At 41.6% G+C, this 144,179-nt stretch overlaps 1 protein-coding gene across 2 annotated transcripts; it reads left to right on the top strand.

The window, feature by feature from the left end:
- Nucleotides 1–53,892: 53,892 nt before the first annotated feature.
- On the top strand, nt 53,893–99,196 carry LOC140188301 (ELAV-like protein 1). 2 transcript variants are annotated; one of them, XM_072244410.1, is made up of 6 exons: nt 53,893–54,089; nt 63,948–64,174; nt 85,884–85,987; nt 92,636–92,789; nt 95,210–95,435; nt 97,817–99,196. In XM_072244410.1, the coding sequence occupies exons 2-6, from the start codon at nt 63,964–63,966 to the stop codon at nt 98,142–98,144; spliced, it is 1,023 nt and encodes a 340-aa protein (XP_072100511.1). In that variant the 5' UTR covers nt 53,893–54,089; nt 63,948–63,963; the 3' UTR covers nt 98,145–99,196. The 2 variants fall into 2 exon arrangements, with proteins under 2 accessions (XP_072100511.1, XP_072100512.1); XM_072244411.1 differs by lacking the exons at nt 53,893–54,089; nt 85,884–85,987 and having other exon boundaries at nt 64,020–64,174.
- The last annotated feature ends 44,983 nt before the right edge of the window (nt 99,197–144,179 follow it).

Below are 144,179 nucleotides of genomic sequence, written 5' to 3'. Positions count from 1 at the left end.
TTCATCACCCATCCTCTCATGTTATTGGAGTGAATGGAGGAAAATCCTCTGTGTATTATAAGCACGTAAAGCCACATTTCTTGGGCTTCAAATACAAAAGAATTTTGATTTAGTAAACTCTCACTCTAACATCTGCATCATTTCTTTAACATGGCTTCCAACATGAAAGCATTTCAAGGCTCTAGAGGCTACAGCCACATAGAAACAGGCTATTCAGTCCAATTTATCTCTGTAGATTTGATTGTCATATCAGTTTTGCATTTTATTGTTTTTTTCTCGAGTAGTCCTTTGTAAATTCATTTATATTATTCATCTCAACTATTCGTCCTTGTAGCAGCTTCTAGATTCCCATCATTCGTGGATGAAAATAATACGTTTATCATCCTTTCTTCCAAGTTTTCCGCTGTAACAGTTGCTGTCCTTGGTCCTGATCATAATGCAGAGTGAAGGCAGAATTTGATGCTCTACTGACCCCTGGAGTTTGTAATAAAATTTACAATCAATTCCGATTTGAACAATATATACCATATAATCATCTACCAACATCAATCATAAAATAGTGTTCCTTTTTATTACTTTCATTGTGTCTTCATTGGCATTACAATGGATCTAATGCCATTTGGGAACTTAGATCTTCAGAAGGCCTTTGAAGAAGATGCGTGGAATGGGCTTCCGGCAACGGTGGCGGAGGCGGATACGATAGGGTCTTTTAAGAGACTTTTGGATAGGTACATGGAGCTTAGAAAAATAGAGGGCTATGGGTAAGCCTAGTAATTTCTAAGGCAGGGGCATGTTCGGCACAACTTTGTGGGCCGAAGGGCTGTATTGTGCTGTAGGTTTTCTATGCTTCTCTGTTCTATGTTCCTATGAGGCTGCTAAACAAGATAAAACCCTAGAGTATTACAGGAAAGATACTAACATAGGTGTAAGATTGGCTGACCAGCTGGAAGCAAAGAGAGGGAACAAAGGGGGCCTTTTCTGGTTAGTTGCAGGTAACTGGTGGTATTCTGCAAGGTCAGTGTTGGGACCACTTCTTTTCACGTTATATGTCAATGATTTAGACTACAGAAGTGATGGTTTTGTGACAAAGTTTGGAGATGATACAAAGATAGGTGGTGGGGCAGGTATTGTTGAGGAAGCAGGGAGTTTGCAGAAGGACAGATAGATTGGGGGAATGGACAATGAACTGGCAGATGGAATACAGTGTAGGGAAGTGTATGGTCATTTACTTTGGTAGAAGGAATGAAGGCTTGTACTATTTTCAAAACAGGGATAAACATCAGAAATCAGAGGTGCAGAGGGACTTGGGAGTCCTCATGCAAGATTCCCTAAAGGTTAACTTACAGGTTGAGTTGATGGTAAGGAAGTTAGATGCAATATCAGTAATCATTGCAAGATGACTATAATATAAAAGCAAGGATATAATGCTGCGGCTTTATAAGGCATTGGTCAGACCTCACCTGGAGTATTGTGAGAAGTTTTGAGCTCCTCATCAAAGTACATATATGCTGGCTTTGGAGAGGGTCCAGAGAGGATTTATGAGAATAATTGCTGGAATGAAAGGGTTAACATATGGGGAGCATTTGATGGCCCTGGTGCTGTACTTGCTGGAGTTTTGAAGAATGAGGGGGAATCTCATTGAAACCTGTCAAATATTGAAAGGCTTGGATAGAGGGAAAGATGTTTCATAGAGAGAGGGAATAGAATAGAAGAGTGTCCCTTTAGAACACAATTGAGGAGGAATTTCTTTAGCCAGAGGGTGATGAGTCTGTGGAATTTGAAAGGTTCAAAGGTTATGGGGAGAAGGCAAGACAATGGAGTTAAGAGGAATAACAAATCAGCCATGATTGAATGGCGAAGCAGACTCAATGAGCCAAATAGCCTAATTCTGCTCCTATGTCTTATGGTCTAATAACAAAACCATCAATTTAAGTAGTCATAAAATTTATTAGACAGGCTTTAATGGCAGAGCTGTGCTAAATAAAATCACATCATTTCCATCCCTGTAAATATTGACTGAAGATTCTTTAAAAGAAATCTTCTAAATAAGTCACGTCTTACTTCTTGTCTCATAAAAATTCTGCATTGGGAATCAGAGATGGGTAAAAAAAATGCTTCATTACAGTATTGGATAACACTTTCCTTTGGAGCTAAGGCAAAATCTGGAACAATGATGTTGACTTTTTGGTTCTCCCCTGTAAATGACTGGCTTGCTACCTACTTCCAGCCGACCTTGTTCATGATCCTGTTTCTGTTAACCTTGTTGATGTCATTTTGTTCTTGGAATAGAACAGACAAAATAAAAAGAAGCAACATCTTTTGATGATTTAAGAAGCAAGCCCTGAGGGAGAGGCAGAAGAAAAGATTATTTATTACATTAGGTCATTCTATTATTATGTAAAGAGGCTCTTTCCTTAAGTTAGTAGCTTCACAGATGCTGACATACCTCATAATGTTGCATAAATAACTATTCAATATGTATAATCTTGAAAATAGCAGTAAAAATGGGCTAGTTAAACAGAGTGAGTGAGAGCTGAGCCCTGTTCCACCCTCTAGGAGGGACTGTAAATTAGGAACAGGACCTTGTCTCTTTTGTTGTCCCCTTGCTTTAACAACAGCACAGATAATGCAACACTGAGTGTGGTTTACTATAATATAACACCTAGAAAGATCTAGGGAATTCCCAGCTTTAAAAATATATAGTTCCAAAGTTCATTTTCTCCTATCCTGCTCGTCACATGATGATGAAGTGTTGACTGACAGTCATAATCTATCTTTAATAATAATAATTTCACAACAGAGCCTTACCAGCCCTTCAAGGAAACTTGAGATTCAAAGTTACCTGTTCGTTACAAGCATGCCACAGCTGCAGTTTGTGATCTGGGACAATGTCTTCATGTGACAGGTAGAAGGGTTTTAAGAATACTGACAGCTAGTTATGAGAGATTCTGCTTTGTGTGTCTGATGAGTAAAATGTTGTTACTATAATTGACACAACACAACCCTATCCTCAGTCCAATAGTGCTGCACTGGAAGGTCCTCATCCTGAATCATTAACTTCTTTCTCCACATACACTGGCCACTGTTCTCTGGTTTTATTAACACCCCCCCCCCCAACACCCAGCTGCACTGGCAATACACATTCAGCACGACATGCAAGAGCAACCCTGAATGATCTGCTGTGTTTCTGCAATAGTACTTGACCATAGCACTTTTGTTTCCAAAAACAGAAGACTACAGAAAGTAAATTGACATTGGCTTTCGCTTCAATGTTTCTAAAACTAAAGTTCAATTTAAATAGTGTCAGTTATTTACTGAAATTATTACTTAAGCAGTCAATTACTGTACTGAGAAATATGTCCACTTCTACACAGCACAATTTAGAATCTGTTCACGCCACATCCTTAATAAATTCCTATGGATCATTGATCCAATTACCTTTGGCTGCTTGACTCTAGATTCAGCTAAAATAACACATCAGTGGTGATGAAACCTCAGATCACATCACCATGACCTGCTCTGAGGTTTAGGGATCTGCAGGAGGTTTGGCTGGCATAGGATCACAGAGGCAGTTAACTCAGGGAAATGGTAGTATGATTGGGCTCTACACAGGTTTCTGTAAAGAAGCAGACGGATATGTGTATCGATCAGCTAATTCCATTGGCCATTATCACAGTAACACAATCAAAACATCACTTGCCTATGGCATTTATTACTGTCCAATTTCAAGATAACATGTATCTCTGGCAGACTCTGAAAGGATCTCAAAGGACACAGGATTGAGAGTTGTGGTTACGTTTACAGCTATTGGTACAGCTTGTATGCCATCCAGCAATCCAAGGAAAGAAACTACCATGATCTTTCACCAACTGCCACAACAGCCATAGCCTCTTCAGACTGATGTTTTGACAATTCAAGAGAACTTGGCCTCAGCACAGGCTATCAAGACATAGTGGTAGTGCAGCAACTAAATTACTGCTGTAGTAATAAAGACGATCAGAATCACAACTTATTACTACTGACATATGTTGTGAAATGAGTTTTTAGTGGCAGTAGTACAGGGCAATACATGAAATATACTATAAATTACAATACCGAGTATATAGTTAAAATGTAGCTGTGAAATTTAAACTTAATTAAGCAAACTAGTTATTAGTACTGATTTGTGTCATAAGACCCCTAACCAATCTGGTTTACTCACACTCTTCAGGAGAGGAAATCTGCTGCCTTACTCAGTCTGGTTTTTATGTGACTTCAGATGCACTTCATGTGTTTCTGAAATTGCCTTGTACACCCAGCAGGTCCCCTGGTTCAAGAGCAATTATTGATAGGCAATGAATGTTGGCCTTGCTAGTGATGCCCAGGTGGTGAAAAATAAATTAATTCAGCTTGACCATCCCCTTGTTCCCCTCTAAGTGTGCAGCCTCGAGTACATAAGGTGCACACTGCTGCTGTCCCTTGCATTCTCACTATATCACTAGATGAGCACTACCCTTGCTGAAAATTTCAAAGACTAATATACTGGTCCAAAGTGTGCAAAGTGAGTAGCAACATTTACAATGTTCACACAAATGCTTCAAAATATATCTTCCAGACTTTTCCAATGAAAGATCCAAAGTGCTTTAATGGAGGCTTTGAAATCTTTTAAGAAAGCAGCACTGAGGAAGTTTTATCTTATCCTGCTAAATTTCCTTGTTTTCTCTTCCAATTCCGTCTAATATCATTGTTCTCTCATCAAAGTTCAAACAGTTCAAGGTAAATTTATTATCAAAGTATATATATGTCACCATAGACAACACTGAAATCCATTTTTTGCAGGTTTCAATGGTGAATTTCAGAAAGATGAGGACACATTTGCTCACCAAGCTTAATTCCAAATATTCTGCTAAAGTTGCTCTTCATCTGTGATAACTTTACTTCAAATACAACTTCACACAGGTTAAATTTAGTTTTGTGCAGGGTTTCCAAGGCACCATTGATTTTTGAGGATGTGCACCAGCACCAATAATCCCATGCCCAGTAGGACTTCTTGCTCAGTAGAACTCTTCATTAGTTATACTGCTACACACATTAAAACTTTTACAGATAACAACCTCAGCAACTGCTGTCTGACGGAGTTGGACTGACGTTGTCAATTTCTGTTCCTGATCGAGTCAGAGCTCATAGCACTGACAGTACTCTGGGTCTTAGCCCTGTTGCCTCTGATAGCACACAGTTTAATGTGTATCGAAGTGATGCCCAGTTCCTTTCACATCTGGTATGTCCTGACTGGCCAGATTGGTAGCATATGGGAATGCCTCTTGTCTGTCAGCCTTTACTTTCATGCCATCAGTGATGCAGTTAATGGTCTCCTAGCCAGCCAGGTATATTGTGTAAATAAAAATATTGTTGAAGGAAGTGAAAGTGTGACAAACTTCAACAACATTCTACCTATGGTCCCAAGCTGATCACTTGCTCTTTCTTCTTTGCCTTCCCTATTAGGGAGCTACTCTGTATCTCATCACATGGAGCAGTTTTGTGAGAGTTCAATGTTGTTCATGTATTACAGTGAAACCTTCCAGTCTAACACAGAAATGGGTCCTATGTAACCAATGATGATATTGGGTACTTACCTGATACTGGAAAAACATTGACATAAACAACGCTCAGAAATGCAAAGTCCAATTTTCCAAGGGGTGCTATTTCACCTGATAATAATTATTCCAGTTACCAAGTTAACCTGATCCTTGAATGATGCATCATCCATTTTTTAGACAGTTTCTAGGTATTTGGTGCAAATTGTGCACAAACTGTAATCTCTGTCTGCCCTCTGGTGGTAATTATCAGCATTAACTTACTTTGGTTGCACCTAAATTGGTCCTTACAAATAGATGTTTCCCTAGCAATCAGACCACTGATTTTATATTTGAGCTGCACCAAAATAGGTCCCATGCTAAAGGTCATGAAACTGGACAAGAAAGCTTTTGATACAACATAAGGGTAGTATTGTATCCAGGATGAAGAATTGTTCTGTTCCCCAGATGCACATAAACTATTCAGTGCAACAAAGTTTGAAGTTCAAGGTAAATTTATTATCAAAGTACATATGTCACCATATACTGCTCTCAGATTCAGTTTCTTGTAGGCATTAACTGTAGAACAGAGAAATGCAATAGAATCAATGAAAAACTACACACAAAGATTGACAAACAACCTGTATGCAAAAGAAAACAAAATGTGCAAATACCATAAACAAATATATAGATAGATCGATAAAGAAAGAATATCAAGAACATGAATTGCAGAATCCCTGAAAGTGAGACCATAGGTTGTGGAATCAGTTCAGTGTTGAGTTGAGTGAAGTTATCCACGCTGGTCCAGGTGCCTGATGGTTGAGAGGTAATAACTGTTCCTGGTGGTGTGGGACCTAAGACTCCTGTTCCTCCTTCCCAATGGCAGCAGTGAGAAGACAGCATGCTTTAGATGTTTTCTTGTGGCAGCACTCCTCGTAGATGTGTACAGGGAGTTCCATTCAAGGCCATGATGCAATCAGTCAGGATACTCTCTCCACTGTGCATCTATAGAAGTTTGTCAAAGTTTTAGATGGCATGTGAAATCTGTGCAAACTTCTAAGAAAGTAGAGGCATTGCCAAGTCTTCTTTGTAATGGCACTTATGTGCTGGTCCCAGAACAGATCCTCTAAAATAATAACATCAAGGAACTTAAAATTACTGACCCTCTCTGCTCCAATCCCCAAATGAGGATGGGCTTATGCACCTCTGGATTCTTCATCCTATGCACAACAATCAGCTCTTGGTTAAGCTGATGTTGAGTGAGAGGATGTTGTTGTAGAGCCATTCCTCCAGATTTTCAATCTCCCTCCCATGTGCCAATTCATCACCTTTGATTTGGCCAACAACAGTAGTATCATCTGCAAACTTAAATATAGCATTGGAGCTGTACTTAGCCTCACAGTCATAAGTACAATGTGAGTAAACTAGGGAGCTAAGCAAACAGCCTTGTGGTGCACCTGTGCTGATAGTGATTGACGAGGAGATATTGTTGCCAATCCGAACTGACTGGGGTCTGCAACTGAGGAAATAGAGACTCCAGTTTCACAAGGAGATATTGAGGCCTAAGTATTGGAACTTATTGATTAGTTTTGAGGGTACGATAGTGGAAAATGCTGAGCTGTAGTCAATGAAGAACATCTTGATGTGTGCGTCTTGATGTTTCTGGACTGAGTGAAGAGCAAACTAAATGGCATCTGCTGTTGAACTTTTGTGACAATAGGGAAATTGGAAGGGATCCAAGTTACACCTCAGGCAGGAGTTGGTATGCTTCATGACCAACCTCTCAAAGCACTTCATCACTGAGCATGTAAGTGCTACTGGATGATAGTCATTGAGGCAGGTCACCACAATCTCCTTGGGCACCAATGTGAGGGACGCCTCCCTGAACCAGGTGGTTGCCTCAGACTGCTGAAGCAAGATGTTAAAGATGTCAGTAATCATTCTAGCCAGTTGATTAGCACAGGTTTCCAGTCATCAGCCAAATATACCATCTGGGCCAGATGCCTTCCGTGGGTTCACCCTCCTGAAGGACACTCTCATGTCAGTCTCAGAGACTGTGCTGTGGGAATTTGTGAAGGTACCTCTATGTTCTGCCAGTCAATGTGAGCATAAAAGGTATTGAGCTCATCTGGGAGCAAAGCCTTGTTATCATATGTGTCGCTTGGTTTTGCTTTGTCAGAGGTAATAGCATTCAAGCCCTACCACAGCTATTAACTGTCATTCTGTGATTCAGGTTTGGTCTAGATTTGCCATTTCACATATGAGATAGCTTTCCGTAGGTCATACCTGAGCCACTTGTACTTGAACAATTCCTGATTGCTAGACTTGCATGCCACCGATCTAGCCCTCGGAAAATTGCGGATCTCTTGGTTCATCCAGGGCTTCTGGTTGTGGAAGACTCTGAATGATTTTTAGGGGGAGCACTTGTCCACATGTCTTTATAAAGACCATGATAGCAGCTAACGCTATCCACAGAAAGAAGTCAGCCTTTAAAGGCACCGTTCCCTTTGCAGACAAGTCACAGCAGCAAATGATTGTGGATATTTTTGAGAAGAGAGGCCACAGCATTAGGGGAAGATCCCCCATGTTTACATCAAGTTACATTGAAATCCTTGTGCACAAAATATTCATTAAGAGTCAGAGGCCTTCTGTGATTCTTGGGTTTGGGTGGTAGGGGTTGTGGATATGGCAGGTCCTGGTGGGAGAGAAGAGCAGAAGGAAGGGTGGGGTTAGATCAATTATTGGAAGAGCTTGGCAGTAAGTCATCCTAAATGTCCCCTTGAGATGTGAGAATCCCTGGATGATAAACCGTTGCCAAGGGAAATTTCATACCTTTACAAGATACATATATCATGTTGAGCTCCACATCACTAAAAGTACTCCAATGTGACACAGAGAGCTACAGGTGAGAAGGTGAAATGCTTTCTCTTGAGGCTGAAAGACTACAATAATCTTAACATCACAGCCAGCACTAAAAAGCCAGAAACCCCTCAGTAATCCCCTGAGTGCTAATCAACAAGCTTTAAAACCTGGGGCTCTATACCTCTCCCTGCAACTGAATGCTTGACTTCTTTATCGGGAAACACAACCACCATTGATTGGTAACAAAACCTCCTCCTCACAGACAACCCGCCCAGGTGCACATCAAAGGTGTGTGCTTAACCCATTGCTCTACTACCTCTATACTCAAAATTGTGTGGCTGCGTACAGCTCAAATGGCATCTATAAATCTGCCGATGGCAATGACATCACTGTTGTTGGCAGAATGTCAGATAACAATGAGGAGTATATAGGAGTGAAGTAGATCTGTTGGTTGAGTAGTTTCACAACAGCAACTTTGCACTCAGTGTCAGCCAGATCAAGCAAATGATTTTGGACCTCAGGAAGGGGAAGTCAGAAGAACATGCGCTAGTCCTCATCAAGGTTTCAGCAGCGGATAGGGTGTGCAGCTTCAGGTTCCTGGGCATCAACATGTTGGAGGACCTATCCTAGGCCCAACACATTGATGCAATCATGAAGATAAAGCGTACCTATGTCATGAGGAGTTTGAGGGGATTTGGTATGTCACCAAAGACTTGCAAATTTCTACAGATGGACAGTGGAGAGCGTTCTGCCAAGTTGCATCACAGCCCAGTATGGAGCCTCCAATGCAGAAAAGACTGTAGAGGGTTGTAGACTCAGTGAGTTCTATCAGAGGCACAACCCTTCTCACTTTTAAGGACATCTTCTCAGGAAGATGGCATCCATAACACTGGACAGCAAACTTTTTTCAGAAGTGTTGCTTCCTCAGAACGTTTTGTGGTTATGATAGACCACTTGAAGCTGAACACAAATATCAGTTCATGCAGGAATTTGGAGAAACAAGAAATTAACTTTTATTGAATATAATGTGTTTAATTGCAAAATGGTGCTGACGCATTGCGATAGTCCAACTAAGTTAAAAATGTTTTGTTGATGATTTTCATTTGTACTGTGTCTGAGGCTTCTCGTTTAAAAGTCCAACAATAATCAGCCAGCATTGATAGATTCCAGTTGCCCTGATACTATTTCTCCATTACCACAATGTACTGGTAAAACCTTTCAACATACTTGTCACTGACAGCGCCAAGATTTATGGGAAAGAGGTCTAAATAGGAATGCAGAAAATGAATCTTTAGTGATATGTTGCACTTCATGGTTTTGTATGCTTGAAGCATGCTATCAACCAGTTACACATAGTTCGGTGCTCTATAATCGCCAAGAAAATTTTCAACAACATCTTTGAATGCCTTCTATGTGATTTTCGCCAGTCCTCACTAGAAGTACTTTGAACTGCCTGTCATTGCTGATCTGTTTGACTTGTGGACCAACAAAAACATCTTCCATAATCTTGATAACAGTTATTCTGGGGAACATCTGTCACAAATATTGAAATCCTTCAGGGAAATTTTTGTGCCTGGTGACAGCAGATTCCATCCTTACAGTCTTGAACCCAGTAATTCTGCTTTTGCCTTTGACAAACCCAAAATCTTTGACCAGGTCATTCAGCTCAGATTGAGCTATCGGATGAGGCTCACTTGACATAAAGTGTTCAAAATCTGTATGAGTATCTGTGTTATTTTCCATTCCTGGGTCATGCATCATGGCATCTTCGACTGCCTCCTCTAGACGCCATGTCTTCGGAGGCTTTGGTGCTGAAAGACTATCATCATGCAGCAAAGATCTCATGGCTGAAGGAAGATTGGGGTTTCAGTGGATTTCATATTTTTAGCAGAAGAACCAGCCACCCTAGTCAGACAAAAGTAGCAGTCTGTCACATGATTCTTCTACTCCCACCATATCATCGGGGCAGTGAATGGCATTGACTTCCGAGTACCTCTGAGTCAAGCTCTAAGATCGACAGCACATGTTGCACAACAAATATGAGGAGCCCAGGTACTCCCAAAGTAGAGCTCATAGGCTTTCTTGACAAGAGGAGTTATGCTCCGTCTTTGAGATTTAAATATCTACTCACCACAAATATAACAGAAAGTATTGAGGCTGTTGCAACATTGGTGAGACATTTTGCTATCACAAATATTCCTGAAAATACAATTTTTTTAATAATGAGTACAAACGACATGCTATGTGCTAAGAGCATGTGCATCAAGTTAAGCGCAAACGGCCAAACCTCTGCAAACTCCTAATAAGATATAGCCGCTGTCTTGCCTTCTTTATAACTACATTGATATGTTGCGACCAGGTTAGATCCTCAGGGATCCTGGCGCCCAGGAAATTGAAGCTGCTAACTCTCTCTACCTTTGATCCCTCTTTGAGGATTGGTATGTGTTCCTTCATCTTACCCTTCCTGAAGTCCACAATCAGCTCTTTTGTCTTACTGACGTTGAGTGCCAGGTTGTTGCTGCAGCTCCATTCCACTAGTTGGCATATCTCACTCCTGTACGCCCTCTCATCACCACCTGAGATTCTACTATCAATGGTTGTATCGTCAGCAAATATATAGATGGTAGTTGAGCTATGCCTAGCCACACAGTCATGTGTATACAGAGAGTAGAGCAGTGGACTAAGCACACACCCCTGAGGTGTGTCAGCCGCCAGTGTTGATCGTCAGCGAGGAGGATATGTTATCACCAATCTGCACAGATTGTGGTCCCTCAACTCCATCAACTCTGTTTACCACATTTTTGAAAAATTCACCCAAAATCTCTAAATTACTGGCTACTTCTTCCTTGATTTTAGACACCAGCATTTTGTCAAAAACAAATGCTAGGCTAATACAAACACTAACTACTGGAGCAACTCAGGTCAGGCAGCATCTATGGAAATTAATAAACCGTTGATATTTTGGGCTTAGACGCTTCATCAGGACTAAGAACAAAACATCAACTTTTTATTCTGTTTCATAGATGCTGCCTGGATTGCTGAGTTCCTCTAGCATTTTCTGTGTGTTGCTCTGGATTTCCAGCATCTGCGGAACCTTTTGTGTTTATGTTAAGCCAATAGGCCTGTGGTTATCTGTTTTTATTTGGTCTTTCATTCCTCCTTGAACAATCTTGCAGTTTTTCAATCTGCTGATATCTTCAAAGAGCTGAGTTTTGAAAACCCCAACCAATGGCTGCACTATCTCTGCACCTGCTTCAGGTGCAGGCCATCAGGACCTGGTGACCTCTCTGCCATCAGTACCATTAGTTTTCCTGATACTTTCCTTTGTGAGAGTGATACTCTTCCACACAATTTGAAACTAGCACATCAGAGAAATTTTGCAGTTTCTTCCACCATGATGACTTAGGGAACATATTCTTTTTAAATCTTTTTATTAATTATAATTGAAAATCAACAACAGAGAAAAATACTTCAAAATAATCAAGATAACATATCCATATGTAGAACAAGAGTAAAACTATCAACCAGGCTGAACAGTATATCAATAATAATCAAAAAACAAAGTATTAAAGCTTTTTGTTTTGGAAAAAAAGGAAAGAAAGTAAAAAAAAGAACCCCTACTAACTAAAACAGAGAAAAACCCTAATAACTAAAAAAAGGGGGAAAAAAACTATTTGGAGCACAAACCCGGAGCTATGTGCCATACAAGCTTCCATTAAAAAAAAGACATCAAACCGCCAACCAAATCCATATACCCAAGCATCAGAAAAGGACCATCTTTATTAACTCAAGTCAAATGATAATAATGGGCAAAAGAACCCCACCTTTTCTCGAAGTCAAATTTAGGATCAAAAGTTCGACTTCTAATTTTTTCCAAACTAAGACATAACATCACCTGAGAGAACCATTGTATCAAAGTGGGAGCAGAGGCATCTTTCCACTTTAATAAAATAGCCCTTCTGGCCAATCATGTGACAAATGCAATTACGTATTGGTCAGATATAGAAATACCGTGAATATGTTGAGGAATTATACCAAACAAAACTGTCAATTTATTAGGTTGTAAATTGATTTTTAAAGCTTTAGAAATTGTAGAAAAAATAGATTTCCAAAATTGTTTCAATACAGAACACGACCAAAACATATGTGTCAATGTAGCTATCTCAGTTTTTCATCTATCACATTGACTATTTACATTAGGAAATATTTTAGACAATCTCTCCTTTGTCAAATAATAACGATGTACAATTTTAAGTTGAATTAGAGAATGACTGGCACAAATCGAAGAAAAATTAACCAGCTTCAAAATTCGCAACCAATCCTCTGTTATCAAGATCATATTAAGCTCTCTTTCCCAATCTTGTTTAATCTTAAGTAAGGGATAATTATCCTGTTGTAATAGTAAATTATAAATTTTCCCAATAAAACCTTTCACTAAAGGGTTCATTTTTAAAATAGTAACATATTAACTGAACCGCCATTTCCTTGATTCATGCTATTAGATTAGATTATGAAGACACACAGTCCTCTTTTATTGTCATTTAGTAATGCATGCATTAAGAAATGATACAATATTTCCTCCGGTGTGATATCACAAAACACAGGAAAGACCAAGACTAAAAAAACTGACAAAACCACATAATTATAACATGTAGTTACAACAGTGCAACAATACCATAACTTGATGAAGAAGTCCATGAGCACAGTAAAAAGTTCAAAGTCTCTCAAATGTCCCACATCTCACGCAGACAGGAGAAGGAAGAAAAACTCTCCCTGCCATGCCTGACCACAATCCGTCTCTGAGTCATCCAAAAACTTCGAACCTCCGAATCAGCTCTCCGACACCGAGTACTGAGCACCATCTCTGTCCGAACGATTCGACCTCAATCTCAGTAACCAACAGCAGGCAAAGCCGGGGACTTTGAGGCCTTCCTTCCAGAAGATTCCCGACGGCGCAGTAACAACAGCAGCGAACGAGCATTTCAGAAATTTCTCCAGATGTTCCTCTGTGTTCTCATGTCTGTCTCCATCAAATCAGAATTGTCCACGGCCCCTATTTAACGATATGATAACATTTTTCACCGGAGGGCTGCGCACGCGCGGCGCACTGCTCTCTCTCCTCCTGCCATCTCATTCCCATAAATTTCTCATTCTTAAGTCTCCAATGGTTCAACACTTATTCTAGCTACCTACTTATATATTTATAGAATCTCTTGTGGTTTGTTTTGATATTACTTGCCTGTTTTTTCTCATAATCATTTTTCGTCCCTTATTAACCTGTGGGTCTCTAAATTTGTTTCTTGTATAGCCTTAGGTATAGAATTATAGGGGATATACCTAAGGTTCTCAAGATAATTAAATAATTTGTTAGGATAAGCTATGGAAAGTTATGGAAATCTGAGAACAAATGACATTCCTTTAACGTCAAACTAAAATTTCTAGGGCAGAGTTCTTTTAGCATTCAGATCATAATTACAAACCCCATTTCCAGAAAAGTTGGGATATTTTCCAAAATGCAATAAAAACAAAAATTGGTGATATGTTAATTCACATGAACCTTTACTTAACTGACAAAAATACAAAGAAAACATTTTCGATAGTTTTACTGACCAACTTAATTGTATTTTGTAAACTTACACAAATTTAGAATTTGATGGCTGCAACACACTCAACAAAAGTTGGGACAGAGGCATGTTTACCATTGTGTTACATCACCTTTCCTTTGAATAACACTTTTTAATCGTTTTGGAACTGAGGATACTAATTGTAGTAGATTTGCAATTGGAAATTTTGTCCATTCTTGCTTGATATAAGACTCCAGCTGCTCAACAGTCCGTGGTCTCCATTGTCTGATTCTCCTCTTCAGGATGCGCCATACATTTTCAATAGGAGATAGATCTGGACTGGCAGCAGGCCAGTCAAGCACACGCACTCTGTGTCTACAAAGCCACGCTGTTGTAGCCCATGCAGAATGTGGTCTGGCATTGTCCTGCTGAAATAAGCATGGACATCCGGGAAGAGACGTCACCTTGATGGCAACATATGCCTCTCTAAAATCCTAATATACGCCTCAGAGTCAATGGTACCTTCACATACATGTAACTCACCCATGCCGTGGGCACTGATGCACCCCCATACCATCACAGATGCTGGCTTTTGCACCTTTCGCTGATAACAATCTGGATGGTCATTTTCATCTTTGGCACAGAGAACTCGACACCCGTTTTTTCTGAAAACTAGCTGAAATGCGGACTCATCTGACCACAGCACACGGTTCCACAGTCTTTCAGTCCATCTGAGATGAGCTCAGGCCCAGAGAACTCACCGGCATTTCTGCATAGAGTTGATGTATGGCTTCCTCCTTGCATAATACAGTTTCAAGTTGCATTTCTGGATGCAGTGACGGACTGTGTTGAGTAACAATGGTTTTCCGAAGTACTCCCGAGCCCAGGTGGCTATAATTGTCACAGTAGCATGACGGTTTCTTAGGCAGTGCCGCCTGAGGGCTTGAAGATCACGTGCATTCAGCAGTGGTTTCCCACCTTGCCCTTTACGCACTGGGATGTCTCTGAATTCTCTGAATCTTTTCACAATATTATGTACTGTAGATGTTGAAAGACCTAAATTCTCTGCAATCTTGCATTGAGGAATGTTCCTTTTGAACTGACTAGCAATTCTCTCACAAATTTTGGCACAAAGGGGTGAGCCACGACCCATCCTTGCTTGCAAAGACTGAGCCTTTGATGGACGCTACTTTTATACCCAGTCATGATACCACCTGGTACCAATTAGCCTGCTTAATGTGGAGTCTTCCAAACCGGTGTTACTTGAATATTGTGTGCACTTTTCAATCTTATTTTAACTCTGTCCCAACTTTTGTTGAGTGTGTTGCAGCCATCAAATTCTAAATTTGTGTATATTTACAAAATACAATTAAGTTGGTCAGTAGAACTATTGAAAATCTTTTCTTTGTACTTTTGTCAGTTAAATAAAGGTTCACGTGAATTTACGTATCACAGATTTTTGTTTTTATTGCATTTTGGAAAGTATCTCAACTTTTCTGGAAATGGGGTTTGTACATAAACACAGGTTTTGAGTTAAATGCCATAATTTCTACAAAATATATGTTTGGTCATTATTTGTGAAAGTATGCCATAAGTAAGACTGTTTGGCAGCTTGGATGTTGTAAAATCTCTGAATCTTTGTGGTACATGGCAGCAAGATGAGATGGGCAGTACCTCAGGGAAATGCATATCACATTCCAGATGGTGGTGATATTGAGCTAAAAGACAATCTTACCATATTACCAGATTGAAGAGATTGAAGATGCATCTTTTAAGAAATAGTCAGAACGTAAACAACAATTAGACTGGAACTTGTCCGTTTTATTCAGAAAATTAAAATAAAAAGCATTTTAACAAAGTGTTACAAAGTTCCAAGATGCAGAAGGTTTTGGTAGTCCTGGTGTATAACCTGCAGATGGCTATTTTGCGATTAATTCTGAAAGCTAAGCAAATGGGATTGTTGATTGCCAAATGAATGAATACAAAAGGATGGAGATTATGTTTTACTATGTCAGACACTGAAACACATCTAGAGTCTGTGTTCTCCTGATTTAAGACGTAAACATATTAAAAGCAGTTCAAACATTAACTGGACTGATATCTGGGATGGGCAGGTTATCTTATAAGAATAGGTTGGCACCAAAGTTTAGAAAGGCAAGTTGGGATTTTGTCAGGGCGGAAATGAAGGGTATATTTTCTGCTGGGAGAGAAACTAGAACTAATGGTCACCATTTTAAAATAGAGGTGTGATTCATTTTTTTCCTCAAATAGTCATAAGTCTTTGTAACTTCTTTTCAAAATGCTGGTGGAAGAAGAGTCTTTGAATATTTTTTAAGGTAGAGGTAGATAGGTTCTTGCAAAGCAAGAGGCGAAAGGTTAACTTGTGGAAAGGAATACAGAGCTGAGAATACAGTCCGAACTGCACATTCAAGCAATTGTGTGGCTTTCTCCCACTTCTAATCTGTACATTTGTATGATATTCTTATTTTTATCCTCCATTCATCATTTAACATAGAATAATACTGTATTCCATTTGACTTCTTAGCTACTTGTTGCATGCCTCCACTTTTGTGCTTTATGTAAGTTAGGCCTCACACTATTTCCATATTCTTTTCTTTTCCTATCAAGAAGAATAACCACACAGTGTCTCACATTATCCTTCAACTACCTACTTTGTTAACTTTTCTAAATCTCTTTTGATTAGGGTAACTCTCTTCCCACTTTGAGGTGTCATTTAAGTTTAAATATTGAAATATGCATTTTCCCACCTGGAAATTCACTAGCAAAGGTTTGTTACAGAATCGAGAAGGAGTAGAGGCAGGAGTTAGCTTGGACCCAGGACGTCTTTACTTAGGCCAAGTGGAGTGTGAAACTTAGTGTAAGATCAAAGGGAGTATCAAATACATCTGATATGATTCACGGGATTTTACCTTAAAAATAGGCACTCACAGCAAAGAAGTCACTGCCAGGAATGAAACGAGATCTGGTACGTCACCAGAAGACATTTTTTTTTTGGAATGATGCAGATTGACCATTCAGATGGCCATGATTACATGGGGCTCAACTCACACTGAGAGGGGTAGACAGGAAGAGTATATAGGGTAGCCAGTACATCAACGTTTCAGAGTTCAAATTTCAAATAAATTTACTATCAAAGTATGTGTATGTAATATCTCATCTTCAGTCAAAGATGTAGCACTATAAAATGAAGAATTCTGGTCTGCTGTCATTTATTAAATTCCTGAATCAGACTCTTACACAATGAGCAGTAATTAATATTAACCTATTTAAAAAATGGGTTAGCAAGGGATATATTCTCATAGGCATTGGGCTAAGACAAGAGCTCAGCAGAATCCTCATTGTATCTCCACTCATATTTAATTGACAATTAGGCTTCCATAAATCTGCATAGTCTCTGTCCATTTTATTCAAAGAGACCATGGACAGAACACAGCTAACTGCTTTGCTAACATGAGAAAGTCTGCCAACGCCAGAAATCCAAAGCAACACACATAAGATGCTGGAGGAACTCAGCAGGGCAGGCAGCATCTATAGAAATGAACAAACAGTTGACATTTCAGGCCTAGACCCTTCTTTAGGACTAGAATGGAAGGGGGAAGATGCAGGAATAAAAAGTTTGGGGGAGGGGAATGAGGAAAGCTAAATAAAGGGTGATAGGTGAAGCCAGAAGGGTAGGAAAGATAACGGGATGGAGAGGAAGGAATCAGATAGGTGAGGAGAGTGGACCATGAGAGAAATGGAAGGAGGAAGGGACCCAGGGGGAAGTGATAGACAGGTGAGAAGAGGTAAAAGGTTAGAGTGGGGATAGAAAAGAGGAGGGGGAGGAAAAATTTCTTCTATTGGAAGGAGAAATTGATATCCATGCATTCAGTTGGAGGCTATCCAGACAAAATATAAGAAGTTGTTCCTCCAATCTGAGAATGGCCTCATCTTGGCAAAAGAGGAGGCCATGGACCAACACTTTGGAATGGGAAAGGGAATTGGAATTAAAATGTTTGGCCACCAGGAAATTCTGCTTTTGACAGATGAAGCAGAGGTGCTCAGTGAAGAGGTCCCCCAATTAATGATGGGTCTCAACAATGTAGAGGAGGCCACATCAAAAGTACCGGACACCATAAGTGACCGCAGCAGATTTGTCTCATCTGTTAAGCGGAAAGAAGATGGAGTGAGTGTGGATGTTCAGGAAATGGAGGAGATGCAGGTGAGGGTAGCATCAATGGCGGAGGAAGGGAAACCCTGTTCTTTGAAGAAGGAGGACATCTCTAATGTCCTAGGAACAGATGTGGTGGAGATGAAGAAACTGAGAAAAAGGAATAGTGTTTTTACAGGAGACAGAGTGGAAAGAGGCACAGTCAAGATCACCATGGGAATCAGTAGGTTTATAAAAGATGCTTGTCAACAGAAAGTGTGGGGGGGGGGGGAGGTGTCACAAATGGACCAAGTGAATTTAAGGGCAGGATGGAAGTTAGAGGCAATGGTGATGAAATTGAAGAGCTCAGTTTGGGTACATGAAGCAGCACCAATGTAGTCATCAATGAAATGGAGGAAGAGTTGGAAAGCATTACTAGGGAAGGCTTGTAACGTGGACTGTTCTACATAGCCAACAAAGAGGCAGGCATAGCTGGGGCCATTGTGGGTACCCAGTCTGGAGAAACCGGGAGGAGCCAAAGGAAAAATTCTTGAGGGTGAGGATCATTCCTGCCTGACGGAGGAGGGTGGTTGTGGAGGGGAACTGGTTGGTTCTTTTATTGAGTAAGAGGGAGAAAGCTTTAAGACCTTCTTGATGGGGGATAGAAGTGTACAGGGACTGAACATCCAGGGTGAAAATGAGGTGGTCAAGGCCAGGGAATTGAAAGTTACTGAGGAGATGGAGAGCTTGAGAAGTATCACGGATGTAGCTAGGAAGGGACTGAACCCAGGGGAACAGAATGAAATCATGGTATGAGGACACAACTTCAGTGGGGCGGGAGCAGGCGGAGACAAGTTTGGTGGCAGTGGATGGGAGTTCTCCAGAGTTAATGAGGTCAGTGATGGTGTCGGAGACTGTTTTCTGATGCTCCTCTGTGGGGTCCTCTTCATGAGGTAGGTATGAGGAGGTGTCTGAGAGTTGCCACCTGGCCTCACAAGTAGCGGTCAGTCTGCCACACTACAACAGTACCCTCTTTGTCTGTGGGTTTGATGGTAAGGTTGGAACTAGTGTGGAGAGATTGGATGGCAATGCATTCAGAGGGGTAAGGTTTGAGGAGGAAACTGTTTTTGTTACTTATCATTGAAGGCTTACAGAGACTACAACAAAATTATAACCACTGGCTCATAATGGGAGGAAGAAGGAGAGGAAAAGCCATCAGATGAAGATGGAGTGGAAAGTATATGTCTGGCGTGATAATGCACCATTTCAGACACTTGCACCATGAGGTCAGAAGACAAATAGAACTGTTCCAAGGGAATCAGATGATGAATGTAATAGGGAAGCATTGATAGGAACTTGATGTGGATGTTTGTTGAGGTGTTAGCATATAATTACTGCATGAGATAAGAGCATGGAATAGTCCATGGGAGGTTATGCATGACAGAAAATTATCTCCACTCTGCTTTACTATGCCAAGATCCGGCAATAAATCTGCTCTTTAGTAGCCAATAAGATTCTGTGGGGTCTTTAGCTGACACCATTAGAGATTTGTCAAGTATCATTCAAAAGCAGGTTGTTGTTATGACATAATAAAATGCCAACTGCAAGCACATTGTTGTCTCCAAGAATAGAGACATATCATCAGGACTTTTGCAAATGGCTTTCTGATTCCAGAATCAGCTCTCAGTTACTTCAGGACCTATATCATTATCTGCGCTTCAGAACATTCTTAAATTAATCCCTGAATCCTCAATGATGATTTATAGACTAAATGGAAGAAACTCAGTTTTCATGCTACTGAAACCAAATGAACTGAGATTGATTAACAAAGATCCAATATCACTGTGGGTCAAGGTTTGATCAACTATTTTCCTCCAAACAGCACATTATATGCACATTTGCCATTTGTAATATTTTGACCTCTGAAAGTCAAATGATCCACTGGTATAGCCTTTCTTCCACCAGAGTCTTACCCATGTGCTCAATCAGTGATACTCAAGTCAAAGCAATAGCAAAAGTTATGTTTATTTTGGTTTATTTTGTGATATATTGAGCTAAAATATTTTGAGCTAGAAGGGGCCATGAGAAGGCCTTGGCGAGCAGGATTAAGGAAAACCCTAAGACATTCTACCGGAATGTGAAGAGCAAGAGGATGAGCCGTGTGAGAATAAGACCAATCAGGTGTGATAGTGGAAATGTTCGCATGGAGTTGGAGGAGAAAGCAAAGGTACTTAATGAATGCTTTGCTTCAGTATTCACCAGGGAAAAGGACTTTGGCAATTGTGGGGATGACTTACAGTGGACTGAAATGCTTAAGCATATGGACATTAAGAAAGAGGATGTGCTGGAGCTTTGGAAAAGCATTAAGTCGCCAGGATTGGATGAGATATACCCCAGGCTACCGTGGGAAGCAAGGGAGGAGATTGCTGAGACTCTTACGATAATCTTTGCATCATCAATAGGAATGGAAAAAGTACCAGAGGATTGGTGGATTGCAAATGTTATACCCTTGTTCAAGAAAGGGAGTAGAGATAACTCAGGAAATTATAGACCAGTGAGTCTGACGTTAGTAGTAGTCAAGCAGTTGAAGTATACCCTGAGTGGCAGGACATATGAGCATTTGGAGAGACATAATCTGATTAGAGATAGTCAGCATGGCTTTGTCTAGGGCAGGTCATGCCTTACGAGCCTAATTGAATTCTTTGAGGATGTAACAAAACACATTGATGAAGGCAGATCAGTGGATGTAGTGTATATGAGTTTCAGCATGGCATTTAGTAAGTTTCACCAAGCAAGGCTCATTCAAAAAGTAACGAGGCATGAGATCCAAGGAGACCTTGTTTTGTGGATCCAGAATTGGCTTGCCCACAGAAGGCAAAGGGTGGTTGTAGATGGTTCATCTTCTGCCTGGAGGTTGATGGCCAGTGGTGCTCTGTAGGGATCTGTTCTGGGACCCCTCCTCTTTGTGAACTTCATAAATGACCTGGATGAGGAAGTAGAAAGGTGGGTTAGTAAGTTTGCTGGTGACCCAAAAGTTGGGAGTGTCGTGGATAGTCAGAGGGTTGTCAGAGGTTACAGCGGGACATCGATAGGATGCAGAACTGGGCTGAAAAGTAGCAGATGCAGTCCAACCCAGATAAATGTGAAGTGGTTCATTTGGTAGGTGAAATCTGTAGAGAGAATATAATACCAATGGTAAGACTCTTGGCAGTGTGGAAGATCAGAGAGATCTTGGGGTCTGTGTCCATAGGACAATCAAAGCTGCTGTGCAGGTTCACAGAGTTGTTAACAAGACATATGATGTTTTGGCATCCATCAACCATGGGATTGAGTTCAAGAGTTACAGCTATATATAAAACCTTGGTCAGACCCCACTTGGAGTACTGTGTTCAGTTCTGATCGCCTCATTACAGGATACAATAGAAAGAATACAGAAGGGATTTACAAGGATGTTGCTTGGATTGGACAACGTGCCTTATGAGAATAGGTAGAGTTAACTTGGCCTTTTCTCCTTGGAGCAATGGCGGTAGAAAGGTGACCGGATAGAGGTGTGTAAGAGGATGAGAGGCATTGATAGTGTGGGTAGCTAGAAGCTTTTTCCCAGGGCTGAAATGGCTAACACAAGGGAGCACAGTTTTAAGCTGCTTGGAAGTAGAGACAGAGGGAATGTCAGAGGTAAATTTTTCACACAGAGTGGTGGGTGCGTGCAATTCACTGCCAGTGACAGTGGTAGAGTTGGATGCAATAGGGTCCAGCTATGGAGCTTACGTGGAGCTTAGAAAAATAGAGGGCTATACAAACTCTAGGGAAATACTAGGCAGTTTCTAGAGTAGGTTACATGGTCAGCGCAACATTATGGGCCAAAAGGCCTGTATTGTGCTGTAGATTTCTACGTTCTATATGTCCAACATGCTGATTTTATGTTAATTTAAGTTCATGATGTTTGTAATGTACTTTGCTGCTGCTGCAAAATACTAACTTTTGAGGTAATTATACCCTGGGTATACATGCCTATGACAATATCTTCAACTTGTAAAGAAACAATGTTCTAATGATACTTGTAGAGTGATGCACAAGACTAAGAAAATGACCTTAGTTCCACTTTTCAGGAATTGGTTATATACTGAGAGCACAATAATGCTAAGTTAGTGATTATAAACTCCTCACCAATCAAGTGCAACCTTATATGAAGTAAGAATATTTATTTTATTATAATAATGCAGTATTTCAATTTGACTCCACATATGCTGCAAAATGGAATAATTGCCAATGCACTGTAAAACGTTGCCATGGTTTTGTTCCCTTTAAGAATGCCATTGTTTTCACACTAATGCAAGTGCATCAGTGTAGTTGAACCATGGGGGGAGGGGGAGGGGGAGTGTGTGTGTGTGTGTGTGTGTGTGTGTGTGTGTGTGTGTGTCTGTGTTTTGGCGGGAAACCATGCAAAAATAATGAATCTCTAGTACCCATTATGATTTATGAATTACTTTGGGTTCTGGAGGGAAATCCAGGATGCCAGTTGAGTTCAGTCTGTCAGCATGGGAACACCAGACAACCCCACATTGCTGCCAAATCCATTTGCCCACTCAGTGTCATGCTGTTTGGTTAGGGAAAGATATAGGAAGTAACTTTTCCTTGAATAAAGAGCATAGTAAACTCCCCAGTACTGAGGTAAGCAAAAACCTGTGAGAAGGATTGTCAATTAGGCATAATCATCTGCCTAAGGAAATACTATTCCTCAGAAAGGATGAAAGAAGAGCACAGTTTCAAACAGAGCCTGTGGGTTTAGGATTGTGAACTATGTATTCTAGATCTCTCCCCTTGAGTTGGATGACATGTCTGTACTGTTTCTGATGCTGATCTGAAGCTCTCAGACTGAAATTATAGTCAATAGGTAGACAATGAACACAACGTTTGGAAGGGTAGCATAACAGCTAGAATTAAGACTACCATAACAACAACCTCTTCAATGTCAGCAAGATCAAAAGCTTGATTATCGACTTCAAGAGGAGGAAAACAGGTTCAGGAGCCCGAACTCTTCGGAGGATCAGAGGTGGACAGGGTCAGCAACTTTAAGTTCCTCCGGCGTCACTATTTTGGAGCACCTGAGCAATTACGAAGTAAGCATGGCCTTCACTTCCTTAAGAGTTTGTATAGATTCGGCACGGCATCTAAAACTTTAGCAAACTTCTTTTGATATGTAGTGGAGAATATGTTGACTGGCTGCATCACAGCCTCATATGGAAATACCAACGTCCTGGAACGGAAAATCCTACAAGAAGTAGTGGGAAAAGCCCAGTCCATCACGGGTAAAGCCCTCACCGCCATTGAAACATTGTCGTAGTGCTGTACGGAACCAAATTCGCGAGTTCGGTAAGTGAAACAGCAGGCACTGATCGCGGGCATGTACGGCAACTGGTTATTCGCAAGAAAACAATGAAACGCTTCACTGGCATGTAAGTGGAACAAATACTCACCTAAGTCGCCCAAACCATAAAAACTACAAAACTAAGCATTCAATATTCTTGTTAGATCTGTCCAAGTTACACAAGTAAGTTAAGCAAGCGGTAAACTACTTCTTAAATAGGTGTGCACTCGAAACACGAGCCCCCTCCCCCATTAACTGTAACACACCCTCCAAATAGTTTCTCTAGCGCTGCTCACAGCCTGGAGTGGCTCGGCGTGGAGAGACAGAGAGCGAGCACCCGTGCATTTGAACTCAGTCGTCTGTACAGTATCGCCGCACATGACCTGTGCCGCAGAGCAAGGAAGCTAACCAATAGGAAGGTGGCTACATACCTCGAACGGGCCAATTGGTAACTCGCACGGTGGAAGCGACTTTCAGAACAATGTTAGATCAGCAAATAAGTTAGCCTTCTACTTTACACGCAGGAAATCAGCATTCGTCGTCAGTGACCCCCACCACTGAGGAATGCTCTATTCTTCCTGCTGCTATCAGGAAGGAGGTACAAGAGCCTCAGGATTCGCACCACCAGGTTCAGGAACGGTTATTACTCCTCAACTATTAGTCTCTTGAACTAGAGGGGATACTTCACTTGCCCCATCATTGAAATGTTTCCATAATATGACTCACTTTTAAGGACTCCTCATCTCATGTTCTTGATATTTATCGCTTATTTATTTAGTAGTAGTATTTCTTTCTTTTTGTACTTGCACAGGTTATTGTCTTTTCAACACTGGTTGAACGCCCGAATCGGTGCTGTCTTTCATTAATTCTATTATGGATTTATTTTGTATGCCCGCAAGAAAATGAATCTCAGGGTTGTATATAGTGACATATATGTATTTTGATAATGAATTTACTTTGAATTTTGCATTTCAGATCACTGAGCCATAGGCATAAGCTTAATTCCAGCTGGTGAATTTAAACTCAAGTAATTAAATAAATTTGGAAGGTTTAGTAACAGTAACAATGAAACTACTGTACTGGCATAAAAATCGAACTGGTTCATGGGGAAGAAAATCAGCTGACTTATCTGGTTTAACCAATAAGTAATTCCAGGTCCATCACACACTCTTAACTGCCTTCTTTGTTTTGAGGTAGATTGGGATAGATGACAAGTTCCAATGCTGTCAATGGCATACATATTCTATGAATGAACACATAAAACAGAACATCTATAAGAAGTGCTGCAGTGGCTGTGTACGTACATCTACTGATGCTTCTGGACACATCATCGGTGATGTTCCTGGAATCATCGGCTGTTTTGGGTCTTTCAACATCATACAACCTCCTGCAGGTGACCATTCAGTAGAAGTTTGTGACCAATAGCATCAGTTTTCAGAATAGATAATCAGCCTTTAGTGTGCTCCATAGCAAATTGCAGAAGTTAGAACTTTCAGTGTGAATGACACTTTAAGTCATATGGCAAGCAACATTGTAAAAATCTGGATGACTGTATGTTAAGGTTGTGATACCCATCAACAGGTGTGACCTAATTTCCAAAAATAACCTTCTCAAGGTGTGTTACACGAGGTTTGATTTTAGTAATATTCAGACAGCATGTAAGTGGTTGGTGAAAATTTCACTGTACTCTGAAAATGTAATGTTTCTAACACTTCACTTATTCTTGACATACTTCCCAACCTTTTAGGTGCAATTCACAGTCACAGCTGAATTAGCCAGTTTTGATAATATCTTTATCAACTATGTTTCATTTGTTTGTGGTGCCAGCTATTTTGGCCAATATTGATCTCTCAGCCACAATTACTAAACATTTAATTATCTCATTGTTCCATCTGGAAATATTTTTATATAAAGTTCTTGTTATGTTTCCCTCCATTAAAACAGTGACTACACTTTAGAGGCTATGGATAGCTTGGGGACATCATGATATTCTACTTGCTGAGGAAGATGTATTCTTATTTCCCCTGCATCAGTCCATCACAACAATAATATAGTTTCTCTTTTACCAACTTTCCTCTTGTCCACCATTTGTATCTTGATCCTACCGTAACTTCCAACCTGCTCCGTCTGATTCATTTTTTGTAAATTGCTATTGCCCCCAGTGCCTGCATAGGAATGAAACCATTACTAAGTGAATCCCTTGGCTCACCATAGAACCTTCTTGCAAATGAGATAGCATTTCATGTATATGTGTCTCCAATCTAGATTACCTTGTTGACTGCTCTTTTTTCTACATTAGAATGTTGACTACTGAGCCACAAAGGCTCGGTTGAAGGTCTTGTTCAGTAGACCACAAGGGCCAAGTCATTGTGTCACGTGAATAGGCTGGCCCTCAGTAAGACGTGTAGGTTGGAAGCTTATTTGTCTGTGCACTTCACCGTTGTGGATGTAAATCTGGTTACAAGTATCACTGGAGCTGAAGACACATGTTGAGGCATGATGTTATGTAGCGTTTTTGGATGGGGGAATGTTAAGAAACCAGTGGAGATGAGAGAGGAAAATCAACATCCAGATGCCATTAAAGTGAACCTGTTTAATATTTGGAAACTGATTTGGGAGGTTCCTAATATAAAATTGTATGGAGTGTCGAGACAAGGATTTTGCTAGGAATTTAGAAGAGGGAATGAGAGCAAGAATTAAAATGGGAGATTATGGTGTACAAGGCGAGTGATGTGAACTGATTGTGGTGAGGTATCAAACAGGAGTGAGTGCAAAAGGCTCAAGACAGAACTGCTGCAACAATGCATTACAAATAGAGAACCTGTCTGAGGCATGTGCCAGTATCTGATTTTAAAAAAATGGTTTAGAGAGTTCCCTTTTAGTAACAATAATAGCCTGTAATTTTGAATGAGTGATTTGAGATTGCTATTTCCATATTGGCACTCGGTTGCAAATGATTCAACTGAAAACCCTGGTGTTGATGAGATATGAATCCTTGATCTGAATTAATATTTTTGTGTCATTGTGGCTTGCAGCTAGTTGGAGTGTGTTCTCTTGCATGAAAATTTAACTGTCCAGCATTTCACTATTTAAATGTTCTGTATCTCATATCTGTACTTTCACACTTTTTGTCATGTTGAAATTCATTCTGCTTACATTTGCACATACTTATGCCTTTCCTGTTTGCTCACTAATAATATGCTCAATATCCCTAAAAGTTTTAATACAATTTTCCATGATTTGTCCGAGATTATCAGTAATAATCACAGTTTCTCTTTGGTTTATCAGAATTTTCTTTTTAAACTACTACTTTTGTATTTTGAAAATGGACCCACACCCAAAACAATAACTTGTTTGTTCTCTAGACAGCTGCTGGCTGACCTGCTGACTGATTTTACTTCCTTCTGCTTTGTTTCTACCCGTAGCAGTATGGTTGACATTAAGAAATCTGGATGTTAAATAGTCTTAACATTGATTACTTTATTTTCTCCAGGATTATATCTGCAGTAATTTTAAGCTGCACCTACACAGGTTTAAGTTAATTTTTAGCTTCTGTAGTTTCTGAATAAACTGACTTGTTAAGAGAGTCTGATCTAGCTGCACAGAGCTCCCAGAATCTAACCTGATCAAGCAAATAATTTAAAATGCAAATTTATTCAAAGCCTGAAAAGCATAAATGCAAATGTAAGGATATGACTGACAGGATTGGTTATTAGGGAGATCACGTTAACACTTAATTCAGCATAGCTCTTAATTAGTTCCTTTCTAAGATACTAGTTTTAATAAAAAGAAATCTATTTTAGTCTTGGCCCTTTAAATAAGTGTAACATGAGCTGTATGTTAATGGAATTATTCACGTCTTATATTGACAAAATGTAGTTCATTCAGGTGTCATATACCTCAACCTTAGGTTCAGATCTGAATCTGAATTTCATTCAGGTGGACTCTAATTCAGACTTACAGAACAGATTTACTGTGGGGGAGGTGATTGGGGGGCATAGTGGTTAGAGTAATGCAATTACAGCACTAGTGACTGGGATTCAATTCCGCCGCTGTCTGTAAGGAGTTTATATATTCCTTCTGTGACCTCGTGGGTTTCCTTCAGATGCTCTGGTTTCCACTCAGATGTGTGGGTTAGTAGGTTAATTGGTCACATGGATGTAATTGAGCAGTGCAAGCTTCTTTGGCTAGAAGGGCCTGTTACCATGCTGTATCACCAAATAAATAAAAGATCAGAGATTCTGTAAAACTATCAACTAGAATAGAGGTGCAAGTCATGGGGTGGTAGTGGGGGGTGGGGGATGGAGGTTGAAATGATTCTGGATGTAGAAATATAGATGACCGATCTACTCTCGTACGACCATGTGCCCTTCCCTGAAGTTCTCCATTTATCTACACAATTTTTATTTTTCAATGTGAACTTTAGCTTAGCTGATAGAATTTTGAACAAGAAATTGCTGATTCAAGTGCCACTCCAGTGACATGAGAACAAAAATCTCTAGTAATACATTATTGCATTATCGAGGGACAATTGCATTGTCAAAGGTGTTATCTTTCAGATTAAAATGTTCACTCATTATCTGATTTTGCCTTTGAGATTGATTTTATAGATTCTATAGCACCATTCAAAGAAAAGGAAGTGTATTATTACTTGAGTCCTGTAAATATTTTTTACAATCAGTATCACTTTAAAAAATATATATGGTATCTTCATGCTGCAATTCATGGAAACTTGCAATTTATTAATCTGATGCTACATATGCCGTAAAACACTGATGATCATAATACAAGGACTTAATTAATTGTAAACTTAACTCTGTGGAGGATGTAAAAGACATTATATAATTCGAATAATTTCTCATTCAAAACCATTAGTTTGTGGGGATATCAAGGAGAACAATAAAGGATTTTACAAGTGTATAAAAAGAGTACTATGGGCTGCTAAATGATAAATTACAGTTACTAATTTAAATACTTTAGACTGTAACACCACTCTATAGATTATGGCTAACCCATGAGCTATTTCCATATGCTTGTCATTATCCCATTTCTCTTAATATCTTTGGTTGACAAAAAACTGTAACAATTACAATACAAAGTTAACAGTTACACAAACATAAATAACACTTGGATAAATTAGTTCCAAATGTCCCTGTTTTTCCCTTACATTCTTATTCCAGTTTTTATTTTCAGTCTATGCCCTGTTCTTAAGTCCCCATCCAGAGAGCAGGAAAAAGCTTTTGTCCGTCCTGTCAGTTCTCCCAATGTAGGTTATCACCAGGTTGGAATGCCCAAACCTACTGACAGTCAGTATATATAAATGTGTGTTTGGGAGACCAGTGGGATGGATGGGATGGATTTGTCGGCTATTATGGTGCTGCAGGCATCTTCTGCTAGGAGGAAAGGAGCGTTTCCACGTGCCTCCTCTCCCTACCTCCCCACTGTCAAGCTGTAATATTCAAGAGCACTAAACAGACTTATTTGCTCACTCAATGAGTCAGTGAGACTGGATGGTGGCCACTTTTCGCACACCTGCTTCTAGGATTCTCTGCCACATTATTTTTCATTATCTGCTCATTTCCAACTTGTGAACAATTCAGGTTAAGATAGTTCTCAAGAATGGAACCCTGTCAAAATCTGGGAACTGTGTAATTCAAAACCAAATAACTTTGCCTTTCAACATTCCTGGATCTATACATTCACAGTTTCTGTCTTCTCTCCCTATAATTTAACAGAAATATCATTTTAGAATTTAGATGCTTCATTTCCTTAAAGGTCAATGAACTATTGTGCTCAGAATACCTTACATAATTCCTGGAGTGATTGAACCAAAATTTTGAATAATTTTGGCATAATCTCTACCACTTGCATTCTGGTCTTCTGTATGCAAATATTAAACCATAAGTACCTTAATACCATAAATATTAAACCATAAAAAACCTCCTTTTGTATTTTAACCATCTTTATTCATGGACCTTATGTCCCCTCTAGTTGCTTACAATTTAGGAAGTATTCTGTTCCACCTTTTGCTGTCCAAACTGACCTCACATTTGGCTACACTAAAAACTCTTTGTTACAATTTTGTGAATTTACTTAACCTGTAAATAATTTTCGTAATTTTAGGCTTCCTTCTTCACTGGTTACAATTCCATTTATCTTTCTGTCAAGGCTAAGTAGATATGTGGCTTGTTTTCCAAATCCTTTCACATTATATATCAAAGACTTGGATGACAGAATTGATGGCTTTCTGGCCAAATTGTGGATGTTACAAACATAGGTGAAGGGGCAGGTAGGGTTGAGGGAGCAGAGAGTATGCAAAAGGACTCGGATTAGGAAAGTAGCAAAGATGTGGCTTATGGAATATGGTGTAAGGAAGTGCATGGTCATGTACATTGGTAGAAGGAATAAAGACATACAATTTTATAAATGAAGAGAAAATTCAGAAATTAGAGGTGCAAAGCAACTTTGGAGTCCTCGTGCAGGATTCCCTAAAGGTTAACTTGTAATGAGTCAGTGATAAGGAAGGCAAATCATTTTGAGAGGACCAGCATCCAGAAACAAAGATGTAATGCTGAGGCTTTTTAAGGCATTGCTCAGACTGCACTTGAGTATTGTGAGCAGTTTTAGTCCCTTATCTAAGGAAAGATGTGCTGGCATTGGAGAGGGTCCAGAGGAGGTTCATGAGAATGATTCTGTGAATCAAAGCGTTAATGTATGAGCAGCGTTTAATAGCTCTGGACCTATAGTTGCTGGAGTTTAGAAGAATGAGATGGGGAGCTCATTGAAACTTATCAAATATTAAAATAGCTAGATAGAGTCGATGTGGAGTGGATACTTACTATATTGGGGAGTCTACGACCAGAGAGCATAACCTCAGAACAGAGGGAGGTCCCTTTAGAATAGAGATGAGGAGGAATTTCAAACACAAAATAATCTGCAGATGCTGGGATCAAAGCAACACTCACAACACGCTGGAGGAACTCAGCAGGTTGGGCAGCATCCGTGGAAATGATGAGTCGATGTTTCGGGCCGGAACCCTTCATCAGGACTGTAGAGGGAAGGAGCAGAGACCCTATAAAGAAGGTGGGGGGAGGATGGGAAGGAGAAGGCTGTTAGGTTCCAGGTGAAAAACCAGTAAGGGGAAAGAAAAAGGGGTGGGGGAGGTGAAGCAGGGAGGTGATAAATTCACTTGGTCTATCTCGGACACTTCTCTCCCCTTTCTCGATCTTTCAGTCTCCAACTCTGGAGACAGACTGTCCACTGACATCTTCTACAAGCCTGCTGACTCTCATAACTACCTCGACTATACCTCTTCCCACCCCGCCACATGCAAAAATGCCATTCCCTATTCCCAGTTCCTCCGTCTCCGCCACATCTGCTCTCAGGATGAGGCTTTCCATTCCAGGACATCTCAAATGTCCTCTTTCTTTAAGGATCGTGGTTTCCCTTCTACCATCATCAATGATGCCCTCACCTGCATCTCCTCCATTTCCCGCACTTCAGCCCTTACCCCATCCTCCCGCAACCACAACAGGGACAGAGATTGCCTTGTCCTCACCTACCACCCCACCACCCTCCGGATCCAGCACATTATCCTCCGCAACTTCCGCCACCTTCAACAGGACCCCACCACTAAGCACATTTTTCCCTCTCCACCCCTCTCCGCTTTCCGCAGGGATCGGTCCCTCCGCGACTCCCTTATCCACATGTCCATCCCCACTGATCTCCCACCTGGCACTTATCCCTGTAAGCGTAAATGCTACACCTGTCCCTACACCTCATCTCTTGCAACCATTCAGGGCCCAAACAGTCCTTCCAAGTGAGGCAACACTTCACTTGTGAGTCTGTTGGGGTCATCTATTGCATCCGATGCTCCTGGTGCGGCCTCCGCTACATCGGTGAAACCCGACGCAGGTTGGGGGACTGCTTCGTCGAGCACCTCCACTCCGTCCGCCACAACAGACAGGATCTCCCGGTAGCCACCCACTTCAACTTTGCTTCCCATTCCCATTCAGATATGTCCATACATTGCCATGATGAGGCTAAACTCAGGTTGGAGGAGCAACACCTCATATACCGTCTGGGTAGTCTCCAGCCCCTTGGTACGAACATAGAGTTCTCCAACTTCCGGTAATTCCGTCCCCCTCCCCTCCTCTATCCTTATTTCACTCTACCCCCTCCACCAGCTACCTATCACCTCCCTCATAGTTCCGCCTCCTTCTACTACCCATTGTGTTTTCCCCTATTCCTTCTTCACCTTTCCTGCCCCACCCCTTTGTCTTTCCCCTTACTGGTTTTTCACCTGGAACCTACCAGCCTTCTCCTTCCCACCCTCCCCCCACCTTCTTTATAGGGCCTCTGCCCCTTCCCTCTACAGTCCTGACGAAGGGTTCCGGCCCGAAATGTCGACTCATCGTTTCCACGGATGCTGCCCGACCTGCTGAGTTCCTCCAGCATGTTGTGAGGAGGAATTTCTTTAGCTAGAGTGTGGTAAATCTGTGAAATTCATTGTTACAGGCAGCTATGGTGGCCAAATCATTGGATTTATTTAAAGCAGAGGTTGATAGTTTCTTGATCAGTCAGGGTGTGAAAGGTTATGGGGAGAAGGTGAGGGAATGGATTTGAGAGGGAAAATGAATCAGCCAGGATGGAACAGTCTAATCCTATTCCTATGTCTCATGGACTTATAAACATAGATGTTTGCGAAACACTGGAGGCATACTGCCAATTTGAAGGTTTCATCCTCATCCCAGGTCTCAATCCTCTGTCATTCAACCATTTCTTAATCAGATGAATTAATTTTACTTCAGTTCCAGAACTCTATATTACAGCTGATCCCCTATACAAGAGTCTTTATAAAATGTTTTCTAATATCCAAATTAATAACATCTGTAAACAGTTCTAAAACTGTCTGTCCATAAACTTTCATCATGTTTGTTTAAAAATTTACCTCACATTTACATATCCATGTAAACATTTTGATCAATTAAAACATTTTAAAGTTGCTTGATTTTCCTGTCCTTAATTGTAGATTCAAGTAATTTTCAGACAATAGAAATTAAGCTAACTGCTTTATAATTCATTTCAGCCATTGCCCTCTTCCACTCCCACCCACTTCCACACCAGCCCATCTGTCCCAGCCTCCTCCACTGCTGGGATAAGGCCAAACACTAACTGGAGAACAGCACCTCATATTTCACCTGTTTGGTCTACAGCCCCAACAGTATGAACATTGAATTCTCCCATTGATGTAACCTATACTTCCTTTGTTCCTTTACCTCTGCTCCTGATCCACCCAGGTCCAGTAGCAGTCTATAAAGACCCCATCATCCAGCATTTGGTCCGCAGCCATACTGGTCATATCCAAATACTTTTAAATGTAGAAAGGGTTTTCTAACTCTACCATACTTCCAGGCAGAGATTTACAGAATCCCATTACTATCTAGGTTAAACAAAATGACTACCTCTCCTCTAATCCTTCTACCAGTTACTTACCATGTCTCCTGGTTTTTAACACCTCTGCTCAAGGAATAAGTCCTTGCTACTTATATATTTATTGCAACCTCCCCATCCCACCAACATCCTTGCAAATCTCAGCATGCTTGCATATGCAATACATCTTGCTGATAATGTAGAAATCAGAATTATACACAGTATACAAGTTGTGGCCTAACTGATGTCATAGACAGGTTTGGCATACCACTCTGCTCCTATATTGCATCCCACAGCTAAGAAAAGAAAGCACGCTGTTTTAAACTATTAATCGACCTTGAAGGATGTGTGACACCAAGGCCCCATTGTTTTTCCACATCTTTCAATATCCATCTATTTATTGTACACTCCCTTGCCTCGACTCTCGAAATGCATTGTCACAGTTTTCCAGTTTAAATGTCATTATTAGTTCTTTCAGCAACTGACCAACCCATTCCCTATATCATCCTGAATTCTGAAGCTTTCCTCCATTCTGCCAAATGCGTGGTCAATATTATTATCATTTGTGTTTTCTATTTTTTTGTTATTATGATCCTTATAGTTAAATCTTAGTCAACTATATATTTTTCCTCACCCCTTATGGGTGGTAGGATCTTCTTATGTCAGCCACCTCTGATACCTGGAGGTGGTACATCCCGTGCAGCGACTTGTCCTGCCATGGCCTCTGGTCCTCTGGCTCTGCTTCACCCACTTCCATTCCCATGTCCCATGCCTGCTGTCTGAGGTATTCACCTAGCAGGTCATCCTTAAGGACCATCTTCCTGATATACTCATGGATGTTTTGCATTTCTTCCAGGACTGTGGCCTTGACACTTCCAAGTCCCCATCCTCCTTTATTCCAGCGGGTGTGCAGTCGCTTGACGTTGGACTTTGGGTGGACAGCTTCAATTTCTTGTCCACCCATATCACCGACAAACACACTAAGGCCCTCCATATTGATTCAGTGATCAAGAAAGTACATCAGCATCCATACTTTCTCAGCTGTCTGAGAAGATTTGGCTTGTCCATGAGGATTCTCCCAAACTTCTTCAGATGTGCTACTGAAAGTATCCTGGCAGGTTGCATCTCAGCATTGTTTGGTAACTTCCCGCCTCTGGACTGACAGAAATAATACAGAGTGGTAAACGTTGTTCACTGCATCATAGGCTTGTCATTTCTTTCCATCTTCATAACACGTTGCTTCAGGAAAGCTAGTAGTAGTATCAAGGATACCTGCCACCCGGGTCATTCTCTTCTGCCTTCTGGGTGAAGATACAGGGGCTTGAAAGCCCAGATGACAAGACTTAAGATCAGCTTCTTCCCTACAGCTATCATACTTCTGAAGCAGTTATTTCTTTCACATCCCCTTCCTGGTGGTACTGCCATGTTCTCCAACTCTTAATTCTACCTCTCTCTATAATTCCGTTATTGCCATTTCAGCATTTCTTTTTATGGTACGTCAGACTGCAATGCTATATTTGCATTGTCCCTTGTCCATTCGTCTCCCCCATCCCTCCCCACTGATCTCCCTCCTGGCTCTTATCCGTGTAAGCGGAACAAGTGCTACACATGCCCTTACACTTCCTCCCATACCACCATTCAGGGCCCCAAGCAGTACTTCCAGGTGAGGCAACACTTCACCTGTGAGTCAGCTGGGGTGATATACCGTGTCTGGTGCTCCCGATGTGGCCTTTTATATATTGGCGAGACCCGACGCAGACTGGGAGACCGCTTTGCTGAACATCTACACTCTGTCTGCCAGAGAAAGCAGGATCTCCCAGTGGCCACACATTTTAATTCCACATCCCATTCCCATTCTGACATGTCTATCCACGGCCTCCTCTACTGTAAAGATGAAGCCACACTCAGGTTGGAGGAACAACACCTTATATTCCGTCTGGGTAGCCTCCAACCTGATGGCATGAACATCGACTTCTCTAACTTCTGCTAATGCCCCACCTCTCCCTCGTACCCCATCTGTTACTTATTTTATGCACACATTCTTTCTCTCACTCTCCTTTTTCTCCCTCTGTTCCTCTGAATATACCCCTTGCCCATCCTCTGGGCCCCCCCCCCCGTCTTTCTTCCCGGATCTCCTGTCCCATGATCCTCTCGTATCCCTTTTGCCTATCACCTGTCCAGCTCTTGGTTCCATCCCTCCCCCTCCTGTCTTCTCCTATCATTTTTGATCTCCCCCTCCCCCTCCAACTTTCAAATCCCTTACTCACTCTTCCTTCAGTTAGTCCTGACGAAGGGTCTCGGCCCGAAACGTCGACTGTACCTCTTCCTAGAGATGCTGCCTGGCCTGCTGCGTTCACCAGCAACTTTTATGTGTGTTGCTTGAATTTCCAGCATCTGCAGAATTCCTGTTGTTTGCATTATCCTGTTGTTTTGTGCTCCTTGTTCTATTTACTGTTGCATTTATTATTATCATGTGTACTGCTTACTCTATGAGCTTCACGTAAGCATGGAATTTCATTGCAGCCAGTGCATATGACAATAAACTAATCTGAATCTGTATCCCTTAATTATGCTGATTGTCATTGTTTTGGATTAATTTGTAATAAAATTGAGAGTGCCCATTGGAGTTGATCCCAATAATTTGACTGTTACCAAAGTTAATTATAGTTATCCATTTATCCCTTGTTTTTCTTCTGTAAATAACAGTGCAAATCTTATACAGTCCTCTAATCCTCTTGCACCACAGGAAACAGTGGTTACAGTATTTCAAAATGATTGTCAGAACCTCTGAAAGCTTCCCCAACAACCTGGAGGATATTTCATCTGGGCCTAGCCCTAATTTCACACCTATACTTACTATCCTGTTCTTGGCTTTCTGCAGTTTACAGCTCCTGGTGTCCACCACAAACTTTGTGGGGTTTTTTGCATTATCTTTACCCTCATTGCTCCTTGGTATCTAGGGGCCATAGATTTGATAGCTATACTCATTCTTCTCTGTGGGAACATTCTAAACCACTTGAATTTCCTTCTTGAATTCTCCATCCCATCAGAAAAGTGATTCCCAGCAAGGGTGGTTATGTGTCCTAAAGGGGTGTTAGGGGAAATAGAAGTCGTTGGGGGGCATTCAAGATTGGGGGGGGGTGGGGTAAGTGGCACCCTAAATTGAGGCACTGGAACACGTGAAGAACCATAGCTCTGTAGGTGGTGAGTACTCGTTGTCACAATGCATCTGAAACTCAGCAATCTCATCCAACCTTACCACCCAAACATTAGATTAGATTAGATTAGATTATGAGGACAATCAGTCCTCGTTTATTGTCATTTAGAAATGTAGCATTAAAAAATGATACAATGTTCCTCCAGTATGATATCACAGAAACACAGGACAGACCAAGACTAAAACTGACAAAAACCACATAATTATAACATATAGTTACAACAGTGCAAATACCGTAGTTTGATAAAGAGCAGACCATGGGCATGGTAAAAAAAAGTCTCAAAGTCCCGATAGCCCTTCATCTCATGCAGACGGTAGAAGGGAGAAACTCTCCCTGCCATGAACCTCCAGCGCTGCAAACTTGCCAATGGAGCACCTGACCACAGCTGACTCTGAGCCCGTCCGAAAACTTCTGAACCTCCGACCAGCCCTCCGACACCGAGCACCGAGCACCATCTCTGCTGAGCACTTCGACCCCACCCTGGTCGCCGAGCAACAAGCAAAGCTGAGGACTCGGGGCCTTCCCCTCCAGAGATTCTGGATCACATAGTAGCAGCGGCAGTGAAACAGGCATTTCGGAAGTTTCACCAGATGTTCCTCCGTGCTCTCACGTCTGCCTCCATCAAATCAGGATTGTGCACGGCACCCTACTTGACAGATAACAAATATTCATCACCAGAGTGGCCGCTTCACACTGCGTCGCGCCGCCATATTCTTCTCTTCTATATTATTGGGGATGCATAAATTAGCAACAAGGGTGCCCAACAGAACCCCCTGACTCACAGCACGAAATGCGTTCATGCAATTTAACAGTTGGTAAGTCAACTACACCCTCTCAACTTCCTCTACAGATCTACAGGAAAAAAAGGTCGTATAACAATGCAGCGCTGGCCAGAGCCAAACGGTGAAATAGAGCCAATCAGTGAACCTGCAACCCCAAGGATTCCTCTAGAGGTGTTCAAAGAGGTTCCCTTTTGTAGAAATTTGAAAACAAATATCTTCAGAGAATCAATTTATAATGAGCTCAAAATGTATATTGAGGATAAAAGTATTCTGATTAGGAACATGATTTCTTGCACAACAGGTGGGGCACCATATATGACAGGTCATTATGCTGGTTTAGTGGCATTTATGAAATAAGAAATTCCAAGTCTATTTGCAATCTATTGTGTATTTCATCATCAACATTTTGCAGTCAAAAACCTCAGCCAGTGACTTTTTTCAAGCATGACTATTGTAATATCTGCTATCAACAAAATTAAAGCTCATCCATTATATAGCAGAATATTTTGCCAGTAACGCTAAGATAACAATGAATAGTTTGAGTGCTTGCTTCTTCACACTGAAGTGTGTTGGCTGTCAAAAGGTTGTAGCTTAAAACATTTCTTTGATCTCTTTGACACTGTGGTTGAATTTTTGCTGAAAGTCGACAAGAGCTGGGAAACAATATTGAACTTCAATGTGGAGATATGGCATACCTAGCTGATCTGAATGACAAAATGAACTATCTAAATATGAAACTGCAGGGTGAGAATTTCAGTTGAATCCAGCCAAAAAGTGTAGTGTCCACTTTTATTGGAAAATTGGAAATACGTAAGCAAAACATTGAGATAAGAATGTTCTCACAGTTTCCCTACATGTAAAGTATGGCATTCTCTTTCTCAAACGGTGATTTGCATGAGTACTGTTTAGACCTGTAGTCACTGAAGAAGGGTTTTCAGAATCAGTTCAAGGATTTGTATGAAAAATGATGAAGAAGCAAAAACACTGTTCAAAAATGTCGGCTTTTGTTGTATGTAGCTACGGTATCATGCGAAGTTTCCTGATCATTGGAGAAGAGCCAAACTGCTCTTCATTGCATTTCCATCCTCTTATCTTGTTGAAAGAAGCTTCAGTGCAGTGAACCACATATTCACTAAAAACAGAAACTGCTTGGACATTGTTATGCATGGGAACTTTTTGCAGTCACAATTTAAACCAGATATTTCAAATCTTGCTTAAAAATGATCAAACTCAAGGATCACATTGAGATCGAAGCTGCTGTACAGCACACAATTACTATGTAAGCAAGGTTTAGAGACAGATAAAAATTTAAAGCAGAATCATTTTTCTCATGTTAGCATATGGTAAACGTGTTTTCACGCTATGGGGTTGCCAGAAAGTATATTGTGCCTAAGAGGGGCATTGGCAAGTAGGAAGGGGCTTTGGGGGGTGTTGGCAAGCAGGAAGGGGCTTTGGAGGGCCGTTGGCAAGTAGGAAGGGGCTTTAGGGGGGCGTTGGGCTAAAAAAGGTTTGCAGACACTGCATTACAAAAAACAGCACAAGAACAGGCACTTTAGCCCACAATGTCTGCACACAACAAGATGCCAAATTAAATAAATCCCTCCTGCTTATATGTGATCCATACCCCTGCATTCTCTGCATACTCATGTGTTTATCTAAAAGCCTCTTAAATACTATTATCATATCTATTTCCACCATTAGCCCTGGCAGTCTGTTCCATGCAGTTCCCACTTTCTTTGTAAAAAAACACCACCTCCCTCTCACTTTAAATACATGTCCTATCATAATTGACAGTTCTATCCGGTAAAAGATTCTGACTGTCTACCCTATTGCATGTCTCATAGTTTTATAAACTTCAAACCAATTTTACTTTATAAAATATCAACCGTTGTTCTGATACAAAAGTACTTCAAGCCACTGTTTCCAATCCACTCAAACTAAATCACCTCTCAGTCTTGGCCATTCTCCAATGTACAACCTATTTGTTGTTGCACCCGCCCCCTCTATTATTATATTAACCCACGATCACTGCCATGAAGTGCTTTCATACTGGTACTTTTCCATCTGCACAACTTGATAACAACATAAGAACTAGAAGCAGGAGTAAGCCATCTAGCCCATCGAGCCTGCTCCACCATTCAATAAGATCATGGCTTATCAGGCCATTGACACAATTACATGCCCCGCCTTTTCTCCATAATCTTTAATTCCCCTGATATGCAAAAATCTTTTTAACTGTATTTTAAATATATTTAATGAGGTTGCCTCTACTACTTCCCTGGGCCAAGAATTCCACAGATTCACTACTTTATGGGAAAACTAGTTCCTCCTCATCACCGTACTAAATCTATTCCCCTGAATATTGAGGATCTGTCCCCTAGTTCTAGTCTCCTTTATCAGTGGAAGCAACTTTCCTACCTCTATCTTATTTATCACATTTCATAATTTTAGGTTTCTTCAAGATTCCCTCTCATTCTTCTGAATTCCAAATATAGTCCCAGGTGTAGAGGCAACTCTGGCCCTTCTTGTACACATTCTCTGTATTGATGCTCCACTCAAGTCTGTCATCCAGGTGCACTCCCAGGTACTTGTAGATCCTCAGCACATCCACGTCCTCACCACCAATAGTAACAGGGAGCAGTGCAGGCTTGGTCTTCCTGAAGTCCATCACCATCTCCTTTGGCTTACTGATGTTAAGCTGCAGATGATTCAGATAATAAGGGAACCAGAAATGCATTCAGTAGTCTAGGTGAGGCCTCACCAGTATCCTGTACAGTTGCAACTTAACCTGCCTGTTCAGTTTCTTTAGCAATGAAGGCCAACATTCCATTTGCATTCTTGATAACCTGTTGCACCTGCAAAACAACCTTTGCGATTCATTCATATGCACTCCCAAACCCATCTGCACAACCACATGCTGCAATCTTTCACCATTTGAATAATAATCTTCTATTTTCCTTCTAAAGTGGATGACTTTACCAACATTGTACTCCATCTGCCAGATCCTTGCTCACTCGCTTATCTATCTTTCTTTGGAGACTCTCTTCATCCTCTGCACTATTTGCTTTTCCACTCAATTTAGTGTCATCAGCACTTTACAAATGCCTCAGGAAATCTAAGTATATCACATTTACTGTCATATATGGATCTATTTCTTTTAGAGCAATGACCTTCCCTCCCCCCGTAGCATTGCGTATTGATCTGTCTTCTGCGCATGTGCTGTTGTCTATGCATGTGCATTGTTCTCATTCTCTCACCGCAATGTGAATGCACCAGTTAAAGTTATTTCCTGCATGCGTGCTTTTGTTTAATTGATATGTAGTTGTGCACAGACACAATTAATTGGCGACGAGTATGAACCTGAATGTCAGGAGATATCATGAACTGCACTGACCGTTACTGGACAAAACAGCGAGAGTTAAACAGCATGAGGTTGTCACAGACTCTAACAAACACTTGTTAGAAACAAACATGGATAGCAACAATGAAAAACACACTGAATTTAAAGTGCAAATAATGTAGTGATGGCTGCTGTTGGGAAAGTTGATGAATTTTGAAGGCTGGGAGTCATATATCGAGAGGGTTGAACTGTATTGTAACGCAAACAACGTGGAAGAGCAAAAGAAAGTCCCTACACTTCCTAGCTTAATGGGCTCAGGAACATACAGTCTCTTATGCAACTTAGTAACCCCTGCAAAGTCAGCAAGTAAGACATTCAACGAAGTTGTTACAATTTTACAAAATCATTTGAGCCCTAAACTGCTGATAATAGCTGAGGGATTTAGATTGTACAAAAGGAACCAGTCAAAAATGAAAGCCTTTCTGAATACATTGCAGAACTGCGCAAACTTACCCAATATTGTGACGTTAGGGATGAACTTTCTGATGCATTAAGGGACAGGCTTTTATGTGGCATGCATAGTCAAAGCACTCAAACGAGGCTACTGGCAGAAAGAGACCTAATCTTAGAATGGGCATTGACCATTATAATATTGTTAGAGACTTCAGCAAAGGATGCAGCAGAACTAGAGAAAAGGAAGTTAGAATGTGAAATACACAAAATGTTCCTGAATGGTGCAAAAACCCAAAGATGCTATCAATGTGGGAGATCCTCCAATGATGCGCATGAATATTGGTTCAAAGAAAAAGTCTGCAGAAAGTGTCACAGACAAGGTCACATAGACAGAATGTGCAAGACAGACAAAAAGCACAACCAGGTGAAAAATCTCAAACAGAAAACTCAGCAAATGCATAAGGTTATTGAATGTAAAACAGAATCAGACATCGTAGAGTCTGACAAGGGTGAACTGTCATACCTAGAACTGCAAAGTATTACTGAAGCAGATTGCAGTATAATATGGATCACAATAGATGTGTCCAGTGTAAAACTGAAAACGGAGCTGGATACAAGGTCAACTTTATCTATAATTCCAGAGGCTGATTACAACAGACAATTTTCTAAGATGCAATTAGAGAAGACCTCAGTGATGCTAAAGACCTACACAGGTGAAAAAGTGTACCCTAAAGGCAAACTGAAAGTGAAGGTGACATATGGAGGCCAAACACAGCAGTTGTGTATTGAAAAGTGGAGGGCCAGCACTTTTCGGATGTGGGACTCAATCAAAGATGTCATCAACAGGGCAGTAGCAGCCCAAATGATAGCACTAACCAGAGACTTGCACAGCTGCTTAATGCAAATGAGAAGGTGTTTGAGAAGGAGATTGGTAAACTCAAAGGCATGAAGACCAGAATTGAATTGGATGAAACAGTAACATCAAGATTCCATAAGGCACATCCAGTGCCTTACGCATTACATTTTAAAGTGGCTGCTGAACTGTAGAGCTTGGAGGCATCTAGAATTCTCTCCAAGATTGAGTGGAGAAATCGGGCCATGCCTATTGTCCCAGTGATCAAGAAAGGGAAGGCACATTCACATATGTGGGGATTCAAGGTAAGTATCAACACAGTGCTGCGTGCTATGCAGTGACCCCTGCCATGAATAGAAGACATTTTTGCATCTTTGGCAGGCTGGGAGAGGTTTTCAAAGATTGACTTGTCACAAGCCTATCTGCAAATGGAGATTGAGGAGTCTAGCAGCAATGGACCAAGTACTCCAAGATATCCCATGAACACAATGATGACATCATCGTGACTGACAAAAATGATGAAGAGCACCTCCAGAACCTTGGTATAGTGCTTACCAGGCTGAGTGAGTATGGTTTGCACATAAGGAGAGAGAAATGTGAGATTTTCAAGAATGAATTCTCATATTGATGACACGTCATTGACAAGCATGGCTTACATAAGTCAGAAGAGAAGATTGAAGCAGTGCTACAGGCACCCAAACCGGAAAATGTGTCACAACTCAGGTCATACTTGGGCCTTGTAAACTACTACCACTGGTTTCTCCCGAACATTGCACAGTGCTGTATCCATTGAAAACACTGTTACAGACAGGAGCAAAGTGGGAATGGTCAGAAAGATGTGAAAAAGCATTCAAGGAAACAAAGAGAATAATAACATCTGATGAACTACTCACCCACTATGACCCATATCTGCCTATCAGACTGGCATGCAATGCATCCTCATATGACATTGGAACTGTTTTGCAACACATTATGAAAGATGGATTTGAATGCCCCATTGTACTTGCTTCACGATCACTGCTGAGTGCAGAAAGCAACTATGCACAGGTCAATCGAGAAGCCCTTAGTTTAATATGGGGAATAAAGATGTTCCACCACTACCCCTATGGACAAAAGTTTATGATAGTGACAGATTACCAGCTCCCTTTGTCCATTTTCAATCCCAGGAAAGGAATTCGTGATGTCTACTACCCAGTTACAACGTTGGACACTTTTCCTAGGACCCCACTCTTATGACATAGAGTTCAAGGGTACCAAACAACACAGCAATGCTGAAGGCTTGTCATGTCTTCCACTATTGGCAACTAAAGAAGAAATACCTTCCTACTGTGACCCAACAGAAGTGCTATACAGCTCTGGTGGACCAACTGCCAGTAACAAATTCTGAAATACAAGGAGAAACAAGGTATGACCCAACATTGCAAATGTCTGACATCACCATGCAAGGATGGCCAGCTCATGGCAATCCCATGTTCCTCAGTGAGACGAGAACAACTGTCTGTATGTGAAAGAACCCTGTGGATCTCGTGTTATGGTTTCCACTAAACTGCACAAAAGTATTAGAAAATCTGTATGAAAAACACCTGGCTACAGTCAAGGAGAAGAGTCTCACCCAGAACTATGTGTGGTGGCCGGAAATAGATAGAAAGATTGAAGACTTGACTAAAAGCTGTTCAGGATGCCATAAAGTTCAAAATGCACTCCACGGGCACCCATGGAAGTGGCCATCTTTACCATTGCAAAGAGTGCATATTGACTTTACTGGGTTATTCATGAACTCCACATATCTGATTGCTCTGGATACTCATTCAAAGTGGCTTGAAGTCATACCGATGAAGTCAACCACATCAGAAAAGACTGTTTCCACTCTGAGGATTATCTTCTCCAGAAATAGCTTACCAAAACAAATTGTGAGTGACAACAGACCACAATACATGTCAGAAGAGTTCAGACTATTCATGAAGAAAAATGGTGTCAAAAATTTCAAGTCAGCTCCTCACCGCTGAGCAAAGAATGGGTTAGCTGAAAGCTTTATCCAAACTTTCAGGAAGTCCCTTTAAGTGATGGACAAGGAGGACATTTCTCTACAACACAAGGTGGACAACTTCCTTTTTGTTTATTGGGACTTATTCATGGAAAAACAAATTAAACACCTGCAATGCTGTTCATGAGCAGGAATCTGAGATCTCGCATTGACCTCCTGATATGAGACCACCAGAGGGAAGTACAGAACAAGCAGTTCAGCCAGTTGCCAAGTGAGACAGCAAGAAACTTTGAGATTGGACAGGAAGTCCTAGTGTATGATTACCAAGAAGACAAGTGGACACCTGGTAGGATAGCTACAAGAACTGCACCACTGATGTATATAGTGATGTGTGTGTGTGTGTGTGTGTGTGTGTGTGTGTGTGTGTGTGTGTGTGTGTGTGTGTGCACGCGCCCTTAACTCCCGTGGAGTTGTCGGAGCGCCGTCATAACAAGCTTTTTGGTATGCTCATCGTACGGCGTGTCTTGGGCAACTGAAACCTGGCAGAGCCTATCCCTCTCCAGGTTTTTTTAAGAGGTCGAGTTGTTAGCTCGACACTCAACCCAGACATGGATGGAGTGCGCGCAAGAGAGCCGGCCGGATTCAAACTCGGGACCTCTCGCCCTGAAGTCCAGCGCTGATGCCACTATGCCACCAGCTGACCTAGTGATGTTGGAGATCAAATGTCATGTGGACGCTCAGCCGAAGAACACACCTGAGTCAACGGCATCCCATAAGACACACAGACTATAGTCATTGGCCTTGCCTCTCATTGATAATGTTAGACAGCAATGTGACACTGGAAACCAAGAACGTTGATTTAGACAAGACACCTAGCAAATTTGATACCACCCCACAGGTCCAGAGGTGCTATCCTGAAAGAAACAAAGCACCACCCAAAAGACTGAACCTTTAGAACTGTTACGTTAGTTATTGGCTGTTATTGAAAAAGCATGTTTATTTGGAATATTGGTTTATGAAAGGGAAATTAATTGTTTCGTACATATACTGTTTTATGTTGCATTAATCTAAAGAGGGGAAGTAATGTGTAGATTTATTTCTTTTAGAGCAATGACCCCCACCCCCTTTAGCACCGCGTATTGATCTGTTGTCTGTGCATGCACATTGTACACTCCCTCTCTCTCTCTCCAATGTGAATACAACAATTAAAGCCATCTCCCCCATGTGTACTTTTATTTAATCGACATGTAGTCGTGCACAGACACATTAATTCCTTTATCACTACACTCATTATATCCTCAAAGAAACCTAGTACATTTATCAAACCTGCCCTTCATGAATCCACACTGTGTCTGCCTGATGGAACCTCCCCTATCCAGATGTCCCCATTATTTCTTCCTTAATGAAACCATCAAGCGTTTTCCCGACTGGAGATGTTAAGCTAACTGGCCTATAGTTGCCCGCCTTTTGCCTACATCCTTTTATAAACTGTGGTGTGATATTCACTGTCTTCTAGTCCACCAGGGCCTGCCTAGAGTCCACAGACTTTTGGTATCACAAATGAGACTACAATAACTTTCATCATCTCTTTCAGTATCCTGGAATGCATTCCATCAGGACCATCAGATTTCCTGAAAACAAATTTGCTCTTCATATTCTTTTTGCTGACCTTGCTATGCATTACTATGTATTATTGCTACGAATAAAACTTGTAAATGCATTTTAGGAAATCTGTGCGCTCTAACCCTTTATGGTGACTGTGTCCAAGTTAATATTAGAGCCACTGAAATGCTTTATAACTTATCAGAAATTTGCCTCTGTTTGTGTCAAAAGTTTTGGGTATGGCCGAAGTGCAGAGAGAGAGACACTGAAACTGGATAACAGTTCACTGACATTAATGAGAACTACTGCAGAATTTAAAGGAAAAGAAAAACAATAAATGCAAGGCCAACAGGGTCTTTAACTAAAATTCTCAAACTGGAAGTTAAATGCCAACACTGCAGCTCGAAGCAATAACTAGATACTAAATAAATACCATTCCTTTACAGCATCAATCAAAATGATAATCCTCTTTCCTGGACAAGCATAAGGGTAAGCAGGGAGCATAAATGTTGATATGCATTTGGTCAAGTCTTGACAAGACCAGAATGAAAAGAAGGGAGATAAATATCACCACAATGAAACAGTAATGAGCTGGAACTTGCATACTCACAAGCGTGATTGTTGAACCTGTTGTGCAGCCTGCATGTGTGGGTGGGTGCATAGAAGCCGCAGCAGAATCGTGGTTGTGATAGGACTCCACCCTCCCTAAACGCAGCTCCCAAGGCACTATAGACCTGTTTCTGCTGGACGTCCCAGAAGAGAGATTTGTCCAGGATATCAAGCTGGGATCTAAGAATGTTCCTCGGGACAATACTCCTCCCAATCGATGAGGTACTGGGCCTTGCTTTACAGCTGGCAAGATGCCTGGAGTTGCTGCACAGCACAGATCAGGGACCCATCCACCAAACAGGCAGGAGGGGGAGATGGGGATATTGGATCAAGGGGTTGGTGGTTATTGGCTTGAGTTGGAAAACATGGAACACTGGTGGATCTTCATTGATGATGGTAGCTGCAATCCTTAAAAGACCTGGTTGATAGCGTTTTTCTCTATGAATGGTCCCACGTAGCGTGGGGCCAACTTACGGCTCTAAACTTTCAGGGGAAGATCTCTTGATGCCAGTCGGACGTTCTCTCCAGGCTTTAGAGTCCTCACCTGCCAGGCATGTTAATTCTGAGTGTGCAACAGAGAAGCCCTGGCTCATCTCCACATGCACTTATAGAGTTGGATTAACTGTACAGCAGCAGAAACTCCCACGACAATCTCCTGGTCAGGGGAAAGCGATGGCTGGAGTCTCTTCTGGCACTCAAAGGGAGATAAGCCACCGGAAGATGACTAAGGGTTATTGTGGGCAATCTCTGCCCAAACCAATTGGTAGCTCCAGAATGTAGGGTTGGAAGAGGCAAAGCAGCACAGGGTGGTCTCCAATTCATTCTCTCAGTCTGGCCTTTAGATTGGGGTTGGGAAACCAGATGAGTGGCTAGCCGTGGCTCCCACAAGAAAATAGAAAGCCTTCCAAAAATGGATGTGAACTGTGGTCCTCGATCAGACACTATATCCTGAGGGAAGCCGTGCAGCCTGAACACATGTTGAACCATGAAGGTGACAGTCACACAAGCCAATGGGACCTTAGGGACAGTCTTGGAGAATTGAACCACAATGATCAGAATGTTAGTGTTTTCATTAGGCGGGGCAGACCAGAGATAAAATCCACTGAGAAGTGGGACCAGGGGCAGTGGGGCACAGGCAGTGGACAAATCAGGGCACTGATGTGACATCTTGTTCTGTGCATGTAGGACAGGCAGAGATGAAATTGTGGACAACCTGGGACATAGATGGCCAACAAAATCATCTCTTGATAAACTCCCAGGCCCATTGAATTCCCAGATGGCCAACCTGATGGGAGGAGTGACCCCATTCCAACTCTTTGGAGCGCACCATAGCAGGGACAAACAGTCGGTTGGGAGGTCCCCCACTTGGACCTGGATCCAACTGTTGGGCAACCCTCGCCTTCGCCTCTATTCCCTAAATCACCAGAGCAGCAATGCACAAGCAAGGAAGAATAGGCTCTGGATTGGCATTGTCCTCAGACCCGTTGAACTGCCAAGAGAGAGCATTGGCCTTGGTATTCCTGCTGCTGGGACAATAAATGAATATGAAATTAAAGCAGGTGAAGAAGAGAGCCCAACGGGCTTGATGGGAGTTGGGTCTCCTTGTGTCCTGGATGTAGGAGAGGTTCTTGTGATCTGTCCAAACCAAAAAGGGATGCTCTGCCCCCTCCAGCCAGTGTCGCCTTTCTTCCAGGTCCTCCTTAATAACTAGAAGTTCTCAGTTCCCAACATTGTAGTTACTCTTGGTTGGAGTCAAGTGACAGGAAAGAAAGGCACAAGGGTGCAGCCAGCTACTTGCAGAAGAGCACTGAGAGAGTACACTCTAGTGCCGACATTTAATGCATCCAGTTCGACGATGAATAGCCAGGATAGGTCTGGGTGTTGCAGCATTGGGGCAGTGGTGAAGCATTGCTTTTGCTCCAAGAATGCTTGGTCTGTTTTGATTGTCTAGTGGAATCCTGCAGAGGTTCTCCTGGTGAGTGCATTTTTAGGGAACATGATCAAGCTGAAATTTTGGATGAAGTGGAATAGAAGTTCGCAAACCCTATTTAACCATAGATTGTTAGGGCCACCCCATGACTGGTTGAAGTGTACCCGGGTCTATTTGAACACTGGAAAGGTTAAGTACATAGCCCAAAAACAACACCTGATTTTTATGGAACTCATAATTCTCTGGCTTGGCATACAGCTATTTTCGAGGAGCCATCTAAGAACACTCAACACATTGGATGTGTTCTTGGTGAGAGCGGGAATAAATCAGAATGTCATCCATACACAAACTGATTCAATATGCCCTTGAGCACATCATTTACTAGAGCCTGAAAAACAGCCCCAGTGATGTTGGCCAGACCAAAGGGTATCACAAGGTACCAGCGAAGGTGTTGAAAGCTGTCTTCCACTTGCCCCCTTCTCCGAAAAGAACCAGATTATAAGCATTGTGTAGATCTACCTTGGAAAATATGATTGCCCCCTGGAGATCTTCAAATGCAAAGGCAAGCAGCGGAAGAACGTAGGGGTTCTTCACTGTGATATTGTTTGGGAGCCAATAATCAATGTAGGAACGGAGCTTGCCATCCTTCTTGCTCAGAAAAAAGAAGCCTGCCTCTGCTACTAAGGTTGATGGATGGATAAACTCCAAGGCCAATACCTCCTTGATATACTTTTCAATGGTTATTGCTTCTGGATGAGTGAGAGAAAAGAGCCGGAACCAGGGAAGACTAGTACCAGTTAAGAGGTCAATGGTGCAGTTGTATAGCCAGTGTGGAGGCAGGGTGGTGGCCTTCTTTTTACTGAAGACCTTAAGAAGATCAGCATATTCAGCCAGAATGCTGGACAGGTCCACATCAGTAGTTGTCACAGGAGGGGATTCACAGACTGGAGCTTGAGCAGCACCAAGACAGGTAGGCAGGCCTGCTATTCCCCACTCTTGGAGTGCATTAAGGGACCAATCAAACTGTGGGTTATGTCAGGGTAACCGAGGAGACCAAACACCAGTAGAAGTTCAGGTGGATTAACCAGACAGAGGGAGAGTTATCCCAATGGTTGCCTACCAGCACAAGTTGGAGGGGTTTGGTGGAAAGGTGGATCTGACCGTTGCCCAAAGATTAACCATCCAGGGCCATGACATCGAACTTTTCTCTCAATTTCTGAGTCAGAACTCCCTACCTTTGAGCCAGAGAGGTATGTATGCGATTCTCAACTGCCCTGGAGTCGATAAGTGCCTGAAGTTCGTGGGTCCAAGACCCCAGTGACAAGGAAGGTGGGAGCATTGCACAATTAGGGGAAGCCAACTGCAGGGAGAACCGACCCATCAGGACCCCTGACCCTGTTGATCCTTTTTTTACTGGATGCTTGGAACCCGATGCCCTGAAATGTCCTGGATCGTGTGCTAATCTCGCTCCTCCTGAGATAGGCGCATGTGCCTACTTGCATAAGCTCCTCCGTGGTCTAGGTACGGGGTAATGAGGGTAAGGGTGAAGACAGACAGAGATGCAAAGAGTAGGAGGCTGAAGACACTCTTTCCCTGCACCACTCAGCTATCCAGCTGTCAACTCAAATAGCCAGATTAATCAGGTCATCCAGACTGTCCTGCTCATCGCGGACAGAGATCTTGTGCTGGACCCCTGTATTCAGTCTGCACTGGAAAGCAATAATGAGGGACTATGCAGTTAAATTCCATATGCTCGCAGTGGAGACGGGATGTAACTTCTCACCTACCTAGTCAATGAATCTCAGGGCCATGATCAGCTGTTCTCTCTTTGCTGAGTCTATTTTCATGGTTGAGACTTGCTGGCAAAAAATATTCAGATATGGCCCAGGTGTGGAGAGAGAGAGAGAGAGACACGAACAGGGACAACAATTCACTGACTAATGAAAGCTATTGTAGAATTTAAAGGAAAAGAAAAACAATACATGCTAGGCCACAGGGCCATTAACTAAAACTACTCAAACTGAAAGTTAAATGCCAATACTGTGGCTGGAAGTAATAACTAAATACTAAATAAATACTGCTCCTTTACAAAATCAGTTGAAGCAGTAGTCCTCTTTCCTGGACAAGGATGAGGGTAAGCAGGGAGCATAAATGTTGCTGTGCTTTTGATCAAACCTTGACAAGACTAGAACAGAAAGAAGGGAGTCAAATACCACCATAATGAAACAGCAATTAGCTGGAATGTCCATTCTCATTATCGTGATTGCCGAACCCGTTCCTCAGCCCACCTGTGCCGGTGCGTAGACACTGTCACAGAGTCCATGATCGCGATAGTTTGCTTTTCAAACTGTTTGGTGGTCTATGGTAGATGAGAGATACAATTTCAAATGTCTGATTGACCACTTTCTCTTATATTAAACCTTTTTCTGATGAACTTTCCAATATACTAACCCTTCTTACAGATATGATTGTTTAAACAATATTGCCAGCTCCCCTTCCTTTATTATTTGTCATTTTAAGGATTCATTTCCTCCACTACCAGTTCAATATGGCTGCAGTGTACACCATGTGCAATATATCCTTAAGTTGTGCCACCTCTCTCCTCCTCCAATTCACAACAAGTATATGGAATCATTACCCCTTCTTGGGTCCCTTCCAAGTTCCACACCATTCTAACTTGGAAATATTGAATTGTTCCTGCAACTGAATCTCAGAATTCTACTCAGCAGCCAAAAAGAATACAGTAATTCTTGGAAATGTCTCACCACAATTTTTTTGAAGGGCAATTATGGATGGATAATAAATGGTTTTACCAGTGCTGCCAAGTCCCCTAATGATACCTGTATAAATCATTCTTTACTGTTACTTTTGTAGACACTAATTTTAGTGAATCTCTGTGCCTGATTCAACATTGTTTATTTGTAATATCTGGTATGCTATCCTCATCATGTTTGCTAAAGATAAAAATCCATAATCTATTGGTTGCATATCCAGAAATGACTCCAGAGAAGGCAGATGCACTTAAAATTGAGTATTCCTTGAGTTTGTCAATTATTGCTGCAAGTTATTTTTTAATGATAGCATCTAAACTATGCTATTAACTAAAGATGCTTCATAATTTCATGTCCAATTGGCTTTTCAGGGGAGGACGTTCTTCATAAATATTGGTAACTGTCATATGGGACATCACAGCTGTGTGAATTGTTAAGCCATTAGCCATTCTGTTATGAATGGTAACAATCTTGCTAATTTCTAATATCAAAAACTAAACTACAAATTCTGACGGATGTCTGCTTTGTCTGCTTCTCATGCCAAATATGTTGCCTGATTTGCTGAGATTTTCTGTCAGCATTTAGTTTCATTTCAAATTTCCAGCATTTGCAGTTTTATTTTGGTTTTCATTGAAGTACCGAAGAAATATTTAGTAACATTTGCAATATTCTGTATGCAGTGGTAAGTTAATCTTCAAGCTATAAAATATCAGAAAAAAAATCAGGCTTATTATCATGGACACATCATGAATTCTGTTGTTTGACAGGAACAGTACAGTACAATACTTAAAAATACTCAAGTTAAAATAGTAAGTACAAAAATAAGTAGTGCAATAAGAAAGCAAAATAGTGAGGTGATGTTCATTGACTATTCAGAAATCTGATAGCAGAGGGGACGAAGCTGTCTAAAAAGTTGACTAAATCTTCAGGCTGATGTACTTCCTCTGTGATGGTCGTGATGAAAAGAGGGCATCTTCTAGATGATGAGGGTCCTTGAAGATGGATGCTACCTTCTCGATAAATCCCCTTTTGAATATGTTCATGAGGGTAGGGAGGCCAGTGCTTATGATGGACTAGCTGAGTTTACAGGTTTTTCTGATCCAGTGCATTGGCACCTCCATCTGTTGTAAGCAGTCAGAATGCATCAGTACATCTATAAAGATTTGCTTGTCTTTGGTGACATACCAAATCTCCTCAAACTCCAAATGAAATTCAGCCACTGGCAGGTGTTCTTTGTATATGCATCAATATGTTGCATCTTTGGAGATGTTGATATCCAGGAACTTGAAGCTGCTCACCCTTTCTACTTCTGACCCCTTAATGAGGACTGGAGTGTGTTCTCCCAACTTCCCATTCCTGAAGTCCACAATCAGTTCCTTGGGTCTTACTGAGTTAGAGAGTCTAATGGCAAGGTATCATCATAACAACCTTTCTTTCAATGTCATTGACTTCTGGAAGGGGACAAAGGCAGGGTAATGTACATCAGTAATGCTGAAATCAAGAGGACTGAGAGCTTCAAGTTCCTGAGAATGAACATCATCAATAGCCTGTCCTGGTCCAATCATGTAGAAGCCAGAGCCGAGAAAGTATACCAGTACCTTTACTCCCTCATGAGGCTAAAGAAATTCAGCATGCCCTAACTGACCCTCGTCAACATTTACAGATGCATCATAGAAAACAATCCTATCTGGATGCATCATGACTTGGTATGGCAACTGCTCTGCCCAAGAAATCAAGAAATTGCTGAGTTGTAGACACAGCTCAGCAAGTCATGAAAACTAGCTTTCCCAACCCCTTCAAAGCCACCCCAACCCATGGGTTCTGTCTACACTTCTTGCTGCCTCAGGAAAGCAAGCAACATAACCAAACAAATCACCCAGCCCTGATATTCTCTCTTCTCACCCCTCCCATCAAGCAGAAGAACAAAACACTGAAAGGACATACAGTACTACGAGGCCCAAGGACAGCTTCTGTCCTGTTATTTCTAAGAATATTGAAGGGTCCCTTATATGATAAGATCAACTCTTAACCTCACAACCTATTGCATCATGGCCCTGCACCTTATTGTATGCCTGCATTGCACTCTTGCTGTAACTGTAATATATTCCATATTTTTAAAATTGTTTATTCCCCTTGTACTATCTCAGTGTACTGATGCGATGAAATGATCTGTGTAAACGGCGTTCAATAGGTACTTGTTCACGATATCTTAGTACATGTGACAATAAACTAACTTAGCAATTTACAATCTTTAAAAGATGAGGCATTTCTTCTCAGAGGATTCTCTTTTTTGAAGAGTTATCAAGACAGAGTCTGGATTCTTTTCAATACAGAAGTTGACAGATTTTGTCTTTGATCTCTAAAGGTGAATCTATTACAAACTTATAAAAGCAAATTGCATTATAAATATGTAATAAAATACAAGGAGAATTAACTGGTGGAAAATTTTTACCGTCCCAATTGACCAAGGGTATAATCAAAACAACGAGCAGGGAACCTTATTAAAAACTGTACACAACTACAAGTAATTTCTGGCAGAATGTTAATAATATAATGCCCTACCTGTATAATTGTTATGTTGCAGTTTTTGAAATAACTTAATAACCTTCTGTTCAATTAGATGCAATTGACTTAAGGGTTGGGTATTATTACCGAGATACCCAATTTCAACTCGAAATCTGCACAGCTGGCTATCTTAAAAAATAAGAACTTATGTCCAACAGAACATCAGGAATACCACACATTCACAAAAGAGAAAACATACAAGGGAGACAGTTTTTAAAAAAACCTTATGGTTTTTAACTGGTACATCAATTTTTAAAAGAGAGCTCGTTGAGAACGTAACAAACAAATAAACCGGATATATTCGGCACTCAAAAATCCAGTTTGGATTGCCCATTGGAGGTGCAGCCGGTAACACAAGGTGACAAACAGACACGTCTCCCCGGAGAGCATAAATGATCCCAAGGCACAGTTTTTTTTAAGGCAATGGACTTTTTCCTGATTCCTGAGCTAAGATATAATGTTTTACTGAAAGTGGTTATTACACCGCTTGAGAAAAGGTTTTATCTCTGTGAGACTTTCAGTCGCCCATACGTCATGGCCAGCTTTACATAATTATAAAATTAATTTTTTCAATCAGTCCTCAACATAAAGCTCACAATTATCTGCAAGTAGATCCCAAGATCTCGAATCTCATTCTAGGAAACTTGATCACAAGCTCATTCCTCATCCCGTCGGCTCGCCCCTCCCCATATTCCCACACAGAGACACCACACACCATCAGCGATGGCGTACGATCCTACATCGCCTCGATCATGGCGGAGGATGATTGACGTTAGGAGTGTCCAATTGTTCGCGTCCATACCAGGGACGGTTGTGAGATGGATGTTCGGTTGGTCCAATTGCACGGCACGGGGCGGTCTCAGAATCGCCGGCGGTGCGCGCGTAGGCGGCTGAGCGCGGGGTTGACTTTGTTTGATTTTAACGGATTTTTTTTTCCCGCAGCTCTCTCCTGCTGGGGATTTTTTTTCATCACCCTCTTCGTCAGCTCGTGTCGCGGAGAGACGTTAGAGCGGTCCGACACCCTCACCCCGTACGGTTACGGGGCTCAGAGAGAGTAAGTGTGCCTTTTGTCTTGAGAGAAAATAAAACCGGCAAGAGCTGTGAACCAGGCCGCGGCCATGCGGCATCGGGCCTTCGCTGGCATCAACTAGGCCTCTGCTTGGATTGAGCTAGAAAACCCTAATAATGAAAGAGCACTACAGTAGAAGCCAGTTCAGAAGGGCGGTAGTAGAGCAAAGGCCGAGATTTGAGCGTGAGAAGCAACAGTAGAGCCCAGGATGTATGAGTAGTCTAAGGGAAACTGTTCAACAGATCTTAAATCTAGCCCGAGGATATACTCGGTGGGAATAGGCCCTCCATCAAATGCTGGTGTGGGAGGAAAGGTGTGGAGGTCTCCGGCTGCGGGATGTTCGGCTTTGGCTGCCTCATCGCAACCGCTTGTTTTCAGTAAGCAGGAAACGTAAATGGCGGAATGGGCACAGCACCCGGCAGAACAATGCGCTCACACCCGGGTCAGCTGTTTTAATAACCGACTATCAGCATTTTATAATACAAAGGCTTTAAATTAGCGCAGAGAGCAAAAGAAGTGCACCTGGATTTAAGAAAAAAATAACGTAATACATCCAAAATATGTTTTTAAAGGCTAATTGAAAATTATATTGTAATTCTTACTAATTATTTGTTGGGAATTCTAAGCTGTTGAAGGTCCTGTGAAAAAAAATCTACATTTCCCAGTGAATGATTATGTTCTCCCACCCTTTCATCAGCTTGTCACTTAAACCCTTTTAATATTTTCTTGTAATTGGTGATGTCCCATTCTTTTCTCCTGTAAGGCACAACATGCAGAGGTTTTGCATGATTAGTATATACGCACACGTTTTCCAAGTAAAGATAGATAGAACATATACTGTGCATTTTCTTTTAGTTTTTAATTTTCTGCAATTCTCCACTTAGTGCATAAGATCAGTTAAATCCTAATTGGCAGTTTCTTCCTTCTCCAGAATTATGCCTTTCTGCTGTAGGCACAGTCATGGAGAATGGAGATCATGGGGGATTTCTTTATTCAGGACTGTTAATCTTTGTTCTTTGCCCCAGATGCCTGTGGATGATGTCATTAAAATGCATTCAAAATCAGTAGATTTATGAGGATTAAAGGAAATTGAGGGAAAGTGCAGTAGAGTGGAGGCATGGCAGATCAAATGTGATAAATGATGAGAGTTTCATGTGATAAGTGATTAGTTTCTTGAACATTTTTGGAAGTGGTTGAGTGTGAAATGTTGGCCAGGTGCGAGTGAAGCTCTGGTTCATTTAAACAGTAGATGAACACTGGATGCTGGAAAGTACCTCAGTGATTGTATTAGTCTAAACCATTAGATTTAAGCCAAGGCTTAGAAACATGACATTTTGAAGATTGTATATTTTTGAGTGTTTGGGGTTGTGTGTACAACTGCTGACTATAGGATTTAAATTAACTGAACCAGAGGAACATTTTGGACATCCTGTATTTCAGGGAAAGCTACAGTGCTGTTAATAAAATTTGCACTTAATGATTATTTGAATATAAGAAAGCATTTAGGATTGGTATTTGGAAAGATTTTATCACTCACCTAGGAGAATTTTTTCATTGGAATGTATGCCAGTTAAATCTGGGCATATGCCTTCATTTTCCATTAATGGAATTGCCTGGGTGCGGAATTATTTGAAGTACAGATATTTCGTTTCTGATGTCTAATTTAAGAATTTAACTAAATGCTGAGCACTGATCCAAGCAGCATACTCTTTGTAAATCAAAGTTAATCATTAAACAGTGGGTTATGAAAAGCTCTCCTACATCAGGGAAAATATAATCGTTTTGCTCCCTCTTGGATCTAGATACTGAGATAATGGAAACAGTTAAAATTGCTACAGTAAGTCTATAAAATGAAGCTTGCCGGTCCTGTCAGATTTTGATCATAAAATCATTTTTGCCTGCTTGCTGCCACTATGCTTGTCATGTGAAAAGGAACTTCCAAAGAAGCATTTTAGTGGTACTGATCACTTGAAATGTGCTCTTTAACATGCTTGGCGCAAGTAGTTTTTAATCTTAGAAGAAATATGGTATAACATTTTGTTGCAGTAGACTAAATACAAAGATAGAAACAACAGATGTGTCAACATTAAACAGTAACATTAAGCTTGAATTTTATGTGCGTTCAAAAACTGTTGAATTCACCAGCATGACACCTTATGCAAGACTTTGTTTCTCTATGATTATCCTCATATCCATCAAAACTGATTTAACTTTTGATCAGTACAATTCATTTTAAAAACAATGTTCTTCTAAAGTATTGCTTATGAAAGCTGGTTTGTAAAAAATATATTGACTATTCATAGTTGTTTCACATGTCCTTTAGCTGATATTTAGTAGTGACAAAATGTATGTCTTCAGGTCATAAGATAGATATGAATTTGGCCATTCAGCCCATCAAGTCTGCTCCACCACTCCACCATGGCCGATTTATTATCCTTTTCAACTCTATTCTCCTCAGCAACACACAAGGTGCTGGAGGAACTCCACAGATTAGGCAGCATCAGTGGAAGTGAATAAACAGTGGATGTTGCAGGCTGACACCCTTCTTCAGGACTGGAAAGGAAGGGGGAAGATGACAGAACACAAAGGTGGGGAGAGGAGAAGGAGGATAGCTGGAAGATGTAATGTGAAGCCAGGTGGGTAGGAAAGATAAGGACTGAAGAAGAAGGAATTTGAGAGGAGGAAGGGTCCCCAAAAGGAGGTGATAGCCAGGTGAGAAGAGTTATGAAGCCAGAGTGGGGAATAGAAGAGGATAGGAGGAGCAAATTTTTTTTATATATGTAACCAGGAGAAATCGCTATTAATGCCATCAGGTTAGAAGTTACCCAGATGGAATATAAAGGTGTTGCTTGTTTATCCTGAGGGTAGCCTCATTGTGGCACAAGAAGAGGCCATGAACAGACATGTCAGAATGGGAATGGGATTAAAATAGTTGGCCACTGGGAAGCTCTGCTTTTGGCAGATGGGGCAGAGGCACTTGATGAAGCAGTCCCCCAATTTACGTCAGGTCTCACCAATGTAAAGGAGGCCACTTCGGGAGCACCGAACACAACTGATGACCCCAGCAGTTTCGCAGGTGAAAGGTTGCCTCACCTGGAAGGAATGTTTGGTGCCCTGAATGGAGGTGAGGGAGGACATGAACGGGCTGGTGTAGCACTTTGCCTGCAGGGATGTGTGCCAGGAGGGAGATTAGTGGGGAGGGACGAATGGACAAGGGAATCACAGAGGGAGCAAACCCTGTGGAAAACTGAGGTGGTGAGGGGAGCAGGTAAAGATGTGGTAGGGTCCCTTTGGAGATGGTGGAATTTGTGGAGATCTATTCTCCTGCCTTCTCCCATAATTTTTGACAACCTTGCTAATCAAAAACCTATCGACCTTTGCTTTAAGTAAACCCACTGACTTGTCCTCCACAGCCCTGTCTGTGGCTATGAATTCCACAGATTCACCACCCTCCGGCTAAAGAAATTCTTCCTCAACTCTGTTCTAAAGGGATGTCCTTCTATTCTGACGCTGTGCCCTCTGGTCTTAGACTCTTCCCCATGATTGGAAATAACCTCTCCATGTCCACTTTATCTAGGCTTTTCAATATTCAATGAGACCCCCTCCCCCCACTTCCTTCTAAAGTCCAGCAAGTACAGGCCAGAACCATTAAACACAAAAATCTTTTTATTCTCGGGATCATTCTTGTAAAGCTCCTCTGGACCCTCTCCAATGCTAGCACGTCCTTTCTTAGATAAAGGACCCAAGACAGTACTCCAAGTGAGGTCTGACCAATGTATTATAAAGACATTACATCCTTGCTTTTGTATTCTAGTTTCCGCAAAATGAATAGTAACATTGCATTTACCATCTTTGCCACCAACTCAATTTGCAACCTTTAGGGAATCCTGCACAGGATTTCCAAGTCCCTTTGCATCTCTTTTCAGAATTTGCTCCATGTGTAGAAAATAGTCTGTGCCTTTATTCCTTCTAAAAAAAGTGCATGGCCATACACTTCCGACACTATTCCATCTTGTACTTTGTCCATACTCCTAGGAGTCCTTCTGCAAACTTTCTCAACACCACCTTCCCCTCCACATATCTTTGTATCATCCACAAACTTGGCCAAAAAGCCATAATTCCGTGATCCAAATCATTGACAAATACAATGGCAAGAAAAAGTGTGTGAACCCTTTGCAATTACCTGGTTTCTGCATTGCTTACTCATAAAGTGTGGTCTGATCTTCATCTAAGTCACATTAATAAGCAAACACAATCTGCCTAAACTAATAACACACAGCCATACTACTCATCAATACTGAGTACACCTTTTAAACAACCACAGTCTAGTTCAAAAAAGTATGTGAACCACTGGGGTAATGCCTTCTACAAAAGCTATTTGGAGTTAGGTGTTCCAATCAGTGAGATGAGATTGGAGGTGTGGGTTGTAGAGGTGCCCAGCCCTATTTTAAGAAAGTTGAGTTACTCACAGAGCCCGCTTTTCTCAAAAAAGAAATGAGAAAATCTACAGATACTGGAAATCTAAGCAATGCACACAAAATGCTGGAGGAAATCAGCAAGCCAAGAGGCATCTGTGGAATAAGTTGACTTTTTGGGCCAAGGCCCTTCATCGGGACTGGAGGAAAAAAATGAGTCAGAGTAAGAAGGTGCGGGGAGGGGAAGAAGAAACAAGGTGATAGGTGAAACTGGGAGGGGAGAAGGGGTGAAGTAAAGAGCTGAGAAGTTGATTGGTTAAAGAGATACAGGGCTGGAGAAGGGGAAATCTGAGAGGACAGAAGGCCATGGAAGAAAGAAAAGGGAGGAGCACCTGAGGGAGGTGATGGGCATGTAAGGAGACAAGGTGAGAGAGGGGAATAGTAAAAGTGGGTGGGGTGCATTACCAGAAGTTGGAGAAATCAATGTTCATGCCATCATGTTAGAGGCTACCCAGAAGGAATAAGGTGTTGCTCCTCCAACCTGAGCCTGGCTTCATTGTGACATTAGAAGAGGCCATGGACTAACCTGTCAGAATGGGATTGGAAGTGTTCCCTGCACCCATGCAGAGCTCATCAACTTCATCAATGTTGTCTCCACTTCCACCCTGCTCTTGAACTTAGTCCATTTCCAACACCTCCCTCCCCGTTCTTGATTTCTTATGTTTCTATAAACCCACTGACTCTTAACGGCTCTCTGGACTATACCCCTTCCCATCCTGTTACTTGTAAAAATGCCATCCCCGTCTCTCATTTCCTCTGTCTATGCTGCATCTGCTCTCGGGATGAGGCTTTTCATTCCAGAACTATGGAGGTGTCCTTCTTCAAAGAAAGGGGCTTCCTTTCCCCCACCATCAATGCTGCCCTCAACTGCATCTCTTCCATTTCATTCACGTCTGCCCTCACTCCGTCCTCCGCCACCCCATCAGGGATAGGGTTCCTCTTGTCCTCACCTACCACTCCACCAGCCTCCATGTCCAGCACATAGTTATCCATAATTTCTACCATCTCCAATGGGATCCCACCACCAAGCACATCTTTCCCTACCCCCCACTTTGTTTTCCACAGTGATCGCTCCCTATGTATCTCCCTTGTCCGTTCATCCCTCCCTCCTGATCCTTACCCTTGTGAGTGGATTGAGTGCTACACCTCCCTCACCACCATTAGGGCCCCAAATAGTTCTTCCAGGTGAGGCTTCACCTGTAAGTTGCTGAGGTCATCTACTGTGGCTGGTATACCCGATGGAGCCTCCTGTAAATCGGTGAGACCCGATGTAGATTGGGAGACTGCTTCACTGAGCACCTACACTCCTTCTGCCAGAGGAAGTGGAATCTCCCAGTTGCCACCCATTTTAATTCCATTTCCCATTCCCATTTCAGCATATTAGTCCCTGGTCTCCCCTAATATCTTGATGAAGCAGCACCTTGTATTTTATATTCCATCAGGGCAGCCTCCAACTGATGGCATGAACATCAACTTCTCAAACTTGCAGTTATAGCCTCCTCCCCACCTCACTATTCTCTACTCCAATTTCTCTCTCTCACTATATCTCCTTCCATGCCCATCACCTCCTTCTGGTGATCCTCCCCATTTTATTTTTTTCATGGCCTTCTGATCTCCTATCAGATTCCCTCTTCTCCAGCCCTGCATCTCTTTCACCAATCAACTTCCCAGCTCTTTACTTCACCCCTCCCCGCTATCACATCTATCACAGTGTGTTTCTTCCTCCGGTCCCCTCATCTTCTTACTCTGACTTCTCATCTTTTTTTCCTCCAATCCTCTTGAAGGGTTTCGGCCCGAAACGTAGACTGTACTCTTTTTACATAGATGCTGCCTGGCCTGCTGAGTTTTGTGTGTGTTGCTTCTGAAGAAAGAACTGCTTATGTGCACCATACTTCGATCAGAAAAACTTTCAGAGGACCTTAGAAGAATTGTAGAGATGCATGAGCTGAAAAAGTCTACAAAAGCATTTCTAAAGACCTGTATCCATCAGTCCAGAGTAAGAGAAGTTACTTACAAATGGAAGGGATATAGTACTGTTGCTCCTCTCCCTAGGAGTGCAAAGATCGCACCAACAGCACTGCGTGCAATACTGAAGAACCCGAGTAACAGCAAAAGACCTGCAGAAATCTTTACAACTTGCTGAAGTCTCTGGTCATGTGTCTGCTATAAGAAAAACACCAAAGAAGCATAGTGTATATGAAAGCATGTCACAGAGGAAACTACTGCTCTCCAGAAAAAAACATTGTTGCATGTCTCAGGTTTGCAAAAGACCACCTGGATGTTCCACAATACTTCTGGGACAATGTGTGGACAGATGAGACCAATGTTAAAACTTTTAGGCAGAAATGCTCACCACTATGTTTGGAGGGACAAGGGCATTGCACACCAACACCAAAACCTCATCCCAACTGTGAAGCATGGTTGAAGGAGCATTGTGATTTGGGGCTGCTTTGCTACCTCAGGACCTGGACAACTTTCATTCGGTGAGGGTGCTCTTAATTCAGAATTGTATCAAGATATTTTACAGGAGAATATCAGGGTAGCAGTCCATCACCTGAAGCTTAATAGAAGTTGTGTGATGATAAACAAGACAATGATCTAAAACAAAAGAGAATCAACAACAGAATGGTTTAAAAAGAAGAAAATTTGTGTTTTGGTATGGTCAAGTTAGAACTTAACCCTATTGAGCAGCTGTGGCATGACCTGAAGATGCCTGTTCACGCGAGGTGTCCCAGAAATATTGATGAACTGAAAGAGTTTTGTATAGAGGAATGGTCTAAAATTCCTCCTCGCTGTTATGCAAGTCTGATCAGCAGCTACAGGAGATGTCTAGTGGAGGTTATTGCTGCTGAAGCAGATTCTACCAGTTACTAAATTCAAGGATTCACAAACTTTTTTCAGAATGGGCTGTGAATGATGAAACAACGTGTTCAATAAAGACATGAAAAGTGCAATTATGTGTTATTAGTTTAGGTAGATTGTATTTATCTATTATTGTGACAGATGAAGATCAGACCATATTTTAGGAGTAATTAATGCAGAAAAACAGGTAATTGGAAAGGATTCACAAGCTTTCTCTTGCAATTGTAATGTGAAAAGAAGTGATTCCATTACTGACCCGTGCAGAATACCACAGTTCACCGGCAGCAACCACAAAAGGCTCACTTTATTCCCACTCTGCCTCTTGCCGGTTAGCCAATCTATCCATGCTAGTATCGTTCCTATAATACCACGGGCCCTTGTTTAGCAGCCATGTGCAGTACTTTGTCAAAGGCCTTCTAAAAATCTAAGTAAACAACATCCACCAACTTCTTTATCTATCCTGCCTGTTGTTTCCTCAAAGAATTTTTTTTACTGATTTCTCAGGCAAAATTTCCCCTTAAGGAAACAATACTGACTTCAGTCTATTTCATCATGTGCCTCATGACCTCAAAACCTCGTCCTTTATGGACTCCCAACATCTTTTCCACCACTGAAGTCAGGTGAATGGGCCTATAATTTCCTATTTTCTGCCTCCCTCCCTTAAAGAGTGGAGGGGCAGTTGTAATTTTCTGTTCTTCTGGAACCATTCCAGAATGTAGTGATTCTTGGAAAGATCATTACTACTAATGCCTCTACAATCCTTTCAGCTACTACTTTCACAGTACTGGGGTGCAAGGCTAGTCCAGTTTATTTATATACCTTCAGACCTTACAGCTTCCCAAGCACCTTCTCCTTAGTAATAATAGCTACACTGACTTCTGCCTCCTGACACTTGAATTTCTGACATACTGCTGGTATCTACCACAGTGAAGACTGCCACAAAATATTAGTTTGTCCACCATTTCTTTTATCTCTTCCATTGCTTTTTCCCCTAGGTCATTTTCCAATGGTCTGATAGCCACTTTTTGTTGTCTCATTTCTTTTTATATATCCTCTTTTATATTATTGGCGAGCTTACTTTCATATTTGATCTTTTCTGTCTTTATTGCTTTGTAAGTTGCCTTTTGTTGGGTTTCAAAAGCTTCCCAAATCTCCAGCTTCCAATTAATTTTTGCTATAACTTTTTCAAACTTACTTCATTTAAAGACACACACTAACACGTCCTAGTGACTGCAATTTTGCTATGTCATCTGCCTATCTTTTCTCACAGTCTCATTACACACTGCATTTATTTGTGTATCAACTGCCTTATTTTCTGCCCTATCACTCTGGTTCCCTACCCCTGCCAGATTAGTTTAAACCTTCCCAACAGACCGGTCCGCAATAAAAATCAGTAAAATGGATATGGAAGCTCCATTTAGTTCATTCTTTTCTGGAAACTACTGACCATTTTGCTGCTGCTTTGATAATTGCATAATTTTTAGTTTTATGTCAGGAACTTGTCAACAATTCAAAACTTATTCTGCATCTTATCTCAGTTCTGTAGTTGTGGTTTAATTTGATCTAGTATTCAGAATTAACTTTCTCTCATATACAACAATCACAATTTCCCTGTATACTTTCAATATCAAAGGATTGACGCCCTCAGTGATTTTAAAAACAAGATTGCATGGATCACTGTATGTAACTGTTGTGATTGGAAACTGAAATACAGTTGAGTAAAATAAAATTGTTGCGGTGTTTCCATGTATGAGTATGTGTAAGTCCAGTCAGGTGCATTCAGTAGATTTTTTCCAATTTGGAAGAGTTTTCAAGCTGAATTTGCTGATGCTGTTAATATTCTATTGCTATTTATTTATTACTGTATTTTTTAAAACAACAGTGCAATTGACATTCACTTTATTTTTAGGATAAACAGAACATTCACATCATGCATTGGGAATTGAGAGTGATCCCATCCGTTTAATTTCCCCCACTTCATTCAGTGTCCTCCAAGTTTTATCTGGTTACCTTTAGTTTCTATTGTACCTACCGGCAATAAATTCTAGATCATAACAAAAATAGCTTGTTGGTCATATTCCTTTATGCCTCATGCTCAGAATTTTAATCTATCTCCATTGCTCTTGAACCATCTGCTTATGGGACAAATTTCTTTATATTTCATCTAGATGAGTTATGATCTTGTATATCAAATCTGTCACTGGGATTGAATGCATTATTCCTGTTGTGACAACTGCTTTGTACGGGTTCAGTATAATTTTGTCTCTATTTATGAATCCTGGATTCTTTGCTAACTACATACTCAGCGTATCCCTGCACTTTCAAGAATTTGTACGCTCCTTCACAGAGATGTTTCTGCTAATCCTTATAGCACCTATTTTATTCATGATGTCTTTGGCTAACCTTTTTGTTCCACGTCACGCTTCTGTATTACATTTCGTATGTCATTTGTCTGACTTGCCTCTTTCATAGACTGGTCATGTATGTATATGTTTTATTTTCACAGGTAAGTTTTTTATGAAATGTCAAACGGCCACTCCTGCTATAGTAACGGTTGCAAAGCAGGGCTTGATCTCATGGCTGAAGATTGCAAAGATCATGGGGATGACAATGCAAGAACTAACTTAATTGTCAACTACCTGCCACAGAACATGACACAGGATGAGCTACGGAGTCTTTTCGGTAGCATTGGTGACGTGGAGTCAGCCAAACTCATTCGTGACAAGGTTGCAGGTAAGGGCATTTTGGTAAAGCTTTGGCCAATGGAACATTTTTATTCTTAGATTGTACTTAAAAGTTTGGTAGCCAGTGAGGTTATATTTATGAATTCCTTTGAACTTGGTGTTAGTTTCTGGAGTATTGCATTTAGTATATTCAAATTTGAAATGTTAGAAGGCTTGAATAAGCTACCAACGAGTGCCAGAGTGCATCTGGTAAGCAAACTCAACTGTATTTGTCTATTATTCCTTAAAGGGTCTAGTCCAGGGGTGGCCAAACTTTTCCATTCCATGCGTCAATTTTTTCATGGACGAGTTCAGATGTGATTTTTTTTCACGCACGAGTTTTATGTTAACATATTTTTACAAGAATTGAATGGGGGTACAAGAGTTGTATGGTGCATCTGAACACGTGAGTGAAAAAATTGATGCATGGAGTGCAAAAGGTTGGCTACCCCTGGTCTGGTCATTTAATTCAAACTGAGGAGAAAGATATTGATTATATTTGCATGAAATAAGGATGGCTCTGGGAGGGAAGGATTAGGTTATGTAGTAAGTTTAAAGGTTGGAACAACAGTGTGGGCTGAAAGGCCTGTAGTGTGATGTACTATTCTATGTTCTGTAAAACATTTACCACCTTGCCGAGTAGCAGTCTGCTCAGCTATTCATTAGTGTCATGGTTTGTCTTTTATCTAAGCTCCATTTTCTTGCACTGTCCCCAATCGCTTAATATTAAAAAAAACAGGTAAGAAGTCCAGTCCCGCTTTAGAATTGTCTCAGTGACTGAGGCACCACTTCCAAGGTACAGAATTACAAAGCTTTGTCATCTACTAACCAGAGATATTTTCTCTGTCTCAGTCGTAAGCAGCCTACCTCGTACTCTGAGGGTGACACCAGCTCTAAATTTCTCAGACAAGGGAAATGCCTTTCCTGTGTCCAATCTGTTGAGGCCTGTAAGAATTTTATAAGTTTCAGTAAGATCACTTTTAATTCTTTTGAACACAGGACTGTACAGGCTAAGTCTCTTCTCATATGGCTGACCTCCTGTCTTAGCAACTGATTTGCCATTGCACATTTTTATGGCAAATTCTTGGCAAGACCAAGTGTATTGAGTGTGTTCTCAGCAAATCCCTATATATTTGCAGTAAGGCATTTAATTTGCTCTTACCTTCATTTCAAACCCTCTTGTAATATTAAACATGCTGTTTGCCTCTAATTGAATCAGCTTTCACTAGTTCATTTACAAAGACACCTAGGTTCTTGTGTGCTCTTTTCAATCCGATAATAATTAATAAAAACACGGCTTTTCTACTTTTCCACTAAAGTGGATGACCTCACCTTTCCATATTTTGTCCTCACCCAATCACTTTGCATCCATATCCCTATGAACTCCCTGCATTCCATCAGAATTTACATGGATGTTCAATGTTTGAATGTCAACATTTCATATTCTGTTCATTTTATTAATTCTCAGTGTTTGTTATTTGCATTAAAGTACCTATCTCACATTTTTCCGCATATTCTTGCTGACTTAATTAGATTGTCCTTGCGTCATTAAGCCCCGTTTATGTTCTCCTCTTCACTTCAAGTTTTGTATTGCAGCAAACTTGGATGTATGATATTTAGTTTCTTGGCCAAATTTCGTATAAATCAGCTCCAATCATTGATCGTGGTACTTTACTAGTCACATTCTGAGAAAATTTAGTTTGTTCCCATTAAGCTTTTGTTGGCATTGATTTAGAATTGGTAAATAAACACATTTTTGACAATTCCCTGTGCTTTAACCTTTTTGACAGAATGCCTGTATGTGGCCTTATCCAAAACTAACTCTAAATATAAATACGTGACATGCATTGGTTCTCTTTGATTTTGTTTTAATAATTTTTTGACTATTCTTAGTCTGCAGTTAGTTACCCAATATGTTATTATATTATAGGTTCAGTTTTTCCCTACTTTTGACGTTAGGCTGATAGTTGGTGATTCACTTTCTTTCTCCTTTCTTTCTTAAATATTGAGGTCACATTTACTTCCCTCCAATATGTAGCAAACACTCCAAGTTCTGTGGAATATTGCAAACTGATAGTTAATGCAATCACTAAAACTAGCCACTTCCCAAAACTCTGAGATGTAGGTAATTAAGATTTAATTGCTTTGTCTCCCCTACTTTTCAATGCTTTTTATTGACTGGTACTGATTTCCTTTGGTTCCTCGCTAATGCTCTAGTATTTCTAGCAGTTTTTTGTGTATTTCTTTATTCCCTATTATTAATTCTGTGAGAGACCCTCATTTGCCCTTGTTTCACTATCTTAACAGAAAGAGGAAATAAAGAGATAGCTGTGCTGTCCATAAAGTACTAAATATAGGCTATGAAATTGAAATTAACTGAATTAAAATTGAGTGTGCTAAATAATCTCATTCAGATGATACCAAGCTGTTGTGTATTTTACATTTAAAGTATTGAGTACTTAAAACTAAGTATATTTCTGCTTGTTCGGTAACAGATGTTATCATAAATCAAAAAAATGCTTTTTGAAATTTTTTTCAATTTTTTTTACCCAAGAAGACAGCGTATTTTAAATGTATAGATAAGACTAAATAGGAAAGAATGTAAAGTGCCTCCTTTTTAATTTATTCACATCTTTTGGACAGTACAATTCCCATTTTGTTTCATTTGGGAGCTGTACAGATTTTGTTCAGCGATGGTATTAGCATATCTCAGTAAGGATACTGTTCAGTAATCCCGTGTCCACTCTTCTTTCCTATCAGATTACTTCCTCTCCATCCCTTTACCTTTCCTACCCACCTGGCCTCACCTGTCACCTTCTAGCTATCCTCCTTCCTCTCTCTCCACCTTTTTAGTCGGGTCTCTTTCCCCTTCCTTTCCAGACCTGATGTAGGGTCTCGGACTGAAATGTCAACTGCTTGTTTATTTCCATAGATGCTGCCTTGCCTACTGAGTTCCTCCAGCATTTTGTGTGTGTTGCTTTGGGTTTCCAACATCTGTAGAATTTCTTGTGTTAGTTACTCCAAGATTTGCAGGCTGGGGTTGGAATTTGCTTGTCTTTAATGTTGTGCTACTAATTATGAGATCTTTTGCATATGTAACTTATGCAACTGCATCATAAATCCTTTGGACAGTTGTATTTAAACAGGACTTTGCAAGGTTGTAAAAATGCTTCTCCAACCTCATTTTCTCATTTTCTCATTTTCTTTGCTGAATGGTATCTGTAAGAGGTGCATTGCCTCTGAATATATCTTTAAAATATATTTTTTTTGCATGTATGTGTAATGTATTTTGAGTGAGAGTAACCAATTTTGGTTTCCACAAAGCCAAGACTGTTCCTATGTAATAATTCCTAAGTAAAAAGATTATGAAATGGTGGTTGGTGCAGGAGCTAAATTTTATATTTTGTGTATCCAATAAAGGAGAAGTATTGACTGTTCATTAATTTTGTTTCAGTCACAGTTACATACTTTGATTTATTTTGTTTCTTTATCTTCATTCTTCTATTAGCATGTGTGTTAACTTTGAGTCATAAAGACTTTGATTTATTTGACCTCCACTCTGGTATGTGAAGGAAGAGTTATTTTACTTGCTGCCCAATATCACCACCCTGCTTTCCAACATTCTCCCCCCCCCCCCCCCATCCTTGCTGACATTCTGGGTATGAGGGGATGGGTAGAATCAGTGATTATGCCTCTATTTATTTTAGTTCTATTCCCAGTAATAAACTATCTCCCACTTTGGTGTGCAGTACATTTTAGGTAAGGATTAGAGCTACAATAGTGTCAGCATGTAGGCAGGAAAATGATAGAACTTTGGGAAGGACTGTATACTGTTCACATTTTTAGTGGTAAATCTAGTGTGATAATTACCAATTTGCCAATCTCAAATGAGAAAACTAAAATTGGGCTTCCGGTTTCCTTACCTGGAGAAGGGGAAAGTTACCAATGCAGTAACCCAAAATTTATACAGTAAAGTTGTGTTAAGAATCAGGATAGAATGTTGAGCTATGTTACCTACCTTCTTCCTTGGTTCCATATCCCCAGCCTCCAAACCATGTCAGCTGATCATCTGAATGGACCTGATATTATTTGGCCTGTTGCAACTTTCCATACTTATTTACCTACTGGGTCATTGGCAGGAGCCATCTAACATCTGTTGCACTTTTTTTTGACTGCAAGAAATTTCATAATTTTGAAGTGCTGTTTCAAATCTGGTCTTAACAATGTCACTTTACAAAAAAAAGAGGCTAAGCTTTTGATCCTTGTGTGTTGATAAAGAACAACAATAAACTAATTTATAGACACTAAAATGAACAACATTTGCCATGTATTGCAATATGGCTTTGCCACCTTAAACTTAAAATTTTAGTTTAAATGTAAACATGCTTGTATGAAGGTATTTACCGTTTGAACAAAACAATGCAATACAAAGCCTAATTTTCTAACTATTTGAAGATAAAGTCTAGACATGAAATAATTAGGAAACAAGAGTTTTTATTAAAAGTTTTTTGCCATTTTGCTATTATGCAAATCTAGACAGTCTTTTGCGCAAATTGCGAACAAAGGTTGATTCCCTATTGCGGGCTACGTTAATTTGGTTTGAGATGGACAGGTTTACAGAAACCTAAGTAGAGCCCTTGTGTTTGGTTATTCAACCCTGATTTCTGCACATGTTCAGTGATAAATGTTATGCTGCTCTACAAAAGATTCCTAAGCTAAGGGAGGGATTTATTAAGGTATATATTGCCCCTGGAACATCACAAACATTTCTGTGTTCTGTAATATTTTCTCTGTTCGGTGGTCATTTATCCTTTGTGTTGTGACTCCATTTGACTGTGCTTTAAGCTGAGTTAATATCACTTGTAGTGGCATATTTTGTTTCAGATTTTGGTCAGCAGTGGACTGCGAGTAAATAAATATCGATCCATCACTCAGTTAATAGAATCAAATTGAATCCTTAATGATCATTTGAAGAAGACACTTACTTTATTTCATTAGAAATTAACAAAAATGTTTAACCGTTAAGCACATTCTAATTGTACGGCTAAATAGAGCAAAGTACAGTTGGCCCTCCTTATCCGCGAGATCCGCATGCGTGAATTCAACCAACCGCGAATTGAGAAAACCCGGAAGTGCTCTTCCAGCACTTGTTTGAATATATACAGACTTTTTTTTCTTGTCATTATTCCCTTAAAAAAAAATGCAGTATAACAACTATTTTACATAGCATTTACATTGTATTAGGTATTATAAGTAATCTAGAGATGATTTAAAGTATACGGGAGGATGTGCGTAGGTTATCGTGGATCGGGATCGAAAAAAACTAAGTTCTCTTAGTAAGTTCGAACAGGTACATTCGGTATTATTTAGCGTCAGTTAGTCAAACGTTTGTCTTAGTATATAGTATATATTTTACCTTTCTCTACATATAAAACACTTAAAGAAATGTATGTTTCAGCGCCGGGCACGGAAACGGAAATTCCTATGTTCGTTCCAGTGATAGACCGCTCTCGAGCGCGCTATCCATCCGTGCCGGTTTGATGTGGAGGATCAAAACCCCAAAACCCAATAATTATATCACTGCGTTGCTTAATAATAATTGTAGCTTTCATCGGGGCAGGGCTTTTCTCACTTTATCCTTTAAAATTGTTCCGATCGTTGATCGACTGTAGCCTAACGCTTTTCCAATGACCGACGGCGTTTCACCTCTTTCTGATGGCTTTATTATTTCCACTTTATTTTAAATCGTAGTTGTGATTACTTTCGTGAACAGAAATACTGCGGATTCAGAGCTCTGACGCCGGGTTCTAAGGTCCACCGCATTTAGACAGGTTGAATAAGGGACTTGAGCATCCGCGTTTTTTGGTATCCGCGAGGGGTCCTGGAACCAATCCCTCGCGGATAAGGAGGGCCGATGTACTGCATTCCTGTAAGTCTGAAATAAAGCAAGAACTGCTAGAAAGACTCAAGTTTATATAAATGCATGATCAAAACTTTGTTCCTGAATTGATATGATTTAATTGAAGCTGGGTCCCACAGGGTTCCACTTTACTTAAACATACACTGTTATTGTCATTCCCAATAGATTCTCAAACATTAGAACAGTAGGAAACCATTCAGTCCTTCATACCTATTTTGCCATTCAATAAGATCACTTCCCTGCACGTACCCTATATTCATAAGATATCTATAATCAAAAATTGTTTTGATCTTTGTCTTGAATATCGGCAGCTAAACTTTACTATCCCATTGGGAGATAATTCCTTCACCAACTTTGTCAGCCATTTGTTTAAACACCCCAACAAGGTGAGATAATGTGCTTGCATCAACCGCATCAAGCCTCAAAAGAATTTTATATGTTTTATGTGATTATTTGTCAAGACTTGAGAGCATACCTTCATCTACTTAATCTCTTATTTTTCTATGACAAATACATCATCCTAGAAATCATTCTGAGGAATCTATTGCATTTTCTCTTTCACAAGAATAACCTTCGAATTTAGGAGGAGATTTGTCCTGTGTATTCCAGGTATAGTGTCATGAAGGCCTTGTATAATTCACAAAGATGTCCATAAGACGTAGGAGTAGAATTAGGCCATTTTTCATCAAGTCAGCTCTTTAGTACTCGTTTTCTTATAGCAATAGCTAGTTTGCCCTTTCTCTTGAGTTTCATCCACATACACATTACGTGATTCGTATACAAGGAATAGTAAATTAAATAAAATGGAATTGATCACTAGCTCAGCTGTTTCAGTCATTCCACAAAATGAGTTTGAATGGCATTTCAAAGATGCCTACAGAACTGAAGCCTACAGATACCCAAATAACAACTTGTACTGGAGAAAAGATACTTCCACTGGGAATGACATTTCGTAACAGTGAAATACAATAACCAACGAGCCACATTGATCTTGTATGTGGTAAAATCAGGAGAGCCAGCATTGTGGGGCAATGATTAGTTGAGCAACTCAGTTCAGGGAGGTAGCAACCCCTGCCCCCCACCCGGCCCCTCCGGTCAACCTCCAAGGGTGTATGTAATACCTTGTTTAATAATTTTGTCTAACCAAGTTGGGTATATGCAGAAAATGTGACATTAGAATATGTACTTATATTATCATGTTTATTCTATTACAACTTTAAGTAAGTCTGCAGGGAGTTTGGCCTCATCACGTAGGACATCAATAGAGTAGCTCCTTAGCAGCTCGCCAGCTAGTTTAAATAACGTTAGCTATGCTAATGAACAAATGACACCTGTTAAACTCACCTCAACATGTTTTTTTACATTTTAACCCACCATGGGCAATAGAAAAGTCACTGTTGCAAACAGTGCAGCAAGCAACACTGTCATTATTTTTGAGGTCTACTGTAAAGCTTGCCCACAGAGAAAACTGATAGGTCTACTTAGCACGAAGAGAGACCAATCAGGATGCTCGCTCTCGCACTCCCTCTCAAAAAAATCGATTTCTGGCATATTGTATATAATTTCTGGGTGTCAGGGAGCCACTATCAATTTGTGGCAGACTCCCGGAACTTCTGGGAGAGTTAGGATGTCTGGCAACTACAACTTGATTGTAGATCCATCCACAATTTGCATGCCACATTCCCTGCAATAGAATCAACAGAAAGTGACTGGATGATGCCCTAGCAGTGTTCAAGGATGGCGTTGGTAAACTCAAACATGTTAAGAATAAAATAGTGTTAAATGAAAATGCCACACCCAAGTTTTACAAAGCCCTCCCAGTTCCTTATACCATCTGTGATAAAGTAGCCAGTGACCTAGATCGCATGGAGAAATTCTTTCCATGTGCAACACCAGTGGTCCCAGTAGACAAAAAAGATGGGTCTATCAGGATCTGTGGTGATTTAAGGTCGCCATTAACCCAGTCCTGAAAGTAGATCAATACTCTCTGCCTAGGATAGAGGATATCTTTGCAAACCTTTCTGGAGGGGAAAAAACATCCACCAAGTGGACTTCCCTGAGGTCTACCTAGAGATGGAGATGGAATGAGAGTCCAACGTGTTTCTCACCATAAACACTCAACAGGGACTTTATTGCTATTATAGGGTTATTTTCAGAGTAGTATCTGCACTAGGGTAGAGTAGTATCTGCACTAGGGTAGAGTAGTATCTACAGTAAGGTAGAGTAGTATCTTCTAGGGTGCACCACAACCTGGTATGGAAGTTGTCCTGTCCAAGCCCGAAAGAAGCTGCAGAAGATCGTGAACACGGCGCAGCACTTCAGACAAACCAATATTCCATCCGTGGACTCACTTTACACCGCACGCTGTCGGAGCAGTGCTGCCAGAATAATCAAGGACATGACCCACCCAGCCAACACACTTTTCGTCCGTCTTCCCTCTGGGAGAAGGTGCTGGAGCTTAAAGATTCGTACAGCCAGATTTGGGAACAGCTTCTTTCCAACTGTGGTAAGACTGCTGAACGGATCCTGACCTGGATCTGAACCATACCCTCCAAATATCTGGACCTGCCTCTCAGTTTTTTTGCACTACCTTACTTTCCGTTTTTCTATTTTCTATTTATGATTTATAATTTAAACTTTTAATGTTCACTAATTTTTACTATTTTTAATATTTAATATTTGTAATCAAGGGAGTGGGAAGTGCAGAATCAAATATCGCTGTGATGATTGTACGTTCTAGTACCAATTGTTTGGCGACAATAAAGTATAAAGTATAAATATAAGTACCCATGGAAAGCTATGGCTGCCCAGGCACTCACCTGGGTGGCATCATTGTTACCAGTGAGGATGACAAAGAACATCTCTAAAATCCAAAGGACACTGTTAAAAAGATTAGGAGATTATGGGCTCAGAGCATGACGCAACAAGTTTAAATTCAAGGCAAGCATCACTTACTGTGATCACACCATTGACACACAAAGTTTACACAATTGTGCTGAGAAAATTCAAGTAGTGGTGGATGCCCCAAGGCCAAAGGATGTGTCACAGTTGTGAATCTGCCAAGCCTGATCCATCTATTGAACTGATTACTGCAGTTTGGGAAGATATGGCAACTGACAAACAGTGTAAGGTTATTTTCCAAAGGACAAAGGAAATGGTGATGTCAGGCACTGTACACTTCCTTGTGATACCTCACCTTATGGTACCAGTGCAGTCATGTCAAATTTTATGAGTGATGGAAGTAAATGCCCCATAGTCTTTGCATTATGTTCCCTTACTACTGCAGAAAAAAAATTACACATAGATTGACAGAGATGTCAGTCTGGTTTGGGATGCAAAATGTTTCAACCAGTACATGTATGGGAGAGAGTTTACCCTCATTAATGATCATTAGTGTCCATTTTTAATTCACAGAAGTTGTTGTTCCTTTCTGTGCCTTGTGGCACATTGAGTGGCAACCGTGCTGTTTCTTTAGCATTTATCTTTTTTTGCAGGGCCGAGTTGCTAGCTCGACCCTCAACCCAGCATAGATGGAAAGAGTGCAAAGAGCCAGTCGGATTCAAACCTGGGACCATTTGTTTCGAAGTGCGGTGCTGATGCACAACACCATCAGCCAGTCTACAAAAGGGTGTTCCACAAACCGCAGCAACATAAATGCAGAGATGGGCTCTGTTTCTTGGAGGACACGATTACAAGATCAAATTCGTGAGGACAGCTACTCATGGAAATGCTCATGGATTGTCCCATTTACCCTTGAAAAAGGAAGTACCTAAAAAATTATTAAAGAGGACATTTATCTTGATGTATTCTCCCTGATGCAGCGCCAGGATGAACATGCCCTTGACACAGGTTGACTTGTGTGGAGATTGAGAGTCGGTGTACCATCCAAGCTGAGAGCTGAAGTGTTGGAAGAGCTACATGCAAGTCAGCTAGGCGTGGTCAAAAGGAAAATGTTGCCCCAAATCTTTGTTTGGTGGCCTAGGATAGATCAGCAAATCGAGCAACTTACTGTCCTCTCCTAATAGATTCCCCTTTCACCAGCCTTGTATCTCTTTCACCAATCAACTTCCCAGCTGTTTACTTCAAACCACCCCCAGCATTCAATTGCCAGCTTTTCCCACCACGTTCTATGCATCACACCTTCCCATGAGGAGGTATTTGGTGTCCCTATCCCAGTCGCTTCCATAACTCCAGATTCTCTCTGGCACCTGTAGTAGATTTGTCTGCTACTTTATCCTCTGCCAGATCCATGCTTTCAGTTGCAGATTCCTTGTCTTTCTCACGTCCTGCAAGGATCGGAAGATCGCATGTCTATGGACCACAGAACCTGCCGTCTCCAGCGCTAGCAGGCCCGGTTGTTTCCAGACCGTGATCCATACTACAGACCTCAACAGCTCTAAAAATCCAGAGCAGATTCAAAACCCAGATTCGACTGCCATTAATGCGGGTTCCAATGACCTTGGACACCTCCAAAGTGCCAACTTCCAACTCCGACTCCAGCCTTGACCTCCGGGCCAGTTCTTCACTGCTGCCACTGGAACCCCCGTTTCGCGTTCCCCCACCACCACTCTGCAATCCCGTTTCTGTCAGGTCCCACCGCCAGCTTTTGGGTCCTTGGAAACTCCCATCTTACTCTCACTCCACGATCCCTGAACACTCCAGACGTCTTCACCTCAGACACTACCAACTCCCTTCCCCCTGCTGATCCCAGCTCTCACCCATGCCAGGTCTTCACTGTTCCTTCTGGCCTTTCCCTCTCTGAGGCAGAGCGTTCTGTCCTCAGCAAGGGCCTTGCCTTTGTCCCCCTGTGCCCACATCTCAGTGAGTTCAGCCCTCCCCACGATGCTGCTCTTTTCTTCCGCTGCCTCTGTCTCCGAGCTTACTTCTTTGGCAAGGACTCTCCACCCCGCAGCAATGATTCCTTTTCCGTCTTCAACCTTCCTCTTCCTGGATACCCTGCCCTGGTCTTCTGCCTGCTTTTGCCATCTGCAAAACATCTGCCATCAGGACAACAACCATCTTGACTTCAATACTCCTCACTCCTTTCAAACTCTCTGCTCTCCACTCCCTTCGCACTAACCCTAACCTCACCATCAAACTTGCAGATAAGGGGGATGCTGTAGTAGTCTGACATATTGACCTGAGAGTTGTCGCTGAGGCCCAGTGACAACTTTCAGGCACCTCTGCTTACTTACCTCTTGACCAAGACCCCACTGAGGAGCACCAGGCCATTGTCTCCCACACCACCACCGACCTTAATAGCTCTGGGGATCTCCCATCCACTGCCACCGATCTCATAGTTCCCGCACCCCGTACCTCTCGTTTCTACCTCTGACCCAAGGTCCACAAACCCCCTTGTCCAGGTAGACCCATTGTTTCAGCTTGTTCCTGCCCCACTGAACTCGTATCTGCATACCTCGACTCTGTTTTATACCCCCCAGTTCAGTCCTTCCTTTCCTACGTGTGTGACACTTCACACACTCTGGATCTTTTCAATGATTTCAGGTTCCCTGGCCCCTATCAGCTTATTTTTACAATGGAAGGCTAGTTCCCCTCCACCACCACTCTCCTCCATCTAGCAGAACTTGTTCTCTCTCAATAATTTCTCCTTTGGCTCCTCCAGCTTCCTTCAAACAAAAGGTGCAGCCATGGGCACTTGCATGCATCCCAGCTATGCCTGCCTTTTTGTCAGCTACGTAGAACAGTCTTGTTCCAAGCCTACACTGGTGGCCATTCCCCACTTTTACTACTCTACATTGACTACTGCATTGGTGCTGCTTCCTGCACCCATTTGGAACTTCATCGAATTGGCCTCCCAACTTCCACCCTGCCCTCAAATTTATCTGGTCCCTTTCCGACATCTCCCTCTGCTTTCTCAATCCCTCTGACTTTCTCTGGAGACAGCTCATCTACTGATGTCTAGTATAAACCCACAGCCTCTCACAGCTACCTGAACTATACCTCTTCCCACCCCGTTACTTGTAGAAATACCATCCTCTCCTCTTAATTCCTCCGTCTCTGCTGCATCTGCTCTCAGGATGATGCTTTTCATTCCAGAACGAAGGAAATGTCTCCTTCAAAGAAAAGGTCTTCCCTTCCTCCACCATCAACGCTGCCCTCAACAGCATCTCTTCTATTTCACGCACATCTGCTCTCACCCCATCCTTCCGCTACCTTACTAGGGTTAGGATTCCTTGATTCCTCTTGTCCTGACTTACCACCCCACCAGCTTCCATGACCAGCACATAATTCTCTGGAACTTATGGGATCCCACCACCGAGCACATCTTCCACCAACCCCCCACCACCACCACTTTCTGCCTTCTTCAGGGATAGCTCCCTACGTGACTCCCTTGTCCATTCATCCCTCACCACTGATCTCCTTCCTGGCACTGATCCTTGCAAGCGGAACACATGCTGCACCTGCCCCTATACCACCTCCCTCGCTACCATTCAGGGCCCCAAACAGTCTTTCCAGGTGAGGGCACATTTCACCTGTGAGTCTGTTGGGATCATATTCTGTGTCCGGTGCTGCTGGGTGTGACCTCCTGCGTATCGGTGAGACTGCTTCGCCAATCACCTGTACTCCATCTGCCAGAAGAAGTGGGATCTTCCAGTGGCCACCCATTTTAATTCCACTTCCCATTTCCATTCTGATTTGTCTATCCATGGCCTCCTTTACTGTGGCGGTGCGTCCACACTCAGGTTGGAGACCAACTCCTTGTGTTCCGTGTGGGTAGCCTCCAACCTGATCGGCATGAATATCGATTTCTCGAACTTCCAGTGATGCCCCCCCGCCTTCAACATTCTCCATCCCCTTTTCCCTGTCTCATCTTATCTCCTTGCTTGCCCATTGCTTCCCTTTGGTGCTCCTAACCCCTTTGCTTCATTTCGTGGCCTTCTGTCTTCTATTATATCCCCCCTCCTCAAGCCCTGTATCTTTCACCAATCAACTTCCCAGCTCTGTACTTCATCCCTCCCCTTCCCAGTTTCACCTATCACCTTGTGTTTCTCTCCCCCCCCCCACCCACCTTTTACTCTACTCCTCATCTTTTTTTCTCCAGTCCTGCTGAAGGGTCTCAGTCCGAAATGTTGATTGTACCCTTTTCCATAGGTGCTGCCTGGTCTGCTGAATTCCTCCAGCATTTTGTGTTTTGCTTACATTTCCAGCAACTGCAGATTTTCTCTTGTTTGTGAGGAACTTGCTGTGCAATGTTTGCGATGTCAATACATCCGGAAGAGGTCAGGAGCAGTGCCTCTCCATTCCTGGGAATGGCATGCATTGCCCTGACATTTGGGTTTTGCCAGACCGTTCATGGGCACAAATTTCTTGGCAGTAGTGGATGCAGCTACAAAGCGGCCAGAAATGTTCCCAATGGCCTCCACTGTAGCATCGCACATTGTATATGTTGAGAAGCCTCTCTTCCAGGACTGGTGTTCCAGAACTCTTCGTGACAATGGTCCAAAGTTTGTTGCAGAAAAGTTTCAGTCAATTCTTGAAAATAAGCGGAATAAGACATATTGCATCTTCACTGCACCACCCAGCTACAACTGGCTTGATGGAAAGGTTTGTCTAGAGTCTTTAGAATACACTGCGAGTATTGTCAGCAGAACATACTACACTGACACTGAATCAAAACCTTCCAGTTTTCTCCTTACACATCACAATGCAGCACACTCCACAACATACATAAATTTTATATATACATGCCTCATTAATGAGAAGAGTAATTGGACATGTATTCCAGGCTTCTGTGTTTTTCTTTCGATTAGTTTTTGGAGTTACAAAGCAACAATAACCAAAGGTTCCACTATCTGTATACTCACTTCTTTCAAAGTTGTGGGAATTTTAAGACACATATTGGGAGTTTATTTGCTTCCAGTCTCATTAACTTCTCTAACACTGGTTTTATTGGTGTTAAATATGTTCCAATTGATTCAATGTAAACCTGCTCTCTTCAACTGGGAATTTTTCTTGAACATAGAACATAGAATAGTACAGCACGGTACAGGCCCTTCGGCCCACAATGTTGTGCCGGCCCTCAAACCCTGCCTCCCATATAACCCCCCACCTTAAATTCCTCCATATGCCTATCTAGTAGTCTCTTAAACTTTACTAGTGTATCTGCCTCCACCACTGACTCAGGCAGTGCATTCCATGCACCAACCACTCTCTGAGTAAAAAACCTTCCAATATCCCCCTTGAACTTCTTACCCCTTACCTTAAAGCCATGTCCTCTTGTATTGAGCAGTGGTGCCCTGGGGTAGAGGCACTGGCTATCCACTCTATCTATTCCTCTTATTATCTTGTACACCGCTATCATGTCTCCTCTCATCCTCCTTCTCTCCAAAGAGTAAAGTCCTAGCTCCCTTAGTCTCTGATCATAAGGCATACTTTCTAAACCAGGCAGCATCCTGGTAAATCTCCTCTATACCCTTTCCAATGTTTCCACATCCTTCCAAGAGTGAGGTGACCAGAACTGGACACAGTACTCCAAGTGTGACCTATCCAGAGTTTTATAGAGCTGCGTCATTACATCGCGATTCTTAAACTCTATCCCTCGACTTATGAAAGCTAACACCCCGTAAGCTTTCTTAACTACCCTATCCACCTGTGAGGCAACTTTCAGGGATCTGTGGACATGTACCCCGAGATCCCTCTGCTCCTCCACACTACCAAGTATCCTGCTATTTACTTTGTACTCTGCCTTGGAGTTTGTCCTTCCAAAGTGTACCACCTCACACTTCTCTGGGTTGAACTCCATCTGCCACTTCTCAGCCCACTTCTGCATCCTATCAATGTCTCTCTGCAATCTTTGACAATCCTCTACACTATCTACAACACCATCAACCTTTGTGTCGTCTGCAAACTTGCCAACCCACCCTTCTACCCCCACATCCAGGTCATTAATAAAAATCACGAAAAGTAGAGGTCCCAGAACAGATCCTTGTGGGACACCACTAGTCACAATCCTCCAATCCGAATGTACTCCATCCACCACGACCCTCTACCTTCTGCAGGCAAGCGAATTCTGAATCCACCTGGCCAAACTTCCCTGGATCCCATGCCTTCTAACTTTCTGAATAAGCCTTCCTGTTTTCCATAGAGGAAAGCAAATATGTTTGTTCAATTACTCAGTCTATTTCCTTACTCAAAATAAATTCCCCATGTTTCTATGAGAGGCCTGCTTTAATTTTTGCTAAATATTCCTGTTTTTCATATCTTTGGAAACTTGTATTTCTCGCAACATTTTATATCCTTATTCTTTCCTTTTACATATCAATGTTGAAAGGTTGAGCAACCTAGGGTTTTTCTCCCTTGAGTATTTTCACAATCCTGAGCTTTAGTGGGTAGTTGTCCCTTAAGTTATAAAATTAAATCTTATCCATTGCATGTATACTGTTCCTTGTAATGTAGTTTTTCAATTATCCATGCCACACCTCATGCCTCAAACTTGGATTTAATCTTAATAAGAAATTCCAAAAAATTACATATCTTACTCCTGATAACTATTAAATTATTAATTAACCCTTTCTCATTGCACAGTATAGTCATTATCCAATGTACGAAAAGGATGAGTTCCTGAAAAATGTTAACTGAAACTTTATAATTAAAATTTCACAATTTGTACTTAAGCTTATGTGTGTTCTGGTGCACTATTCCAGTGGATGGAATGTGACATGCTATTTATTATAGCAGAAAATTGATTTGTAAGTTGAAGACTGTGGGGTTAGTGAAAATTGAGAATCACCTGTACGTAATTTTAACTAAACAGTTCACTTGTTGGTTCATTATCATAAAGTACTGATCTAAGAAAGCATCTTCTGTGCGCTATATCTACGTGTAGTTGAAAGCTTCATGTGATTATTACATTCTAGATATTTGTGCCACTAATGTCCTGATGCTCTGCCCTGTGTTTTCCAATGATATTTGTAGTCCAATAGACAATGGCTGGTTGTCACTTAACTTTCTCTCATTCTTCTGTTTGCTGAACTCGTTTTCATTTTCTCTTTTGTCTTTGTTTTCTTCCCCCTTCAGTCTTTGTCCTATTCTCTCTTACCAGCACTACTTCTTTTCCATTTTGTCTATCTTCTGATAGTGTCCTGGAATATTTAATTCACAGCCTTGGTCACTTGGCAGTCATATCTGTGTAACAGCGGTTACATTATACCCATTTAATTTTACTTCTGCTAATCTTGTCTGGAATGCGTTAAGTATTCAGAAACTCATATCCTTTTGCTACATTTTCTCTAATTCTAACTGGAATCATATTCCTATGTTTGTATTCTCTGCCCTCTTCTAACAGACACAAGTTATTATCCAGTTCCCTACCATGTTCTATTGCCCTGACATTTCCCTTTAAGTATCTAAATTTCATTTCAGCTGAACTCTGCTTTCCGTCCAGTGAGCACGCGAATACACACACTCACGTTCACACTCCCACTCACTCACTCTTATCATTTGATTCATCAGGATGCCGGTGAAACCCATTCCAAAAGAACAGCACCTTCTGCCTCAGACTAGGTGCCAGAACCCCACATTGAAATCCCTTTCACCTGTGCCAATCTTTGAGCGATACCTTCAGCTCTCTGAATTTATTGCCTCGTTACTTGTGGCTTGGGTCATAATCCAGAGATTATTATCTTAGTAGGTCTGCTTTTTAATTTGTATGCTAACTTTAAATAACACCACAGAAGCATCTCTTTTTATTGACCTATCTATGTCAAACCATCAAATAAGATAGACTTTGATTTACTCGTTACGGATGAAGCAAAAAAGATTGAATATTTGGTCGAAATGGAGAATAGGTTTTCAGTCTTAGATGACAAGGGTAGCAACGGGCAGTGGAGAGTATCTGGGAAGAGTTTAAAACAACAGTGACAAGTTGTGGAAAAGACTTTGGGTTTTTGGGAAAAGAGCAAAAGACATAACCCTTGGTTTACCGATGAGTTGAGAAAGTTAACTGAAGAAAGGTAAAACATCGGCAAAATGAACAATACAAAGCCCTACACCACTTGGATTCAAAGAAAATGCAAGGAAGCGAAAGAGAATTGGATAAATGAACAGTGTGAAGAAATTGAGCAGTATGAACGAAATTATGATTATAGAGACCTTCACCAAAAGGTAAAGGATATGACAAAATTAAAGAGAACCGTGCCATCAACTGGGTGTATCGATGACGGTAGTGGTAATCCATGCTATGAAAGAGAAGAGATTATGGTCAGATGAGTGTAGTACATCTCGGAATTATTTGAAGACAGCAGGATTGAGGATTTACCAGAATTAAATCAAATGACTAATCAACCTAAAATATTGATGTCAGAGATGGAAAGTGTAACTTGGAGTCTAAAAGTCAGAAAGGCAGCTGGTGAAGATAAGATTTCCACTGAAATTCTGAAATCACTTGGTTCGAAGGGAAAAATGAACCTTTTAGTGATATTAAACAACAGTTACATGACAGGAAATCCTCCGGAGGACTTTCTCAAATCGGTATTTATCGCCTTACCAAAAAAGCCAAGGACGATACTCAATAATGTCTTACTGCGTCAAGCTACTGTTGAAAATGGTGTTTGGCAGAATGAAAGGTACAATCAGCAATGAAATTGGAGAAACGCAGTTTGGTTTTCGTAAAGGCTCAGGAACAAGGGAAGGAATATTTGCGATGAGAAACATCATGGAGAGATGCATTGAGGCACAAAAGACCATCTACTTATGCTTTCTTGACTATGAAATGGCTTTTGATAAAGTAAGACATGAAAAAGTAATAGAAGTATGATCTGGGATGGGAGAATGTGCAGATATTAAGGAACTTGTATTGGAAACAGAAAGTGGTGGTCAGGGTGAAAATGAGCTATCACCATGGGCATGTATTAAATGAGGCGTAAGGCAAGACCGTTGGATCGCCGGATTTGTTCAACCTCTATGGAGAATGGATTTTTCGGGAATGCGACCTTCAGGAGACAGGTATTCCAGTCGGAGGCCGGAAGGTGGATAACATCAGGTATGTGGATGACACTGCGTTGTTAGCTGACAGCGAATGCGAACTGCAAATTATGCTGAATAAAGTGAATGAGAAAAGCCTTGACTATGGACTTAAAATCAACCCTAAGAAAACAAAATGGTAAGCAAAACAAACATTAAAGGCTCATTCATGATATCGTTACAAGTGAATGGATAAGACATTGAACAGGTGCGAAAGTTTGAATATTTTGGCAGTTGTCTGACAGATGACAAATGTGAATGTGAAGTTGAGATCAGAAGGAGAATAGATATGGCTAAGACCCAGTTCATGAAGCTAAAAGATCTACTATGCAATCGGAAGGTAGACGTTCAAAGTAGAATCTGCTTCCTCGAGTGTTATGTATGGTCATTTCTGAGGTATGGATCAGAAACATGGACCCTGAAGAAGGGTGACATGAAATGAATTAATGCTTTTGAAATGTGGCGCTATAGACGAATGTTGAAGATCAGCTGGTTAGAGGAAGTTTCAAATGAGAGGGTTTTGTCTGAAGTTGTTAGAGCACACATATTGCTGGAGAAGATTATGAAGTTAGAAGTTACTTACTGTGGACACGTTACGCGGAGAGATAATATCTTGAAGGACTTGCTATATGGAAAGGTGGAGGGAAAGGAAGGAAGGAAGAGGAAGGCAAAAACAACATGGCTGGATAACATCAAGGATTGGACCAAGCTGGACAAGACTAGGGATGTTGTGGACAAGTGTCAGGACAGAGCGGCGTGGAGGGAAATCGTCTGCCAACTGGAAATTCCAGATGCGACCTAACAACGATCTATGTCATTAGTTATGATATGAACTATGACAACTATGTTGTTCCTTCCTTAATTCCTCTCCAGCTTAAAGAAAGAAGCACAGCCTTCAGAACCTATACTACATAATATTATCCCTCAATGTGTGCCCTTTCACAATTCCATTCCTTTTCTCTTCTTGAGCATGAATGATCCCATATACAACATTACCATGGTCAGTTTGTTCATTTTTCTTACAGTCCATGTTCTCGTCCACAGGGGTTGCAAGAAATTAAGTGTATGAAAATCTAACTTAATGATATAAATGTTGAAATTTCAACAAATGTATTTTTGTGTTTTCCCAGTGTTGTCATTTTTCTAGTAAATGTACACTGAATTGACTTTATTTTTTACATCCTTAACATACATACCTGAGTAAAAATCTTTATGTTAATGTCTCTGTCTAAATGTACAATCATTGTAATTTATAATAAATAGAACAGGGTTCTGCATGAGACAGGGTCAAGGCCGAGGTCTCTGAGCTTCCTGTTGGGCCTGGATGGAATTATGGTGTTGAATGCTGAACTGTAGTCTCAAGAACAGCATTCCCATGTAAGCATCCTCCTTCTCCAAATGTGTAAGGACAGTATGTAGAGCAGTAGCTATTGTGTCGTCTGTTGATCGGTTATGTCAGTAGGCGAATTGTAGGGGATCCAGTTTGGATTGTAGCAAGCTGCAGATGTAATCCTTGAACAGCCTCTCAAAGCATTTGCTTATTATTGAGGTGAGTGCGACAGGACACCAGTCGTTCAGGCATGTTACCTTAGTCTTTTTTGGTAGAGCGACAATGTTGGATAATTTGAAGCAAGAGGGCACCCTACACTGGGAGAGGGAGATATTAAAAATGTCTGTAAACACACCTGCCAGTTGTGCTGCGTATATCCTGAGTAATTTCCCTGGGATGCCATCCAGTCCCACAACCTTGCGACTATCCATTCGTTGGAAACATCTATGTACCAGAGATGGCCAGGTTGCAGGTTGTAGTAGTGGCTTTCTTCGGAGGTTCGGGGTTAGTGACATTGAATCGAGTGTAAAAGCAATTGAGCTCATCTGGGCGAGAGGCCGGGATATTGGCGGCACCACTACGTTTGGCTTTGAAGTCTGCAATGGTATGCAACTCTCACCACAAGTCATGAATGCTATTCATTGTGAATCTTGATCAATCTTGTTTCTGTATTGTTGTTCCGCAGCCTTGATAGCTTTGTGCAGATCGTAGCCGTTTTTCTTGATCTCCAGCTGATTGCTGGCAATGTAAGCTCTATGTTGCACGCTAAGTGCTGCTTGCACGGAACTATTGATCCAGGGTTTCTGGTCTGGGAAGCTCCTGACCGACTTCTGGGGGACAGCATCGTCGGTGCACTTCCAGATGAAGCAGGTGACTCCATCCGTGATCTCGGAGACATTCTCATCATGGAAGACATTCCAGTTGACGTCATCGAAGCAGTCCTGCAGCATGGAGGCCAATTGGTCAGACCATCAGTGGACGGTTTTAACTATGGCCGCTTCTTGTTTCAGCTTCTGTTAGTACTTTGGCAAAAGCAGAATCGAAGAGTGGTCTGATTTTCCGAAAGCTGGGCGAAGCAGAGCTTTGTAACCGTTGCAGAACGAGCGTAGCAGTGGTCAAGTGTCTTATCCCCATGGGTGCTCACCTGGATGTGCTGACAAAACTTCAGAGAGACTTTTGTTCGTGACATTGGATTAAAGTCACCGGCGACGATGAAAGCAGCCTCTGGGTGTGCAGTCTCTGTCATACTGTTCCTTGAGAGCCAGGTCAGTTTCAGCCTGCGGCGGATGTACACCGCTGTGATGATAACAGCCATGAATTCCCTAGGCAGCCAGTAGGGTCTGCAGGGCAGCACCAGGTATTCCAGGTCTAGGGAAGAAAACGATTTGAGAGCATGCGCATTGTGGGGGTCGCACCAAGCATTGTTGACCATGAAGCATAGCCCTCCTCCTCACAGAGAGGTTATTTGACCTGTCCACTGGGAACAGGGAGAACCCAGAGGGCTCAATAACATGGTCCAGTATCTCCTCTGTCAGCCAGGTCTCCACGGAGCACAAAACATTACATTCCTTTGTTTCCTGCTGATAGAAGATTCTGGCTCTCAGTTCGCACAGCTTGTTGTCCGGGGACTGAAAGTTAGCCAGGAGTATGCTAGGGAGCGGCAGCCAATTTGCATGCCATCGCAGCCTCACCAGGATGCTGGCCCTTCTTCCTTGCCTCCGGCGCTTCTTCCGAGTTAGTGGTGGTGTAGGAGATGAGTCTCCCATGGGTTGCGCAAGCAGGGGTTCCCAGTGTAGGAAAGGCGGCACATAGTGGGTAAATACCATCTTTCCGCTGTTCAGGAGGGTCAGTCTATTGTACCTGATGTGACGATCAGCTACTTGAACAGAAAATGCGAAGCAAATTGTAGAAATTAGTAGTATACTGCTGAAGATAGATCTAACAATGTACTTGTTGTGTTTATATTGCAGTTTCAATTTGGTCTGAGGATGGATTATGAGTTATGGGGTTTACTACATTCACTTAGTATAGATCTATATTTGAAATTTAGTGCAATATTTTTTTTTAAAGTTTTACCATACTGCTGATTTTGCTTACAATTTTTATGTGTAGATGCTTGGAAAAGAAAAGAAAATCCAGAAGGAAACATGTAATGCATAGTCTTTTGACTCCTGCTCTAGGCAGGCTTTTTATAAAAAAATTAGTGTTGAATGAGAGAGCTGCTTCACTGTACCAGTCTCTTATACCTCAACTCCTGAGTTTTATTTAGATGTTGTAGTGGATTGTATATGCAATACATGCCCCGGAATTATTAACAAAATGGACAGCGGATTTTGTGAAAATTATAGTTGGTAGTGCACCTGTAGCAGTTATTTTCCTATAATACAGTTGACAAATTACTTTAAGTGAAAACTGGAAGTATGAAACGAAGATAATGCTAAAGAAATATTAACTGGGATTTTGCTGACAACACTTTGTTTAAAATAGGTCACAGCCTCGGATATGGGTTTGTGAATTATGTGGATGCTAAAGATGCAGAGAGAGCTATTAATACACTTAATGGTCTGAGGCTGCAATCAAAAACTATAAAGGTAAGATCTCAAAGCAACATTATTTATATATATATATATATATATATATATATACGTGTAGGTGTATATCTAACTTTTTGTGGAGGTATTGGCTCCCAAAGTTTTGATCTGTATTTCCCAGGGACTCATTGTGTACCTTTATTGTTTCCATATTTCCTAATGATATAAAAGGCCATTCCACTCATTAAATTTTTGCCAGCTCTCAAGGTAATTTTATTACCTTAAATGTTTCCCTATAATTTTTCCTTGCGTGCCTATTAACATCCCTTCTGGTTCTCCCTCTCACATTTGAGGTAATTTACACCTACACTTACCTAATTCTCTTGGCAACCAGCTCACCTATGAAGGAAGCAGGAGCTCTTAGAGGAAACTTCTGTGGACACTGGGAGAATATGCACTCTATACAGTCCTTAAAAAAAACAGCCTGAGATGCCAGAGCTTGATGACAACTGCAGTTGCTGAGCAGTAGTAGTGTGCAGTGAGGAAGATTGGTACACACGCTTTGCCTTATGGGTGTTTAGTGGCCGCCTCCAAGTGTGTATACAGGCAGAAGTCACCTGCATACTACAGCTGGATAACTGAGATGAGAGTGACCTTTGTTCAAGATAATGCTGAGCCTTTATAAGACAGTAGTCAGGCCACACTTTGTTGAATATTGCCAACAGTTTTGGGCCCCATATCAAAGAAAGGATGTGTTGTCATTGGAGAGAGTTCAGAGGAGGTTCACAAGGATGATTCCGGGAATGAAGGGGTTAACATTTAAGCACTCGGCAGCTTTGGGCCTGTACTCACTTGAATTTAGAAGAATGTGGGGGGGGGGATATCATTGAGAGGATTAGATAGAGTGGATGTGCAGAGGGTGCTTCCTATTGGGGGGGGGTCCAGGTCTAGAGGGCACAGCCTCAAAATTCAGGAGCGAACCTTTAGAACAGCGGTAAGGAGGGATTTTTTTAGCCAGAAAATAGTAAATCTGTGGAATGCTCTGCCACAGACTGTGCTGGAGGCCAAGTACATGCGTACATTTAAAATGGATGTTGATTGTTTCCTGATCGGCCAGGGCATCACAGGATATGGCGAGAAGGCAGTTGGATGGGGTTGAGTGAGAGCCAGGAGCAGCCATGACGAAATGGCAGAGCATACTCTGTGGACTGAATGACCTAATTCTGTTCCTATGTATTATGGTCTTACGGTCTAAAAGAGGAGCTGATGGAATTGGTAGTTTTACATTCATCCTGTGGATTAGTTGCATACTATTGAACAGTTTTTGGAGGTGAGGTGGAAAATTATGGTGTGGAGGATTGAGGAGAGGGTTAGAGTATTGACATGGTCTTGCTTGATCTCAGTCTGCATGGTATTCCTACTGGATAAAATCAGAGCTTGCCTGTTATTGTAGAATAGGTGCAGAAAGGTAATGAATTGTTGTGGACTGTCAAATTGGGAACTCCCCCTTGGCCGGTGTCGTAAAAATCTTTTGTAAGATTAAGAAAGGCTGTCTAGTATTTGACACTTCCCTGCATTTTATTTGGAGTTGTCTCACAAGTGGCCTCTTTGTACCTCTTGAAGAATTCGCGCTGCCGTTCAATAGCTATTTGACCACTATGCAGAGCAAAGTTGTTGCAATGACCTTACCTGTGACAGGCAGCAAGAGCCCTCCTGTACTTTTCGTGATCAGTTTGGATTCTGTCCTGAGGATGGCCATGACCATGGCATTACTAAGATTCTCTGACTTTTGTGCTGATGCAGATAAGGTAATATAATTGTATAATTATTTCTTCTGCCATATTATAGAAATTATACTATTTGCTGAAAAATAATATTATTTTCTAACTCATTGGTCATTTTATAGTAGTGAGATTTTATTGGCTAATACTTTATCTGGTGGATTTGAGGATATTTTTGGCAGTGGTTGCTGACTGTCTCACTCTCCTTGATAAGCTCTTTTATCTTGGTTCAGCAGGACAGGCCCGTGTGTGTTTGAACCAATGCTGGTCTTCATAGCACATAGGAATCCATACAGATTGTTATAGCTTATTGCTGGATGCATTCTTGCAGCCACCATCTTTTCTAAGGTTGTAAGTTTTTTTTGTTGGGCCTCTTTGCTAAGGTGCCCTTGAGTCATGTGGAGTTTCTAACCCATAAAAGGCTTGAACATTAGCTCCTGGGCATCATGTTCATTCTCATCAAAACCTGTTCTGGTGGAGAAAGTAATAATCTCCTTCACAAGTGCTAATGGTGAATTTTGGGCAACGTGTGGCTTCTGTTGATTGGGAGTCTTCATGTTGGTTGTCATCTCTGGCGAAGAAGACCTTTCTGTGCAACAACCTTCAGAAGTTTGCCTTTCCCCAGGTGAATATACCTTTTACTGCAAATTTGTTTGTGCTCATCTATCTGCAAATGGCAGACATCATCCATTCAGCAGATACAAGGCACCCAAAACAAGCACTCCAAACTCCAAACTAAACATTTCTGGGATAAGAAAATATTTTAAGGGTGTCACTGTTGGAGATGAGTGGGGAAGGAGTTGATTTCTTTATTGACTGTGAGAAGTCCTAACCTATGACAGTGTTGTGAATGAGGAGAAACCAAATATCTGGAGCCTCTTCAGTGGCACATACGAGCTTAAAAAAAATGACAGAAATCGCTCAACTATCCCATTAACCTGACGTACATGTTGTAGAGTCTGGGCTGTGCACATGCTTGAGCAGCCACATGAAAAGCTACGGAACTGGAGGGGAATAAGTTAGTTCTCAACCTCATGATGATCTTTAAATCCTCCTGTTCCTCAGCTCCACCACCTACTCTTTCCCTCCCTTCTGTTTCCCCTTTGTAATTGTGGTATTCTGTGGATGGTTTATCCTCTTACTGCAGATAAATTGCAAAAGTGGTTACAATGCATTGTTGCTCTCACAGAGATAAAATAATTTGATTTAAAAAAAAACTTTCTGATCTGTTCAGCTGAATTCCTTGCTGATGACTAGGTATGTGTAAAATTTTGCACTCACATGTTTTATTTTTTGTGGCCCTTGATAAGTAAAATAGTTGAAGTTCAAGCACAACCATGTAGCCAGGATTCTTGGTGAAAGTGAGTTAAAGCCTTGATCAGTCGCAAAACCTTTATTTGCATTAGGTGGAGAAAATGGGATGTGCTTGATGTTTGCTTTTGTGCAAGGGAGATGCTAGCTGTACTAGTGGGCACATAGTAAAACCAAATGAAATGCTGAATGAATTATCCAAATGTTTCAAAAAGATATTCTCCTGTAAATATAGTTACAGTGGCAATTATATCAGTAAGTGTGTTAGTAAATGTTTTAATATTCAATTATTTGCAATTTTGGCCAGCTGTAACTGTATTTCATTTCAAGACACACATTTCCCACCTCTCCCCTTTTCACATTGCAAAGGGATCATTCTTTTCTTGGTTCTCCCACTCTCACCACTCACTCCTTATTTTATTTCCCACACCTGTGAACTTTCAAGAGATGTAACCTTTGCCCTTTCATTTCTTCCTTTCTTACTATCCATAAACCCAAATGAAGTAGTGAATCATTTAGAGAAGTCAAACACAGATTGGCTGATCACTTGGTGGAGTATCTACCTTCAGTCTGCAGGAGTAACTGAGCTTTCGATTGTCTACCACTTTAATCTTCCATCCCACTCCTTTGACCTAGATTGCCTGTAGCTTCCTGTACTATTATAATGCGGCCCAACACAAGCTTGATGAACACACCTCATTATTTGTCTCCAAATGTTGTTGGAATATTGGAAATCCTTCTGAATATTGAATATCTTTCTGGAATATTGTTGAATTTTCTAACTTTAAATAACTATTAGAACTGGCCATTTTTTTTATAACATATTCATTTGAAGGATCCAGGCTTCACAGATTGACCCAGCATTTAATTATCCGGCCTTAGCTGCACTTGTGAAGGTGGGGGTGAACTGATTTCTTAAACCACTGACACCACTATTTTAGGCTTTGAGCGTCTGCAGTTTCTTTTTTATTTGGTTAATATTCATTGCATTACTAAATAAAGTATTGTTGTTGTAATCTATAGGAAAACTTGTACGTGAAACTAGCATGTTTTAATGTACTTCAGTGATGCCTCATAGGTTTGTGTTAGTAATAATGGTAGAAATAAATGCTTTGTAGTTAAGAATATGGTCTCCCAGCAAATCCCAAGCTTGGGATAACAATTTGTTTTTTTATTAGTTACATGACTGTGTCAGTGTTTCAGTTTTTATTCGTATAAGGGTAATGGACTGTGCGGGCTGAACTAGTATTTATTTGCCTATCCTTGAAATGATGGTGAGCTATTTTCTTGAACCTCTACTTTCCTTGGTATGTGGGTGTCCCTTTAATGCTATTAAGGAGGGACGTCCAGTATTTTAACCCAGTGACAGTGAAGGAATAGCTATAGTCATGATGCTGTGTGTCTTGGAGGGCAACTTCTGGACAGTACTTTTACTAACTTTTGTCCTTCTAGTTTGTAGAGATGGTGGTTTAGAAGGTGCTGTCTAAGGAGTCTTGATTGTTACTACAGTGCATCATGTAGATGGTACAAACTGGTGGTGCTGGAGTGGTTGAATGGTTGTGGAGTGGATGTTTTATCAAGCAGGATTCTCCGTCCTCTCAGGTTTGAGCTTGCGTTTTGCTGAAGCTGTACTCATCTAGGCAAGTGGTAAGTATTCCATCACACTCCTGACAAGCCTTGTAGATGTGTGGACAGGCTTTGAGAAGTTGGGTGAGTTACTCACCACAAAATTCCTAGTCTAAAACCATTTTTGCAGCCACATTATGTATATGGCTATACTAGTTCAGTGTCTGCTCAATGGTATCCCCCAGGGTATTTGATAGTCGGTTATTCAGTGATGTAACTCCATGAAATGAAAGGGAATGATAGCTGGGTTTTCTGTTCACTATTATCTTTCTTTGACATTTGTGTGACATAAAGTTTACTTGCCACTGTCAGCCAGCCTCAATAATCTCCATGTCATGCTGTATTTGCATGTAGACTGCTTCATTATTTCCTGACCTGGGAATGATACTAAATGTTGTGCAATCATCACCAAACGTTCTTCAAATCTTAAAGGAAAGTTATTGAAGCAGCTCAAAATGTTGCACTTAAGACACTACCCTAAGAAGGAATTGCTGAGATGTCCTGTGACTGAGATGAATGACGTATCCCACCACAACAATTTTCCCATTCTTCCCAATGTAGTTTTTCCCTGATTCCTGTTGACTTCAGTTTAGCTAGGTCTTGATGTCATACTCAATCAAATGCTGCCTTGAAATTAAGGGATATAAATCTTGTTTCACTCCTGGAGTTCAACAACTTTGTCCCTGCTTTGACAACAGCTGTAATGAGGTCAGGAGCTTACTGACATTGGTGGAACTCAAACTGGTCTTATCTGAGTGAATTGCATTATCAGTTATTTCTTCTGTTACTTTGCTGATGATCTAGAGTAGACAGATGGGCTGGGAATTGACCAGGTTGGATTTGACAGGCTTCTTGTGGATAGGGCACAGCTATGCAATTCTCTACATTGGGTAGATGCTAATATAGCTGCACTACAACAGCTTGACTAAGGGCACAGCAAGTTCTGGAGCCTGTCTTTAGTACCATAGTGGGAATGTTTTCAAGGCCCATAGGCTATGTTTCAGTTCATTGCCTTTAGCCATTTCTTGATCTCACATTCAGTGAATCAAATTGACTGAAGATTGGTATCTATCCTGATTGGCTGAGGCTGATATGCATAATCCACTTGGCACTTCTGGCTGAAGATTCTTGCAAATGCTTTCTCTTATGTACGGGGTGGGTCCAAACTTGGGGTCCATGGACCCCTTGGTTAGTGATAGGGGTCCATGGCATATAAAAGGTTGGGAACTGCTGATCTATTGCACAATGTTTGTTGTTTGGCAAACTTACAGTTCTTCGGTTTACCAGGTTGTTTCTTCGTTTTGAGATATGCAGGCTGCTTTTCCTGGCATGTCCTCCTGTGCTGCTTCAATAAGTCAGGGTGATAACCTAGTTTGGTGGTGATTATAGGGTAGGGGGGTTTGGTGGCCCATGAGGTTGCAGATTGTGGTTAGTGCAATTCTGATGTGGCTGATGACCTGCTACACGTCATAGTAATTCCTCGGGTTAGGATTGGATGCAAGTTCCTCCCCACACCTTGTGGTGCATCGGGCGGCAACCTTGCCATTTTTTTTTTAGCATTTGTATGTTCATTACGACATTGAGTTGCTAGCTCAATGCTCAACCCAGCACGAATGGAAAGTGTGCAAGGAGCCGGCCGGATTCAACCCCGAGACCACTCACCCTGAAGTCCAGTGTGGATGCCACTACACCACCAGCTGGCTATGCTTCCTAGATGCCTAGTCCTTGATGCTAATCTGTTCGTAGGATGCCCCATTAAGCTTGGGGGTACTATCACTCAATACAATTAACTTTTCACTGTGAAGACAGGATTTCACTGTTGAAGAATTGTGTGGTGTTCATTTCAACTAAAACCATCATGGGAAGATGCATTTATAACAAGTAGATTTGTGAGGACAAGTTCAGATTGGTGCTTCTATTATACTATAGCTACTATGATTAACTGCCCATATAGGCAATTGATATGATTTTTCCTTTATCTATTTGAAAGGTTTCATATGCCCGACCAAGCTCTGACAGCATCAAAGATGCAAACCTTTATGTGAGTGGGCTGCCAAAGACGATGACTCAGAAGGATTTGGAGCAGCTATTTGGACGTTATGGTCGCATCATTACATCTCGTGTCCTTGTTGACCAAGTCACGGGTGGGTGATTTTTACATTTTCTTCAATGATGAAAGGAATATTTCCAAACATGCTTGTTGGTCATATTTATAAATTAATGGTATTGGGTTAAACTGTAAGCTCTATAAACAGATGGTTTGTTAAGATTTTCAAAATATGAAATTAGAGCATAACTTGAATCCAACCTTGTTCAGGTTTTGCAGAACTAGGACATGTTTGAACAGTATAATCTGTTTGAAGAAAATAGTTTGGTTATTTAACAATTAGGTTGCCTATCTTCATTTAAAGTCATCCTAATCTGGATTTTTTTTGGTCTTGATATCCACATGCTCAAGAATAGCTGCAAGATGGTGGAAGGGCTGTATCTGATGGTTTGTAACACTGTTTTTGAGTCAGGAAAAGCAGGCATGGCTACTCCAGCCCAACAAGGTATTGAATCAAGCTTCAGCCATCATGTTTGTAGAGAGATGGTACCGTAATTCCGCTGGGAAAGGAGTCACTGGTTAAGTTCTGAGTTTCTTTACTAAATAGAATTAATAATTTGTATTTTTGACTTTAAAACAGTTGAAATGGTCTGTAAACTTCTTATGATAGATTCTATATGCTTGCTAATCGGATTCCAATAATTTGCCAGGAGGTTTTTCAGTTCAGGTTTCCCCCACCATCTGAAGGTAGAGCGTTCCTATGAAATGGTTTGTAAGCCGGAATGTCGTAAAGCGAAGAAGCAGTTACCATTTATTTATATGGGAAAAATTTGTGAGCGTTCGCAGACCCAAAAATAACCTACCAAATCATGCCAAATAACACATAAAACCTAAAATAACGGTAACATGTAGTAAAAGCAGGAATGATATGAAAAACACACAGCCTATATAAAGTAGAAATACTTTTCCACAATCATTGCCTGCACTGTTCTCCGTAGCGAAAATCTCACACAAGCGCTGTTGGCAAAAACACGCTGTCCGGTAACCTTTAAGCTATGAAGCTGCCAATAACACGTAAAAGTACACAGCCAATATAAAGTAGAAATAATGTATGTACAGTGTAGTATCACTTACGGGAATCGGGAAGACAGTGCCGAGCACACTGATGATGTGGTGTGTTAGGCTGAGTCGTCGGAGGTTGGGGTGGTGCAGTGGCCCCCACCCTCCCGGCTGCCGACTGATACCGATCCGCGAAGCATGCAGAGGTACAGTGGTGGCCGGAATGCACCCAGCACATTTTTAAGAAAAAAAGCCGAAATAAACAAGCTAATTAATTAGGTGCTGCCCGGCATGTAAATGTCGGCACAGATCAGAGGCGATTGCCGATTGCATCACTGCAATGCATTGCAGTGCTGCCAGGATAATCAAGGACACGACCCACCCAGCCAACACACTTTTCGTCCCTCTTCCCTCCGGTAGAAGGTTTAGGAGCTTGAAGACTCGTACGGCCAGATTTGGGAACAGCTTCTTTCCAACTGTGATAAGACTGCCGTACCCTCCAAATATCCGGACCTGCCTCTCGGTTTTTTTGCGCTCCCTTACTTCCCATTTTTCTATTTTCTATTTATGATTTATATTTAAATTTTTAATATTTACTAATTTTAACTATTTTTTAATATTTGTAATCCAGGGAGTGTGAAGCTCAGAATCAAATATCGCTGTGATGATTGTGCGTTCTAGTACCAATTGATTGGCGACAATAAAGTATAAATATGCCCTAAACCGACGTAACCTTTCAAAATTAAAGTCGTACTTTATCATTGCAGCGAAAATCTCACACAGTTGCTTCACGTTCAGTTCCTGGACAACTTCACTTTTGGTCCGTTCGGTACTGTATTCGGTTTCGATTGTTACCCTTTCCTCTTCCAATTGCATCAGCTCTTCATCTATCAGTTCTTGGTCATGTGATGCCAAAAGCTCTTCAACATTGTCTTCGTCAACTTCCACAAAGCCAAATTCACTTTGTCCTTACTTCGTTCACCACAATCAAAACACTTAATTATATCTAGTTTTACGCTAAGTGTAACACCCTTATGAGCTCTTTTAGGCTTTTCTGATACCTTAGAACTCATCTTGCTGACGGCTGCTCACAGGCACGTGTTTAAGTAATGCCGGCTAGAATGCTGTTCCAAATCCGGGGGAGAGCGGCTGCTCAGGGCGCGCGCTGCCTTTTTTTGCGCGGTGCTTTTCCCGCGTGCTGCCTTTTTTTGTAACAGTGAAAACACCTTCTGTTAGCGAAAACAGGTAACTAATGTAGGACTTTCGTAACAGTGAGGTTTCGTAAAGTGAACGTTCGAAAAGTGGGGAACACCTGTAATGCCACTTTGAATGTTTTTGTGAAACTAATACAACAATGATGTAGAACACATCAGTGGACTGTATTTATAAATTGAGGTGAATGGATTACTGGCAACCTAAATACTTCAGTATTTAATTTAATATGCTTGCCTTTTTCAGGTATGTCCAGAGGAGTGGCTTTTATTCGTTTTGACAGGAAATCTGAAGCAGATGAAGCTATTAACAATTTGAATGGGCACAAACCACCGGGTGCTGTTGAGCCAATTACGGTAAAACTTGCAGCCAATCCTAATCAGAAAACAAATGCATCTCTGCTGGCACAGCTGTATCATTCACCAGCAAGGCGGTTTCCAGGACCATTGCACCATCAGGCACAGAGATTCAGGTATATTACTTTCACTCAAGCAGATGCTAATTCTGTATTTTTGGAAGGAAGCAGAGTACCACGGATGACTATATATGTCCTCTTATAGATTTCAAATGTCCTTTAAGATTTCTTTGTGCAGCTCTGATAGTTAATGTATTTGACCATTTACTTACTTCCTTTTCATTGAGTACCAATTTAGAACTTGATTAAATTATTGGATTTTAATTGATTTTACAGAAATATTCCTCATGAACTCTGATTCTTATTGAAAATAAGTGATAGAAGCAAGATAGCTGTAATTGGTAAGGTTGATTAATTTCAGATGAGTTAGTTAGTGCAGTGTCCTTTGTGGATGAAAAGGCTAAATTCTTTGTTCCCCATTATCATATAGATATTATTGAATTTGGCTTAGATGGGACCATTGCAGCTCTGCAGTTTGGAGGTCATGCCACATCCATTGTTTTCCTTTCTCCCACTTTATTTTTCTTTTTTTTTAGATTGTCTCTGCAACCATGGAGGAAAGAAATTATTTAATTTGCTACTGGGTCTGAGACATCCTGAAAATTTAGAGAAATGTGTTGTAGTGAAATTTCTGAGTTTAATTTTACATTGGTAATTAAAAAGTTATTAAAGAGCAATTAGTCTTGGTTTTCTTCCCTGATCTCATAGATCATCTAATTGTTTTAGATAATGTTGAATAGTTGGGTTAAGTTAGGGTGCCACAGTAGCATAGCGGTTAGCGCGACACTATTGCAGGGTATCAGAGTTCAAAGTTCAATTCCAACGCTGCCTATAAAAAGCTTGTACATTTTTCTCATGAGCGTATGGGTTTCCTCCAGATGCACCAGTTCTCTTCCGCACTCCAAAGATGTACTGGTTAGTAGGTTAGTTGGTCATTGTAAATTATCCCATAATTAGGCTAGAGTTAAATAGGTGGGTTGCTGGGCAGTGCAGCTTGTTGTGCCAGAAGGGCTTTGTTCCATGCTGTATCTCCAAATAAATAAATAGTTCCAGCAGCAATTATTAAGGTCTCGTTTATGAGAGAGAAAGGGGTTGAAGAGAAACAATTACATAAACTATTAATCGTCAGATGAACTATACAAATAAACCCTCAGCTTATCCCAACAATATTTGCAGTCAGGAAGTGGTCTAAAATTAAAAGTAGCCTGGGGATTGAACAGTGTTGCATAAGGAACAGATTTTAAAATGTTCACAATTGTATTGCTTATTTCAGAATTTATGTTGCCTGTTTGGGTTGCTTTCCACATCTAAAAATGTTTTCATATTTATGTCAAAATGCCTGACCATTATTTTACATTTACAGTATTTGGATGTTTCTTTTGTGATGAAGTCTGCAAAAAATGGTATTCATTCTGAGACGCTAACTGATGTTATGAAACTTGATTTTTGTGGTTGAAATTTAACTTTGAGACATTTAACTTTGCACAGTGGGCATATCTGGTTAGTGCTGTAGAACCAATTTAAATCAAAGTACTTGAGCTAGTTCAGTTTGCATTGATGATGCTCTCAAGTCTGAGTCCAAGGAGCAGTACTTGTAGAATGTGGTAGACAAGAGGGATTACTTGGTGCATTGTTTGCCTGTAGTAAAGGTGCACAATAGAAAAGTTGAATTGATTACAGATAGGACTGAGTAATACCATAATGTCGAATGTCCATCCATGGCCTCCTCCGCTGTCGGGATAAAGCCACACTTAAGTTAGAGGAACAACACATTATATTTCGTTTGGGTAGCCTCCAATCTGATAGCATGAGCATCGATTTCTCAAACTTCCAGTAATGCCTCCACCCCACCTTCACCATTTCCCATCCCATTGTCCCTCTCTCACGTCATCTCCTTGCCTGTCCCATCACCTCCCTCTGGTGCACCTCCACCTCCCCTCTCTCCTTTCCTCTTTCTTCTATGGCCTTCTGTCTCTTTCACCAATCAACTTCCTAGCTCTTTGCTTCATCCTTCCCTCTCCCACGTTTCACCTATCACCTGGTGTTTCTCTTCTCTCTCCCCACTCCACCCCTTTCAAATCTACTTAGTTATTTTTCTCCAGTCCTGTCGAAAGGTTTCGGCTGGAAACGTTGACTACTTTTTTCCATAGATGCTGCCTGGCCTGCTGAGTTCCTCCAGCATTTTGTGTGTGCTGCTTGGATTTCCAGCATCTGCAGATTTTCTCTTGTTTGACGGTTGAAATGTGTTAGCTTTCAGCATACAACCTGCTTTGATCTAGCATCTTACTAGCTTCCCAATAGCCTTTTGATCAGTTTTTTATTATCTTTTTGATTTTTGGAGGTGGTGTGAATTTTTACTAATTTTTGTTTGTTTTTTATATTACTTTGAAGCTTTTGACACCAACTCCTTGAGTTAATTTTCTTTGTTTGCTTGTTAGGTTTTCGCCGATGAGTGTTGACAATATGAGTAGTTTGTCGGGTGTGAACGTTGGTGGTCATAATCCTTCTGGCTGGTGCATCTTCATCTACAACCTAGGCCAAGACGCAGATGAGGGAATCCTGTGGCAGATGTTTGGCCCATTTGGAGCTGTGACCAATGTCAAAGTTATACGCGACTTCAACACCAACAAGTGTAAAGGGTTCGGTTTTGTAACCATGACAAACTATGAGGAGGCTGCCATGGCCATTGCTAGCTTGAATGGCTATCGCCTCGGAGACAAAATCCTCCAGGTCTCCTTCAAAACCAGCAAATCTCACAAGGCGTAATTTAAAGCTTATGCGCATTTGTAAGCATTTGATTAGAAATACACTGCTGAAAGGTGAATAAGTCCACTAGTGTAAAGCAACTCTTATTGTTGTGACAGAAGTGTTTTGTCTACCATTCTAGAATAAGTGAAAAGGATTTTTTTTATATTACTATTACTTTGGGATGCAATTAACATGAAATGTTCAAATGTTTGATACTTTTCATTCCATACTTTATCCACCCATCCAAAAAAAGGAGCGGAAATACTGAACCAATGCTACAGTTCTGTGGATTTTGAAAAATATCAGTTTAAATGCAGTACCCTCTCTGTTATTAGTTTTTAAACTGGGAGCTCTTTGCAGAATCTCTTGGTTGTAAGCAATTTCATAAATCCACAACCCTTTAGCAAAGCATTCATATATTCATGAACATTAAATATGCTTGTTTTGTTCCCTTGAAGTTAACCTGCTGAGAATTGGTTCATTTACACTCTTGAGTTATGTTGGTAGCTAAAATTTTCTGTACATTATATAAATGGCATCTTTGTCCTCCAACATGTCATGAAAAACTGTGCTAAGAATGAAAAAAGGCCAATTGTATTTGATTACATTTACCTTATATAGTGCAAGAACGGAGTGTGGAAGCATCAACATATTTTGCCAAATTTTAAGGTGGAAGAATGTGGATGGGAATTTGTAATGTTTGAGAAAATTAAATTTACCTGCAAGTTCCTGGAGATTCAAACCTTTGAACATTTATAGGTTTGTTGCACCCCATCTAGTGAACTCCATTGCATTTCTTATTAACCTTTTTTGTTTTTATATAATTGACATGCTAAATTGGGATAATGTGTCAGACTAGAAAATAAATGTTTTTCCATGCAGGTTAGCTGTCAACACAGAGCTTTGTTAAAATAGATTTAAAGACTAATCTAAAAGTTTTTTCAAACTGCCTTTGAACTTCATTAATGTTCTGTTATATAATTTCTTTTCATTTTGTTTCCTTTGTTTTGTTTGACAATTGATTTTACTTTTGCATTTATGATCATTAAATTTGTTTTGTTTTGCTCCAATTTTGTTTTGTTTTTGGGTTTTTTTCTGTTTTAAAGTTCATTTGCTGTTTAATGCTTAAATTTTATTTTATAATTTTACAATTCATGGTAGGTATCAAGGGACCAGTGTGCCGTGAGGCACCTGACCTTTAGGTATCCTGCCAAAGAGTTTTACACCTTATACTGAAGTGGGCTTCACAGAGCATCTATTTTTATAAACAAACTTTTTACAGGAGAGCTAGCAGGGGATTTTGAATGGAAAGTTTTGTATGCCAACCAGTAAATTTTAAATAAGCTTCAGCAGATGGATTGCTGTAGCTGGCTTTTAAATCTTGTCAGAATTAAATGCAGACACAAATCCACTGGTCCTGTTTGAACAAGGGCAGGCTGGAATGATAGAAAAGTAGTATTGTTAGCTTATCATATGATTCGGGATAGTGCTACGTGATTTAGAGAAGCTAAAAGTATGGTACAAATGAGCTTGATCTTAAATGTGTGGTATAAAGAGCTGACATTAAATGTTGTAGCAATACTTTTAAGTTTTTCTTTGTGCCAAATACCCAACTGCATTTAAATACAAAGCAAGATTTTGAGTGTCTTAATTAGGATATCTCAAAATAGTTTGCATACTTCCTTTTTTCATACCCTGGCTTTCAAGCTTTTTTTAAATACACCTGGAAGAGACAGCTGTGGAAACACACAGTTCATTTTTCATCTGTAAATATTGGATTGTAACAAATTGTAGGGAAGTTATTACAATTTTAGGCATCTGAGGGGATCAAGACCATCCAATTAGGGGAGATTGAAGGGTTTCTTGCATCTCATTATAGGACACTTTCCTGCTAATGTTGCTGCTTTGAGTATCTGATCTAATTTACTTTTATTCAGATAACAAAATGCTTACAGAAATCTTAGAATTTACTTGAAAACTTTTACTTGAAAATCAAATACATTTCGTAGAAAATGGAAGGACTTTTTCTAAATTTGAATAGTACTTAAAGAAAAATGTACCTGAAGTAATTCCTGAAGTCTCTTGAAGAAAAATAACAAAACATTTATTTGTGTTTACTTCCACACAATGGTCATCTCTAATTTGAGGCTCATTATTCATCAGTGCACAACCAGTTAAATATATTCAATTTACTCAACTACATTCAGCACTTGTAAGACAGTCTTCTGGTGAAATGAGAATCTATCTGACAGGTTGGGTACTTAATGGTGAGATCAAGTTTACATAGTAAAAAGTGTGATTTGGTTAGGTCTTCGTAATATACAGCAATATACTACTCCGCCATAAGGACTAAAAGTGACATATTCCTTTGGGTATTTTGTATATGATTAAACTGACAAAGTTTTTGATACCTACGATATCTCCAAGTGGAATTCTGGACCAGTTTTTCCATGAATGACAAGTTGATTATTCCACACTAAGTGAATTTAAGGAAATCGGATTGGTGCTTTCCAGTTGAAGGCCATTGTGCAATTAGGTTGGACATATGATGGCCATTGTTCTTAACCTTCCATGTGACACATTTTAGAACATCACTTTAGAGCCTGTAGGTTAAACTAATTTTAAACGTGCATCCATTTTTTATAATTCACATTTTTCTTTTGTTTATTTACTGAATAGCATCTAGTTAATATGGATTGGCTTCTACCTAATACCTTTAGTGTTTATGGTATGATGTATGATAAATAATCTCATGGCACTTTTTAGAAGTCTAAACGAGTTAGATGCAGCATCTATCATAATTGAATATCAGAGTTGGCAGCCTCTGGCCTAGCTTACTCTGTGCTTTTGTGGATGGAGGGGTATTGATTATATATTCAAAATTATATATCCATATATCCAAAAGTAATTGTGCAGTCCAAAAATATTTGCTCTATCCAAAGCAGAAACAAAATGATAGATACCAACCATGGGATAGCATCTACTGATAGGTTTGTGACAGATCAATCTGTCTTTCAAGGTATGATCCATTGTTTTGCTTCCAGTTCCTGAATATCAATTTGCAGAAGTTATACTAGTTCTCAGTTATCTATAACACTTTGATTGCAGAATATAAGTGTAGCTATAAAGTATAAAGTATTTTCCTGAAGTTTAGATATATCTAGTGTTAGTTTTTGATGTATTTCTGGTCATTCTTCAAAGAATACTGTTCAGTACACTGAATAGCCACAGTTCTGTCACTGAATCTATATGATAGTTAACCTCTCCCCTCCGCCCCCCCCCCCCCCCCAATTTGTTTACAGTTCTGTTGTCTGATATGAGTTATTTGCATGTTGCTTGGACTGGAATGGCAATGAAATGGAATAGTAAATTCCAGTAAGATTTTCAGTGACAGTTGATCATTACAATCTTGGTTTACAGATTGATAGTGCCAAGCAGGCTATCTTGATAAAGCATGCAATCATAGCTCAGATAATTGGGTTTCATATAGTTATTGCTGATTTGTAATCTGGTATAAAATAATTCATGGAGGTTAAGGACCATTGGTTAAAGAAAGACTAATCTTCTACAGTATGCTGCAATCCATTCCTTGTGATTTGGTCTGTTGAAGAATAGGTAGCATGTATCTAAAGGTATGTACTTAACGTTCAGACTCTCTAGCACCCGCTCCCACACAAGTGTGTTTACTTTCAGAATAATTTATTTTGGTTAAGATATTATTTCCATTGCATCAATCTTTTCTTTTAGTAAGAGAAGAGCTAAGGTTGATTCAGATTCTAGAGTTAAATCACTGCAAACATTGTAAATGTGTCTTTTATTGGTTAACTGTTGCTTGCTTGGATGACATCATTGGGACCATGTTAATCTCTAAATTCCAGCCCATACACATTCAGGCTAAGATGTTTTTTTTTAACATTTCCTCACTATTAATAAAAACTTAAGGTAGTTTTGAAGCTCATATTTTGTGCAAAGCAACCAACAATTCATTTTTAAATAACAGGCTGTGAATCGGTAAAGTCCAGAGTTAATACCCTCCAGGTCTTGAGTGAGATGAAGCAATTCATCTTGATGTGCTTAAGGTGGGGGAAAGAAATATGTCACTGATTCCATAATAAACACTTGTAGGAAGTGATTTTTGATGAAGATAGAATGTACATGGGTATGATCTTTTAATATTTGCTGTCACTCTAACTGGTTGGTTTAATTGTGTACTGATCTGGCACATGTGAGTGATGGTTGGTAGGCATGTGACTGAAGAGCTCTGCCATCGCAAATCTTTAACTTTTGGGAGAGAGTTGGGTTGGAGAATTCCAAATGAATAAGGGAAATGGTTTGACTTTAGACCCTGTTATTAGGCAAGTTTTATTGCATTTTGCACTTGCAGTATAAACTATTACCTCATTAAGAATCTAGCCTCCCAATTGAAAATGTGCATTCTTTAACATTCTAAGTAAATAAATTTATATCCAAGCAATATTGAATTCATTTAGTAACAATGTTAATTATTTTTCCCCATTTTGCTGTGTGTGTTATAATAGTAACCCATTCACTGTTACTTTCAGCACTTGAGAATGAGTGAGAGAGATTGGGGAGGAGGCAAGAGGGAGCATGCAGATTCATTTATGCGCAAAGGGATATTCTTGACACATATCCAGTGGATGTTAGCCTTTCTAAGAGATTTACTTTCTTATGTACTTTATTGTAAATAATAGTTTCCAGAGGAATGAAGACAGCAACAAGTATCTGGCCAGGCTTGTTGGCTGAAAGGTTTTCTTTTTTGAAAGGATCAGTGCTAGTGTACGTTGGATCCTGCATCTGAAATTAAACAGCTGAAATTGAGACAGGACCAGTGGATATTAAAATTCTCTAATAGCTGAAGTGCAGACCACGCCAGTGGACCTTTAAATTCTTCCTCATTCCCAAACAAACAGGAAGGCAGCGTTTTATGTTCAAACAAAAGGCGAAAAAGGGCATTATGTGTTACCACAGTAATATTGGGAGTACAAGTGGGACCAAGTGTTAATTAGCTCTGGTTGAGAAAAGAATGCACCTTCAGATACTGCTATCGTGAAGTTAGTTGACCATTAAAGTAGTTTGACAGCTGTATAGGGCATCTCCTTTATTTTAGTTGCCTCATTTTTTACTTTTATATCTTCAGTCATAGTATTGCATATAGAATACTTCTGATGTTTTTGTTTTTTGCATTGTGCTTGTTATAAAAACTTTAGGTTAATTTATAGTGTAGAATGCTGAGGGCATCTTGCACTTCAATCCAGCACCCTGGTATTAACAGAAAAATGTAGCAATCTGTTTAATGCTTTTTTTCCCTGTGTGTGTGTGTGTGTGTGTGTGTGTATATATACATACACATATATAATTCATGCACACCATAAATTCAAGCCCCATGACTTGCTGAAGATGCAGCGAAATAAATGCTGCAAAAAAGAAACAAAGATTTTATGATCCTTCTCTCTCCAACCAGAAGAAATGGTTTATATTCATTGTTAAAGTCATCCTGTTTTACTTTATGGCTTAATTTTGATCTGCCTTTGTAGTGATCTCTCAAATTTCAACTGTACTTTTTATTATATATAGAGGCAACAAGCAGCACTTTAAAAGTGTAGCCTTTAACAGCTTTTATTATCCTTTAAAATTACACAGTTGTGCACAGATTGTCAGCCATGAATAGTTGCAGTAGTCAAAACTTAATATAATTACCATATCCTAAATGATTCAAAGCCTCGATTGACATTTGTAGCACGGTGGTCTTATTTAGGTATTATGTTTAGTTGGGGATAACCATTTTTGATTTGTTATTTAATGAAATTGACACTAGAGAATAATGAACATGGTGTAGTTGTAAGTACGTGGATAAGAGAATGGATTTTCCAGCTTAATCACAAGAAAATGAACATGACCTGGACTTCAAACGGTGAAAATTAATTAGCAAAGGTTTGAATTTTGGCAAAGTGCCACATTTCTGTAAACTGAATATGGTGGTCACAGATTAGCCATTGATTTGTGCTAATTTCCATTCTAGGTGGTAGCTGTGCTGAGAAGTTTTTTGGTAGGGACAAAAGTGCTTAAATTAATTTTTTAATAAGAGGTATGATGGAGTAATTTGAACAATAAATTGCAAAGTAATTTGCCCAGCCCATTTTTCTAATTTTGTTTGAATTCAAAATTCAATCAAATTTTGGTCTTATTAAAATCAACGCTAATTTATGCATTGCCTTATGTGTGATACAGGATCACAAGTTCTAATGCATGCATTGGCATGTGCCATGAGAAAGATGACATGAGGATTTGAATCTTGCAGGTTGTAGCCAGGTTCAGATACATGTATACCCAAAATAGTTTTCACTTTGGCTGCAAGTGTTTTATAGCCTGTGTACATGGTTGTTCTTTCAGATGTTTTTCTCCCCCTTCCACTTGAGCCAATTGCAAACTGACTCTAGTTCTGTAATCCAAATAAGGCTAAAGTCTGGGTGAAAAAAAATAACGAATTTTAAGAAATGTTGAGGTATAATAAATACTCAGCTGGTTAGACATTATTATAATATAGTGCCAGAATAAACATGATATAAGACAAAGCTACAGCTGTTTGAAATGAAAATACATTGTATCTAATATTGCCACTAACTTGAATATTCAGCACTGCAACTACTAAAAAGTGGACAGCAAGAAGCACAACAGAGCTGGGAATATTCCAGGATTGGAAAAATATTACAAACGAGATTGGATGTTTGTCTGAAGTACCCTTGGTAGTTTTGAGATCTAGTCAAAATGAATGGGCGGGTGTAATATATTTTACAGTTGTATGTTTTTTTTCAAGACATTAAGTAATGCATGGCAGCTAGTAGGGGTTATTTTTACTAATGCAGTACAATATATAGTTCCTGGCAAGATGGATGTGCCTGGGCTTAATGTGTACTGTAAGTTCATGGATGTAAATGTTTAAATACTGTTGCTTTATTTTAGTTTGCTATCAGACAAAAGCCAGACGAAGGCTGTTTTAAGTTATTAAACATTTTGTACTTAATTTATTTTCTCACCAATATTAAATTATGTTTGATTCTGTTTTAAAAGAAAAGTCTGACTGAACTCTTGATTTGCTTTTTTTACAGTTTCTGAAGGGAAAAGTAGTGGTCATAGGTTTCATATTCAGATTTTAAAGATAAATTGGTATCCATGATTATCTTGATTTGCCTAAAAAAAAATTAAATTGTTTGAAATAGCATTTCAAAATGCTTTGACTTATCTTCTCCCCACCCTTACAGACGTGAAATCAGTATGAGTAGTACATTGATGTGGCAAATGATGGCAGTGTCACCTATTGATACTTGCACTGTTGTCATTGTTTTTCTGATGTTTCGCTCAAATTTTATTGGATCAGTTTTGGCCCATAATGCACTTGTATCTAAATATTACTTAAACATTTGTGTTTTTCTGGTAATTTGTTCAGTTAAATGCATTATAATTTAAGAACATTATTAAATTTAAAATAGGAATTAGATTTGTATTGCGCAATGAATTGACTGGTCCCTAATTAACAATGAAAATCCTAAACTTCAGTTGACCTAACACACTACTTCCTTCATATATATTTTAGCTCTCAAAATTGACCCATTAAAATAGCATTGAGTTGCATTGTGGCTATTAAATTGTGATATGCTGTATATTACATATGTGTCATCTTTAACCTGTGAAGTAATTAGTCAGTTGATTGAGATAACCAGGAACAGAGCTGACTGGGGTAGTAATTTTGTTTTTAAGCAATCCAGTTGAGCTGTGGATTCATTGACAGTTGTGTAACTTTGGATTTTGGCAAACTAACTTTTGTGTTTGATGTAATTTTCAACTGAAAAAACACGAGATCCATTTCTAATATGCCAAGAATCAATGAGTCTACAGTAAAATAGTACACTGGCTGGGTGAATATATGCACTTACACTTTTATAAATTTGTAGTGGAAAATTTGATATCACTTAGACGGATCAAACAGTGATCTCTTTTGTGTATTTGGTTGAACTTAGTCTTCTGTTTTACAATTTTTACGAATTGATTTCTGTGAATGGTTTTGCTCTTTGTCTAAGTTCTATTTGTAGAAATGTGAAATGTCTGTATAGATCAGCTTTAATTCACCAATCGGTGCCTCAACCTCTGGTGATCAGAACACTGCAGAAATTTCTTGGATTTGAAGAGAAATAGCAACAAACTTCCAACAAGCTACTTGATTTGTGTTTGATTTCTGTTAATACGGATACCACACCTACTTTAAAAGCTCACATTTGGCCTTTAGCTCTTTATCCTGTGAAAATAGAAGTTATACTTTGTTATGTCATTAACAGTGCCCTTGAGCAAATCTTATCAACACTAAAAATTTTTTTGATGAGGTGAGAAGATTGTATGGATCAAAAGTTGCAAATATTAATGTGGCTTAGAAATTGAAAGTCACAAAATAACTTCAAGCATTTAATTGCTGCTTATTTTACAAGTAAGGAATGCTCCTGAAGTAGTCTATGCTTATGCCTCTAAGACAGGTATTAGCAAATAGAATACTTATTGAGCTTTAAGAATGAGGATAAATCTACATCGATACTACTGTTGTAGTTGTTTTTGGAACAGTTACCAAAGTTCCTACACCTGTTCCAAAAGTGTTGCACTGTTGAATTACTGTCAAAGTTTATCTGCGTGCAAGTGCTCTACTGTTTTTGCAGCATCTAATTAAAAAAACTGGTTGTACAAGACCACTAGGAATCATTGGGAAAGAGTCAGAGATAGGATATTACTGTATGGTAATCATGTTTCTACAATGAATATCACCATCTTGAGTGGTGAAACACATCAATAATCATCAAAAGTTCACAATTATAAAAGTTGTATCATAGTTGGAAGTTTTAATGATTACTTCATCTGGGAGCCAGTTTTTTTTTGCCCCCTTGGATTTGAGCAGCAGATTCAAGGCCTAGATTTAGATTTTAGGCCATCACTCACTGCAAAGATCAGACTATTAAATGGGATTTGAGGGTGTATGTGGAAATAGGCATTAATTAATTATTCATGTAGATTTGTATAACATGCAAGGTTCTTTTACTTATTGGCAGCTCTGGTAATTAACAGTTACACTATTTACATAAAGAATTACCATTCATACAAAAATTAAATTACAAATCATTGAACTGTTACCAGGATCTTGTGGTCTGATATATACTACTGTTGGTATTAAACATTTTACTGATGATCATTCATCCCAGAAACACAAATGTGGATTCACAGATTTATAGTGATTCATACAATTATACAGCGGAAAATAGATCTTTTCTATCTACCCGTCTGAATATCTTTGAAGCACATCTTCTGCCATGTCATCTAATAGCTCATTCCATATAGCCACCATGCTCTATTTGGGGGTGGGGGGATACTTGGCCTGCATATTCCCTTTAAGTCTCCCCTCTCACCTTAAGCATGTGCCCTCCAATTTTTGACTCCCCTACCTTGGGAAAACATTATCTACCCACCTTAAAGACTGACTAGCCACATTGCCTGTGCCACTTAATTGTATAGACTTATGTAAGGTCGCCCTTCAGCCTCCTTGCTCAGGAGAAAACTGAAACCCTCCAGTCAAGGTGAATCTTTTCTGCATTAATCACATTCTTTAGCATGGCAACTAAAGCTGTACACGATATTCCCTAGTGTGGTTTAGTATCTGTATAATTGTGATATGACAATCTACTCCTATTCTCAATGCCTTGGTATACTGTATGGCTCCTTCACCACTCGGTTCCATGGAATGCTTTGTATGCCAACACTTCCCATGATTCTGTCATACACTGTATATGGTCCTGGCCTGGTTTAACGTCTCAAAATGCAGCACTTGTGAGTTAAAGTCCATCCCTTATTCGCTTTCCTAGAAGATCTAGAATTACTTGAATTTATTTGTTATTGTACTCAAGTGTTTGAGAAGATCATTTCTGAAGTGTTCTTACTCATGTTAGAGGTAAACATGGCAATTTGGTAGTGCCAAAGAAGATTTCACAATTAATATATGGTGATATATCTCTTTTTGGTGAGGATTGTGAGAAGAATGTTGGTTCCCTATTCTTCAGGTTATGCCATTATGCCTTTTGATGTCCGCAGATAGATGGGATGGGCAGGAATGAGGTGCCTTTGCTTCGCATGCAGTGCACTGGATTCTTCTGACTCGGGCATGAGGGCGATGTGAACCAGACTGGCAATTTATTAATTGGGAAGGAGCGCCTCCCATTTACAGTTTGTAGTTATAATCAGTTGGAGTCACTTGTGATCTCTGTACTTAACAAAGGGGGCGATGAACCTCCAAAAGCCTGGAATCAGCATTCAAAGTATGCAGAATTCCTACTGTTAGTGTGAATACAAGCTGTTCCTGAACAAAATTGGTCCGTATCACAGCTTTTGCTTGATCTCTCTAATTTTGGCCATGTACTTTGGGTACAAAATTGAAGGAATATAAAACGAGATTAAACAACTCCCCCCTCCAGCAAACACACACAAGTATATTGGGATAATGTCATAGAGCACTACTACAACACAAACAGGCTCTTTGGCCCATTTAGTCCATGCCAAAGGATTATCCTGCTTAGTCCTATCGATGTGCAACTCCATGCCCTTCCCATCCATATACTTACCCAAGCTTTCCTTAACTATTGAACTCAACCCATATCTACCATTTCTGCTGGCAACTCATTCCACACTCACTACTCTCCAAGGGAAGTGGTTCCCCTTAAATATTTCACCTTTCACCTTTAACCTATAACCTCTACTAGTTTCACCCAACCTCAGTGGGAAAAATCTGTATTTGCCCTCTATACCTCATTAAATCTCCCTCATTATTCTGCACACCAGGGAATGAAATCCTAACTTAATCAACCTTTCCCTGTAACTCAAGTCCTAGTAACATGCTTGTAAATTTTCTCTGTACTCTTTCAATCTTATTCACATCTTTCATGGAAGATTCTTGTGGTAGAAGTGAGGCTGTAATTAACTGAAGCAGTATTTTAAAGTCATCTTGAGCATTTCAGTTACAAAAGTCTACAGTAATACCACCTTAGATTTTTTAGGGACAAAAAGAATTGAAATTATTTGTCCCATCATGTGTATATGTGATATTGTTTAAATTTTGTATATGTTTTTTTCTGTAGTTGAGGAAAGGGTGCTTTTTTCTTAAAACCCATGCCCTTCAAATTAAAAACCACTCTCTGTCCATTGTATGCTGAACTGATGAGACAAGAGCCTCGTATTTCCTATCTGCAAATTAGATATTTTATTGAGCTTGCATTACTAAAGGTTAGCAGTAGATAAAGGTTTGATGGCAACCAAACTGGATGGCAATCAAGAGGTCAGAAGTAGACTATACCTGAAAATCAGTTCATGCTGTCTTGACAAATATATACTAAATGAAATTAATAGTGGAAGCAAAGAACCACAACAGAAATGATGGAGAATGAATGGTTGAGATTTTGATTTCATATATTCAGCCATGCAATACTTCTCAGTTGCAGCGGTTTGAATATCGTAACTACAGGATTATAAAGGGCATTTATTAACTTGTCTCATATTGGTTAAATGTGTTTTAAAAATGAAGCACTAATTGTGGCCAAATAGATGGATATCTTTTAGACCCAAGAGGCCAAGTATGAATGTTCAAGTCAAAGGAAAACAGCTATTAAGAACTGATGTCACATTCTTGTGCTCATATTTTAAGCAGTGAATCATGCGCATTCCACTAAATTGTGAACTACTGTACAATCCAATTAAACTTTTTAAAAAATCTTTATTGCTGAGACTGACACACAGATCTCATTGGTCTGAAATTTTGAACTTTAACTGCAGAAGTAATGTGCAATTCCTACAATCTGGTTCAAAATGAATGATCAATTTCTAAAAATGTTGTGTTAAACCATGTCAAAAAAATCAATGTGTCACTTGCGCTTAGTAGTTATATAATTCTGTCCAGAATTCACTTATGATAGACAAAGTGCCCACAAAAGGTCTGCCTGAAACAGGCGTAACACGCATGTTCTATATTTCAGTAATGAAATGAAATTCATAGTAGGTGAATGACTTTTAAATCTTCACTCTGAATTGTATGTCATCTGCATAGGAGTACTTTGTATTGGGGTTATTAGGAATCTTGCTGTACAGTTTTATAAGAAGTTACTGTTTTTATGAGCAATTTTCACTAAAATGCATAATTGTTATAGTCCAGTGAAAAAGCAGCAGGCCTGAAGTATGTAGACTGGAATAAATGCTCTTTGAAATAATACCCAGGCTCCTTTTTGATAACCTTTTTATGTAGTCTATTTTCCATTCTGGATATCTTTATTTTGCATCCAAGCTTGATAATTAACCTAATCATTTGGAAACTTTTAATGGAACACTGAGGTCCTACACTGTTCATGGCTTCAGCCTAATGTGGAAGGATACCATCCAGAAGAGGGATTGTGTTCTCACCTATAAATGGGTTCTGGGGTCAGATCACAGCCTGGCTTACTGCACTCCCAAATTAACTGTACTTTGGCTCCTAAGGGCCAGATAATTATGACCTGGGGATGGGGGGAACGTTTAAAATTTAACCAAGGAAGTTGTACTTCAGTTGTGAACTGTTAGCTAAAGCTAACTACAGCACAAATCTCGATTAATGTTTAACTTAACACAAAATAAATTGAGAGAGACTAGTATTTGTATCAGAATTTAGTGCATGTCCCTGGCACAAGGATGTTGGGATGGGGGAAGTATGACTAACGGGCTTGATTCTGACTTTTGAACATTCTTTTGGAATAACTTTATTAACCTACATTGAATACAGACTTACATCAATTAAGTACAAATTTACTTCATATCTCTTTAACCTAACTGCTATCCTTCCTCCAGCCTATTTGATGTTTGTCCTCCTTAATACTTGTGTCCTGACTACAACCTAGTTTGTGTGTTTCCAGTTTCTAGTCCACCAGATTGGCAAAAGAGCTTAGAGCTATATTTGACCATAAAAACTACTTCAAACTGTTCCTTGGTCTGCAAATGATCATTGCCATTAAATCTCTGCAACTACTAGGATTTAATGCAACAGTAGTTGTAGAAGAAAAGCAAATGCAGCCCCTTAAGTAAGCATTGCACTGATTTCACTAGTTTCTCTGCTTCTGCTAAGATTCTCTTTTATTGTGGGACCAGGTACATTCCATTTTCACTCAAGTGGGTATCCCTCATGAGCCATGACAGTTGCATTGTGGTAAGTTCTGATTCTTGCATGTTTGTAACTTGCAGCAGAAAATTTAGGTGTTAAACTTAGCTGAATGATCTCCTTTACTCCTGCACTCTCAAACCTACACCATTCCCATATTTATAACCAGATATTGTAAAACATATTGATTGCTGAGTTAATTATTCTGCAACGGTGTTTGAATTTTGCACTGATTCCTGCACATTTTGTATTCAATCAGTTATGTTCAAATCTTTGAGGATTTAAACTTTGCAGGCTAACCGATATCTCCTTAAGAAAATACCAGGCTCTCACCTCGTTCATAGTGAAGCCACCTGTTAAATTTATTTTTTTTTTTGGAGGACAAGCAACTGATTTGCTTCCCTTTCAGTAGGTCATGGCTTACATGCTTCAGTTCTAAAGGTTTGGTTCTTTTGGCTGTTGCCTTATTTTCCATACTGTCCTTGGCTTCTTTGTTGTCTGTAAGGAGTTTGTATGTTCTCCCCATTGACTGCATGGGTTTTCTGCGGGTGCTACGGTTTCCTCCCATGGTCCAAAAAGGTACTGGTTGGTAGGCTAATTGGTCATTGTAAATTGCCCTGTGATCAGGTTAGGGGTAATTGGGGGTTCCTGGGTAGGGCAGGAAGGGCCTACTTCATGCTGTATTTCAATAAATAAAAACTATCTGCACTGCTAACTGTGTTGAAAATGGCAAAACAACAAATTCCTCTGTTTTAATGCGAAACTTACAACACTTCTCAGCTTTATAGATACATATGGAAATTGAAATCTATTTGAACAGCTTAATTGAATTTAAATTATAACAATCTCCTGTTTAATGAACCTTCTAAATCCTAAAATTAAAATTGACATGGGGAATCTGTAATAAATGAAATTTGTTCCAAGATTATATGTCCCCAAATTTTCACTCAGCTCATATTAAAGATTTTAGAGAACCTTGACTTGCATCAGTCTCTGAAACTCTTAATATTTTGCTTGGGTGACTTCATTGTTACAAATATTACAAAAGCAACTACATTCAGATCCAGTGCAATCATCAGTGCCACTACCCAGCTTCCAGCTGGAAGTATATTGAGAGAAATGGTAAGGAGATTAGACCCATCTAAGTAACACTTTGGAAAGTCTAAGTCCATCATTCATTTTGTCTCATTAAAAAATGTCTTCGAACTCCCCACCCCTTCCTGCAAGTGTACATAGAGTTCATGTGAAAGATTCGTAAATCCGCACTTAAGTCAAACATGAATAATTTTCCAAAGGCAAGACCTCGAGGTAACAGTTTTCCTAATATTAGTGTAATTGCTGTGGATTGTTTTTGTCTATTTCCTATTGCTATTATCCTCTAAATAGACAATTTGGAAAGGAATGAAACTATTGGTTAACTCAAAGTGCTTTCTATAGTACTGAACCACTTTACAAAGAGAAATTTTGGCTATCTAAACAGCTTAATTGAATTTAAAACGTAACAAATAACGGGAATTTAAGGGAGGGCAAGAGGTGAAATCGGGCCTTTCTCTATGTTACTTGAGATACCAGAAACTAGAGCAATACACAAAATGCTTTAGGAACTGGAAAGGAAGGGGCAAGACACCAGAAGAGAAGGAGGAATCTGATAGGAGTGGGGAGTGACTATGGGTGAAAGGAAAGGAGGAGGGGCATTGGGGGAGGGAATAGGCAGATGAGAGGCCAGAGTGGGGAATAGATGAAGAGGGGATTTTTTTTTAAACCAGAAGTTGAACTCAATGTTCATGCGATCAGGTTGGAGGCTCCCCAGAAAGAATATGCGATGTTGCTCCCCCACCCTGTGAGTGGCATCATCGTGACAAAGAGAAGGCCATGGTCTGACATGTCAAAACAGAAGCGGGAATAGGAGTAAAGTGGCTGGCCACTCTTGGCAGTTGGAGCGGAGGTGCCTGACAAAGTGGTTCCCCGATTGATGTCGAAACTCACCAATGTAGACGAAGCCCTATTAGGAGTAGATGAGTCCAACAGATTTGCAGACGAATTGTTGCCTCACCTGGAAGGACTTTGGGCCCCCGAATGGAGGCAAGGGAGGAGGTAAATGGACAGATGAGCCATTTCAGTTGCTTGCAGAGGTATGTGCAAGGAGGGAGATTAATGGGGAGGGACGAATGGACAACAAAATTCCTGTGGAATGCAGAGGGGAGGGGTTGGTAAAGATGTGTTTGGTGGTAGGAACATGTTGACGGAAATTGTGGAGAATGATGTAGAATGTGGAGGCTCATGGGGTAGTAGGTGAGGACAAGAGGAACTCTCCCTTAACAGGTGGCGGGAAGATGGGATGAATGTGGATGTCTTAGAAATGGAGGAGATGCAGGAGAAGGCAGCATCAATGATGGAAGAACTGTAAGCTTGTTCACTGTTTCTGTAACTTGCTCAGGGATTCCACTTTTGAAGGAATTTCAAATGAACTTGAGTGTTCACTATCCTTCCATTAGCAAAGATAAGGTAATGCACCCAGAAGCTACCTTAACTTGCTTCCTGTTCTGAAATCCTTGAAATCCTAACAGATATATGTAGCATGGCATGAATCTTGTCACTAAGTTAGTAAAACTGTTTATAATTTGCATGCCGCTTAATGAAGGGGCATGCCATTACAAATTGGTAAATTGGTTTATTATTGTCATATATACTGAAGTAGAATGAAAAACGTATATTGTTTGTACAAATAATTCATTACAACAGTGCATTAAGGTAGTACAAACTAAACAAAAGTTAACAATAAACAATGTTACAGAGAAACTGCTCTGCTGATAGACATGGTGCATGGTCATAACGAGTTAGATTGTAAAGTCAACAGTATTATTGTACGAGTGAAATTATAACATTGGGATAGAAGCTGATGAAATGTATTTCAAGCCTGGGTTTTACCAGGAATCAATTACAAAACCTAATTCCATGTCCACTGAATCAATTAATAAATGAACATTGATGGTCTATTCTAATCTCAAACAGTTACAATGTACAGGTAATTCCTCCATAGCTCTACCAGTGTATGAAGGACATTGACCCACTAAGTACTTAATAGATAATTAGTCTAAAGGTTACTTGCATCATTTCTACCCCTCTTATTCCTAAACCTGTTGGCCAATGCTGATACTGGTCATTAGTTTTACCAAGTGATATGGCCCTGTGGCCATTACTAATCTCTAGGTGGTGGGGAAGTACAGCAGGAGTACAGCTGATGAAGCTCATCTTTATCTCAGTGTTTGCCTATTAGAAAATGAGTAATGCATTTCTGCTCCCAGTCCAAGATTTCAGAACACTCCTGCTGATACAGCAATAAACTGGCACAATAGACTTGGCAAATTTCTGCCCCTTGGGCTCTGAGCCATGTCTACCCAGTCAACCAGCGGCTGGTGGAAATTTTCTCTTATGGCAGTGATTTGTGAATTTCATAAAATCTGGAATACAAAATTAAAACAAAAATACTATGATATTTTTGGAAAAAGTAAATAATTTATTTGCCTGAAATGTTAATCATGTTTTTTTTTCTACAGCACCTGCCTGACCTCCTGAGTCTAGTATTTTCTCTTTTTTTTTCAGATTTCCACCATCTATATATTTTTTTATTTTTCATTTAAAATGGTGTATGTGGTACAGTGTACCCTTTCAGCTTTCTCTGTATATAATGGAGCACTTGGAAACGGCAATTTTCAAACCACGACGATGGAGGAGCTCTACAAAAGATTTCCAGCACCAAGCTTCCTGCTCAATAGTTTAATGCAAAAGAGTAGGACAGAAGCTGACAAATCTGAAGTATAGATAACTTATTTTCCAATTAAAGATTATCTGACATTTTGGTACACTGTTTAATAATTAAACCACTGACAGTGTTTCTGATTAATGGTTTAATTTATTTCAATTGATTTTGAACACTTGCCTAAATAGTTAGTGCTGGTGGCATTATCAGTGGAGTTGATTCAAAGGGTTAACAATCTGATGAACCCCACTACTTATTTCACAAAAGTATGTTTGGCTTGATTGTGGGCAACTCGTGATGGGTAAGGGTACACTTCTTAAGACTTTGTGCATTCATCTCCATTGCTCATGGATAAGGTTGTGTGTCCAAGAATTTCCACTACTATTTCTTCCATCATCTGTATGTCACATCTTTACATGAAATAACCTAGGACTTTTGATACTATTTGGAAATTAGTTATTAGAAACTAGATACAAGAACCGAGGTACAGTGGAAAAACTTTGTTCTGCATACCACCCCTATGGATCACTTCATCAGAACACTACATCCAGGTAACAAAATAGAAATACTGTGCAAGACCAAGCACTAATCCCACTACAAAATAGCTACTGGAAATCTAACAGTTACTAAAATCCATAACCTCTGCTAATGAAGTATGTTATTCAAATGAGCAGCTAGAATTACAGAAAGGCTGTCGTGGGGAACTTTGAGGAAACCAGCAAGTAACCGGCGCAGGTTAACAGCAGCCCCGTGTTGCCTGATCTGACTGCATACAGTTCACATTTGAACCAAAGCAGTACGCGGTGTTTTTTTTAATTCCACAACGTAAAAGTTAATTTACAAAATTTAACTAAGGACTTGAAAATCTATTTTTTTTTTGATAGAGTAAACCACCCAAGTTGGTGTGGTCTCTAATTTATTCTGCTATGGTTATTATTCTAATATGGATTTATTAAGTATGCCGAGAGAAAATGAATCTCAGGTGTGTATAAGGTGACATATAATAAATTTACTTTGAACAAAGAGAAACTGTTTCCAGAGGGGACAAACTTTGTAATGGAGGGGATTAGAGAACAAAAAGACTTTCTCACATCGATTTTGTTGTGGTCTTGAATCCTGTTAAATAATAAGTACAGAGGTACAAGTCAAGATTGCTGATTTTTTGAAATCCATTCTTGCTGTCGAGTCCATTTACAGAGGTGGTTGGTCAGTCGCTTTGTCATAGGCCAGGGACAGGGAACAAGCGTGTTTTCTGCTCTCCACGATACATCTTTCATTCCCGAGAACCTCCGCAAGTAAGAGTTAAGTCCTACTGAAAAACTAACAATTTTCAAAGGAAAAGAAAAGACTGCTGGGTGGGGGCCTCCGACACATTAACACATTCGCACAGAAAAGAGCTCCTCCGATTTACTTAACCAAATAGCAAAATAATTATTTTTCCTCTGAAGAATAGGATTAATTCTAAATTCCAAACTCCACCACTCCCACCACTATCGTACCCACCTGTGACCAAAGTCCACTGGCGAAGAACCTTAGTCCCTTTCTATACTTGTGCTCCACTGCGGCCGAGGCTTTAAGTCCCACTCAAGGAGGGAAAGGTACCTGACCTTGACCGCCGCTACCACCTGATGCCATAATGATTTATCCTCCCCTGGGGAAGCGGGCGGCATTCTCAGTGCGTTATTTATTGCGTGAAGAAATGACAGTTTTCCAGGGCGCCCACCTCTATTATAGAAACATAGAAAATAGGTGCAGGAGTAGGCCATTCGGCCCTTTGAGCCTGCACCGCCATTTATTATGATCATGGTTGATCATCCAACTCAGAACCCTGTACCTGCCTTCCCTCCATACCCCCTGATCCCTTTAGCCACAAGGGCCATATCTAACTCCCTCTTAACTATAGCCAATGAACCGGCCTCAACTGTTTCCTGTGGCAGAGAATTCCACAGATTCACCACTCTCTGCGTGAAGAAGTTTTTCCTAATCTCGGTCCTAAAAGGCTTCCCCCTTATCCACAAACTGTGACTCCTCGTTCTGGACTTCCCCAACATCGGGAACAATCCCCCTGCATCTAGCCTGTCCAATCCCTTTAGGATTTTATACGTTTCAATCAGATCCCCCCTCAATCTTCTAAATTCCAACGAGTACAAGCCTAGTTCATCCAGTCTTTCATCATATGAAAGTCCTGCCATCCCAGGAATCAATCTGGTGAACCTTCTTTGTATTCCCTCTATGGCAAGGATGTCTTTCCTCAGATTAGGGGACCAAAACTGCATACAATACTCCAGGTGTGGTCTCACCAAGGCCTTGTACAACTGCAGTAGTACCTCCCTGCTCCTGTACTCGAATCCTCTCGCTATAAATGCCAGCATACCATTCGCCTTTTTCACCGCCTGCTGTACCTGCATGCCCACTTTCAATGACTGGTGTATAATGACACCCAGGTCTCGTTGCACCTCCCCTTTTCCTAATCGGCCACCATTTAGATAATAATCTGTTTTCCTATTTTTGCCACCAAAGTGGATAACTTCACATTTATCCACATTAAATTGCATCTGCCATGAATTTGCCCACTCACCCAACCTATCCAAGTCACCCTGCATCCTCTTAGCATCCTCCTCACAGTTAATAATGCCGCCCAGCTTCGTGTCATCCACAAACTTGGAGATGCTGCATTTAATTCCCTCATCCAAGTCATTAATATATATTGTAAACAACTGGGGTCCCAGCACTGAGCCTTGCGGTACCCCACTAGTCACTGTCTGCCATTCTGAAAAGGTCCCGTTTATTCCCACTCTTTGCTTCCTGTCTGCCAGCCAATTCTCTATCCACATCAATACCTTACCCCCAATACCGTGTGCTTTAAGTTTGCACACTAATCTCCTGTGTGGGACCTTGTCAAAAGCCTTTTGAAAATCCAAATATACCACATTCACTGGTTCTCCCCTATCCATTCTACTAGTTACATCCTCAAAAAATTCTATGAGATCCGTCAGACATGATTTTCCTTTCACAAATCCAGTATACAGTATAAATTTACCCCAACACTCCTCAGATACCATATCCTCAATAACCTCGTGATCAGAGGCTCTCCCGGCTTCTGCCTGTAGCTAACCCCCAATCCCGCCAGTTCCTTGGCGGAGCATATCCTTATCTCATTGTCCCTACGTTACTGGTCCGTTTCTCCCCCGAGGGTCGGAGGGGCCACGCCGGGTACGCGACCGCGTGTTCACCTGTCTGGCCTGAACTGTCTAGGATGCGTGGGTGTTGGGGGGGGGGGGCAGGGGATCATTTCGAGGAAGAATCATAGGACTCAGCTTTACTCTCTTCCCCATTCTTACGATCCAGCCAGATATCCCCACCTCCGGTTGCCAATTAGCCCCGGTAGCCTCTAATTGCTGCACTTTTACACACAGACAGGTTACCTTGGTGCCCTTGTCCTTCAGTTCTGTAGCTCGTGTCTGTACCAACCGAACAGCCTTCCTATGATGATACGGCGCCGATTCAATACTTCCATCTCCTTTCTAAAGCTTTTTCATAGTGTTTCCTGGAAGTCTTCTCACACTGTTGCCTTAGGATGGCCGCCAGCAGCCATAAAGCTTTCCCCTGGCTTCCCTTCCCAACTGGGAACGCTGCCTGTTTCAGCACGAACATAATGTGGTGTCCTATTTGAAACCCGCGGGAGACCAACTTGTTTGACATGTTGCAGTCCGCCAGCAACTTGTCTAGAATTCCATATCCCGCACCGTTATCAGTGCATCCCGGGACTCGGTATTCCTTACACAGGGAGGGGGTTGGTCCTCTTTCTTACATAAATACCGTTGCACTCACCGAATCCGGTTCGCAACACCAAATGTTACTAACAGATTTGCGAATTTGGTAAGTGGGACAGAAAACTCCGATTGCGAGTAAGCAATTTACAGATAGTGAAACATTCAACTAATCCAAGTCGAATAAGTACGCATCTAATTCACCCTAAACTGCAAAAAACTACGACACGAAATATTCAGAAACGCTCCTAACTCAGCAAGTACAGTACTTCGTTAAGTCTCGCCAGGTTACACAACTACAAACTAGACATTCAACAAACAAGTACTTACATAAGTTTGCACATGGGCCCTCCCATCTGCAGCACACTTTTCTAAATGTTCTTCAGCACTGGTCACGACTTAAGTCTATTTCGAGCGAAGGAGATAGTTTTCTTCTTTTTCTTCTTGTAAAGTTTATTGGTAGTTGGCATACCGCCTTTACCGTCACTTACTGAGTTGAAATGTGGAGCAAAGAGACAGGAAGTATTTCCACTAAATCCATGCCCCCCGCCAAATAAAAACTCAAATGATATCAAAAATTCTAACGCTTTTCAGGAAGTCAAATTCACATTTATGTACATAATGATGTCTGTCCCAAAGATATCAATTTAGCAATTAGACGTTTCCTTTGCACCTCATAGGAGAAGCACTGAAACAGTATACTGTATGCTGCTCCGTTTCTTGACAAGTGCACTCCCTACAGATGTCAGTATCATGTGTAGTAATTCTGAACAGGGAATTATTCAACCTAGTATGTCTAATACATGTAATTTATTCTCTCCTTTTCTACCAACTCCCAGTTGAGTTTCCACCATCCTCTGAATTTTATCCTCCCCTTTCCTTATCCCAGCTTTGTTGCCACGGTGATTAACACAAACAACAGGAATTCTGCAGATGCTGGAAATTCAAGCAACACACATCAAAGTTGCTGGTGAACGCAGCAGGCCAGGCAGCATCTCTAGGAAGAGGTACAGTCGACGTTTCAGGCCGAGACCCTTCATCAGGACTGGGGTCTCGGCCTGAAACATCGACTGTACCTCTTCCTAGAGATGCTGCCTGGCCTGCTGCTTTCACCAGCAACTTTGATGTGTGTTGCCACGGTGATTAAATAGGTTTTTGATTATGCCTTTTATTTCCCCCTTAAGCAAAGGCACTACTACATTTATATCCTTAATTTAAATGATTGTTTGGCAAGAATGTTAGCCACCTCGTTTCTTCAACCCCAACATGGGCAGGAATCAATATGAAATGCATACATAGGCCTAGGCCATGCAGCCTTGACAGATGTTGTCCAATCTCAAAAAGAATGCTTGGCCTACAATTTGAAATACATGTTTTAATAGATGTCAAGTCTGATAACAAAGCAGAGCACTCAAGTACATACTCAGGGCGTACTTCTTCGACCTATTCCAAGGCTAAAATGATAGCAACCATCTTAGATGTGAATACAGTTATCTTTTCTTGAAATATTTTCCTAATAGTCACTTGAAACTTTGGAACAGAAACAGAAACACCTGTATGACCTGCCACTGGATCTTCTGAACCATCTGTGTAGATATTAAGAATCCATAATATCTGGTTTGAATACTGTAGATTGCGGTATTTCCTGTGCCACTGATAAACAATCACTTCCCATCTTAATCTTTTCCTGAAGGCCCACATCAACCGCAGGCAAAGAGAAAAAAAAAACATGGAGGAGTTGACAGAAAGGGGCTCACTGGGGCCACAATCCACACTGAACAATGATTTTGTGCGTATTTATTTCCCATCCACCCAAAGCTGAAGATTTTACAAATCCAGTGCTCCCAACACTCCACTAATGTTGCAAATATTGGAAGACCAACTTTATGTCCCCTTATGGTAACCCAATAAACTGTTGCTAACTGTAACCTGCACAGATGCAAATGTACTTCACCTCTTTCTATCAGTAATGCCGAAATTGGTGATGACTTAATAGCACCACAACATACTTCAACTTTATCTCGGGGTGTTAAAACCGCTGGTGAGGCTGACCCATAAGCAATACATGCATAATCAAAAACAGATTGGATTAAATCAATATACATTTGTTTGTTTAAGTAATCTCCTCGTTGCACCCTGGTCACACCCAACTAAGTACCTGAGCACATTAAGACCCTTTCCTACGCTTCTCTACAATTTTATTTACATGCATCTTTCATGTTAACCTTGTGTCCATCCACATACCAAAGAAACTTTACCACCAGCTCTTTTGAAGAAAGAGACATAGTCTTTTGTACATGCTGTAGGTGCCCAGAACCGGAAGTCGGGAAGAACCAATTAATGAATGGGCCAATTAATGACCAGCACAGCAGACATGGCTTTCGACCAGCAAGCAAGTTAACCCTTCATGGTACAGCTAAAAAGCAAATGTATTCATCTTTGTTCCATCCGTGTATTTATTTCTATTGATAGACGCCCAACCAGCAGCAGAAAGTAAGATAATACTTTGTGCTACTCAATCAGACAGCGATTTTCCTCACTGTGAAATGTCACCCAACAGCACAGCAAAGGCAGAAATTATGGGTTTCCAACCACAGTTTATTTTTAACATATTTATCCATGGGATGTGGCTAACTCTGCCAACATTTATTGTCTGGTGAGGTATCACAGCACTGCTGTTATCCTATGTGCTAAGTGCCAGTGATGCTACTGCAAATATATATTTTCTTTGTATCAGTGTACAGTCCCTTGATAAGGTATTCAACCTCCAACCTTTTGTTCACATAAATGTGTTTTCCAACCATGAATTTTGATCAATTTGACTGAAAGTTTTAAATTTCTGAATCACATGCTCCTTTTTCCACAGTATGACCCAAAAAATGGAAAATTATAAAGCATTAAAAACTAAGAATTCAAATACTGAAAAGTCAGCAGTTCACTTGTATCCTTCCCCCTTTGCTCAGTACTTAGTTGAACTGCCTTTCACAGTTACTACAGCCAGTATTCTTTTTGGCAAGTCACTGCTGACTTTGCATAGTATGGTGGAGAAAGATTTGTCATTCCTCCTTGCAAAACTGCTCGGGCTGTGCCAGGTTAATTGGGGAATGGTGGTGGAAAAGTAATCTTCAGGTCTTGCCAGAGATGTTCAATTGAGTTAAGGTCAGAATTCTGACTGGGCCACCTAAGAATATCAATTTTCTTCATTTGAAACCACTCCTTGGTTGCTCTGGCACTGTGCTTTGGACTGTTGTCCTGCTGAAAGACGAGCTTTCTCCACAACGTAAGCTTTCTGGCAGAGGTTAGCATGTTTTTATCCAAGATATCTCTGTATTCAGCAGTGTTCATCTTCCCATCAATCCTGACCAGATTTCCAGTCCCTGCTGCTGAAATGCATTTCCATAGCTTGATGCTACCTTTACCATACTTTACAGTAGGGTTGGCCTTACCTGGCTGATATGCAGTGTTAGATTTACATTGCACATATTGCTTACTGTTGAGGCCAAAAAAGAGCTGAACATAATGCATTCTTTCACATCTTTACAGTATTTCTGAATCTTTATGTGCAATAATATGCTTTTGTTTTAGCCAGGGCTTCTTCCTTGCCATTCTTCCATAAATACCTTTTTGTGCAAGGCCTTAGATATTGTGGAGCCATGAACATCATCTCCAGTTGCAGCCTATGACTTCTGCAGATCACTCAGAGTGACTGTTGGCATCACAGTAGCCTCTCTTACAAGTGCCATTCTTCACCACTAACTAAGTTTAGAGGGGTGGCCTGATCGAGGCAGTGTGGCTGTGGTTTCGTATTTTTTCCACTTTATTATGATGGACTGCACTGAGCTTTGAGGTATGGTCAGTGCCTTTGAGATGGTCTTATGCCCTTCCCCAGATTTGTGCTTCTCTATTATCATTTTCCTGACTTGTCTTGAATGATCTTTTGCCTTCATTTTGGTTTGGTCTGTTGAAAATCTACCATATTGTTGAATGCCAGAGAGAGAAGGGTTAGTTACAATATTTTTATGAATTAATCGAAAACAGGTGATCCTCCAATTTTCTACAAACTGGGTGAGTTGGTAAGGTAACACTGTATATTGCACCTGAGGAAAGTTAGCATAGTAATTCCAAAGGGGATGAACTTTTTCAGTGTTTCAATTTTGATTTTTAATTTTTAGTAAACTGCTCCCAGGTTTTGGAATTTTTCTTTTGATTTAACATGATGCACAATGTTTTGTCGATTTGCTCAAAAATGCTACCTCAAGATATTTTAAATTTAGAAAATGAGACAGTAAAATGTGAAAATAGTTGTGGGGGCCAAATAATTTTTCAAGGCACTGTATATTTGTACTTGTGTATATGACAACTTGGACCATGCCAATGATTAACCAGTGTCCCCTACCAAAGTTCCCATCTATTGTCCCAAATTAGGAGGCACTTAAAAGTCAAACATATCAACATATCACTGAGCCAGTTTAGGATGAGAATTTTCTTTCTCTGAGAGTTATAGTGAAACAGGTGGGATTTTACAACAGGTCCAATCAAACTAAGTAAAATGTGGAATTAATTCTAGTTACTGGAATTTAAATTCTCCAGCTGTCGCTGGGGGATTTCAACTCATATCTTCAAATCAACAGTCAAGAACAATGGTTGCTAGTTGAGTGATGCAATCATTATACTACTGCTCCTATGATAATTGAAACAAAAGTACCTAACACCCTTTGATACACTGTGGAATCTTGAAACAGAGGACTCTATTGAAAAGATCCATTTCTTTAGCAACTTTCATGATCTCAGGCCAGAGACTTTACAGTCAATAAAAGACCTTCAAACAGATGCTGTTGTCAGGTAGGAAACATAGTTGTAAATCTACATACATCAGTCTTCCATTAATATAAAGGCAATGATGACCAGATAATAGTCATACAGCACTACAGAACAGAAACAAGCCCTTAAGCCATCTAGACTGTGCCAACTCGGTCTTCTGCCTAGTGCTGTCGACCTGCACCTGTACCATAGTCCTCCAGACCCCTCTCAACCATAAGCCTATTTACACTTCTCCTAAATGTTACAATTGAACCCGTATCTACCATTTTCACTGGCAGGGTGATCCACACCCACACCACACTGAGTGGAGAAGCTCCCCCTTGGATTTCCCTAAAATATTTCACCTTTCACCCTAAACCAATGATCTCTAGTTCATGCAACCTGAAGGGAGAAAGCCTGAATGCATTCATAATACCCATATACCATTCAAAATTTTGTATACCTCTTTCAAATCTTCCCTTACTCTCCTGCCCTCCAGTGATTAAATTCATAACTTATTCAAACGTTCCGATCTTTGTCTTTCCAAAGTGCAACACTTCACGCTTGTCTGCATTAAATTCTATCCGCCATTTTCAGCCCCTTTTCCCATCTTGTCAAGATCACCCAGGAAGCTTTGATAGCTTTTCTCACTCTCCACTATGTCCCTACTCTTGGAATCATCTACAAATTTGCTGTTTCAGTTTACTGCATTATGAACGCAAGGGTAACTAATGAAGATTTATTACAGAAATTAACTAGCAAAACTAAGAGCTCAGGCAAACTATACAGAATCTTGAAGAACTGATATCACTCATGATACACAAAGGAACTTGGTCTGAGTTTCACGAGACAAGGTACCACAATCATCAAGCAAGGATGTGCTGGCATGAAACCACCCCTCCCCCAAAATACACCCTGAAGCATGTAGGAGTGCGAGACATTGAAAATTCCGTGCTAAATAAATTATCCCAAATTGAATAAAAGTGATAAATACAAGGAGAGCTTAACAATCCTCATGATTTCAATTGAGACACCTGCAAAACAAAAGTAAAAACCCAGAGCTAGTCCAAAGACAAACAATTAGACATAAAATGTAAACAAACCAAGGGACTTTGCATACCCATGAGGTGACACTGAGAAAATAAAATCCGCATACTAAATGAAAACAAAATCTGCTCTTTTCTTGTAAAAATTAACCCTGGTTGTGACAGAACCACCCCTTCTGAAGCCAACTCCTGGTGGCTTAGGGCAATCAGGGTAACACTGATGAAAATCAGTAATAAGGTCAAGATCCAAAATGTTCTGAATGGGAACCAACCTCCTTTCCTTCAGAACATACCTTTACAATCGACTAAATACTGGAACTGCCCATTAACATGCCAGTAGTCAAGCATTCCATGGAGAGTGGAAACATATGCTTCACCTATGATTCTAGGAGGAGTATTTAAGCTTAGAGATGTGAAAGTTGGGATGGATTCAGGGAGACCTGGGATGCTGTAATCTATAAACTAAAAGATTGATTCTCTTAACACTCCTAGAGATGCTTTTTTTAATAATTTATTTTTTATTGAATTTCATCATCAAACATTTCCATAAGATGTATTTCAGATACTGTACATATATATCATATAATCATATTTGTCACAAATCTCCACATAATATTTATCTGAGGTATACACTTATAGAAAGGAGAGGAAAGAAAGAACAATCGAAAAAAGAAAAAACATGAACCGGTAATGAACCGGGTCAGGTCACAGATCTCTCAGTGGGTGAGCATCTGGGGCCAGTGACCACCGCTCCCTGGCCTTTGTAATTATCATGGAAAAAGATAGAATCAAAGAGGGCAGGAAAATTTTTAATTGGGAAAGGGCAAATTATGAGGCTATAAGGCTAGAACTTGCGGTTGTGAATTGGGATGATGTTTTTGCAGGGAAATGTACTATGGACATGTGGTCGATGTTTAGAGATCTCTTGCGGGATGTAAGGGATAAATTTGTCCCGGTGAGGAAGATAAAGAATGGTAGGGTGAAGGAACCATGGGTGACAAGTGAGGTGGAAAATCTAGTCAGGAGGAAGGCGGCAGCATACATGACATTTAGGAAGTAAGGATCAGATGGGTCTATTGAGGAATATAGAGAAGCTAGAAAGGAGCTTAAGAAGGGGCTGAGAAGAGCAAGAAGGGGGCAGGAGAAGGCCTTGGCAAGTAGGGTAAAGGAAAACCCCAAGGCATTCTTCAATCATGTGAAGAAAAAAAGGATGACAGGAGTGAAGGTAGGACCGATTAGAGATAAAGGTGGGAAGATGTACCTGGAGGCTGTGGATGTGAGCGAGGTCCTCAATGAATACTTCTCTTCGGTATTCACCAATGAGAGGGAACTTGATTAAGGTGAGGACAATATGAGTGAGGTTGATGTTCTGGAGCATGCTGATATTAAGGGAGAGGAGGTGTTGGAGTTGTTAAAATACATTAGGACAGTCAAGTCCCCGGGGCCTGACGGAATATTCCCCAGGCTGCTCCACGAGGCGAGAGAAGAGATTGCTGAGCCTCTGGCTAGGATCTTTATGTCCTCATTGTCCACGGGAATGGTACCGGAGGATTGGAGGGAGGTGAATGTTGTCCCCTTGTTCAAAAAAGGTAGTAGGGATAGTCCGGGTAATTATAGACCAGTGAGCCTTACGTCTGTGGTGGGAAAGCTGTTGGAAAAGATTCTTAGAGATAGGATCTATAGGCACTTAGAGAATCATGGTCTGATCAGGGACAGTCAGCATGGCTTTGTGAAGGGCAGATCGTGTCTAAAAAGCCTGATAGAGTTCTTTGAGGAGGTGACCAGGCATATAGATGAGCGTAGTGCAGTGGATGTGATCTATATGGATTTTAGTAAGGCATTTCACAAGGTTCCACATGGTAGGCTTATTCAGAAAGTTAGAAGGCATGGGATCCAGGGAAGTTTGGCCAGGTGGATTCAGAATTGTCTTGCCTGCAGAAGTCAGAGGGTAGTGGTGGAGGGAGTACATTCAGATTGGAGGATTGTGACTAGTGGTGTCCCACAAGGATCTGTTCTGGGACCTCTACTTTTCGTGATTTTTATTAACGACCTGGATGTGGGGGTAGAAGGGTGGGTTGGCAAGTTTGCAGACGACACAAAGGTTGGTGGTGTTGTAGATAGTGTAGAGGATTGTCAAAGATTGCAGAGAGACATTGATAGGATGCAGAAGTGGGCTGAGAAGTGGCAGATGGAGTTCAACCCGGAGAAGTGTGAGGTAATACACTTTGGAAGGACAAACTCCAAGGCAGAGTACAAAGTAAATGGCAGGATACTTGGTAGTGTGGAGGAGCAGAGGGATCTCGGGGTACATGTCCACAGATCACTGAAAGTTGCCTCACAGGTGGATAGGGTAGTTAAGAAAGCTTATGGGGTGTTAGCTTTCATAAGTCGAGGGATAGAGTTTAAGAGTTGCAATGTAATGATGCAGCTCGATAAAACTCTGGTTAGGCCACACTTGGAGTATTGTGTCCAGTTCTGGTCACCTCACTATAGGAAGGATGTGGAAGCATTGGAAAGGGTACAGAGGAGATTTACCAGGATGCTGCCTGGTTTAGAAAGTATGCAGTATGATCAGAGATTAAGGGAGCTCGGGCTTTACTATTTGGAGAGAAGGAGGATGAAAGGAGACATGAAAGAGGTGTACAAGATAATAAGAGGAATAGATAGAGCGGATAGCCAGCGCCTCTTCCCCAGGGCACCACTGCTCAATACAAGAGGACATGGCTTTAAGGTAAGGGGTGGGAAGTTCAAGGGGGATATTAGAGGAAGGTTTTTTACTCAGAGAGTGGTTGGTGCATGGAATGCACTGCCTGAGTCAGTGGTGGAGGCAGATACACTAGTGAAGTTTAAGAGACTACTAGGCAGGTATATGGAGGAATCTAAGGTGGGGGCTTATATGGGAGGCAGGGTTTGAGGGTCGGCCCAACATTGTGGGCCGAAGGGCCTGTACTGTGCTGTACTATTCTATGTTCTATGTTCTATGTTCTATGAAACAAAGAGCTAGCTTCAGGGATTCTGTTTAAGGGGGGAGGTCTTGGGTAGAGAACTAAACCCAATGACCCATGCAAACAGAAGCACCTAGGCACTTCCTCCTGTTGGCATAGAATTGCTGCCTCACCAAAGCAAGGTCTAAGTACTCTTGGGTTTAAGCCATCGCTGTCTACAGCTCTAGAAAAACAGCATAGCACACAGAATACTGACTTCCACCTCCTGCTCAGGAAAGGAGAGAGGCTTAAACAAAAATCAACATGTGAATGGAGACATGTTAAGTCACGAATGATGAAGGGTAATGATCTATCTCTTCCCAAACTAAATGGCTACTCCAAGAAGGTTGGTTATTGGAGTAGGGCAAAGAAGGGTGACTTCCAAATCTTGGTTAGTCTTCTTTGTATAACCATTTGTTTGTGGGTGCAACCCAAAAGAAAAGCTAGAAATAGCTCCAATAAGTTTTCAAAATGCTCACCAAAACTTTGTCATACATTTTCGGTCCCTGTCAGAGACAGCATTGGAAGGAAATCCATGTACCCCAACAGTTCTTGCAATAAAAGGTCCGCAGTTTCACGAGCTGTGGGCAATTTAGTGTAACACCCTGATTATGATTTTTTACTGTTATGTTGTAGATATTTCATTTTAGCAGTTCTGTGAGAGCAGTCTGTTCTGCTTTTAGCATGCAACAGGAATTCTGCAGATGCTGGAAATTCAAGCAACACACATAAAAGTTGCTGGTGAACGCAGCAGGCCAGGCAGCATCTCTAGGAAGAGGTGCAGTCGACGTTTCAGGCCGAGACCCTTCGTCAGGACTTTTAGCATGTTTGTGTTTGCGCTAAAGAATCTGTTGCTCATCTTAAGAATGTCGGGTCAGCCTATCAGGATGATGGAATTGGGAGAAGGTTCTAGAGAATGCTGGGTGGAGAGGTTTTGTGCTGGACACTGGTGCGGGTCGAGGTCTTTTTGCGGAGAGCTGGGGAAAGACAGGAGGGAAGATGGTCTAGGATGCCGTCACTGTGTAAATTTCTCCTTGAATGGCTTCAAGGAGAAATACCGGTATCCTGTGGGCGAGCCCATTTGAAGACCTCCGACCTACGAACATTCTGTTACACGGGCGTGGCGGTGGACGAACCCAAGTGCAGAACATGGGCGTGGGGGCAGAGTCGGGAGGCGTTATTGCCGTAGCGAGCGTGGAATCGGTTACTAGGAGAGTCTTTACCCGAAGTCTTGGGTTTGGAGAGATTCCAGGAGCGATACTAGACTGAGAACTGACAGTCTTAAGAACTATGAAACGAGGTTACTCACACCGGAGTCGACCAACGAACTGGCAGCGCTTTGTTGTGATCACACGGTGTTTATCCTGCATTTTCCGATGGAAAGCAGGTGTGTGTAGTTAGTGGAACCTGGAAATGATTGGAAATTAAACGAGGGGATGGAGGCTCAATTCCTGAGTTAAATAGCAAGGTGGCAGGATTGCCACAAGGGACCATGACTGTACCCGTCTCTCAATGGGAGCCTCCAGGCGATCCTCCAGGCCTCTCTGTATGGTCCCGATGAAAGTCTTCGATGAGGGAAGGGTCTAGGATGAAGAAGCAGGGGTCCCAGGAACACTCTTCTAGACCGTACCCTTCCCAGTCTACCAGATACTGGAGATCCCTGCCCCGATGGCGCACATCCAGTAGTCATCGGACGGTGTATGCCGGATGGTTGTCGATGATACGGGCAGGTGGGGGAGTCTCAGCCGGGGGACACAAGGGGCTGATGGAAACCAGCTGTAATTGGGAAACATGAAAAGTCGGGTAGGCGCACATAGATCTTGACAGTTTTAGGCGGACAGCTGCGGGATTGATAACACTTTCGAACTTGAAGCGAGGGGCGAGTTTCCTCTGCTCGTTCTTGAGCGGTACGTCCTTGGATGAAAGCCACACCATCTGCCCCGGTTGGTACTCAAGCGCCGGAGTCCGGTGTCTGTCGGCCGTCTTTTTATTGCGATTTTCTGATCTGAGTAGGGCCCCGTGTATCACCTCCCAAACCTTAAGGCACCGACCGATGTGGTCCTGAACTGACGGTACCACAATCTCCTCCTCTTGCGCGGAGAACAGCAGGGGTTGGTACCCAAGGGAGCACTCGAATGGAGACCTTCCAATGGCAGAGCTCACCAGAGGGTTGTGGGCGTACTCAACCCACGGGAGGTGGTCGCTCCAGGTCCACGGGTTGTTTGCCGTTACACAACGTAGAGTCGCCTCCAGGTCTTGGTTGACCCGTTCCGTCTTCCTGTTCGTCTGGGGTGGAAGCCGGATGACAAGCTGACCAATGCGCCTAAGGCTTGACAGAATGCCTTCCATACCTGCGAGACGAACTGGGGACCTCGATCGGAGACGATGTCCGCGGGGATTCTGTGGAGGCGGAAGACGTGGCGGACGAGAAGATCTGCGGTTTCTTGAGAGGAAGGGAGTTTAGGGAGGGCTACGAAGTGCATCGGCTTGGAGAACCGGTCTACCACGGTGAGTACAGTGGTGTTTCCATGTGAAGTGGGTAGACCGGTGACGAAGTCTAGGGCGATGTGCGACCAGGGACGACTAGGGATAGGTAGAGGACGAAGTAAGCCCACAGGTGACCGATGAGAGGCTTTTCCACGGGTACAGATGGAACATGCAGAGACGTAGGAACGGGAATCCGCCTCCATGGAAGGCCACCAAAAGTGTTTTTTCAGGAGCTCTAGGGTCCGATCACTCCCGGGGTAGCAGGCGAACAGAGTTGTGTGCCCCCATTGGAGAACCGGAGACCTGACGGAAACGGGCACATACAAGCGATCGCCGGGTCCATTGCCGGGGTCGGTGTCGTCCCATTGGGTTTCTTTTACTTCCGACTCGATCTCCCAAGTGAGGGTGGCAACCTCGCTGGATGGTGGAAGGATAGCCCCTGGGCTGGAAGTGTCCGCCTTGGAGTTGTATTGGCGGGAAAGCGCGTCCGGCTTCCCATTCTTGGACCCTGGACGGTTGTGAGGAAAACTTGAACCGGCCAAAAAATAATGCCCAACGGGCCTGGCGGGAGTTCAAACGTTTGACGGTCTGAATATACTACAGGTTGTTATGATCAGTGCACACCACAAACGGTTGTTCTGCCTCCTCTAGCCAGTGCCTCCATTTTTCCAATGCCAGTCTGACGGCCAGGAGTTCCCGATTCCCCACATCATAATTCCGCTCGGCGGGTGACTGTCGGCGAGAATAGAAGGCGCAGGGGTGAAGCTTTTCTTCCGAACTTGATCGTTGGGATAGGACTGCTCCTATCCCAGAGTCAGAGGCGTCCACCTCAACGATGAATTGTCGGGGGGTGTCCGGATGGACCAGGATGGGAGCGGTGGTGAAACGCCTCTTCAGGTCGGTGACCGCCGAGTCAGCTTCGGAGTCCCAGCGGAAGGGGGTAGTAGGAGAGGTAAGCCGGGTAAGGGGGACCGCCACTCGACTGTAGTCTGATAAATCGGCGGTAGAAGTTCGCAAACCCCAGGAATCGTTGAAGTTGTTTCCGCGTCGTGGGCCTAGGCTATTTTTCCACTGCCCGGATCTTCTCGGGGTCTGCTCTTACCTACCCACTCTCAATGATATAACCCAAGAAGCTGACCGAAGGAACGTGGAACTCGCATTTCTCCGCCTTCACAAATAACTAGTTTTCCCACAATCTCTGGAGGACTTCACGCGGACATAGTGAACGTGTGCTTGGGAGGTGCTAGAAAATATCAGGATATCATCGAGGTAAACGAATACGAACCGATTAATAAAATCCCCCAGTACGTCATTGATTACGGCTTGAAAACGGCGGGAGCAGTGGTGAGGCCAAACGGCATGACCAAATATTCGAAGAGGCCCAGAGGTGTATTAAAGACTTTCTTCCACTCGTCCCCCTCCCTCATCCTGACTAGATTGTAGACGTTACGAAGGTCCAGCTTTGAGAAGATGGTGGCTCTATGCAGTGGTTCAAAAGCTGAACTAATGAGGGGTAGAGGGTACTTATTCTTAAGTGTTATGCTGTTCCGGCCTCTGTAATCAATACAAGGACGAAGCGACCCGTCCTTCTTTTCTACAAAGAAGAAACCGGCGCCTACCGGGGAGGCTGAAGGTCTGATAATGCCCGCCGCGAGGGACTCGCTAATGTACTTCTCCATGGCCTCTCTCTCTCCGGTCGGGATAGGTTAAAAAGGCGACTGGTGGGTAGCGAGGCCCCGGTCGATGGCACAATCATATGGGCGGTACGGAGGCAGGGAAAGGGCCAGGTCATGGTATTCAGTGGGGACTCGGGGCAAATCGAGGGGTTCCGGGACAGGCGGAGTCGCGGTAGCTTCCCTGGGAGGTGGGACTGACCGCAGACAATTGGCGTGGCAAGACTGGCTCCATTTGGCTACCCTCCCAGTAGACCAGTCGATGTGGAGATTGTGTTGGGTCAGCCATGGATAGGATCAAGGACAGGGGCGGCGTACAGGGGGTCACCCGAGCCAGCAGTTTTCCGTCCAGGGCCCAGGCCTCCAGTGCGACAATTAGCGGCTCGCGAGGATATCCAGCCTGGGAGGCTATGACTTCGTCCAGCAGGTTGCCTTCGGCACCGGAATCCACCAAAGCGAATAGGGACAGGGATTGTCGTTGGTAATTCACGGTAGCCGGGATCTGCATCCGAGTCTGGGGGGCTGAAGGGAGTATCGTTCGGCTCACCAGAGCCCCCCTTTGTACTGGTGACCCTTCTGTTTTGGCTGTTGAGAGCAGGTATCCCGGAAATGTTATGACTGGCCACAATAGTAACAATCCCCAGAGCAACACTTTCAGTACGCTGGATGAAATCAGCATGTCGGGCAGCATCAGTCAAAAACGACGAGTCGACGTTTCGGCCGGAACCCTTCGCCAGGACTGAAGAATGAAAGATGGGGAAGAATTTGAAGAATGCTTGTAGCGTCAGTTGATAGACCAGTAATTTGAAAGACAAAGGGGTGGAGGAGGGGAAGCAATGACGATTACATTGATGCTGCTTCCTGCACCTATGCTGAACTCGTCAATTTCATCGACTTTACCTCAAACTTCCACCCAGCCCTCAAATTCACTTACTCTATCTCGGACACTTTTCTCCCCTTTCTCGATGTCTCGGTTTCCATCTCTGGAGACAGACTGTCCACTGACATCTTCTACAAACCCACTGACCCTCATAACTACCTCGACTATACCTCTTCCTAACCCACCACATGCAAAAATGCCATTCCCTATTCCCAGTTCCTCCGTCTCTGCCGCATCTGCTCCGAGGATGAGGCTTTCCGTTCCAGGACATCTCAAATGTCCTCTTTCTTTAAGGATCGTGGTTTCCCTTCTACCATCAGCAATGATGCCCTCACCTGCATCTCCTCCATTTCCCGCACTTTGGCCCTCACCCTATCCTCCCGCAACCACAACAGGGAGAGAGTTTCCCTTGTCCTCACCTACCACCCCACTAGCCTCCGGATCCAGCACATTATCCTCCGTAACTTCCGTCACCTTCAACAGGACCCCACCAGTAAGCACATCTTTCCCTCTCCACCCCTCTCCGCTTTCCGTAAGGATCGTTCCCTCTGCGACTCCCTGGTCCACATGTCCCTCCCACGGTCTCCCACCCAACACTTATCCCTGTAAGCGTAAATGCTACACCTGTCCCTACCCCTCACCTCTTGCAACCATTCAGGGCCCCAAACAGTCCTTTCAGGTGAGACAACACTTCACTTGTGAGTCTGTTGGGGTCATCTATTGCATGCGGTGCTCCCGGTGCGGCCTCCTCTACATCGGTGAAACCCGACGCAGATTGGGGGACCGCTTCGTCGAGCACCTCCACTCCGTCCGCCACAACAGACAGGATCTCCCGGTAGCCACTCACTTCAACTCTGCTTCCCATTCCCATTCAGATATGTCCATACATGGCCTCCTGTAGTGCCATGATGAGGCTAAAGTCAGGTTGGAGGAGCAATAGCTCATAAACCGTCTACGTAGTCTCCAGCCCATTGGTATGATCATAGAATTCTCCAACTTCCGGTAATTCCCTCCCCCTCCCTTCCTCTATCCCTATGTTATTCTACCCCCTTCCCCAGCTCCCTCATGGTTCCACCTCCTTCTTTTACTACCCATTGTTTTCAGGACTATGACATCATTGCTTCCCCTCCCCCACCCCTTTGTCTTTCAAATTACTGGTCTTTCAACTGAAGCTACAAGCATTCTTCAAATCCTTCCTCATCTTTCATTCTTCAGTCCTGACGAAGGGTTCCGGCCCGAAACGTCGACTCATCGTTTCTGACTGATGCTGCCCGACCTGCTGAGTTCATCTAGCGTACCGAAAGTGTTGCTTTGATCTTTTACAGCATGTGCAGTTTATTTTGTGTAGTAACAATCCCCAGTTCTCCATTTCCAAAGTCGTTCGGCCGGGGAGAGGCGCTTTCGTCCCAGTTGCATCGGTTCCATCCCCAGGGTGTTGGGGACGGTAGGAGCAGGAGCTATACTTGGAGCGGCTGGGGAAGGGAGGCTGGCCGAGACTGATAAGGTGGACCGTGGGCTTCCCCAAGGAGCGGAGCGACTGATTCTATCTCTCAGCCGCTCTTGAAGTCGATAATCTAATCTAGAGGCTAGCGAGATCAGAGAGTCCAGGCAGTCCGGGTCGTCACTCGCTGCCAGATCACCCTTTATCTTGTCCGAGAGACCCTGTCGAAACACCTCCCAGAGGGCCTCGTCATTCCACCCTGCGTCTGCAGCTAAGGTTCGGAATACCTTGCTACGCTTCGCGAACCCTGACAAAGAGTCAGCAAACATTTAGCGGCGTCCTTACCACGAACGGGTTGTTCGAAGACTTCCTCATTTCAGCAACAAAGGAGGGGAAGGAGGAACAAATCTCTGGTCGGTTATCCCATTTCGCCGTTGCCCAAGCCAAGGCGTCCCCTCGTAATAGCCCCATGATGTATGCAATCTTGGATTTATCGGAAGTGTAGGTACGTGACTGTAGCTCAAAGACCAGAGAGCACTGTAACAGGAAGGTCCGGCACCTCCCTAAGTCCCCAGCGTAGGGTTCGGGCTAGGGTACGTATGTCAGTCGAGGGGACTGTGTTGCTGACCCAGGGACGACGTCATCCCGAGTGGTGCGGCTTGGGTAGTTGGGGTTCTTGGAGGGAACGGAGAAAGTGAAGGGGAAGCTTGGTCCACCTGTTCACTGACCTTCCGTACATTCGTGGATAGCGTCCGAAGGTTTTCCGTGACCTCCCTAAGTAGTTGGTCGTGGGCGCCGAGTAGGTAGCCGTGGCTGACGAGGGCCTGTTGTACGGGATCCGTATCCGCTGGGTTAATTATGGCCAGTTCGTTCTGTTACACGCCGTGGCGGTGGACGAACCCAAGTGTAGAACACAGGCGGTGGTGCAAGTCGGGAGGCGTTATTGCTGTAGCGAGCGTGGAATCGGTTTCCAGGAGAGTCTTTATCCGAATTCTTGGGTTTGGAGAGAATCCAGGAGCGATGCTAGACTTAAAACTGATAGTCCTAAGAACCATGAAACAAGGTTACTCACACCGGAGTCGACCAACGAACTGGCAGCGCCTTGTTGTGATCACAGGGTCTTTATCCTGCATTTTCCGACGGAAAGCCGGTGTGTGTTGTTAGTGGAACCTGGGAATGATTGGAAATTAAACGAGGGGATTGAGGCCCAATTCCTGAGGTGAATAGCAAGGTGGGAGGATTGCCAGAAGGGACAATGACACATATGGCGCAAAGAGACGACCTAGGGGAACAGTACTGGGAACTAAATTACTCCACTCGAGTGCTTGTCTGACTTGGTAGTCAGTATCCCAAGTGGCAGGAGACAAAAGTTCATTCTCCGAAATTATCGACTCCGCTGATCTATCGAATCGAGGCTTCAAATTGCCTAGATAGGACGTCAGGCTTTAGGTTCTCGGAACCCGACAATAAGTAACGACAGAATTGTCCAACGAGCTTATCCTGAGTCTCTTGGCATTGTGTATATTAGCTAAATTCTTCTGATCCATCCAAATTATAAACGGATTCTCAGACCCGTTTAACCAGTGTCGCCACTCTTCCAAGGCAGTTTAACAGTAAACAAGTATGCGGTTACCAATAAAAATTGCTGGTGAACACAGCAGGCCAGGCAGCATCTATAGGAAGACGTACAGTAGACGTTTCGGCCGAGATCCTTCGTCAGGACTAACTGAAAGAAGAGACAGTAAGAGATTTGAAAGTGGGAGGGGTAAGGGGAGATCCGAAATGATAGGAGAAGACAGGAGGGGGAGGCACGGAGCTAAGAGCTGGAAAATTGATTGGCAGAAAGGATATGAGAGGATCATAGGACGGGAGGCCTAGGGAGAAAGAAACGGGGAGGGGGAAAGCCCAGAGGATGGGCAAGGAGTACAGTGAGAGGGACAGTGGGAGAAAAAGGAGAGAGAGAAAAATATATACATAATAATAAATAAATAAATATCCGATGGGGTACGAAGGGGAGGTGGGGAATTAACAGAAGTTACAGAAGTCAATGTTCATGCCATCAGGTTGGAGGCTACCCAGACAGAATATAAGGTGTTGTTCCTCCAACCTGAGTGTGGCTTCATCTTGACAGTAGAGGAGGCCATGGATAGACATATCAGAATAGGAATGGGATGTGGAATTAAAATGTGTGGCCACTGGGAGATCCTGCTTTCTCTGGCAGACAGAGCATAGGTGTTCAGCGAAGTGGTCTCCCAGCCAGCGCTGGGTCTTGCCAATATATAGAAGGCCGCATCGGGAGCACCGGACACAGTATATCACCCCAGCAGATTCACAGGTGAAGTGTTGCCTCAACGGGAAGGCCTGTCTGGGGCCCTGAATGGTAATAAGGGAGGAAGTGTAAGGGCATGTGTAGCACTTGTTCCGCTTACAAGGATAAGTGCCGGGAGAGCGATCGGTGGAAGTGATGGGGGGTGGGGGGAAACGAATGGACAATGGAGTCGCGTAGGGATCGATCCCTGCGGAAGCAGGTGGTGGTGGGGGGAGGGATGGTAGGGAAAGATGTTCTTTGTGGTGGGATCCCGTTGGAGGTGGCGGAAGTTACGGAGAATTATATGTTGGTCCCGGAAGCTGGTGGGGTGGTAGGTGAGGACAATGGGAACCCTATTCCTAGTGGGGTGGTGGGAAATGGGGTGAGAGCAGATGTGCGTGAAATGGGAGAGATGCGTTTGAGAGCAGAGTTGATGGTGGAGGAAGGGAAGCCCCTTTCTTTAAAAAAGGAGGACATCTCCTTCGTCCTGGAATGAAAAGCCTCATCCTGAGAGCAGATGCGGCGGAGACGGAGGAATTGCGAGAAGGGGATGGCATTTTTGCAGGAGACAGGTTGAGAAGAGGAATAGTCCAGGTAGCTGTGAGAATCAGTAGGCTTATAGTAGACATCAGTAGATAAGCTGCCTCCAGAGATAGAGACAGAAAGATCCAGAAAGGGGAGGGATGTGTTGGAAATGGACCAGGTAAACTTGAGGGCAAGGTGAAAGTTGGAGGCAAAGTTAATGAAGTCAACAAGCTCAGCATGCGTGCAGGAAGCAGTGCCAATGCAGTCGTCGATGTAGCGAAGGAAAAGTGGGGGACAGATACCAGAATAGGTTTGGAACATGAATTGTTCCACAAAGCCAACAAAAGGGCAGGCATAACTGGGACCCATACGATTGCCCATGGCTACACCTTTAGTTTGGAGGAAGTGGGATGAGCCAAAGGAGATATTATTAAGAGTAAGGACTAATTCTGCTAGATGGAGCAGACTGGTGGTAGAGGGGAACTGATTAGGTCTGGAATCCAAAAAGAAGCACAGAGCTTTGAGACCTTCCTGGTGTGGGATGGAAGTATATAGGGACTGGACATCCATGGTGAAAATAAAGAGGTGGGGGCCAGTGAACTTAAAATAATCGAAAAAATTCGGAGCCTGAGAAGTTTCACGAACATAGGTAGGAAGGGATTGAACAAGGGGGGATAAAACAGTTTCGAGATATGCAAAAATGAGTTCGGTGGGGCAGGAGAAAGCCAAGACAATGGGTCTACCTGGACAGGCAGGTTTGTGGATCTTGGGTAGGAGGTAGAAACGGGAAATGCGGGGTGTGGAAACTATAAGGTTGGTAGCAGTGGATGGGAAATCCCCTGAGCAGATAAAGTCGGTGATGGTGTGGGAGACAATGGCCTGGTGCTCCTTAGTGGGGTCATGATCGCGGGGTAAATAAGAGGAGGTATCCGTGATACATCCTCTTATTTACCCCTTGATCATGACCCCACTAAAGTGATACATCCTCTTATTTAACCCTCGATCGTGACCCCACTAAAGTGATACATCCTCTTATTTACCCCTCGATCATGAACCAATTAAGGGACAACTTCAGGATACCTCCTCTTACTTAACCCTCGATCATGACCCCACTAAAGGGATATCTTCTCTTATTTACCCCTCGATCATGACCCCACTAAGGGACAAATCAGTACCCCTCTACCACCAGTCTGCTCCGTCTAGCAGAATTAGTCCTTACTCTTAATAATATCTCCTTTGGCTCATCCCACTTCCTCCAAACTAAAGGTGTAGCCATGGGCAATCGTATGGGTCCCAGTTATGCCTGCCCTTTTGTTGGCTTTGTGGAACAATTCATGTTCCAAACCTATTCTGGTATCTGTTCCCCACTTTTCCTTCGCTACATCGACGACTGCATTGGCACTGCTTCCTGCACGCATGCTGAGCTCGTTGACTTTATTAACTTTGCCTCCAACTTTCACCTTGCCCTCAAGTTTACCTGGTCCATTTCTGACACATCCCTCCCCTTTCTGGATCTTTCTGTCCCTATCTCTGGAGGAAGCTTATCTACTGATGTCTACTATAAGCCTACTGATTCTCACAGCTATCTGGACTATTCCTCTTCTCAACCTGTCTCTTGCAAAAATGCCATCCCCTTCTCGCAATTCCTCCATCTCCGCCGCATCTGCTCTCAGGATGAGGCTTTTCATTCCAGGACGAAGGAGATGTCCTCCTTTTTTAAAGAAAGGGGCTTCCCTTCCTCCACCATCAACTCTGCTCTCAAACGCATCTCTCCCATTTCACGCACATCTGCTCTCACCCCATCCTCCCACCACCCCACTAGGAATAGGGTTCTTCTTGTCCTCGTGTACCACCCCACCAGCCTCTGGGTCCAAAATAGAATTCTCCGTTATTTCCGCCTCCTCCAATGGGATCCCACCACTAAGCACATCTTTCCCTCCCCAACCTCTCTGCTTTCCGCAGGGATCACTCCATACGTGACTCCCTTATCCATTCGTCCATCACCCCCCCATCCCTTCCCACTGATCTCCCTCCTGGCACTTATCCTTGTAAGTGGAACAAGTGCTACACATGCCCTTACATTTCCTCCCTCACCACCTTTCAGGGCCCCAGACAGTCCTTCCCGGTGAGGCGACACTTCATCTGTGAGTCTGCTGGGGTGATATACTGCATCCGGTGCTCCCCATGCGGCCTTCTACATATTCACGAGACCCGACGCAGACTGGGAGATTGTTTCGCTGAACACGTACGCTCTGTCCACCAGAGAAAGCAGCATCTCCCAGTGGCCACACATTTTAATTCCACATCCCATTCCCATTCTGACATGTCTATCCACGGCCTCCTCTACTGTAAAGATGAAGCCACACTCAGGTTGGAGGAACAACACCTTATATTCCGTCTGGGTAGCCACCAACCTGATGGCATGAACATTGACTTCTCTAACTTCTGTTAATGCCCCACCTCCCCTTCGTACCCCATCCGTTATTTATTTGTTTGTTTATTATTATGTATATTTATATTTTGCTCTCTGTCCTTTTTCTCCCTCTGTAACTCTCAATATACTCCTTGCCCATCCTCTGGGCTTCCCCCTTCCCCTTTTTTTCTTCCGTCCCATGATCCTCTCATATCCCCTTTGGCAATCAATTTTCCAGCTCTTAGCTCCATCCCTCCCCCTCCTGTCTTCTCCTATCATTTCTGATCTCTCTCCCCCCCGACCTCCCATTTTCAAATCTCTTACTAGCTCTTCTTTCAGTTAGCCTGATGAAGGGTCTCGGTCTGAAACGTTGACTGTACCTCTTCTTATAGATGCTCCCTGGCCTGCTGCGTTCACCAGTGGTTTTTATGTGCGTTGCTTGAAATTCCAGCATCTGCAGATTTCCTCGTGTTTCTGGTTACCAATATCAGAAGTGGATTCGGCTGGTGACAACCGACGATCCTTTCGAAAAGTAAGCCCAGTATTCAACTTTTATTGGCGTCGGAACGTTGGGACAAGACTGCCTCTGTTGAGGGAACGTCCACATCAACAGCAAAGAGCAGGTCTGGGTTCGGTGGGCGCAATATTGGAGCGGTAGCAAAACGATTTTTAATATAATTAAAGGCTGACTCCGCCTCTGCTGTCCAACAGAAGCGACCCAACCTTTGCTTGGTAAGGTTAATCAGGGGAGCACTCACGGAGTTAAACTTCTTAATAAATCTCCAATAAAAGTTAACAAATCCAGGAATCTCTAAATCTGCTTGACAGAAGTGAGAGTGTTTTATCTGAATGCATTAATCTGTTTCCCTGGGAAATAACAAATCCTGAAAAGGAGAGTATAGGAACCTGAAATTCACACTTCTCTCGCTTGACAAACAAATTGTTATCTAATAAACACCGAGGAACCTGACGAGCATGGGAGACACGTTCCTAATAAGAACTTGAAAAAAAATCGTCCAGGTACATAAAGACAAATCTGTTTAACCTCCTCTCAAGACATCGTTAATGAATGCCTGAAAAACAGCCTGGACGTTAACAACCCCAAAGACACAAGTAGATATTAATAATGCCCGGTGAGGGTATTGAATGCCGTCTTCCATTCATCATCCTGACGAATCTGAATTAAATATTCCTGATATTCAATTTATTGATAACTTTAGCCCCTTGCAGTAAGTCAAAAGCAGAGATATTAATGGTAAGGGGTAACGATTTTCAATGGCAATCTTGTTAAGATCCCGATAGCTAATACAGGGTCTTAGGCTGCTGTCCATCTTTATGACAAAGAAGAATCTTGCCCCTGCAGGGGAAGTCAAGGGTGTGACATACTTCGCTATCAACGCACCTTCCAGGTAATCGTCCATAGCCTATCTTTCAGGACTGGATAGGGAGAACAGCCTCCCCTGGAAGGGACGGGACCCAGGCAATAACTCAACTGCGCAATCATAATTCTACTGGGTAGCAGCGAAGTAGCTTTTTTTTTGCTAAAAACTGTTAGGAGATCTGAGTATTCAGGAGGGAATTTCTTAATCGCGTTAATAATGTCTATCTCTGAAGGCTGGACACAGGTTCGGGATCTTCGTTTTGACCTCGGGCACTCAGGAGACATTTTCGTGATTCTGGGAAGCTGATTGAAAACAATTATTCCTGTATTTGGAGAATCAACCCGTAATAACTTCCCCAGACAAGTCAATCACAGGGACCTGCTGAGGCAACCATGGATACCCAAGAATAAGAGGGATCTCTGTAGAATAAATCAAGTGGAACTTTCACGTTCCATAGGGTTTCCCAATCCAAAATGCTTAATGGTCCTGGACTGAAACAAACCTTCCCTTGCTCAAGAGACGACCCAGTGCAGTGACAGTAAGGGAATGACCAGGCTTAGAGATAGGGTCCCCCATTTGTTGCGCTGCACCTATATTTAAGAAGAGACCCGCTGAGCCCGAATCAACGAACACCGGAACATGGATTCTATATCAATCAAAAGGGTAAATGTAACACCGCGAAAGTACTCATGGGAGAAGCCCCAGGGATCGTCAAACATCTCCCCTCACTGGACTGCTCTCTGGCGTTTCCCTTTAAATCTTCTGTCACGTTCATCTACTGAGAGGTTTGTGCTGCCTAAATGCATGGCTTCCACGGCATCCAGTGGGCAGGTCGCAAAGGATCTGTAGCAGGAAATGGTAAGGTTGGTGCACGGCGAGGGTAGATATGATTGAAGCGGGGGAACTCCTGGCGCCGCTCTCGGCACCGTACTGAAAGATGGATGTCCAGACGATGGCTAAATTGATGAGCCCATTAAGGTCCGCTACAAGATTGCGAGCTGCCAGTTCATCCTTGATTGTTGTTGAGCCCTTTGTAGAACATGGCCACCAGCGCTACGCCGTCCCATCCACTCCCTAGAACCAAAGTCAGCCAAGCTCCTCGTCGCCTGCCTTATGTCAAGAAGCCTCGCAGCCGCCTGCTGCACACCGATGGGGCGATCAAACATTATCTTTAGGACTCCGATGAATGGATCAATAAAGGAACATTTGCGGTCCCTTATCTCCCACTTCGCTTGTCCATTCCAGAGCGTTACTCGAGAGAAGGGAAATGATTTAAGCCACTTTATTTCTTTCAGTAAGGAGCTTGTGCGGCATCAGTTCGAACACCAGAGAACACTCGGTATTAAACCCACGGCTCGAATCGCCACTCCCGTCAAAGCGTTCCGAAGAGGGCAGATTTAGGGTGCCATCAGCAATCTCCTCCAGAGGTCGCAGAGTACTTGATTTCTGAGCTTCTAGATTTTCCGTGATGTCAGAGAGAGCGAGAGATATCTTGCATCTGCTGACCGTGGCCCTCTGCTTTGTGAGATCTGCTCGCACGTCGTATCCTGCTGAGGCCATTTTTCTGGCTCGGTCGTACTATCAGGGTCACTAGCGAATTCAAGCGCAGGAATCAGAGACTTGGCAATTCAAACAAAACTAAAGATTTATTACAGAAATTAACCAGCAAAACTAACAAGAACACCTGTAAACTATACATAATCTTGAAAATCTGGTATCATTCATGATACACGGAAGAACTCGGTTTGAGTTTCGCCAGACAAGGTGCCACAATCACCGAGCAAAGAGAGGTTGGCATGACCCTCCTGCCCTCCCGAAATGCACCCTGAAGCACGTAGGAGTGCAAGACATTGAAAATACCGTGCTAAATAAATTATCCCAAATTGAGCAGAAGTGATAAATATAAAGATAACTTAAAAAATCCTCATGATACCAACTGAGAGAGCTGCATAACAAAGTTGGACCAGAGGCAGTCCAAAGACAAACATTGAGCGGTAAACAGATAAACAATCCAAGGAGAACTGCGTACACATGAAGTGACATTGAGAAAATACGAACCTCATCCGAACTGAAAAAATCTCTTTTTTTCTTTTAAAAACGACCCCTGGTTGTGGCAATGAAAGCCATTAATAGGCTGTAAACAACAAGACGCCCAGCGGCACACCACTAGTCACTAGGCCTGCAGCCAGACCTGCAACCATCTACTACCACTCTCTGGCTTCTCCAGCTAAACAAGTGTTGAATCCATTTGACTGTTTAATCCTGAATGCTAACAGACTTGACCTTGTGGGCTGACTTCCCATGCAAGGCATTGCTAAAGTCTATGTGGATAACATCTTTTGCCTTTCCTTCATCAGCATTCTTGGTACCTTTCTCAAGTAACTCTAAGATTGTTAGACAGAACCTACTATACATAAAGCTATGTTGACAATCTCTGAACAGTCCCTGCCTATCCAAATACTTATTTATCCTGACGTTTAGAATACCTTCCTATAATTTACGGATGGCATATGCTTAGAGCCTTTCTTGAATAACAGAACAGCATTAGCTATCCTCCAATCCTTTGACACCCGTGGCTCATGACATTTTAAATACATCGGTCGGGGCTACCTGCAATTTTTTGCACCAGGCTCGCACAAGGTCTGAAGGAGCACCTTGTCAGGTCCTGGGGATTTATCCACCCTAATTCCCTTTAAAGCAACCAGCTGCACCTCTTCTGTAATCCAGATATGGCCCATCGCCTCACTACGTTTTTGCCTCATTTGTGTAGTCTTACTGTCCGTCTCCCGAGTCAATACAGATGCAAAAAAAAAATTGAAGTCTCCACAACACTTTCATTTCCATGCATAGACGACCATGCTGATCTTCAAGAAGACCAGTTTTGTCCCTTGCTATCCTACTTTGTTCTTAGTATAGCTATTGTTTTGCCTCTAGAGCCTGTTCGTTTAGCATGCAGTTCGTTTTGTACAAACATCACTTCCTGTGTCCTGAAGAAGGGTCTCAACCCCAAACGTCGACTATTTATTCTGAGTTCCTGCAGCATTTTGTGTGTGTTGCTTTGGATCTTCTGCATCCGTAGAACCTCTCCTGTTCGCTAGCTGGGTTTTTTTTTTTATACATCATTTTCTGCGAGAATTAATTTGGATTTCGACTTGGAGTAACACAGTAGAAAGACATCCGTCTCCATCTACTTTTTATTTACCCTTAAAACAGCAATATATGTTAGTCTTAAGCTTTCATAATATTGGTAAACATTTAGTAGATGTACTTCATTAGAAGTATTAGGTTTATCGCTCATCGCTATTACGCTATTTGTACATGCTCAAGGAGATTTTTTTTGCGAGAATAATATAATGGTCTTTTGG

This window comes from Mobula birostris, chromosome 26 (genome assembly GCF_030028105.1).
Source record: "Mobula birostris isolate sMobBir1 chromosome 26, sMobBir1.hap1, whole genome shotgun sequence".
Lineage (NCBI taxonomy): Eukaryota > Metazoa > Chordata > Chondrichthyes > Myliobatiformes > Myliobatidae > Mobula > Mobula birostris.
The sequence above is the reverse complement of the archived record's forward strand: the minus strand, read 5'-3'. Positions and strand labels throughout refer to the sequence as shown.

Coding starts and splice junctions, on each gene's coding strand:
- LOC140188301 (XM_072244410.1), top strand. CDS start 63,964: ATGTCAAACGGCCACTCCTGCTATAGTAACGGTTGCAAAGCAGGGCTT. Junction 64,175..85,883: donor CATTCGTGACAAGGTTGCAG/GTAAGGGCATTT, acceptor TGTTTAAAATAG/GTCACAGCCTCGGATATGGG. Junction 85,988..92,635: donor TGCAATCAAAAACTATAAAG/GTAAGATCTCAA, acceptor TCTATTTGAAAG/GTTTCATATGCCCGACCAAG.